The 144,179-nt window shown below is 41.2% G+C and overlaps 1 long non-coding RNA gene across 1 annotated transcript; it reads left to right on the top strand.

Moving 5' to 3' along the window:
- Window positions 1-32,946: 32,946 nt before the first annotated feature.
- Window positions 32,947-86,192, top strand: LOC309349510. Its single transcript, XR_014159988.1, has 3 exons — window positions 32,947-33,027; window positions 84,382-84,519; window positions 86,101-86,192. It is a non-coding gene; the product is annotated as an uncharacterized lncRNA (long non-coding RNA).
- The last annotated feature ends 57,987 nt before the right edge of the window (window positions 86,193-144,179 follow it).

A 144,179-nucleotide genomic window follows, 5' to 3' on the forward strand; every position in this document is an offset into this window, starting at 1 on the left:
TATAGGCATGTCCTACTAATGCTTAGTAGCAGATCACTGGGGAAGAGGTCCCCAAATATTTTAGACATAAAAAATATTTGGAGTATACATTGAGAAATATGTTAGATCTAGATCAATGCAAATTAAACATCCTGTAGCACAGAGTCCTGGGTTGCTTACTGATGTAGACAAACATGCACAGCTTATGGGTGAAAGTGTATGATTGCTTTGTTATGTACTGTGGTACCTCGGGTTAAGAACTTAATTCGTTCTGGAGGTCCGTTCTTAATCTGAAACTGTTCTTAATCTGAGGTACCACTTTAGTTAATGGGGTCTCCCGCTGCCGCCGCGCCGCACCGTCGGAGCATGATTTCTGTTCTCATCCTGAAGCAAAGTTCTTAACCTGAGGTACTATTTCTGGGTTAGCAGAGTCTGTAACCTGAAGTGTCTGTAACCTGAGGTACCAGTGTATTGTTTTACTATACATAATGTCAAGTGAGAATGTCTCCTAGAGCATTGATGCTTTGATTGCAATTCTTAGTGACTGCCCAGACACCTGTGAAATACCCTTCACTTGGAAAGCTTTTTGAGGTCATTTTTCAGAAGTACTATGAGACCTAAGTCCTCTTTTGGCATTAATCATGGGAAGGAGACAAGTGTTATGAAAGGGACTATAGATTTGCCACAAAAGTCAGACATCTCCTCCCTCTTCCACTGGTATAATTTCTGATACCAGAAGCCTGCTCTACATGAGAATATAAGAATATAAAGCAGAACTTTTCTGGATCAGGATAAGGGGCAATCTAGTTCACCACTGTGTTCTCAGAGTGGCAAGCCAGATGCCTATGGAAAGCTCATAAGCAAGACCTGAGTGCAACAGTGCTGTATCCCCATTTGTGCTCTCTGGGAAATTTAGAACTCTGGACTTGGCTGGGTAGAACCTGCACTTACATCATGTAAGTTCTGCGACTCACTTTTAAGTTATTCTTCACCTTTAACTTATTCTTTGCTCATAGGTCACACGGGAATATCTTTTGTGATGATCACAAGCCTAGGATCTTGAAAACTCTACCCTAAATTAGGGGAGGTATTGAGGGCGGGAAATGGTGAGTATAAGTTGGGTGGATCACCAGAATGTTGGGGTGCCAAAGGCACCACTGGATTTTAAATGAAAGCTGTGATCCTATCATATCATATTGCACCAGTGAGAGCCAGTGTGGTGTAGTGGTTAAGAGAGATAGACTTGCAATCTGGGGAACTGGGTTTGCGTCTCCGCTCCCCCACATGCAGCTGCTGGGTGACCTTGGGCCAGTCACGCTTCTTTGAATTCTCTCAGCCCCACTCACCTCACAGAGTGTTTGTTGTGGGGGAGGAAGGGAAAGGAGAATGTTAGCCGCTTTGAGACTCCTTCGGGTAGTGATAAAGCGGGATATCAAATCCAAACTCTTCTTCTTCTTCTTCACCATGGAATAAAAGAAGTGGACCATTTATTACTTGCACCGCCGACACCTTGTGGTACCTAAAGCATTCTTCAAAATTATCAAAGGACTAGTCCATCATCCAGTTTCCCACAGTTCAAGATACTTCAGAGAAGATGTTTCCTGTTTATCTGATGGCATTAGCTGCCCTACCCCCCGTTGCTCACTGGAAATTGGTTTTTGATCACATATTGTCTCTGAACACGGGTGTCCTATTTAGCTATAACAGCATACAGTAGGCCAACCAGCAGAGCTATGTGTGCCAGCCCTGTTCTCCATAAGGATGCTAGCCTTCTGTCCTCTGGTGTGATGACAGAAAATGTCCCCTGCCAGTGCTAAAGTATGATTCCGCTGCAAGTCTGGTCAATTTCTGTTTGTGGAATGGGAAGAATGGTGCCATCTTGTCCTTCACCACAGGAGTATTTTTTTTCGACTGGCTTTGGCTAACATCAACTGATAGACCTCTCCTCAGTGCATAGATCCACAGAGCTTAAAGGAGACTGGAGCAATCCTTTTGAATGTAACTCGGAAAATACATCTGCTTCTGGCTCAAGGTGCTCCTGACAACCTTCATATTTTGTATTCAGTGTTGAGTTCTATTGTCTGTAATTGATCTACCTGGCTCTAAATCAGCCATTATAAATTTAGAATATGAACATGTGGATGGGATTTGGGATGACTAAGCCGAAAACAGCAAGACAGTTTGTATTAGCATAGTGTTAGGAGATGGATGTTATTTTATGGCTCAGAGGGATTTTTTTTAAAACCAGTTTTTTGAATATGATTTTGATGGATGTTTTCCTGCCATCCTGGATCCCTTGGGTAGACGGTGGGTCCACAGAATGCCTAGAATGGAAGTATTTTGCAGCCCAATTCCAACATCCTGGCTCTGTTTCTGTAAAAAGTTTTAGCCTTGACTTTATTAACAATTTGATATTGGGTAATTTAAGAAAAATACAGCCTTCGGAGATACATATTCCCTGCAGAGTAACAACCAATCTGGCACCTACAGGAAGAGGTAATGAGAAGTGTAATTACCTAATATAAATGAGCTCAGTAGTGCTTGCTTTCCAGTTTGAAAGTGCCACCTGTTTTCATTAGCATATGTATACCTTGTATTTAAATTGTGTAGTACATGGAATGGAGTGCACTTTTGTGAACCTAAGTGCATACTGAAAAATCTCTTGATTTTTTTCTCCCTTCCTTTAAGGAAAAAGGTAAGTATGTCAACAAAACTTACCTGAACAAGTGGCATTGGAGTATTTTGTTTGTTGCATTGGAAACAGTGTGCGAAGTTATTTTGTGTTTAAATTATGCAAAAGGAAAGATAAAAAGTGATAATGTGTGGTCATTTGGTTAATCAGTACAACTGACAGCTTGACAAATCTCCCTTGTCAAATGAGGCTGGAACACTTATTCCTCAAACTCTTTACATTTTGCGGCGTTTTAATTTCCCTTCAGAACCTGCAGTAGCACCATGCCTTGCTTCTTGCATTGTAATAAATGCTCTGTTGACAATTCAGGTGAACACAGACTTCTCCAATGCCCAAATCAGCATCTCTCCTGAAATAACAAAAAAAGAAAGAAAAGGAAAATGCATTCTAATTTGAATCCATGTGTTGTTCTGGCAGTTGCTACACATGCTCTCCTTTGCAGAATGTTGAGAGAAAGTTTTACTGCAGAGGCGGCAGACGAATGCATAACATTTGATTTGGACTCATTCATATGAAATACACACTTGTATTGAAATATAAAACCCCAAAGTAATATCAACATGAGAGTTTGGCTTATCCCAGACAATTAAGATTCATACACATTCAGCACCTATATTTGAAATGCAGGGCATTTCTTACAACTATATTCAGGCATTAACATTCCATTAAAGTATCAGAGCACAATAGCAGAATTTCAAAACTGGGTTAGATGTGCTATGCTCCCGTTGTTGTAGCTGATGTGCTATGCTCCAGTTGTTGTTGGACTACAATTCCCACCATCCCTCACCATTGCCCATGTTATCTGCCCTTTGCTAATATGCATTTTCTGTCTATTGGCACCTCTAGCACTTGCTATGATATAAAGAAAGACTAGCTGAAAACAGCCTGTGTATCAGATATTTCAGTAAAAGGCAAACCAGGGACTCAGCTACATTAGTAAAGGAAAGGTGTCTTCTATGTGTTATAACACTGTGACACCAGATGACGCTGTGGACTCCCATCTTTTGCCAACAAGATTTCCCATAATAAAGTTTACAATGTGTTTTCCTGAAATGCTTTTTTGATGTGTCAAGATCCAGCCCAGATCTCTAAAGTCTAATTGGATGACACCAACTCGAGGTATGCCAGGTTTGAGAAACAAGTTAGGTAAATCAAATGTGCAGTTTTGGTGTGGTTAACATTTCTTGCAGTTGGGTCTCTATGGGTAATCTTTTACCTCTGAGCACAAAGCACTAATTTTCCAAAACTTACCTACCGGTAGTTCTCCTTTATAAATTCCTGTATTGGAATCATTGGTGTAATTCAGGGGTAACCAAATGTTTTGGGCCAGTGGGCACATTCGGAAAGTTGAGAAAGTGCTGTGAGCACCAGTCACAAAATGGTTATTGTGGGGTGTGTGGCGTAACAGAAAATGGCTGCCATGGGGGCATTGCATAGCACAGACACCTGCTACATCTAAAAAAGGGTAGAAAAAGAGAGAAAATAACACAAAATGGCATGGGCTTGTCTCCCCTTGGAAAGGGAAAGGCTTGTTTTTCAATGGAAAATGGTTCTTACTTCTCTGTGCTCTTTCACAGAGAGAAGCTTTTTGAACCTCTCCTCTATTCAGAGCGGAAGAGAGGGTGGGTGTCCAATCCTGGCATCCAATGAAATGTGGGCATGTAGGAGAGGCCAAGCCAGTGTGAACAAGAAGAGCAAATGGTATATTGTGCATTGTGGAATGTTGAGGGGATATTTATTGAGAACTTGTGGTGTGCCATAGGAGGTACTGATAGGTGCACTGGAACCATCTGATGTGATCCCACATTGTTGTGTGAATGACACAATCATATTAATGGGGCCATTCACACAACTCTAATTGCTACCCCATCTGCTGTTTGTGAGGGAAATGATCTCTACACAGCTGTAGAAGGCCTGTGAGGAAGGCCTTAGTATCTAACAATGGTCCCTGATTCTAATATTACTGATGCCCATTCTCCTGATACAATCCGTACTGAACACTTGGTACTGGGTTGCTAAAAGCATCATTTTTATACAAACGTGTGCTCTATTCCTGTGTGTTTCTTACTTTATGGCATATTTACTTTGTGATGTGAGGGAAAATGTGGCCATACAAATTCTGGTAAGACTATCAGCACCTATTGAGATAAATGGGATTTTGTTGAATGGTTCTTGAGTACACTGTTTTAAGTATGCCAAGTTCATTAGTCTTTTTAAAAAAAACAACAACAACACAAATCTGTAAAATCAGATTCTCTGGAGAGGTCACCAATTTGCAAACATTTTGAATTATTTTTTATGCTGCTAATTCCACTAGCATTGCTTGTTCTTTTCTAAAAAGTCTTGGTGTAATCCTAGATTATGATTCCATTTGAATAGTGATATTACCTAAGCATGACTGTTAAATTGGTATATCAAGGCCACTGACTGCTTAAGAACAGAGAACAATCAAATCTATGAAAAGTGTTTTGTAATAATGTTTGGTTTGCATCCAGAATACACAAATTGCATCTCCAACACATTGTCTCTTTCTACAGGTTTGAACCAAGACACCGGTATTGTTTGAATGGGCCTAACTCTGGCAATTGCAATCATTTATAGATGCAATGATCAAACATAGCTAGCTGAAACGTGTGCATTCCCAGTTGATTCATCTGCCCTTCAAATGGGGATATCATCATCATCATCATCATCATTTCTATACTATCCTTCATCCGAAGATCACAGAGCAGTTTCCAGTATATAAATACAGAAATGCATAACATACTAACAAACAAAAACAACACCTCCCCACCTAGTTGAAAAGGCAATAAATTGTTTAATTAGCCATAGTCCTGGGAGAAGAGGAATGTTTTTCCTGACACCTAAAGATGTGTAACAAAGGCACCAGGCAAGCCTACCTGGGGAGTGCATTCCAGAAGTGGGAAGCCAGAAAAAGCGTGATCTCGTGTTGCTGCCTCTGAACCTCTTGTGGAAGAGGCACAAGTGGACTAGATGAAGGTCAGTCAGCTGAGACTCAATCTAGAGACAAGATGGTACTGCTCCAACTAACTGGTTGGTGTCCAACTTATTTTGGAGGAAATTGCAGGCTCCCAAAGCAGTGGTGGGTAACCAATGACCCATATAAACCCATATACACATGCCCAGACCCCAAGATCTTCTTCAGAGGCCAAATGAGATGAGGCAGGTGGCCACTAGATGGCTTTATCAGTGGTGATGCCCTGTTGTAGAGATGATGTCCCCTTTGTCAGGTTTACGATGCCTCTCCCCACACACGACACAGCAAGCTGGCAGGTTTACTACTTTTAGATTTATTAAGCAATTACAAGGTCCCGGCAGTCAGGGCCTCCTTAGTTCAGCCCTCACTGCTTGAGCCTGTTGGCTCTCTTAAATGACGTGTTCTTCTCCAGCAGGATATTTTCCACTTTTTGCCCCACCTCCTGCCAGGCTTACATTGCTTCAATAACTGACACTTCCTTCTGCTCCTAGGAGATTCATGTGCAGCCAGTTCCCCCTCCTCTTCCTCTTGAGCACAGTCTGAACCCGGCAGTTCTCCTGCAGCCTGCCCTGTCGGCTCTGTGCTGCTTTAAGAATTGACAGCCACCATTCCAGAACGAGAGGGGCTTGCCTCACTCTCTATGTGGGAAGGAATCTCTACTCCCCTCAGTCTGCCCTCCCTCCTCTTTGGATTCTTCATTGTCTGGGGAGGAACGTCCCTGACACCTTTCCATTGTGGTCTTACTTTCAGTGTTATCCAGTTCTTTGCACTTTGCTGGTTTTATTCTGATGGTATTTCGACTGTTTTAAGAGTTTATGTTTTTGTCCTATCACTTTAACACTTATCTTATTAATGATCCACTCCAGAAACATTTTGTTAATGGGCAGTATAGAAATGTTATAAACAAAGAAATAAATAAAGGGTATATTTCAGGATGGAAAAATTCAGTGTGGCTTTAGAGAATTGTGGGCAGCACTTATTTTTCTAGGTGGTACCTAGGTGACCCCCATTCAACTGTACTATGAAGACCACTTGAAATTGCCTCTGTGTGGCTGCTGTTTTCTAGGTTGTAAGTGGTGGAAGGAAGAATTTTTAAAACCTGACAAAATATACCTTACAGTTTCTGTTCTTCCATCATAAAGGACTTGAATGAAATAGCTAGCACTGAATGAAATTACTACTTACACAGAGAAAATAATTTATAACAATCAGGGCCTCTGGGTACATGGAAAATGGGAGAGAAAGTGTACAGTTTGAAAAGGTAACATTAGTGTCACAGGGAGATTAGATAGGTACTAACAATTTAACAGCCAAGAGCTACCTTTATAAAGTTTGTCTTGGTTTCATTAATCTACTTTGCAACAGAGCGAGGTTCAAGCAACATGGGAGAGCTATGAAGAATATGCAGACGATATAACTGTTTCTTCTTCTGCGGCTACTGATACACTGTTGGATTATCATTCTCTGTCACTTTCATCTATTTATATACTCTGCATGCCCTATAGCAACTGCTAGACTATGTTTAATCATATTTAACAGCTTGAATGTCAAAAAGCTAAATAGTTTTTAACTGCTCATTTTACCTTCAACTATATGTAACTTTATTACCCCTATCCTGAATCGATTATTACTTCTGACAGCTCCAGACAGCCCATCTGTATCCTATGCCATGGATCTGATTGCTTCCCATGATCATGGCAACCCCTTATTATTATTATTATTAAATAGTAACTACCTGTTGAGTTTACACCATTCTGTTATTCTTCCTTTCAGATGCTAGTTTGATTTGCTATACCAGTTTTACATTATTTTTACTCACTAGTCCTAGAACTCAAGTATTTCTGGAATCTACCACAGATAAATGCAAAATAGATGAGGGAGCTGATCCTTCTCTTCTTTAATGTGCAAGGTGAAATACTGTTCCCCATCATTTTTCAGGCTATACATCCCATATATTGAATATGCCAAATATTCCATGAAGCATCATGTTGCTTCACATTTATGCAACAATGATAACTATGTATATAAAGAAAAAATGACAGTTGAATCCTACATGTCTACTGAGAAATAAGCTCCATTGAGTTCAGTGGGGCTCACTCCTAGGAAAGGGGATACAAATTTGCAACCTGAAATGTCTGCTTCTTGACTCATTGCCCTCGATTTACTAAGTGGCCTAGAGCAAATCAATGTGTTTTTGAACCAATGTTTTATTCTTGACTTCTTGTTGAAACCTTCTGATTTTAGATTCAGTATCCTAGGAAATTTTCCCTGTATTCTCTCAAAAGTATTGTTACAGTGGGAACACCAGGTAGAGTACAGGAAAGCTCAGGGTCAGTTTTCATTGAAGGGGAGATGATTGAAGATTTTGTGCAGCTGGCATTATGAGGTATCTCCAGTCAAATGGAGTATTTAAATCAGGGATCTCTTGATTGTGACTTGGTGCCCTTTGTGGAGTCAGTCAGGGGTATAGAATGGAAGAAGCAGCAGTATGGATCTCCTTTATTCTTAGCATAGCATCATCCGCAGGAAGCTTGTTGGTTCCTTTTGACATGGCTTGGCCATGAAATACTTGGTCAGGCCTGGCCAACAGTCAGTTTCTTGCCATGTTGTAGCTGCTTAGGTTTGGATCAGGTGGTAGTGCTGAACACAGTAACACTTCATGATTGGATGTTTTATTTATTCAGCATTAGTAACTTACAATGATTTTGGAAATTGGATGTTGCACTATTAAAATCTCATAGACCCAGGAATCTGACAAAGACAAATTGTAACCAGACAGACAAGCGATGGTTGTTTGATAGAACTAGTTTCTTGGTGAACTAAAAGGTCTCTGAACCCACTGTTTTCACAATACAATGCTTCTCTCTTCCTGTGTCTTGCCAAATCCCTTTGCAGAAAGCCACCATCCTAGTCCACTTGCTTGCCTTTCTTTCTCCATGCATCTTCATTCTCTTCAGATGGAGGTCTCCACTTCTGCTCCTGCCTCTGGATTGAAACTTTGTGGATATTCACAGTACACTATTCAATCCAGTTCTCAGTATTGCTGGAATCTCCTCTGTGCTCTATCCAGGGGTGCCAGCTCCTGGGGCCCCACTCTTTTGCATCCCCCAATATTCTTTTTTTGGGAGGGAGGCCCCACCATGGGGCAGAGGAGGCTGAGCATGGAGCCGAGCATGACATGGCTTCAGTGGATGGTTTCTCCTCCTCTTCCTCCTCCTGCTGCTGCTGCATAGGGGAAGGAGGGGAGAAGCAAAGGAGGGAGGAGGAGAATGCCGAGTGCCAGAGATGAGGAGCCCCCAGCTATTGAAGCTGTGCTGCCGTCATGTTCAGCTCTGCCCCTGGTCCCTCCCAGCATCCTGACATCGTGATGTGATGTCACATGTGAAACATCACAAACACGACGTTGACCCTCCCAATCTCCCTCTCAAGGTGGAGCTTCTGGATCCATCCAACGCCAATCTCAATCTTGTTCGGACTCAGGCTGCATCTCCTTCTGTGCTTTGCTGTCTATAACCCACTGTAAAAGGTGTGGGGAAACAGAAACCAACACACAGCTGTGCTAGGTCAAGAACTGTAGCAGTTCTACAACCCAAATTGCTGCTAAAATCTAAACTGTTGACATCCATCTCTCTCCTTGCACTTGAAAAAAAAAAAAGTGGCTTCAGACATCCTTTATACCCCACGCCCCACATACTTCAAGCTCTTAAACTAGCCACAGAATGATATCTGGAAGTTCTAATACAATTGTACTTACAAGAAGATTGCAGGCATTTTTTGTTGGGATAAGAAGATCAAGAAATGGACATTCATCTACTTACTGCACCTTGAATGACCTTAGCTCAGGCATGGAAAAAAGCAATGTCAAAAATAGAGGAATGGTTAATTAAAATTTGGGATATTGCCCAAACAGTTAATCTACATATATATTTAGGGTTATGGAGGGGAGGCAAAGTGACAATATTTTTATTGAAAAATGGAATGAGAGAATGCAGGATGAAGTAAACCCTTACATGATGCTAGGAGAAATATAAATTGAACAATATGTGGAAAAGCATCATCTTTGTATTTATGTTTCTCATGTTTATATGTTGTTGGCATTCATCTATCTTGAGAGACAATGGAGTACACCTCTGGGGTGAAGTCAAACAACTGCGTTCACAGCACTGAAGTGACCTCCCCGGGCACAAACCTGGGCAGTACGTATGGAGGTCCTGGGCTGCCCAGATGACAAGAATCCTCTCTCAGCCTTGCTGATGGGGTCCGAAAGAAAGCAGAGCAATATGTTCGCCACCAGCTTGGCTGCATGAGTTGCTAGAAGGAGGTGTACAAGGCACCATTCAATGCTTTTAGGGTCTCCACTCCATCTTTGTGTAGGGTTACCCCCTTAGCCTTTTCTTCTACCAAAGATATCCTGCAAGGCGGCGGAGGTTTAGGATCAGAGTTTTCCTTCTAGATAGATTGTCTTCCCAGTTTGATGACAACATCTGCCCCTCACTTCCCTCTACAGTATGAGCAGAAACTGCCTTCTTGACCATGGGACCCACTATTGGACTTGCTGCTCAATCTGCTGGAGCCTGTGTTTGCATGCAAGCAAAGTTCCTAATTCACTGAGGGTTTGAGACCCATCAGCTACCCTCATCTGGTTTAGTCAGCCAGTCGAAGCCATTTTGTGGGATGTGGCCTCTGTCACATGCTGACAGTTTCTAGAAGCCACAAGTGAGAGCAGAGTGCAGGGTAGGGACCAAAGGTGGGCAAACTACCTCAGAAATATGACATATCACCCACCAGAGGTACTAACCCTCCCCTAATGCCCCATACACCCCATTTTTAATGCTTATATCTATGGTATTCTTTTAAAATAATATTTATTGATGTAAACATTATATCTCCTTAAATTTATTATAAGAAACATGACAGCAAAAACCAGATAAAAAAAGAAAACAGGCTTTCCCTATTAAAATAAAATTCTTACATTCAGCAATCCACTGATTGAAGCATACATATGCTAAACGTGAATCTCTGATAGCTTCACAAAAGGAAAGTATATGTTGCATTCTTATCTATATTTCTGCACTAAAAGAAACCTCTGCTTGTCTAGATGCAATGATCAGAGACGAATAATACAATTGCGGTAGTATCTCATCATCGCTAAAGAAAGGGCAAGTATTCTGAGTTGCGATCAAAGGAATGGCAATGAGGAGTGGAGGAAGATCTGGAATTGGAAGGCAGGATCAAAAGTAACTTGGATGACACAGCACTAACTACAGCCTTTTTCCTATGATACATATGAAATTTCTGGCTAACCACAGCCTTTTTCATATGAGTGGGGAAGAACAGGATTGTGTATGCAATCCAGCTCCTCCTCTATGTATTCAATGACATGTATGAAAAGAGCAAATAAATGAGAAGTACCATCTGCCATTGGCAAATAGAAAGGTGTGTGTAAGAGAGAGAATTCATTTTGTTATTCAATGCATTTCCTTGAAAGTTGTTCGGGCTAACCTATTGATTCTGATAGTGCCTTTGTGAGCTTTTCTGCACCACCAGGTTTATTTTTTAAATAAACATGCATATTCTTTATAAGGAGAGCAGTTTTTGCTCAAAGTGGACCGTCAAAATCCTGCCTCCAGTGATGACTAATAATTGATTCGTGAGTTTCACATCATTCTGCAATCACAAAATCATGTACTCTGGAATAAGAGTCATTTACCAAACTGCCTTTCCTGTACTGATGCTAGTAAATGATTGCAGGGATTCTAAGAAGTATCGGAGTGTCATTTTTTTAAAAAAAGAAACAAAAACAAAAATGGGTCATGCACTTCCCATGAACATAAGCTTATCAACCAGTGAATGTCCAGACTTGGACTCCTGAATAGCAGTTTATAGGAAATCTAGGATTTCCCCACTACATTATCTTATTGTTCCTCCTGTTTTACCTACCTTGCAACTACAACTCCCAAATGCAGGTTAAATGAGAACATTTTCTAAGAATAGTTTCAATATTGAAGCAAAGACATCCTATACTTCATTTGTAGCCTGCCCAATCTGTGAGGTTTTGACCAGCTTCGGCCCATCTGAAGCTGAAGCTGATACAGGTTCGTCTTATCTGGAGCCCAAGCAGAGCGTCGTCACGCACACAGCGGAAGGATAAGCAGTATGTGCCACATTCTCAACTTTATTTACACTTCTATGCTGAGAGAATACAAACATGCATCTTGCCTCTGCGAGAGCAGAGAAGCAACTCCTCTCGGAAACAAAGAACACCGAGAGAACAGTGAAAAACAGGAAACCAGTGAACGTCACATCCAGTCTCCCATTCCCGTGGGAACCCAACAGTAACTCTAACTGTGGAATGCAAAAAAAAGCCTTGTGACTGCATTTGCTGCTCAGTGAGGGAAATAGAAACCAACATTACTGAATGTAGGACCTGACATTTCTGTACCTTCTCTTCCAGAAAGGCAACCAGCTTGTACTTGCTACCATTGTGTTTTGTTTTTGTTTTTAAATAATATTTATTACCTTTTCCAACAATTTAAACACTACAAAAAATAAAAACAATACAATACAATACAAAAAACAAAACAAAACAAAAAACACTACATTACACTAACAAAACACAAACATTAAACTAGCAAAACAAAACAAAACACAGTTTAAAACACATCAAATAATTTCAATATCTTATCTTTCATTTACTTATTTCCGCGACCTCCTCACACCTCCCTTTTTGTATTCTACTTCTATTAATTTTTCCAGCAATTCCTTTCCATCTTCCTCTATTTTTAATCCTATAATTATCTAACACATTCTAACCTTATTTTCCCTTTAATACTCTATTAATCTATTTATCCTTAATTCCTTATAACCTTTCTACTAAAGCCATATAACTTCATTCCAACATTTTTCTAACATTCATTAATTTTACAGTATTTCCGTAAATAATCTTTAAACTTTTTCCAGTCTTCTTCCACCGACTCTTCTCCCTGGTCTCGGATTCTGCCAGTCATTTCCGCCAGTTCCATATAGTCCATCAACTTCTTCTGCCATTCTTCCCGGGTGGGTAAATCTTGTGTCTTCCAATACTTCGCAATGAGTACTCTTGCTGCTGTTGTTGCATACATAAAAAATGTTCTATCCTTCTTTGGCACCAATTGGCCAACCATACCCAGGAGAAAGGCCTCTGGTTTCTTCAGGAAGGTATATTTGAATACCTTTTTCATTTCATTATAAATCATCTCCCAGAATGTCTTAATCCTTGGGCATGTCCACCAAAGGTGAAAGAATGTACCTTCAGTCTCGTTACATTTCCAACATTTATTGTCGGGCAAATAGTAAATTTTTGCAAGCTTGACTGGTGTCATGTACCACCTATAAATCATTTTCATTAAATTTTCTCTTAGGGCATTACATGCCATAAATTTCATACCTGTGGTCCATAACTGTTCCCAGTCAGCCATCATTATGTTATGTCCAACATCTTGTGCCTATTTAATCATAGCTGATTTCACCATTTCATCCTGAGTGTTCCATCTCAGCAACAAGTTATACATTCTTGACAAATGCTTAGTTTTTGGATCAAACAATTCTGTTTCCAATTTTGATTTTTCCACCTGGAAGCCAACTTTTTTGTTTGAATTATATGCCTCCATTATTTCGCAATAATGAAGCCAATCTCACACTTTATTTTTCAATTTTTCAAAGCTCTGCTATTTTATTCTGTCTCCATCTTGTTCCAAAATTTCCCAATATTTCGGCCATTTGGCCTTCATATTGAGTTTTTTCCCTGTGCCTTCGCTTCCATTGGTGACAACCATCTTGGGGTTTTCTTTTCTAACAAATCCTTATATCTTATCCAAACATTAAACAATGCTTTTCTAACAATGTGATTTTTAGCTCGGGGGTCGCATGGAAGCCTAATCAAGCTGTTTACTTAACATAAGTTGTGACATCTGAATGTCAGAGTTTGCACTCCTATCACTCTCCAGTGGATCTCTTGCCAGCTCAAGGTTCTATCTAGCCCATCAGTGCAGTGCATTGAGTTCTTCTGGCTTTATGATAATTGCAAAAATAGAAGAAAGACCATACCACTGTTGATGGATCTCAACCAAAACTCTCTGCTACCAGCTGCTTAGTCCATGTAGTCCAGGATGACGACTCAGGAACACAACTTGCTGAACAGTAACTTGATTTGTATTTGCTTTTATTATATACAGAGTATAGCACAGCTTTGTACAAGTTACTATATACACAGACTCAATTCAAACTCTACACACCAACCTCTGAACTCCAACACCAAACTACTGTGTCATGCTGCTTATAAGGGAAAGTACTGGAAGACACAAGATTTGCCCACTCTGGAAGAATGGAGGATGCAAGTGATGGACTATATGGAATTGGCAGAAATGACTGGCAGAATCCGAGACCTGGGAGAAGAGTCGGTGGAAGAGGAATGGAAGAAGTTCAAAGAATATTTACAAAAACATTGTAAAATGTTTGAATGTTAAAATGATGTTGGATATAAAGATAACATGGCATTAGTGACATGGTAAAAAGAAAAATGCAAGAATGTTTCAAAAGAAAAGGGTGTAAAGGCTGAGTAATATCATGTTGAAATTAAATAAAATGATATAAGGGATTAAGTTATAAAGAACATGCAAGAATGTATTTAAAAAGAAAGGGGAAATTAGAAGACATTATAGGTTGGAATGTACAATATTGATTAAGATTTGAAAGAGGGTAAGGAGCTGCTAAATTTGATTGTGTAAAGGGGAATGCAGGAAAGGGAGACGTGAGGAAGTCAGGAAAGAGGGTTATAAAGATAAGAATTCAAAAACTAATTTTTCTTTATTCTTTATTCCCTGTTCTTTTTTATTTTTTTTGTCATATGTTTTTATACTGTGTTTTTTATTATGTTGTTTTTTATTGTATTTCTTTGTTGTTTTGTTTGATTGCAATATCTGTTTTATTATATAAAATCAAAATAAATATCTTTTAAAAAAAATATATAAGGGAAAACTTTTAGCCAATCACCACCTGTTGCTAGACTTTCCTATCTCCACACAGACTTTTTCATGTACTCTTGCTTCACTTGGCTTCTTGCCAACTCACTAATTGTCCACTTCAAAGCTGCAGTTTCTCACAAACCTCAACAACCACAGCCACAACTCTAGTTTGTGGAGCAGCACAGTCACTAGGCTGTTCTAAATTTGTATGCCTGGCCAACTTCCCCCAACTGCTAATGTAGCCATTGAGTGTGGCTCAAATTCCTGAGAGCAGGACATTACACTTTGACTTGGGAGAGGGGAAAGATTCATGGTTTTCCTGATTATGAGGCCCTCACACAGAGTCAATGCACATCCTTAATAAATATTACATTCTTAAATTTATGGTGGTTTAAATAAACACTATTCTATTGAAAGGTAGCAAAGCATTGTGTTTGAGGTCCTGAGGGGTGATACACAAGCTCTGTTTGTGGGGTTCAATCTGCAATTGCCCATTCACACATCCAATTAATCACTTGATGAATGAGCATATATGCACTCACCCTTTGAACGTTGCTTTAAGAGTTCCCTCAGTGAGGTAGTTACATGCTTAAATTATGTCTTTCTACAAAACATCACTGTTACTTAGATTAAACTTTTTGTTTACTTGAGCTGTACTTCAGCTATAGACCTTGCACTCTAAATGAAGATTTATTACTCACTTTCTCTAAATTGTTGAACTGTAGTCATTTAAAAAAAAACAAAAAACCCAACACAGAGTGGTTCCATTTGCTATTAATTATCCTCAGCATTTTCCCAAGACAATGTAACTTCCTGGAGTTCACCCCACAATAAAATCTAATGTGACAAAGTTGTTTCCGTCGGTTCTCAGGAGATGATTAAAAGAAACAAATAATTATAGCACCAGTGACAATAGGGTAATTACTAGACATCATGGCGATGCAGGACTGGGGAATTGACATTTGTCCTCTTTGGTCTCTAGAGCAAGTGGCTGGGAGGCTTGCAGTAAACAATTACCAGTTCAGTAGATCATCACTTCAGTAGAAGTTTAAAACACATGCACATAATTTTCATCTCTTGTATTTGAGCTTTATGGACATCACAGAGTGTGGAATTGAGTGGTGCCCTGGGGCACTTTTAATTTGATAAGTAGGCATGTTCCTCGCATTTGCTGAAGCAGTTATGTTCACAGTGCATTAAATGTGTCCAATTTAGTTAAAGTTAAACTTGGTACCTTCTAAATAAAAAAATTCCTTCCAGTAGCACCTTAAAGACCAACTGAGTTAGTTCTAGGTATGAGCTTTCGTGTGCATGCACACTTCTTCAGATACACCTTCTAAGTGCCCTTTCTGGATTTCCCCAATTGTTTCTTACCACTGTGTTTACTTCCCTTGAGAAATATTACTATATAGCACACACACCAGTTGATAAAGGTTTTCTCTTGCAGAACAAAGCAGAGAGGAACACCAATTGATGACTACTTTAATTCTTTTCAGAAGTTCACATGTGTGTGAACCTCTTTGTTCCCTTTCCCCAGCATTCTCATTCTCCAGCTCCATAGGCTTCAAGACATTGTGGATTGAACTTCTGCAGCAAGGAGTCTTGTTTGCTCATGTAGGATCACCACATAATTAAGAACTCTGGAATTCCAAGTTTCTAAAGTCCATTGAGAGAGTGGCAGGCTCTCCCACTGAAGAAGTTGTTATGCCAGTGCATGGAGGTTTATGGAACTGAGTAACAAGAATATTATAGATTGGGTGAAGCCAATGGACTGATCCTTACTCTCCCCATCACAAAATCCTAACTGTGTGTATGGTGGCAGCTTTTGTTACAATGTGCAAACTTGAAGACTATACCAAAAGGAGAGGGGGCAGATTGAAGATGGGTTGGTGACAAGATCATAAGGACATAAGAAGAGCATGTTGCAACAGGCCCTTGGCCCATCAAGTCCAGCATCCTGTTCTCACAGTGGCCAAACTGATGCCTGTGGTCAGCCCACAAGCATGATTTGAGCACAGCAGCACTTGCTCCTCCATTGTTTCTAGAAACTGGTATTCAGAAACATTGCTGCCTCCAGCTGTGGAGGCAGAGCAGAGCCATCATGGCTATCAGTGCTCAGTAGCACGTTCCTCCATGAATTTGTCCCTCCCTCATACAAACAGTACAAACCTAACTATATCTACTCAGAATTGAATTCAATGGGCTTACCCCCAAATAAGTGGGGTTAGGATTTCAGCATATAGAAGCAGTAGAGAAGCCAAGGATAATTTCTGAAAATAGGGTTGTGGATGCTTCATTGTTGACTAGGCAGTCAGATAGTCACAAAGGTCCTCAGGGCAATTAGTTAGAGACAGGGTGTTATCTTGATTGCATCTGGATGTAGTGAAGACTGTCTTAGCACACCTGGGGGCACTGTTGTTCTGTGCATTCAGATGCCATGACCTGATTACCAATTGACTGAAGGTACCATTAAAGTAGAACCATGTTTTGTAGGGTATTTGTCATGATCTGCAGGGATACCCACCACTGGAAAGAAGCGATGGCCCAGGCAAGGTGAACAGAGTAAACCCTGGTTCCCCAGGCAAGATGATGAGGCAGGGCAAGGCAAGGCAAAATCAGCACCAAGTGTGGGTTCAAGGCAATGGCTAGTTCTCCTGAAGCTGAGCCCAAATGCCTGCTGCCTTAGTGAGGTTCTAGAACAACTGGCAGAGTTCTATAGCAGGTTGCAGTAGTCACTACAGACCCCATTTTCAGTGCTGGCTTTTGGCCAGTTAGTTTATGGCTACTTTCTTTTGTACCTGTTGGATTCATCCACGTAATTGTATTTCTGGCTCTGGGGATATCTTCTCAGGATTCTCCAAGAGGTTTGTGGATTAGTCATCAGAGTCTGATGTTAGAGGTATCTGTCTCCTTAGGGTTCAGGGAATGGGAAGTGGGCTTCAGTACCCAGATACGTACAGAGACAGAAACAAGAATGGCTCCATCTCCTCCTCCTCCTCAGGATTGTAGCAGCTGGAGAATTCTGACTCTGAGGAGTCCAGGCCCAGAGCCATGACTATATTATTTGTATGATGTTACAAAATGTCAGAATTTCTTCACAAAGGCGTAGACATGAGCAATCTCTGGCTCTCTGCTTCGGAAAATATTTTAGATATTATTCAATAGTTTGTAAGGCTACTTGTATATACATTCCACCTGATCTCTCCCTTTTACATCAGTTTGAGACTGAAGCTGGGAGGACCAGAAGAGACAATTCTTCCAGCTTTGACGTTTCTGTCAATGATAGACAGCTTATTCATATGATATTTCTGTTGTAATCTCGAGCCAAGTCAGAGGAATGTGCCATTCTCCAGGCACCCGGCTTGGATTACTTGTTGACCTCCCTGTCTGCAACTCCCGGCAGGAGACAGGCGGGGTCTCTATCGGCGATCCTCCTCAAACGCGAGAAGAACACACCACTCTTCCCTCCTCCCTATCTTTCCCGGGAGGGGGAAAGAGACAAACAGAAATGTATTTACATGCCTTTATTTCTGTCTATGCAGCAGTACAGAGAAACACGTCTGCACTCTCCAAACCACCAACAGCAGAGAGAGAAACTCCACCCCTGTACTTCCAGTACATGTCAGGTGACACTCTGAGCTAACATCTGGTGCTCAGTACAGTGAATAGACTGTCCCTTCGCTCCCACGGTACAGTCCCAAACATCAACATCCTGTTTGGCTTTCCAGCCAGCTGCAGCTCGCTGCATTGCTTCTTTTTCGTAACAGTTTCTATAGTTGCAGTAGTGCAAAGAGCGATTCATACCATAGATACTAAAGCAAAATTTATTAGTTTTGACTACCCTAAAAGACAAGCACAATGCTGAGCCCATGTACTCACATGGCAGCCCTCAGAATCATTTACAAGGGGGAGCAGTTCCATAGACACCAGCTATGACTCAGCTTTCTCCAGCCACAAAGCTTATCCAACGGCTTCAATGAGATCTAAAGCTCAATGCATCTCTTTCTGCAGGTCTGTTGAAATGGATAAAGAAGCCTATTTGTGCATGAGTTCTATGTGCCCACAAAATGTTTCAATAATGGCAATTTAAAAGACTTCATTGAGAAAACTCAAGGGCAAATCTTCTGTGGATAATGGCCAAGTAGTAATTTCCAAGTATTCAATGTAGAACTTGTGTTTTTATTAAAATAATTATTTCTATAGAAGCTTCATAAGCTGCTAAGTGCCTGCTACCTTCCTTCTCGACATCTAACACAAGTATAATGTGATAAATAAACATCCATGAGTAATAAACTTCCATGAGAAATAATAAACAAAAGTAACTCTACAAATCCTTCTTAAATGTGAAGAGAAAAAGCCTATTTCAAAGCTCCCACCTACTTAAACTTCATGAATTTTGAATTACAATAGAACATCTTCTGGAGTAATTATGACTACCAATTGATTTTATTATGATGAAGGCAATCAAAGTGCATGCCTAATTAATTTGTCTGACTATTTACAATAAATTGTTATCTATGTTGGCACACAGAGCAAAGGCAGGGATGCATGAGGAAAACATTTTTTAAGAGGACACCCACTGCTGGAACAAATTAATAACTATAATGGGTCTTTCTCCCTGTAACAATATGTACTGGAGGAGTGGTCTGAAAACATTATTACAGCTCTCCCTTCACAATAATCGGCTTCATTCAGCAGTCACTGTTCCACCTGAAGCACTGGGGCAGATGCTCAAATGTTGATTAATGCCTGCATCATATTGATCTTGGATAGCTGGGCATAACAGGATCACATTGTACAGTAAACTTCAAATTGATTCTTAACAGAATCATTTCCAAAGTAATTCAGTGCTGATTTATTCATGAATCCACAGGAGCCATTTCCCCCCTTCTCTACTGTAGCTCTGGAATATAAGATATAACGCATTGTGGAATTAGTGTTTAGCCAGATGTGCATCTAGGCAGAAATTTATTTTAGCCCTTCATGTTGGGAATTAAGATTGTCTCCTGAGTGATGAATATTAACTAATAATTACATTGCTTTTGGCACACTCATAAAGTGAGGGAATGTGTCAGAAAAGAGGCATGTGGAATAGATTGTTCAAGTGGAAAAGAATGTATAGAAAGCTTTAACAGGCATATTCAAGCTTAGAACCCCAAGCTTTTATATAAAAACCCCCAGACAGCAGTACATAAATTACTGAAGGAAGTGTTTGATCCTACATTACTATAGGCCCCAAACTAATTGATGATTTAACAAATATACAAATATACAGAAGTAAGACAAGGTAAGGCAGGGCAATTAAAACAGTTGTTTAAATGGGTTTCTGCAGACTGAGTGGCTGTTTTAATTGCTTCTGATCTGCTAGTCAGGGTCAGTCCACCCACGAGACAAGGTGAGGCGACTGTCTCAGTTGGCAGGATCCAGAGAGGCAACAGACCCCAATGCCAACCTTTCTTCCTCCCCTTGTTAATGATGTAGATCTTTCCTTACCCCTTCTTCCCTGGTGGGGAGGTGCGTGCCATTTTGGGGTCTGCCTAAGGTGCCAAAATGCCTTGGGCCAGCCCTGCTACCAGTCTACAAGCACAGTTGCTCAGGCAATAAGCTGGAAGATCCTCCTCTGGGAGTTAAAGGAGAGGGTGTCCCAGAAGGTTTTATGTTACTGTACTAGGCCATTATGTCATGTTGAACATTCCTTTTTGGGTCAGATGGTGCATCCTGCATGTTGTTAAGCCCACTCGGTGGAATTCAGTGCTACACTAATTTGATCATTCCATCTGCAGAAGCATTTCTGTTCTCCTCTCTCTGTATACCATTCCAGGGGTTTTCCCAACACTCCAGAGCAGATTTGGGGGAGATGCGGGCATCCTACCAACACTTAAGAATGAGCATATCAAAGTATGACCTCTTGCTCATTTAAACATGTTGCTGAAGAGAGGAAATAGAAGAGGTTTTAAAATATATTTGTTACAAAAATGACATATTAGGAAGGTAAATAATACCTTGTTTCAAATATTCCCTTTTTAGATATAAGACCATATTTGGAACACGATATTATTTATCTTCCTTTATTATAAGAGAGTTGCTCTGATGGATAAGGCTGAGTTCTTGGGGTTTTGCTGTAAAGAATACTAGTCAGCCTACATGAACAACATCCTGTAATATAGATGTATGGGTAGATATATTTCCTGAAGGGATAATTATGCTAGTTGACAGGGTTTTTTTGTAATATACTGTGTTATTAGTAATATAGCATCTTGGAAGTTTTGTAAAGGACAATATAATAACATAGCATCAGATTTATCTAGCCATTTAAAACGCGCTTTCCAACTGCTGTGTCTTTTCAATGGCCATTCTGATGTATCTTCATTTCATTAGAATTTATCACTGTGTGTTTTGAGGCCATGAAACTGGAATGGTAAGTGAGCTTTGATCAGGAGAGCAGCTGTCACCCAAAATATATGGCTGTTAAGACACAGCTGATTCTTGAGAGCGATATATTTCAGAGACTTTAAAAAGTGATGAGTTACTAGTAGGTACTTGATAATTAATGAATGACACTCCTTTACTAATAAATCAGTTGTTGTTAGCAGAACTGTTGCAACCGATTTCTGTCGGACTTACTTCTAAGTATGTCTTCTAAGTAAGTATATCAGCCAGGCTCTCGTGTATGTACAGCGCTTTGAGAACCACCATGGTGGAGTGACCTGGTTGGGGTGAAGGGTGGGCATAGATTCACAAGCAGGTCTGAATTCCTCCCAAGTTTTCTGTGTTTGTTATATATATATATATATATATATATATATATATATATATATACACACACACATACACCCCACAGAACTATACGTGCAGCAGCAGAGAATTGGTGGTGGATTTGCTTTTCCCGTACTGAGTGTTGGAGGTGACACAGAACAAAGATTTACTGTCAGTAAGAAGCAAGATTCAATAGATAGATCCTGACCAGACTTCATTCTTTTTATTATCTTTTAGCCTAGAGAGCCTGCATATCTCCTTTAAAGTTCCAAAGCAGTGAAAGAAGATGCAGTGGCTATGCCTTCACCTAATCTTTCACTGACCCCTGTAACCACTCTTCTTTCTTATGTGATTTGGGTAGAAAATGGAACTTTTGCTCTCTCTGTCAGACAGGAATAGAAGGGGGTGAGGCAACTGCATCTTTTCTTAATATTTCAAACCGGTAAAGAGACAAACAGTATCTGCAGATGGATGGCTGCTGGCAATGCTGCTAAATCTAAATTATATGTTCTCTTGGCTAATTCACACTACAGTGTTGGTAAGAGGATGCTGGATTTAGACTGAGATAGGCAAATCTGTCTAATTCTGGCTTGTGCTATTTTCACACGTTCTTATCCACAATTCCATTACCCTATTACAAAACATTCTCTGAAAATACATATTTAAATGTATGCATTTAAAATGTGTAAATTTGTTCTGAATGTGCATTTAAATATACATATATTGATGCATTTAAACTGTGGACATCTGCTTTGCAACATTTGGAGAAGAGTAAAAGCTTATGAAGAGCTAAGTTCCAATCTGCACATTATTTAAAAATCAGATCTCTCCCCCCCCCCCATGTCTTGCCTGAGGGCTTCCCATAGGCATCTTTTTGGCTTACTGATGAAAAGTCATTAAGGGATAGGACACAACACTAAGTTATTGAACAAAACCAAATACCAGAATTTGGCAACAAATGTGAAAACCCATAGCAGAAATTTACCATAAAAAGCAGTACGATGACAGGACATTTGCTCGGCTTTTCTCCCAATGTAACCTGGGAACAAATAGCAAGTCTTAAGGAATGATTCTTAACTGCACTGACACCATCCCCAGGGGGCCCTGGGTGCCTGGGCACCCACAAAATTTGGGCCAGGGCCTCCACCTCCACTGTGGGGCCTTTGTTGGGGCTTGCTGCAGTCGCGAACGTGCTTCCATGCTCTGCCGCCCCCATGGAAGCATGGAAGTGGTGCTGGAGAAAGGCAGCAGAACACACAATGTGATGTGATGTCATGATGTCATATCACATATGCGCACTGCTGAGCACCCACAGTTTGGGGCTGAAGTTGGCACTTCTGCTTAACTAGATGGATCCAATACCTTGATTATATCAATTCTGGAACATTTAAAAACAATCTCAAAAGGCATGTAAGGAAGTAACGACTGGTTTCTTCAATAAGTGACTGTGATGCAATGGAATAGAGATGGCAAACCTGTAGTCCTTTAGGTGATGTTGGACTACAACTTCCATCATCCTTGATCATTGTTCATGGTTATTGGGGCTGATAGGCATCTAATGGCATCTGTCAGTTCAGAAATCATTCATCCCTTCACCAGATGAATGTTCCCTATATTAACAATTTATTGGAACCCTTCTTATAGTTCAGTGAAGGATGTATAGTGCAAGTCTGTGTGCCACAGGACCTAATGCAAATATGTAAGTGCAAATATATAATTGTCCTTGCAACCCATCCCGTCATCTGGCATAGATATCATGATCTATTTTTACTTGCAGAGAGAAACTAGAAAAGGGAAAGATTATCCAGCAGCCAAAAGTGAAGTCATGGGCTCTGGTCATTCTTGTATTCTTTAGGCTGCCGGCCAGCAAATGAAGGGAAAAATGAGAACGGGAGTTATGCATACAAATTTCATTACTGATATTTGCTATTTATTAAGCAGTCTGTGGTCTTGCACTGCTTGCAACTCCCCTGCTTTCTAACTTCTGTTCTGAGATTTTTCAATAGCCTCCAAATAGAGGCAAAGTAGTCTATATGCTTAATTTCCAAGGTTTAATTTCCAACATTGCCAAAAAAATTTGCCAGTGAAAAGAAAAATATATATTCCAGCTCCCTCACCACAAGCCCATGCTGGATCTCAGATGTGATCTGCAAGTAATTTTTGTTTATAATATTTTGCTGAAGGCTCTTAGAGGTGCAGCTGCCATGTGGTTGGCAGTGCCACCAGGAAGGCTCAGGTTGAGTAGCAGAAGCCCTAGCAATATAAACTGTAATATAAAACTTAAGTTGTCTAGGGAATCTCCAACAGTACTACACTGTTAGATTTAAATATTTAATATAATAAAATCATGAGCCCAGGAAAATGGTTTGCGTGATTGTTACTATGGGGAAATGACTCCATGGCTTATTGTGGATGGATGCAGAAACAAGGGTACTGTAAACCTTTTCTAGAATCCTAAAGTGAAAGAAAAGGTCTAAATAAAGCTTTTGTCTTCCATTTTTATGTCAACCCAACCCCACTCCAGCATTGCTAGAAACCTCAATATAATTATTATCACTGGGCTATATTATCCCATGCATCGGATATACCACTCCATGATAGATGATCACTTGATTCAGCCAAGATCCCTGATTAGGTGTAAAGAGCCTACACACATCAGTTTGTTCTTATGTAGGGGCTATACTGACAAGGTCAATTGAACTCTATGTGGAATAACTTTTGAAAACCAACTGAAAAATTCAGTTTGCTGAAAGTGATGTGGTCAGGCTTTTGATTGGTTCTGGGTGTAAAGAGCATGTTCTATCATTGTTGAAGTAACTGCACCAGTTCCTTATTTATTTCTGGGACCAATTTAGGCATTGGTTATGACCTCTCAAGCATCATCTGGCTTGGAAGCAGAATAGCTCAAGGGCTACCTGGTCCAGTAGCAACCTGCCATATATAAAGATCCTCAGCATGATCATAACATGAATTTGTCTGTACTGGAACAAATGAGGGGGCCTTTTCTGTGCCCATACCTGTGGTTCTGGAACTCCCTACCCAGAGAAGCCTTCCTTGCCCCTTCCATTATTGCTATCCAGCATAGCATAAAGCTCGCCTTCTTCAGGAAACTTTTTGTTGTTTAGAGATTGAATTTAAATGCTTAGTTTGATTGTCTGACTCTCCAGAGTATGTTTTAGGAGGTTATATAATTTCCTTTATAGCTCTATATTTTTAAAAGAGCTGCTTGTTTTTAATGATTTCTGTCTGTTGGATTGTTATTCTGCTCCTTTTGCTTTGTTGCTTTCGGTCATTTGAATGCATATTTTCTGTAAGGTGACTTGGACTTTGTAAAGAAAAGGCAGGAGCTAAATGGCTTAAATAATAAATTAATACATCATATCGGTTCAGGCAGAGCTAGCAGGTACAATCCTGATGACCCAGCAAACTCGCCCTCCAACACTGGTGCTACATGACATGTAATCAAATAAAAGGTATAGGTTAGGAGCACAACTTTTGTAGCAAAACATAACCTTCATAATCCAGAAGCAGGTAATAGTCAGTGCATTGCTGGAATTGCAAATAATACAAAAGAACATTATCTTGCGTTGTCTGAATCTTCTTTTCCAAAGCGAGGCTATGACTTCTCTTAAGTTGAATTGGGTGAGGAAGGTTTGTTATCAGGAATTATTGGCTTTCTGTATAACGGCAAGTATGATAGGTGATTATGATACCCAACAATCAATTACACTTTGTTTCAGGACCTGTAATGGCTCTGCAAATCTGTCCTGTGATTACTTCGTAGGTGTCCATTGTCTGCATTAGCCCTAGTAGATAGCACCATTGCCACAAAATATTTTAGAGCAAGAAGGTGAGCAGGTTTCCTCACATTATCCAGCCAGACTCATGATGGTAAGCATAACAGTTAGCATCTGCCTAGTCCCAAAGCATCTGCCTACTACCAAACTACATATTTTTGCCCAAGACTGCTGCTTTCTTGTGAGTTGGGCTTTTGTCTCTGTGAGAGTTTGGTGCTTATGAATGAGCTTCCTGGGGCATTGAAGCTGATCTCCTGGTAACAGGGCATAAGTCCTGCCCCTGACTTAATTTGCTGCCAAGGCACCAAGAGAAATTTCACAGTGTTTGTGCTTTGCTCACTAAATCTTTGGGGATATTTCTGGGGGCTTTATCTATGCCTCTCCCAGTGAGAATTGTTATCATTGCAATGTCAATTCAATTTTTCTTCGGATACTTCTATCAGGGCATGCTTCAACATACTCTGTGCATGCCACAGAATAGTTCTTATCTGGAGAAGTTCTCATGCTTATTGTGTGAACTGAAGATTTATAAGTAATAATTTCCAAATAATTTTCAAAGGACAGACTATAAATACACTTATTTTATGGTATTCAGAACTCCTTAAACAACCATAATTTATTGGAACAAATAATGGCTAAAATCCATAGATTATAACTACATCCCAAGCAAGGCAGAAATTGTGTTTATATGTTGATCTTTTACCTGAGCAATTTTATTAATTCAGAAATGTAAATGTACTATAAAATATTAATGGAGCACTACATTATGCCAACAATTAAAATGTCAAATTAAATATAGCTGATGTAGTTTCCATGAGTCTATTGATGATATATGATCCTTCTGTTAGGTTAAACAATCTTGCTTGCAATCAAATTTTAACACACAGTCTTAGCTTTGAAATACCATAAGTAGTAATCTTGTTTCTGTGTTATAAGGTAGATCACTCCACTATTGCTTGTTCCCATTGCCTGCCTAAAATGTGAATAACCTTCAAATTTACCTAAAGGGGAGAAAAACAGCAACCATCATCTCCTATCTTTAACCTCAGAGGAAGCTCCTTTCTTTATGTTCTGTCAGAGGAAATGGTTTGGAAGGGTAATTAATAATAAATGAATTTAACATTCATTTGGAAGGAGGCAGGCTTTGGGTGTGTGTTGTGCATACAACTCTCTTGAGGTGAAAAGAATTATACTTGATTTGATTCATTTATGGCTTGGCCTGTACATGTAGGAGAATGAGATGTGGGAGTCCAGAGATGGGCAGAATAGATAGTGTCATTTCTGACTGTGGTTCAAAGGGAATGTTATCCATATAAAATAAAATGCTCTGAAATCAGGAAACTAGTAGAACAGAGACTGGGCTGGGCTGGAATGTTTCTTCTGATGTATCTTTTGTTACTTACAGGAAGTATGATTTATGAGCAGTTAAAAAAGAACAGTAAAAAATGGTACCTGCCTTTAGTGGTTGACTTTAGGAAGACTCTACTACCTCATTCTGCTGTCTGCATAGACCTGATCTCACATGAAGGTATAAACAGACAACAAAAAGTGGGCTAAGATTTGCAACCTGAGATACTAGCCATATACATTTTCATATTTGATGTCCCTGGAGTAAAAAATGTTCAGGCTTTAAGTTTAAATATACTTCCTGAGTTTTAGACAGCATGAGACAGAGCAACTATGTACTCACAAAGTACACACTCCAGGCAACTGGAGAGCTTCATTTAATTCTATGTGTATCTACCCATCTTTAAGTTTATCCATCCTTCAACCCTTAGAAAGCTGTGGTCACACTGGCAAGACTGATGGATGTTGGAGTCCAACAATATATGGAGGGCCACAGCTTTCCAAATGTTAAAGGATGGATAGACTTAAAGATAGGTAGATACACACAGATTTCTTCCACAGGCAAGGGAGTTTTCTGTTATTTTTTATGTGCTGTATTTCTCATTACAATTAAAGAGTATCATGCCATTACTTAGATGGAATGTGGACTGCATCTATTTTGTGAGGTTGCTGCCTACGAATATTTGCTAATAGTTGTAATTTTCAGTGGATAGTGATGAGCTGGCAATTTCTTTTTCCCATTGTCAGTGAATTCATGCTAGTGCACACTGTGCTTCAGACAAAGCTCCCCCCCCCCAAGTGTTTGGACACAGACCATCTGTCTTATACATGTTGGGTGGAGAATGAACTTCAATATTAATACTTTTGCCTGGTGTCTTTTGATATGTGAGTAATGTGCTCTTGTGCAATATGAAGGCTTAAGGCAAAATGCCTTCATTTTAAAGATTTTCTGGGTCTCCGTTGTGAGAGGTTAATTTGCAGCAGAAATTTGTGGGAAGAATGATAGAAGTGTACTAATTATTTTACTATTTTACACATTGCACTTGGGTTACAGATAAGTGCTAATTTGAATTATTACTTCAAATGAGGTGTGTGCATATTCAGTGGAAGTATTTAAATATACTAGTATATATAGGAAAGTAATATGAAAATATGTAACAGATGTTTTATCTAATCAGAATTTCCACTCTTTCACTCCTCTCAGTTCATTATAGGGCTTCCTGATTCATCTTTCAATTAATTCTTTCAAGATAATTCTCACACTCATAATCGCCATGCCTGAGTATAAACTATGTGCAGTGCTAGATGTGATGTTCACACCTGTGTCTTGCTGTGTCTGCATCTTTAAAATGAACAGATATGGTGATATGGAAAGGATCAGGTCACCACTAAGGTATATTTAAAGGGACCTCTACCCCCCCCCACGCCCCAATACATCTTTGCATCATTCACATTATATATTGTGTACATGCATTTGGTACTCATATATGTATAAAGTAAACATAAAGTACCAGACTTGCCTATGCATGGCTGGAAGGCTGGCATTTTCATTGAGTGGAGTTACCGGAAGATTGTGTTAGGAGATAGAACAGCTTCCCCCCACCCCACCCCACCTTGACCCCATTAAAACATTTGTCTAAATGTCTTGAAACTGATACCATAAATAGCACTGGAGTTTTTAAAATGCCATAGGTGGTTTTTCTTCTTGGGCATGGAATTTCAGCATCTGAAAGAATGTCAGCATCTGATTGAACCATATTGTACAATGCTAAAAAGCAACTTTAGAGCTGGAGGTTTAGCTCGGTAAATTCAGGTGGAAGTTATCTCGCTGTGTTCAGCCACACAAAGGCAGGGAGCAGCTCACAAAAGGGCTGTGTTATGCCATTTCTTTGTTAGTGCCTTCCAACGTCATCGTACGTGACATTCTGTCATTTAAGCTGAATTAAAAATAGAATGTGATAGAATGGTGCAAATAAAAAATAGCAGCCAGGAGAGCACAGAAATAAGATCATAGGCAAACAAACTAACTGGTTTGTCCCTCCTAGATACACTTTTAAAAACCTACTATTTATTTATTTGCTGTCTTAGTTCAGAAAGGACAAATATGAAAGGGAGATCATGCAAAAGAAGAAAAATTCACATGAAGCTAAGCAGAAACCTGAATTATGGATTAATTGTGTGTGCAGAATAGCGGCAAAATAATCTGAAATGTCATATTATCTGTACTTGTATCCAGAGTTAAATCTGAGTTAAACTCTCATTGGGCTGGTTTAGTCATTTTTATTTATTTTATTTAGTAAATATTATATACTGCTTGAGTGTAAAAAAAAAGAAACCCTGCTGAAAGTTTACAAAAAGGTAAAATCCAAGGACAACTTAAAACAATATGTACTTTAAAGCATACAAAACAAAAAAATAAATACTAAAACAGATTAAAAGTAACCTCAACTTTCTAAGCACCTTGATAGACTTATCTAAAAAAGAATGTTTTTAGCAGGCTCTGAAAAGAGTGCAGTGAAAGCTCCTGCTTGATATCAGTAGGCAGGGAGTTTGAAAGCATAGGTGCTGCCGTGTTAAAAGATACAAATTCATACAAATGTGGAACAGGTATGATGTGGCACCTGTAGTACTGCCAGCCTAATAAAACCATTGCCTATTAGACACAGAATGACCCTTGCATCCACACACTTCTTCAGAGGTTTGTAAACAGAGATTAAACTATAGTTCAATAGGATGAAACAGGAAACTGTTAGTTGAATCAACCCTGGAAGTACTGAATTATGGCATGCAGGAGAAAGCAGAAAAGGAAGCCCACATACACAAGGTTTGTTCTCAGTTAATAAACCATTAGACTTATATTATGACAGGACCAGTCCATTAAATCTCTCAGGAACAAAAGTTGGCTCAGTAAAATTTACTGACTTTATGTTGCTTCTGCATTACTCTCTAAAAAGCTCTGCAAAAAATGCCCTTTTAGGAAAGGACCTGTAACTGGGCTGTAAGGTAAAAAAGGATAAAGGACTCCTGGATAGCTAAGGCCAGTCAAAGGTGACTATGGGTGTGGCACTCATCTCACTTTTCTGGCTGAGGGAGCCAGCGTTTGTTCACAGACAGCTTTCTGGGTCCTGTGGCCAGCATGACTAAACCACTTCTGGCGCAACAGGACACGGTGATGAGTGCCAGAGCACACAGAAACACTGTTTACCTTCCAACCACAGCGGTACCTATTTATCTACTCATGCTTGTATGCTTTTGAACTGCTAGGTTGGCAGGAACTAGGACAGAGCAACGGGAGCTCACTCCGTCACAAGGATTTGAACCGCCAATCTTCCAGTCGGCAAACCCAAGAGTCTCAGTGGTTTAGACCACAGCGCCACCCCCATCACTACAACCTGGGCTGTACACAATCAAGGCTAGCACTCTATTCAGTACATCACAGGCAGATATTGCAAACTAGTTCCATATATTTCACTTATATGTGCACAACTCTCTTAAATAGTTGACACAGGAGTCTACTGGGTTTGGAAACTTTTGGGATAGCTTTATAAGCAGATAGATGACAGTATGTAGAGAAAATAAATACTTGTTCTTTAAAATATCTGTGGTTGCTGCCCAAACTCACATAGCTAAGATCAACAGATTCTTAAAATAAAAGCCTCTTGTTGAAGTCAGCCACTTGTTTAATTTCACTCCTTAACCTCTATCTCATCTATCTATCTATCTATCTATCTATCTATCTATCTATCTATCATCTATCTATCTATCTATCTATCTATCTATCTATCTATCCCTCTATCATATATCTATCTATGTCTGTGTTAAAATAAGCATATTATCTCCCTGTTTCTCTCCCAAATATTAGTAAAGTATTTTTACTATATCAGAAGTAAGATTCTAAGCTGGCAACCATGATCTATTACTACTAATTTTTATATGGCTATAAAGTATGATCTAGCTTATAAGTCTAGACATTTCAATGAGGATTTAAATTTCCAATAATTCTTGAATGAGCAATGATCGATCTTAATCAAAGAGATTAATAAAGTATAATTGTAATGTTCAAATTTGTAAGTGATGAAACTTTTCTTAAAGTGGATCTAGGTTATGTAGAATATTTGACTCAACTGTACATTTATCAAGTGTCATTAAATATTTTAAAATGAGAATACGCTGGAAAGAGAAAACTGAGACTGCTAATATAGACTCATGGCTTCATGGGAACAATATTTGGTTCATTTAGCACCTATTCTTAATTCTAGTAAAAAATAAATAAATGGCATTAGTCAAATATTCAAAGAACAAGCAATAGTTCAGCCAGCAAGAACATGGGTTATTTTATGATAAATACTTTGCAATTGAATAATGACTATGATTCATTTTTAGCGTGTTTGAAAATGTTTCTATATGCATTAGCATCAGGACAAAGAAAGCCGGCATTGTTTTACATCATGCCCTCTAGAAAGTCTGGATAGGAACCAATAATACACTGCAGTGCATGGCAAATGAGATTTATCACACAAGTGCATCTGTCTAGGTGTATCAATAACTTCAGACATTGTTGGGTTGTAAATTCCAACATTATGTGAGGAGAGAAAAGGTTTGTGACAATGTTAGTAACTGGGATCAATATAATCAGCTAATGCAGAATGTCCTGGAAAAGTCCTGTACAGATCTATTTCTAGCCTATTTTGTGCCCAGGCTATGAAGAAATATATTTTCTGGATATTCTTCATCTTGCTGGATTGCAAGTTGTCCTTCTTCCTATGCTTCTTCCATACCTGCTTTGACCTTTTGAGCTCCTAAGGCCTCTACTTGTACAGACTTTCTTCTACCAATCTACACACACATACACACATGTATACAGAGAGAGAGAGCTTTTAGTCCCAGTCAGCCCATAAATTATGTTTTTTGTCTAACAGGGTTAACAGGAAGAGCTTGGACCAATCATTGTTGCTTAGCCTAACCTACCTCAAAAAGTTGTTGAGAGGAAAGGAAAGCCCATGTATCCCACCTTGAGCACCTTGGAGGAAAGGTGGGATATGAACATAATAATAATGTAGGACATTTTCAAAGTTTATCACATTAGAATGCAACAACAACAAACAAGAGTTATACATATATGAATGAAAAGCATTGTGCCATTATAACCAGAGATTTTTTTGGGGGGGCGGGTTCCATCTGCGGCTGCCCTGAGCAGGGAAATGACCTTCAAGATCCCATCCAACTCATCAGCTAGCACAGATGGAGCCAGGAAAACGCATATGCTAAGAAGCAGGTTCTGATAAAATGAGAATGCAGATATTGCCTATGAAATATAATGCTTTTGCTGTGTGGATAAACTTTTTGCCTTTTCTACTTTTAAAAGAATCAAGAAATCATTTTTGGTTCAAGACCGGTGTTCGCCCTCCTCCTCCTTCTCTTTTCAAGCTGGCAATATTATTAATGTACCAAGTAAGAGAAACTGATACCAGTTTAATGAACTACATGAATACTTATGCTAGTCAGATGCTATATACTACAACAGGCAAGAAATAGTGCTACCTTAAAAGCACTGACTTGAAGATAACCCCTACGTTTAAATAGTTGGAAAGGGTTGCTGTTACTGGTATTTCTTTTTTCATTTTTGACAGATTAAGTTCCTTTTGTCAGTCTCGAAATAAATTTCCATGTTTCTATCATTCTTGTAAAAACCTATTTTTGTGAGTAATTTAGTTGAAATTATATTGCACTGCAATAGAAATTATTGACTTAATAAGAAATTAACTACAATTCTGAGATCTGGAGAGAAAGCTTAAACAACAGTGAAGGCTCTACCTATGTTTTTCTAAAACACCACAATATTCAGGCATATCAATATTACTGCTGAGCCCAAACCACATGCCTAAGAAGCTGTGACATTTTGAAATATGAATGTGCTAGTGTCCCAGACTCGTAGCTTCAAGTTTATTGTTTTATACCTCTCTTTACAAACTTCCTTAGTTGTGGGTGTAAATTGTTTGTGGTCAAGCCCATTAAATATCTTCGTGGCCCATGGCAGTAGAAATAAAAATTATGTATCTTTGCTAACCACACCAGAGATAAATGAAAAGCTAAAAAAAATGGGGTCAGTGCCACAGTTTGCTGAATATGAAATTGTGGAGGTAACGACCATTCGGAATGTTATTTTGGAATTGACTGACAGAACATGCCTGCATGAAGGGTCTCAAGAACAGTATGTGCTCTTACCCCTGTCACTTCAGGACAGCTCAAGTCAAAGTGTGAGGCCATCAGTGAGATGCATGCTGGTATGTGATTTTATTTTGGCACATAGATGTTTATGGGAAAATGGAAAAGTACATCTAGCTGTTGACTGTGAATGACACTGTCGATCAGTGAAGGAACAGCTTGGTGAGGTGGCTGTTATGAGGCCATGGGGACTAAGATGAGAAGCTATTTTTAATTATGTTGAATTAACAGGTAAGTTTCTGCTTTTTCTTTGCCCCCAAAATACATGGAGTATCTATTTTGCTAGAAGTGACTAGTGAATGGTCTTTGACCACTTAATGGTTGAGTAGTATAGAAGCAAAGGAGGCTCTACAGATCTGGTTATTGGTCTGTGTTAGCTGTTCTGCTCTTTTCTAAGAAGAAATAATGTTATGCATGTATGTAGATTTATTACAAAGATAATTATTAAAAGTAATAGATTGTTTCCAAACTTCATCCTACTCAGACTAGATTCATTGGAACTTATGGACCTCAGTTACTTATATCCATTACTTTCAATGGGTCTAGAAGTAGCTTTGGATACAACCTAATGTATAGAATTATGTAGTTACACAAATAAACAGCTTCAGTCTATTCTTTAAATGGAATTTACCAAAAGCTACAAATCCATTCTAAGGAAGTGTTAAGGATCTGTGATGGCAACATCTCCATCAACAATAAAAAAGACAAATCTCTTTCTCCTTTAGTCAATGTGAAATGTCCTAGAAGGTTGATAATGCTTTTTATCCCAAAGTGTCTTTGATGACTTACAAAATGAGTGCAAGAGTCATTGAAAAGAAAGGAAGAGGACAGATGGCTGAAAAGTGTAGTCCAAATCTAGCATTCTCCATCACTGAAAATCCACAGAACTGGTAAAACTGCTGAGTGGTTTTATAATTCATAATTCTAATAGAGGAACCCAAGCACCTTCAGACATTGGTATATTGTGCAACTTGTGTTCCTCCAAGTAAGATCTTTTTAAAGGCTTATATATATGACAGCAACAATGACAAATGAGAATACTAATGCACAAGGTCCAATTATTTCATACTGATTTCTTGATAGAAACAATCAAGAGCTTTGTGATGCCTTAAAGACCAACAGGCTGCAACCTTTCACAGGGAAAAAGTCTACTTCACCAGGTGCATTACTGAGTAAAAATGTTCAGGATAAGAATATTAACCTGTTCAAGCCTTGCCCACCCTAACTAGGATAAAGCAGGCCTTTGCCTTGAAATTTTGTAGCTTTGGTTGTGGCTAGAAAGTAAATGTGTTATTTATATATTAGCTATTATGCCTAGATATGACGAGTTCTGCAGCAGAGCTGATAACATGATGATGTGGTTTCTCTCCACTGCTGAAACACAATAACTTTTAGTGTGCAAAACAACAACAACAACAAAAAAAAACCTTTTAAAGAAAATCTAAACTGAAAAAACTAAGCATTTCAAATGGAATGTACTTGGGATAATAATATTTCATTCCTTTATTATTCGACCGATAGTCAGAAATAGGGCTAATAATATTTGGGTTGGGTTAATAATATATGGAGTATTGTTCTATCAGAATGCCTCACATACCAGCGGCGACTAGACCTTTGATACAATATGGTCTCCATTTTCCCTCTTTTATTGAAGAAGAACAGGATATTTTAATGTCATTGAAATATACTCGGAGTCGCAAAGTGATTTCATGCTCTTTATTCAGCTCATAGTGGTGAGGAGGAATGAATGAAAGTCCCCTCAAAGTATCTGCCTTATATACATTATTTACACAATGGGCTGCACATGATTGGCTAATTCCGGAATTGTACTGTAAACCAATCAGGTTGTGGATTCACTTCAATCTGGAGCATGATTGGGTGGTTCCTGCCAACCAATCATACTGCTGCATTGTTCTAGGACCAATCAGACTGCTGCATTCTGAATCCTATTGTTCTAGGACCAATCAGACTGCTGCCTTTTGGATCCTATTGTTCTAGGACCAATCAGACTGCTGCAGTTTGGATCCTATTCGACTCAGTACATAACACCCCTCCCCTCTAAGTTCCAGTCCTGCCCGGGAGGTCGCATTCATAGTCCTCAAGGTACGCTGGCGGCCTACGTGTGCGTTGCGGCCTGGGGTGTTCCCTGGTCCGGGGTTCTGGTTCTGGCTCGTGTTCCAAGGATGCTGGCTGTGATGGGGCTGTTTGGTCTGGCGCAACCGGCTCGCTCAGTCGTGGTTCTGGTTCCGGTGTCCTTTCGGCCTCCCGGGACCTCTCTGTATTTACTGGTTCTGCCTCTCCTGCTGGCCCCTGCTGCTCTATGGGCCTCACTGCCCCACTGTTCCCCTGGGACTCCTCTGACCTGTCCTCCTCCTCCTGGTTTTCTCCCGGGAATCGTCGCCGTATCTGGTCACAGTGGCGGCGCCAGCATTGCCCCCCATCCGTTAGCACCTCGTACGACACGGGGCCAGTGACCCTGGTGACTGTGGCGGGTACCCATGCAGGGCCTGCCCCAAAATTCTTTGCGTACACTGGGTCCTGGGCCTCGAAGGTCCGGGGGTTCCTGCCTTCCCCCACCCCTACCTCATCCTGAGCTCTATCGGGGTGAAGGCGGTCCAATCTGATTGCAAGGCGCCGACCCATTAGTAGTTCAGCGGGGCTCCGGCCAGTCGTTGAGCTGGGGGTGCTGTGCTGTGCTAGAAGGAATGTGGCAAGGCGGTACTCCCAATCCCCTTGCGTCATGCGGCGAAGGGTGTCCTTGGTGGTCCGCACCATGCGTTCTGCTTGGCCATTGGTGGCAGGGTGGAATGGCGCCGAACGGATGTGGCGGATGGCGTTCTGCGCTGTGAAGGTTTGGAATTCTCCTGACGTAAATGCAGTCCCGTTGTCTGGGACGAGAGTGTCAGGGAGCCCGTGCGTTGCAAACAGCCTGCGTAGTACCCGGATGGCTGCGGATGTAGAAGTGGATGGTACCAGTGCGACTTCCAGCCATTTGGTGTAGGAGTCCACCACTATGAAGAATGTTTTCCCCTGAAAGGGGCCAGCGAAGTCCACATGCAGGCGTGACCATGGTGCTCGGGCAGACTCCCAGGACTGGACTGGGGCCCTTGGGGGATCTGGGCGGGATTCTTGGCAGGCCTGGCAGTGTTTGACCCAGGCCTCTATCTCTCCGTCGATCCCCGGCCACCACACATAACTCCTGGCAAGGGCCTTCATTCTTACTACCCCTGGGTGTGTCTCGTGTAGGGCTGTGAGGACCCTTTTGCGGAGGGGCTGGGGAACAACGACCCTGCTTCCCCATAACAGGCACCCCTTGTGGGCCGACAGTTCATGTTTGCGGGTTGTGTAGCTGGCGAATTCTGGCCCGGGGCTGCTGCTGGGCCATCCCCTCCACACCCAGTCCAGGACCCGGGAGATGACCCTATCTTTCTTGGAATGGTGTGCAACTTCTTGTGCCTGAATGGGGCGGTCGGGAAGCAGCTCCAGGCTCATAACCTCTTGTGCAGGTGCCGGGTCGGGGCCTGTTTCTGGTAGTGGTAGCCTGCTGAGGGCGTCCGCATGGCCCATCGCCTTCCCAGGGCGGTGAATCAGTGCATACTGGTAGCTGGCAAGGAAAATTGACCACCTGAGGACACGAGGAGACAGCACTTGGGGGGTCTGCTTTTCGGGGGCAAACAAGCCAAGCAACGGTTTGTGGTCAGTCACCACGGTGAAGGGCCGCCCATACAAGAAATCATGGAATTTTTTTACTCCCTTCACGATTGCCAGGCCCTCCTTGTCGATTTGTGAGTAGTTCCGCTCGGTTGCGTTGAGTGTCTGGGAAAAGTATGCCACCGGTACCTCTCTTCCATCTGGGAGTTGGTGTCCCAGGACAGCGCCAATGCCATAGGGTGAGGCGTCGCATGCTAGCACCACCGGCAGCTTCTCGTCGAAGTGTGCCAAGACCGAGTTTGAGACAAGCAAGTCCTTGACTGCCTGGAATGCGGCCTCCTGGCGATGGCCCCACACCCAAGGGGCCCGCTTGTCCAGGAGTCTGTGTAGGGGCTCCGCTACCGCCGCCTTGTGGGGAAGGAAGGAATGGTAAAAGTTCAATAGTCCCAAGAAGGCCTGAAGTTCAGTCTTGTTCCTGGGCGCTGGGGCATCACAAATGGCCCGTACCTTGTCCCCAGTCGGGTGGACCCCTTCTGCATCCACCATGAATCCCAGAAAGTCCACCTGGGGCACTCCTAGTAGACATTTTTCCCGCTTTACCTTGAGACCCGCTGTCTGGAAACGGTGCAGAACGGTGCGGAGGCGGTCCTCAAACTCCTCTGGTGTGGGCCCGGCAATCAACACATCATCGAAGAAGGGGGTGACGCCAGGAATCCCTTTAAGGAGAGAGTCCATTAGATTCTGGAATATGCCTGGTGCCACGCTGACACCGAATTGCAGCCGCTTTACCCTGAATGCTCCTCTGTGCGTCACAATTGTCTGTGCCTCTGCTGTTGCCTCATCTACTGGCAGCTGTTGATATGCTTGGGCCAAGTCCAGCTTGCCAAAAATTTTCGACCCAGCCAGGGTGGCAAGGACATGGCTGACCACTGGCACTGGGTATGCATGGGCCGTGAGGGCCTTGTTTATGGTACATTTGTAGTCTGCGCAGATGCGGACTGAGCCATTAGGCTTGACAGGTGTGACGATTGGGGTTTCCCAGGGGGCATTAGGTACCGGTTCCAGCACTCCTTGCTCCACGAGCCGGTCCAATTCCTCGTCTATACGGGGTTTCAGAGCGAACGGGACCCGGCGGGCCTTGAGCCTGACTGGTCGTACTGCGGGGTCAAGCTGTAGAGCAATGGGGGGGCCCGTATACTGTCCCAATTTCCCATCGAAAACCCCCGGAAATTCCTTGCATATGGCGTCCACGTCCACTTGTAAGCTAGTGTGGTTCACCCCGGTGACAGCTAGCCCCAGTGGTCCAAACCATGCCAATCCCAGTAAGCTAATGTAGGGGCCCTTGACCACAAGCAAGTCCAGTTGCCGCGTCCGCCCTCGGTATTGCACCCTGAAGGTCCCCACCCCCATTGTGGGGACCTTACGTTTCTGGAAGTCCCGGAGGGTGAATGGGGCCGGCCTGAGTTTGGGACCCCCAGTAGGACACAGTTTCCTTAAGGTCCTTGCCGAGATTATGGATAGAGTTGAACCCGTGTCAAGCTCCATGCGGCATGGGGCCCCCTCTATCTGTACCTCTACATAAATTTTCTCTATGTTGGGGTGGGGCAACTGGTATACCTGGAAGTCCGTGAGCTCTGTCGAGTTGCCTTGGTGCGTTGGGCCCCGGGACCTGGGGTTCTTGGATTGGTCGTTTGATGCCTGGTGTCGGGTGGGCCGAGCCCGACACACCCGGGCGATGTGTCCCGATTTTCTGCACTGTCTGCACTCTGCATTGCGGAAACGGCAGGTCCTCCTCTCATGACTTTCTCCACAGCTTGCGCAGTTCCCTCCTTCTCGTCGAGGCAGCTGTGGTATGTGGGCTGCTTGAGTGCGCTGCTGTACTCGGTGCACCTCCTCCCTGTCAGATCCTGAGTCGTCGGTGAGGTCTTCATGGTGGACCCTCGGTTGGGACGGCTGGCTCGGCCGTGCCTCTTGTGTCGACCTCTCGGCAGCTTCCGTTGCCAGGGCCTCCTCCAGAGCGACCTGGAACGTTAGGTTCTTCTTAGCGTAGAGGCGTCGTTGCAGCTTCTCATCCCTCAGGCCACCGACGAGGCGGTCACGAAGCATGTTCTCCAGCTCTGAGAAGTTGCAGAACCGGGCGGCTTGGCGGAGAGAGGTCACAAACCCAGTTATGGTTTCCCCAGGGGCTTGCCGCTTTGCGTAGAAGGCATTTCGACGAGCCACCACTGAGGGCTGTGGCGAAAAGTGCCCCTTCAGCTGTTCCATTATTGTTTTGTATGGAACAGTAGCAACGTCTTCAGGCGCAAGGAGAGCCCGGGCGATTTCAAATGTCTCCTCTCCGCAGACGCTGAAGAATATTGCCCTCTTCTTGGCGTCTTCATCATCGGTGACCCCTTTGGCTTCTAGGAGGAAGGTGAAACGGGAGGCGTACGCTTCCCAGTCTCCAGATGCTGGGTTGAACGGCGAGAAGTTGCTGTCAGTTGCCATTCTGAGTTCCTTGTGTCCCGGAGCTGAAGCCTGGATACACGGTGCGAGGCAGCGGTGCGGCAGGTGGCGGTGCTGCGGTGCTGTGTGTGGCAGTCAGCTCAGCGGGATCCCACCTTCGTCGCCAGTGAAATATACTCGGAGTCGCAAAGTGATTTCATGCTCTTTATTCAACTCATAGTGGTGAGGAGGAATGAATGAAAGTCCCCTCAAAGTATCTGCCTTATATACATTATTTACACAATGGGCTGCACATGATTGGCTAATTCCGGAATTGTACTGTAAACCAATCAGGTTGTGGATTCACTTCAATCTGGAGCATGATTGGGTGGTTCCTGCCAACCAATCATACTGCTGCATTGTTCTAGGACCAATCAGACTGCTGCATTCTGAATCCTATTGTTCTAGGACCAATCAGACTGCTGCCTTTTGGATCCTATTGTTCTAGGACCAATCAGACTGCTGCAGTTTGGATCCTATTCGACTCAGTACATAACAGTCATCATCATCATCATCATCATCATCATCATCATCATCATCATCATCACAGAGGTGTCTGTGAAGGAGATATATTCATTGAAAATGTTAGCTTTTCTTCCTTTTCTTTTCAAGAAAGGAAACTACCTGTTTGTTAAGTCTGGCACTGGAGGTCCTTCTCTAAATATTCCTGCTGCTTTGTAGGCTTTCTTAATAATAATTACTATTATTTATAAGCCGCCAAGTTACTGGGTTGCCCGGAGACGCAAATTTTAGACATTTTTTTTTAAAAAAAGATTGCCCAGGATTTTAACTGCTTTTATATCAAATGCTTTTTGTATTTTTTACTGTTGATATGAGAATTGCTTTTGTTTGTGATGTTTCCGATTTGTTTTATATTTGTTTTATAGTTCTCTTTTGAGGGCTATCTTGAAAATCTAGATTAAGGGGGATTTTTTTTTTTAATGGAATGTACTCTGTGTGTGTGTTTCCTACTTCTTTTCAGGCCAGAATTTTTATCCTCGGAGTTCAGGATGGAAAAGTTTTGCTTTCCCCACAATGGCTGGAGCGTCTCATTGCCTGTCAATACACATATTTATTGTTTTGCTAAGTTAGTTCAATTTGCTCCAGGAAGCCACTTTGCTCTTTTGATTTCAGGCCACGACTTGACAGCACCCATCAAGTAACCCAGCTAATTACCAAGTTAAAGCAAAGCCAGGAAATGTACTGCTCTTAATTATTGTTAAAATCCAAATAGTCCTCATGCTCAAAAAAGGATTTGGATTCAGCAGATGCCTCTGCTAACAGAAGGGGAGGGCAGGAGATTTGGGCCAATTTGCAATTCCCCCTGCAGCCCCTTCCATTCCACCTTGTGTAGGGTGCTCCAAACTGCCTGGAGCCAGTTTTCAGGAACTCCTGGTGGTTGCAGGGAGAGTGAAATCAGCTAGAGGTGCTTCTCCTCATCTTCCATTAGCGGAGGCACCTGCTGAGTCAAAAGGGCACCAGAGGTTTCTATTCAATTTATACAAAAGACCCGGGGCAAAGTCCTTGTTTCTTGGCCTCCCATTCATACAGTCAGCTGGAGGTGGTATTGAAATCACATTGTGGAGGAACTGTGTGAGTACTTCCTCTCTACCATGGAGATAGCCCCCGTTATGATCTTTGTCATGTGCACTATTTCTTCCCCGAAGAGGAAAAAGCAGAGCAGGCTCTCGTCTACTCTTGCTCACACAGAGGTCTCTGTCCATACTGCGGGAATATCATTAAAAGATATAAAAACTGATAATTGTATGGCTGTAGTGCCAAAGGCCGTAAAGTTAAAATGGACGTATGCAGGAAATGTGACAATAGACAGTTCAGTCCGATGGAATAAACTGTAAAGTCTCCATATGTTAATATGGAGACTCTATAATATCAAAAGACCAAGGGGACCACCACCGTTCTTGGTGGATGATCCAAAACTAACAGCAGGGCTTGTGTTGATACAAGAAGCAAACGAAAAAATTATGGAGAGAACATGAAGAGGTGCATATGGAAAGATGGATGTGAGAAAATCTCAGAATTTCGTTGCTGCTATGTCAGGAATGTATTTGTGATTGGTTGAAATAATCTCTTCACATGAGTCAGGAGCTATGTTTCAAATATGTAACCAAAGTTCACATACGTTAGACGTATTTGTTTCATGTACACACTGATTTCCTCATTTTACACAGTTTACATTTCCAATTGCCAATTTTTTAATCCCTTCCATCCCTCTGCTGTTTTTTGGGTTGGACATGGGCTGAATGTAAGTGACCCTATATTTCATTTCAGTCAAGGATGTGATGATAAATAGCACACTTTGTGCTGCATAGGTGCATGTGATGAATCATAGAGATATTGCTAAAAGCCTTCAGCACTCTCCCTGGTACCTTTCTTAGCATCTGTGCAATGCCAGATATGTAGGAATGAATGGAACAACCTAATCATCCGAAATGCTTTTTGAAATGTGCTAGCAAGATGGATCTAGATGGATTTTACATCAGAGATCATATTTATCCATTCCTCTGCTACTTGGTGGTATTACCAGTGAGGTGATCTATTAATGTTACAAGGAGAAATTTTCGTGATAGGGGTCAGGTGGTTGAAAATGAATTTAGCTTATTTTTTCCCACTCCTCACTCTGTTCCAGCTAGTTGATTTTCTCGGCTCTCTGATTTCTTGCTGCACTGAGAAAAACCCTCTGAAAAGTGCAATTAAAGATTTTCTGAATCAGTGGCTGTTACTTACAAATACAAAAAATAATTTTAAAAGCCCCATACCGAAGTTTGATTTGAGATAATATTTCCCATCCCTTCTTATTTTCACAAAACTGCTTTAACCGTAGCTGTATTATAATAAGTCATCTCACTTATAGGCCAGATCATAAATTTGTTTCCAACATCTTTATGGCCTTCGAAAAAGCAGAGATGAATTGAGCACTGTGGGGCCGACTTAATTGGCTGAAACGCTTTTAAAATGTGATGTGGTGTGATTTAATCAGACTGTGGCACTAATGGAGTTAAGCACTCTGTCCACTAGGAAATGATATGATCTTTCAGAGTTCTAAGTGCCTGTTTATGGCTCTGTTGAAGGTGCTCTTTTGTAACTCCTGTATTCTAACCCATTGCCCGGGGTTAGAGGGTTTTTATTTTATTTTTAAAAAGCAGTTATGTACTACAAAATGTAGAGTGCCTAGGTCCTTATGTTGGACTTCATGAAATGTATTCTTTAAAAAAACCAATCAATTATGCAATAAATAAATAAATAAATCAGATGAACATTCTAAAACATCTGATAGCAAATGGACAAATCTCCCCTTTCCTCAACAGCAGCACATCTGCACTCATGCCCACATTTCAGAACTATCTGTAAATAATCTCATTTTCTATTAAATCAGCATTAGCTTGACCAAATTACAGTGCTTGAACAGTACTAATGGAAAGCGCTTTAGGAATTCTCTGGCCTTATTTCACATTGAGAATATGAAAAAAGAACCCTGCATTTTCCTAAAATGGAAGTCCCTGTGGGTATCCGCCAGTGATGTCATATTGCACAACAGACTTCTGCTTGCACACAGATGATTTTCCCTTCCTCTTCTCCCCCTGTAGCCCTCTCCCATGCCCCCAAATCTTCTCCAGACAGTTGAGGTACCCTCTGCAGCAAATTGAGGGGTGCAGGAGTAAAGAAAAGTAGAAGGAGAAGTTTAATCTCCACCCCAGTTGCAATAACCCTAGCCTTCAAATGCATAAAACAATGAGTTTACCTCAATGGAAAACTCAAAACAAAATGGGAAACTTGCCGCTGTATTTTACAGTTAGACTGTCCTCAGTGATTGCTTGTTGCTTCAGTAAGTCAATCTAGTTGAACCTGGATATAAAATCCCTGGTGTTGTAGTTGGTTTAAGAATCTCAGATTCCAAACCCAAGTCAATTATGTGGGGTTGTGTGTGTGTGTGTGTGTGTGTGTGTGTGTGCAAAAGAAAGAGAGGGAGAGAGAGAGAGAGAGAGAGAGAGAGAGAGAGAGAGAGAGAGACTGACTTAAGGCATTCTAGACACTGAAAAATTCTGAGGAATAAAATAAAAGGACAATGTGATAACTGAAAGATGTCTGCTTCTTTTTGGCTTCCTAGTATGGTCACCAAATTCTGTTCCATCACGGTGAGATTGATGCCTTCATGCAAGAGGAAAGCTAAGGGCCAATGGTATCAAATCAACCAGACTGCAGATTCTGCAATGTCAATGACAGTTAGAATACCACCCTATTTCTTCAGCTATATTTCCAGTCTTCTGTTTTGCCAGGTACTGTATGTGCCTCATTTCCCAGATATGCTGTAGATTATGTGGAATCAACAAATTCGTATGATTGGTTAATCTTTAAAGCCTGATGCTAACATTAGAACTACTACATACAGAATAAGACTGTAGTGTGACATATGGATATATATTAACAATAATAGGAATTCATATGATATACAAATATTGTAGTTGAGGAGCTCCTTATATGAGAAAATAGTATATACATGGCTTCATTTCATTTTCTTACTTTGACGACAAAAGCAAATTTAAGTCTTCATATATTGCAAATTGAAACGAACAGCTGCTCAGTTTCTTCATAAACTTTAATATGCTTGCTATAAAACCTAATTGTGATGTTTAATAAGTACCTTTACTGGTAAATTCTAATTAATCTGAGATAGAGGGAGGAACTAGAAGTCATTTTTTAAAAAACGGATTTCCTTTCCTATCCACTTTTAATCTGAATATAACCTAATGAGGCAAATATAGTTCGATATTTAGCCTAGCCATTCTTCTCTTGCGGCTAAAGAAACAACCGTTTTTTTGTTTTTTTTTTACAGCCATTATACATGTAGTATAGCATTGCTAAGGCTATTGATCTGGTCAATAACCATTTATTCACATCTAAACTAAGCATAATTGGATGGGCACAAGATAAACTGTAACACAGTAGTTACCTAGTTAGGCACAGGAAAATCTTAGAATGAGAACTGAAGCTGGTCCTTTCCTGGCATAAATGTATTGTATCATGTACCATGTACTTCCACTAAAGTGTTTCTGAGGATTTCAGTGAACCACGTAGTAGTAGTAGCAATAGTTTAACAAATCAAAGCTCATGTTTTAACAGTGTTTATTTTCTTCATCTCTGGCATCACCATCAAAATCAGCATTGTATTATAAAATCATAGGTCCTAAGACAGAACATAAGTACATTTTTAAGGGAAATATGACTACAGTGAACTAGCAGTTTATTATAAAATCATGGGTCCCAGCTCCAAGTCTTGTTGGCTAGTTTGATAACCCAGTTCTGGTCAAAACTGGGCCAACCACGAGAGTCAGAAAGCAAACTAATCAAATGCAGAAACAAATACAAATATTCTTGACTTTTTTTCAACCTTTCCATGGCCCACTTGAAGGGAGCTCATGAACCACAATTTGAGCATCTGGCTGAGTCCATAGAAAGAGAGAGCTAATTAGTACATCCAAGTAGATTTTTTATTATTATTCTTTTCTCAGCCAATACACACATACAGAAGATTCATTGCTGGGCCTACCATTAGGCAGTGTGAAGCAGCTACACCAGGCAGAAAATGCTAGGAGACAGGGAGCTAGCAGGGTTGGAAGTGGCTATTTTGGCACCCAGGACCAACAACATGAAATGCATCCCATAGTCAACCATGTATGTAGTGACATAAAAAATTAACAACAGTTGTAATAACATGATAAAAAACCCAAACATATTTATTTAAATTACATTACATTATTATGTGCAATAGTACGTAAAGGAGAAACATTTTAAAAATCATAATTATTCTATCAGTAATTTTACACATATTTTTTCATGCAGTCCCTTACCAATAGTGTCACCTAATACATTATTAGAATAAATACATTTTATTTTTGTAAATAATATATATATATATAGGTCTATTACAGTATGCAAACATTTAACATTAATCATGATTTGACACCCCCTTGAATCTGGTGCCCTGGGCATGGGACACCACCCTAGTTGCATCCCTTGGGAGTGGCAGGGAAGTGTTGGAGTTGTATGTTCCATGTGACCTGCCCTACACCCCACAAAGCTAGTTAGTGCCCTCAGTTACATGGGTCCTGGCTTCCATCTCAGAAGCAATGTCAGAGGCTCCTATGTGTGTGTAAAAAAGAAAGCTTTAATCAATGCTTCCAGTGATTTTGGTCAGACTAAGAGCACAGATAGCAAATGGTGCAACTAAGAGTTGAAGAATGATATCAGTGGGTCCAAGAAGAGACTAAAGTTGTGAAGTTGCCTCAGCAACTGGTCATGTCCCTCCCATCAGCTTCGGACGGAAGACGTGGTACACTCAAAAGAGCTCTCTCTTTCCCAATGAGATTGGTGTGTTTGGAGGTGTGCGCTAGCTGTCCAGTCTCCTCCAGCTGTCCAGTCTCCCCTCCTGGCTGGTCGACATCTTCCCCTGTTGCTAGGGAATCTTCTGCTCTGTGCAAGCAGCTTGATGGAGCCACTCATGCTTCCTCCCTTCCCTGGCTTCTAAATGCAACAGAGTAGGGGTAACATCCTCCCTCTCAGCCCACCCCCTGCCAGTGGAGTGCTCTGTGCCCTCCTCTGACTCATCTGACAGTAACAGTCCCTTCCAGCCCTAAACCAGTCGCAGTTGAAGGACTCACAGCACTGTCCAGTCCCCAGTGTTGAAGTAAGGTTCAATTACCAGTCTGAGCAGCTCCTGTATGTAGAACTGAGTGAGTAAAGGGAGGTTGGATGAGCACTTGTATCTGGTCCTTTGCCTCAAGCAATGAAATATATTGGGCTGACTCCAGCAGACTCCTCTATGTAAGAGGACTGGATCACATCAGTCTGCTGGCAAGGATGCATGTTGCCCTGGCTCTTTCTAGATGAAGGACTCAAATCTTGTTTTCTGCTACTAGCAAGGGTCACTGCTATAGCAGGCACATAGAATGTCTAACCAAGCTGAGATGTGGATCCAACCTGGACTCTTGTTATAAAGGAGTGGAGTGGGGATGGCTTCATTGCAGATCTTCCCACCTCTCACCTTCATCTGACCAGTCCTTCCAGGATGATTCCTCAGGACTCATGACACATGTTTCGAGTGCATCCCCAAACCCTTCCAACATACAGGGATGGATTCAATTAACTTGTCCTGCTAGCAGAAGTCAGGGCAAGGATAGTCACCTGCTCTATGGGGCTACTCCCTTCCTCCCTTCCCCCTTATCTCCTTAGTACTACATTGAATTCCACCAATAGAAAATTAGAACACCAGGGAAAATCTAGCCTAGACTGCTTCCCTGACAATGCTAGTTTTAAATGTGCAGAGACAGTGTGCATGTGCATGTGCATGCTGGGAATTCATTCAAAGAAACAGCTCCTCGTCTGCAGTTTAAATGCTGTGGTAGGAACTACACAATGAGAATCTGCTGATTGTAAATAGAATATCATGCTCTTCTAAATGGATGGCAGGTCTATGTGGATATTTAAGAGAGGCATTATTTATATCTGACCTTGCATGCTTATCAATTAATGTCTTATTGATACTACAGCCAAAATTGATCCCTGCCTCCAGTTGCGGATTCTCTTGATGAAAGGAGGAAGAAAAACAAGCAGGTTTCAGTGTGTTGCTCTGCCCTCAGGAATGGTTTTCTTGAAATATCTGGCATGAAATACATTACTCTTAAACCCAGTAAAGATTTTGCTGTGATCTTTGTGAACTCAGAAAAGACCTTTCACTCTGCAAGGGATATTGGCTTGGAATATATTGGGTATGCAGAGCACTTTGCCAAAAATAGACTTACTTGTGCATCAAATTTTTACTTCTATGAAGTTTGGTAGTGGAATCAGGCTTTCTGCTGGATGAGGCAAAGGTCTCAGTTGCACTCAGTTGGTGCAGGAGAATCAGAGTTGCTGGAGGGAAAGAGGCAGTCAGGCCTAGAGTAAGAAGGCAAATTGAGCAGCAGCAACCCTGAGTCATTACTGAGAGTTACAAGAACAGAGCTGGCCTGTTGCCCAGGCAAGAGTTAAAAGGTCACATAGAAGAATTTGCAGGTAGTTCAGAATCAGCAGTAGTCATTGAACGTATAAGGGGCTTCCCTTATACAGCAATGTTTTAGGTTTTTTTTTTAAAAAACAAAACACATAAACAAATACTTGTTTAAATGTACATAGTAATCATAGGGAAAAATTGCAACTTTTAAAGATCTGAAAAGGAACTGATTTTTAATGCTCAAAAATGGGTACACAGATTTTTGCCCTCTAGGGTCATATGTAGTGGTGGGTGTATGGTTGAAGACCCTCCAGGTGTCCCTATATTTGCCAGGGACGGTTCTGGATTTACAGAAGCCAGTTTCTGATTTGCTCCCAGAATGTTCTGCTTCTCCTTAGGATGGACCTATGGAGAAATGTTGAAGGGTATGGAGTTATGTGAGCTCTGAGTCAAGGAGATAAGTAACTATACAACCTTTAGACATCTATATAAGGAAGTTTTTAAAAAAATGTTTAATGTTTTATTATGTTTTTATATGTGTTGGAATCCACCCATAGTGGTTGGGACAACCCGGTCAGATGGGTGGGGTATTATTATCATTATTTTCATTGGAGAAATGTTGGAGGGTATGTGGTTGAGGACTACATGTCAGTGGTTGTGGTCAGTGATGGTCAAGGCCATGAACACGCACATATTCAGCAAACACACATGCATTTCACTGGGATTACTGGTCTGCACAACCTTGTAATCATGATACTTGACAAATCACTGTCTGCACGCTACTAATAGCAATCTTATCTAAAGTAGGATTGATGAGGCATAGAAGTTCTAACTTTTCCAATGGCTGTGACCCAGTAAAGAACACTGGCCCTGCTCAGTTAACAGCTGGGCAGCAGGAAAAGTAGCTCTGTGGGGCTAGATGAGCTGCACAAAGATTGGCCAAGAGAGGCTAAAATATCCCTTTGCCTAATTATTATTATTTATAAAATTTATCTACCACACCTCATCCGCGGATCACGGAGTGGTTTACAATATAAAGACACAAAAATACACAGTAACCAACAAAAACAATTATGCCCCAAAGACCACGAATGATGTTCAGATGAGTTAGTGTTCCCTGGTGCTCTTTGGCCACATGTTAAAGTCAAATAGTCATGCTGCTGACTGCAGGTATCACCTGACAGCTTGGTCTTTGTAAGCTTTTATTCAATGGCAGCTTACCTCTTTGTTTCCAAACAACAATTCTTCATTTTCTTTCCAAGGGGGAAAAACACTTGCATGAAATGTGAGATTGTCATTGTATGAGTGAGTAGTAAGACTGGCCCAATTTATCATTTTCCCCTGTACGCATTAATGTCAACTTTTCCATACCATATTTGCATGGCAAGATATGAGAATGAAAAAGAACACTGTAAGTTACCATAGCATATGAAAACATTTTAAAAAACCAAATATTCATTCTGTTATTAGTTCTGCCACCATGAGGCACGTTCACTAAAAGTACTAATTAAGGAAGCAGGGGTGATTGAAGCATGAATGCCACTGTATTCTTCTAGGTTCAATATTCAACATGGATCTTTTTCCACTGGTACAATTGCTACAAGCTTTTCACATGTCTGATTCTGTCCAGGTCACTACGCATCAGGGGGTACAAATAATCAGTACCTGTTGTACAAGTTAGGTAGAAAAATAGTAGCTTAGATGCTCATCCAAGTGTAGATTTATGCCAGGATTTCGTTCCTCTTGATGGATGCATGTTTTGATAGGCATTCTGATGTGAATTAAAACACACATTCTCTGACATAGCAAGCACAACTAGTCATGCATAACTCCATATACCTGTTGCACATGCATGGACAAAGCCTGATGGAAAGAAGCAAAACAGTTTTTTAAATTATAGCCGACATTTTCCAGAGTGTTCTATGCAATGTATTTCCCTCATCCAGTTTTCCATGTGCTCAGTTATCACGGAAAAGCAGGACATTGGATTGAAAATGTTAGATAGCAATCAGCAGTTTTACACATACATACCAAAAGTTAACCACTATAGTTCAGAACCCCTCCCTCCTGCAGCAGAAAACATTTGTTTGAGGATCTTTTTGGCTGGTGAGGTAGAGGGAAAGGATATCCAACATATCAGGTTTTCAATGAATATTTGGCATAATTATTCTGTCTGAGACTTTAGCACTGAATGAGGGAGTAGAGGTCTTGCTTTCTTTCTCATATCTTGCCTTCCAAGGTGTGATATTTATAGATACCATGCAGGTTGAACAACCTCAATGATTTTTTTGATGACACAGTCAACCTAGAACCATTTCAGTATGAGCTTTGAATGTTAGCATGGTGATGTGAATAACACAGACAGAGTCTACAGAGAAAAGAAACTGACAATGCTTTACTGAGGGAAACTGAACAAGACAGTATAAAATATTAGCAGAAATAAACAATGGGGAGTTTGTCTTTCTTATAGTACTTGTTGAAAGCATGGAGTCAACAACATAGCCCATGAGAGTTCAAGTTACCTCAGCAAGGTTCATGTCACGCTGGCTGGTTGCTAGGCAACATCTTCATCTCCCTCTTCATTAGCTGACTGTCAATAGAATTAACCCTTAGATTATTAACAGAATGATCCCTGCTTTTGCTCTTGCAACACTGACTTAGGCAGTGTTAATGGCCCAGATTATAAATGTTTCCATAGATGTGAAACATCTCTGTGTTTATTCTGTTAGGTCCTTCAGCAGCTTTTAGATATTGTCCATTCCATTCTGCTTGGCTTGTCCCAAGTGATAGTGACCCATTGATTTAAATATGGTTTTATCTGCCCATGTTCAGAATGAAGTCATTGAGTTATATGAAGTCATATTCATCAATAGCTAGGAGCAATAATTTTACTACTACAAGTTCCCTAAGAAGGTCAGATGACTAACTCTGCCCTTGTGGCATTCCAGAAAGGCTCCAAGATTTTCCTATTTTGGAGGACTTCCAGGGCTGACTTGATGTGTGTGTGTATGGGCATCTCTGAATCACTAGTTTTGCTGCTGAAAGTATTCTGGTTTTGATTGTTCATTGTCTATCTTAACTACGTTGTTTTATTGCATTTTATGTAAGTTACCTTTAATAACCAATAGTGAGCAGTTGCTGTTGTTTTTTGTGATATGTATAATGCAATAAAACATTGCAGTTTTACCACAACATTATTGTGCTTCTATGCTTCTCTTGGCAGACATGAGGTGCTCATCTAGCTTTTAACTGCTCCTGCCTTTCACAGCCTTGCCTTTCTAACTGCAGACTGAGACAATATAGTTATGGCAACGATGTGGAACTCTTGGACACATAAGAACTACCCTCATACACAAGCTTTCTGTTGCCAAGCAACTCTACACAAGCCTTGACATTTATCTCTTGTTGAACAGAGCAACTTGTTTTTTTTGCTTAAACCTCAGCTAATTGCATTATCAGAATCTGAATAAAATTTATTGAAGGAGTATTGATGAGCCTTAGATCCATGACAACACGTAGATGGTGGAAAAACCCAGCAATGTGTGCTGGCACTACATGCCAAAGAAAAGTTACTACGTTAGCCAGTTTCTTAAATACATTGGAAATACTGGTCAAAAGGTTAATTTAAATTATGCTTCTGCATAGTTCTGAACAAATCCCACCAGAAAATCCCACCTGCCTTCACCAGGTTTCTTTTACCAGGGTGGTATTGGCCAGTGATCAAGAGCTGAGCCATGAAAGTGAGAGGTGAAAATGAGTTTATTTTAATTATTTATTAAATTTTATATCCTGCCCTTCCTCCCAAAGAATTCCATCACCCCATGAGTCCCTACAGCTCTGCCCTGGTCTCCAGAGCTGTTGGAGGCTGGTTCTGGCTCATTCATTTTGCCTATTGTGCCACTAACTCTACCTCCAGAGTAACAGAAACCATGTGCAGTTCCACTTCTTCAGTTGTGAGGTTGTTACCCTGTCTGTCCCGCCCACCTCTGAGGAGGCAGCTCAAGGAGACACCAGCACATAGATGGGAATGGTGAACCCATCTGGGAGAAGTGCTAAGTTGCTTGCCCAGTATAAGAACTGGAACCACCCACTGTGATAAGTTGTGGACATCCCTTTCCCTTATAACAGGGTTGAAGGGTTTCAGTATACCTAAAGGAGCATGTCCACCCCCATCGTTCAGCCCGGCCACTGAGGGCCTGCACTGAGGGCCTTCTGGCAGTTCCCTTCCTGTGAGAAGTGAGGTTATAGGGAACCAGGCAAAGAGCCTTCTTGGTAGTGGTGTCTGCCCTGTGGAACACCCTCCCATCAGATGTCAAGGAAATAAACAACTATCTCACATTTAGAAGACATCTGAAGGCAGCCCTGTTTAGGGATGCTTTTAATGTTTGATGTTTTATTGTGTTTTTAATATTCTGTTGGAAGCTGCCCAGAGTGGCTGGGGAGGCCCGGCCTGATGGGAGGGGTATTATTATTATTATTATTATTATTATTATTATTATTATTAATAATATTATTATTGTTGTTATTGTTATTGTTATTAATTTCAACATATTTGCTTGCGTAGACATACATAGCACCTGCTGTGCCTTTGAACTATGTTTTGCCTACATATTGCTCTGATCCGAGCATTTAAAGATTTTGGCAGAAACTGCAACCTGAATTTGAGTTCTCCATTGAGTTACAGCCCAGACACACAGAACATCTCTTCACACAGTGAAATTGCAGGCTCAGGGCTGCATGGGTATAAGAAATTCAGGCTAAAATGATTTTCTGCAACAACCTCCCCCTCTCTCCCTAACTACCTTAAACTACTGTTTGTGGTACCCTGAAAAGTGGGAAATATTTTCCTTTCCTAACATTCTTCTAACTGAATAATAAATACCCAGACAATCATCTATCACTCATATTGCACCTCACTGAATCTAGAAAGAACTGTACAAAGGCAGCCTATAGTGGGTAAAATGAAAGAAAAACTGAAAACTCCACCTTTCATAATTATATTTATGTAGCACTAAGGAGCTTCCATAGTACTTCTGCACTTATAAAAATAGGACTGTGGCACTGCATACACATTGATTTTCCTCAACAGCAACAAAAAGATAAATAATGTTTTAATGTTCAACGGTAACTCAAAATGATAAGCAACTCCGTTGTCTGTGAGAGTCACAGCATAAAACATTGCATGTATTCAGTTTATAGATTCCTTGAGGAAATGGTGTCTGCAAATAGATCACAGTGAACTAGAATGGAAGGTTTTCAAATATACGCTTAAAAACACAATTTACTCCCCTGGGTGCCAAAACATAATTAACTAACAGTCCAATCCTACAGAAAGTTGACTGGAAAGGAAGGGGGGGTTCCTCCCTAACAAGTGTGGTTATGGTTGCAGCCTTCAGTGCATAAATGTCCCATTGCATCACAATCCTTGTTATAAGAGAAAACACCTCTCCTGTAAGGAGCGCCACCCTACAATTTAGACCTTCTGGGAAAACCCTGCTCAGAGTCTCCATCATACAAAACGTAAGATCTGTTTGTGATATATATGTAGGTAGGTGTTAAATAATGTGTGTATTATATAATCTTTTTGCTAGGTGACCATGGACATGGTCATATCTGAATGTAATCAGGAATTTCCTGTTGGTTTCTGGTTCTTATTAAAGATAGACAGCTAAAGTTCTTCTCTAGCTTCCTTCAGTGACAATGTGTTAGGAGAGAGGTTTTCAGCCTTTTTGAGTCTACAGCTCCCTTGACCAACTACATTATTTCTGTGTTTCTCTAGTGAGGAAACAAACTCTGAGTCTCAGGAGCTCAGTTATGTCACCCCTTGCCTGCCAAGCCATTAGTCCCTCACCCCTTTTTGGACACCCTCGCTTGTGGAGGGTTCCTTCAGCATCCTCTTCCCTCTCCTCTCCTTGGGAGTCATCACCCACTTGCTTGATTACTCCAAGGTGACCCCAGCTCCTGGCAACCAGCATTCCCTGGCTGGCCCAGAGGTACCAGTCACCTGGAGAGCTTGTAACTCGGGCCACTGCAACAAACAGCTGCAAAGCCTCTAGAGGCAGAGACACGAGAGGGAGGAAAGGATGGAGGGGTGGAGGCTGGTTTCACTTGCAACACCCCTGACCACCATTCAAGTCATCCTAGGGTGCCATGGCACACTGGTTGAAAACCACTGTGTTAGGGGATGGAGGAAGGCCTTTTTTGGTTGTAACCTCATAATTATGAGGGTCTTTGCTGAAGACTTTCCATGCAAGCCAAATATGTTAGATATTTTGTGTTTCATCTTTCTTCTTTGTTGTGAATGAGGAGACAGAACTAAAGGCTCACAACAGTTCAATAAGTATTCAGGAAAGTAATGTGTTTGTACTGAATGCAAGTGGAGCTTGTAGAAGAATCTGGGGAGAAAAATATATAGCAGAGTTTTGGCAGAGATGCTAAAGAAAATCAGTGCTAACACTATTAGCTGAAGGAGTAAATGCTGACTGCCCTGTGTTGTAAAGGTTACACTTTTGTATACTCTGGCGGTTAGGCATTGGAATATGGTTGTGTGTTGGAGGGCAGGGTGTGGCCATCACCTACCCCTCCATTTTATGGGTATTCTGGTAAAGGAACCCGGCGGTCGTGGATCCTGTCTGATGCCCTTGCTGGTGGCTAGGGCCATGGCACGACCCCCGGTGACATCAGGGGGATCTTTCAGTTGTATTTGCATCAACAGGCTCCTTCCACTGGTGGTTAACACTTGATAGACTCACCCCTCCCTGAGGGGCTGGAGTCATGCTCTGTTGTTTTATCCAATGCCTAAGCCAATACCCCTCACATGCTGTAATCAATAAAGTTGTGGGCTTTTTTAGCCCATTAACGTAATATACTGTGTCCATGTGTCTTTCTTATCCTCAAGCGGGTGGCGGGTCCTTGAATCACAAAGAAAATTAGTGCTAACACTATTTGCTGAAGGAGTAAAAGCTGATTGCCCTGTGTTGTAAAGGTTACACTTTTGTATATTCCAGGGGTGGGAGACTTGCACCCCAGTACAGACCTTGTCTTAATTTCATGAGGATGAAAAGGAGGTGAAAAATAGCTAGAGGATAGCAGAAAAACAGGGGAAAGGGTGGCACAGAGCAAAAACTAATGGGTCAGCAGGAGAGGTGGGTGGAATGGTTTCAGTCCCACTGTCAGCATGCAGTTGTTAAGAGAATAAGGGTTAATCACCCTAAGCTATATACCTGGGAGTAAGTCTCCATCAAACTCAATAGGGCTTAATTCTGAGAGTATACTGTATGTATAGGATTCCACTTTAAAATACCTATTTGTTTGACTTACTTTAAGAAAATGTATCTATAGTTTTAATCTGGTCCACATGTATGATTTGCCCATTTTAACCTACTTTTCTACATTGGGCAAAAAAAGCTATCTAAATCTCATTAATATATCAGCATATGCATTCAGTTCTAGCTGAGTAGGTTAATCTTGTAATAGATAATGCTTATACAGCAGCTGTAGTGATTGCAGAAAAGCTATAACAAATTACATTAAAGGTGTTGGAGAAATAAAGTAGGGACTTTTTATTATATGTACAAGAAGAAAGTGTCATATAATATCTCATTTTGACTAGTGGCCTGGCCTTTAGCAGAATATAAATATTATTGATATTGATGTTGCACTATGAATCACCTCTCGTTGCACTGGCTCCAGCAGTAGAACCTTTACTGTACATAGAAGGAAAAAACCCAACCATTATTTATTACTAAAAGCTAAATCTTTGATAAATTCTTAACAGGAATATGAGCTCACACTTCAGTTTCTTATCCTCTCACAAGATCATACACCTTCCCACCTTCAAGGCTAATACCATTAAAATAATAATAATCTTACTGCACCATTCAGACACCAGTTCTTGTTTTCATCTACACTCCTATCATGGTAACACCTGAAGCAGGTTGCTTCACTGTTGCATAGCAGGGACACTCCTAGTTTCATAATCACAAGCGCAATTCAGGAGAGCTGCTTCTGTCTCTTTCATTTATTGTATTTTCTTTTAAATGAGCAAAATAAGCAGCACAAGGAGCAATGCCATTCATGTAACAACTGATAGCTGAAATATCATCTGCATCACTGCAAACATGCATAGCTGGTGTGGTCATTTCATTATAAACTTTTGGTATATTATTTGAAATAGCACAAAGCGTAATGGGACAGACATTCCTTACTTACCTCATGCAGCATGCTGTTGTAATAATGCTAACTCATGCAATCCTACATCCCAGCAGCTATGCATAGCTTTAGGCTTGTGATGTCCAAATATATATCAATTTTAAAGTTTCTTTACAGTACCCCATTTGTGGAAGTTCAAGTTATTAACCTTGCCCTTCAGTATTGTTCTGCTTTGTGCATCCCTGTATACCTTGGAAATGCAGCTTTGTGCTCAATATGCATATCCAAATAGTAGCTGATTTTGCAAAGCATTTGATTATGATGCCTGCTATATAGATGATCTCTGAGCTGTGTTTTTTTCTAAGGGGTTTCTCCTTTTTTTTGTCTTGGTAAGCAAAATGATTCTGCAATGGTGAAAACAACCGAGGAGGTGTGTGTTCATGAGCTAGTGGAACATTTGGTGTGTTCCATGCAGAAGGAAAAAAGACAGCCTCAGTCTACAATCAGTAAAAAGCCACTTCTTCAGACCAGTCACTGTGACATCCCATTTAACAATATGTGACTACTCAAGAAGTATTTGAGAGCAAGCAGTTTATGGATTGCAGTCTAAGTACAATAGATACTGAGGAATAAAGAGGAGAAAGATTGTGAAAGAGAAATCAACAATTTAATGGGAGTAGGTGAAAGGGCCAAATAGTTAATAATGCTGTTGAAGGCAGTCTATTTCCTTGTGAGACAGTGCTATTGCTGGTGCTGGATGAAATCTGAGAAGACCCTTCCCATTTTCATTTGTTCCAAATGGTATAGTAGTACACCATTTCATCTTTACCACCGCCCACTGAGCTATATTTATTAAATGTCCCTAATACTGCTCACAGAATGACACCACTATATTCATACATTTATGTGATTAACATGGAAATATTTTATTATAATTATCTGAGCCACCTAAAGCCTAATGGAGCCCTCACAGTCTTAGGCAGGTTAGTGTGAAATTTAATTTGCACTAATCTGCTAGGCTGATGGGTGTATTATAAATCAATGTGCAATGAAGGAAGGTAATGCAGCTTAAACAAAAAAGGCTAGAAGTAAACAGACCTTGAATAGTATTTTCATAAAGGGATGACTAAAAGGGTGACTTCCAATTACGCATAGAGCAGTGAGTGACCTAATTTTTCCATGCATCCAGGTGAGGTGAGAAGTCTGCTACATGTTTAATATGTTTCAAAATGAGGGAAAACATTCATTGGAATAAGGAGCCAAGTGATATGCTTTCAACTTGCCAAGCACATCCTATTCAATTTAGGACAAAACACCTACCTGCATGTCTACCCAGAAGTAAGACTCACTGAATTCAATAGGACTTATTCCCAGGTAAGAGTGTAAAGGATTGTAATATTAGGCTGCCTGCAGTCACCTAGAATTAATCCTCATTAAAGTTCCAGAAGTGGGACTTACTTCTGAGTAGACATGCATAGAGCTGTGCTGTTAATCACTTAATCATTGTGGGTTTCCATTCCTCAATTGGTAGATACCTGCTTCTATGCAAATTTGGTTTTATAAATACAGAACTTTATTTTAAATATTTAGACCCATTTCCAGTGTCTAATGATAAAATAAAAACATCAGTTTAACAACAAATAATCAACAACAATAAAAAAATGAAAGCTGCAGATTAAAACTGGAACAAAAATGTGTATCACAGAAATGGTACACTTGAGAACAGAAAAATTTTGGTGCATTAGCACAGAATCGGTTGAAATCCCGAATGAATAAAATGGTTTTTGTGAGCCCAGGCTGCTGGGAAGGGGGCACAGAAAACAATACAAACAACATGACAATATATTGTGATCAAAATGACCACAACTTTATTGAATACAGATGTCAATATGTTTTGCCGTAGGCGTTGGGTATACATATTGAATCAGCTGATTGCTGACTGCTCACTTCATCAGGGTCTATCCTGGATTAAGGATCCTCATATGATGTACATCATATACAGGTAATCCGTCTGGGATGCCATTTTGGGCGTTCTATGGCCCATTGGCTCCTTTTTGGGCACACAAACAGAATGCAGTCCTCTGAATCCCTTTACATTTTCTCAGGCATTCCCCACTTCTCCTCTGACTATGAGAACACTAGAGTAGGAAATCAGATGCTGATCTCAGTTCTTAGGAAGGTTCATATGGCAGAAGGTAGTACGTCAAGAACCTCATTCCAAAGCTATCTTGGTATTTAAGGGTTAAAAGTTAAAATGATCACTTTGAGTGTGGTATCCCAGAACTCAACCTAGACAGGATGCCCAAATTGATGGTACCAGAAATGATTATATTGTCAATTGCTGAGATGTATAAAAGTATAATAGACTGTGCTCCTTGCACAGGCCATCCAGCTGGGTGACTAGGATGGTTTCGATTTCAAACGCAGGTCGGAAGTTTGATTGAAATGAATCTAGATTAGAGAAGGAAAACCTATAGCTTTCTAGATGTTGTTGGACTACAACCTGCGCCATCTCTCACCACTTGTGAATTGGAGATGATGGGAATTTAAGTCTAATAACATCCAAAGGGCCACAGGTCCCCTCCCCATGTGATCTAGATAATCCATGTCATTGAGGAGCCAGTACACATCTCAAAACCTTGCCCCCACAAGGCAGGCTTGCAGCTGGATGCACAGCTGCCTCCGTCAAGGGAGCTTCAAAAGCTCCACATAAAGAAGTCTTCGCTATCTGCTGGATCTATCTTGGCAGATAATATATGGCAAGGGAAGTTTGACTGAAGTCAATAAAGGGGTCTGGGTCTACTTTAGGCCTCAAATAAGCTCACTTGTGGTACCCAACCTACCAGGGTGGGTGGCTTTTTTGTGCACATTTATTAGGCTTCCATAAGGTACTAAGCTTCCATGATGCAGGAGCACTGGGGAGAGATTTACAGAGGGCTAGAATGAGATTTAAAGAAACCAGACATGGCCTGTAGGGCATATACTGCCTGCCTCTGCTTTAAGCATTTTATTTATACTTTCTCTCCCCACCCCATCACCTGGGGTGTGCTGTGTGTGTGCCATATTTACAATGCCTAATAAAAGGCTGCTGCAGCAGGTAGCCTGGTCTTCAAGGTGCTCCAGTGATGTTAAGACTCATGATTGAAAGGCACTTTACAAGCCACAGATGAAAGGAACAATAGAACAGCCAAGTGCACTTATTAATAATTTATTTAAAAATCATACCTTTGATGGACAAGGCATTGTATGTGGGTTGTGCACAACTGACAGTATTGACATTATTGTAATTTTCAATTGGTTTTAAAAGACCAGGGGGCGGGGTGATGGTGTGGGAAACGTAATAGTCCAAGGGAGAAAATACATTGGGATAATTGTTAATAGAACTTGATTTATAGCTGTACTTCACTGTGTAGGTTCTTAAGACTCGCTGCAACTTCCCTTTTGTTTGGACTGATGAATAATTAATACCCAAAGCTTCTTATATTTCTTTACGGCTAACCTTTTGACCAGTGTGTTAGCTAAGCATTATGTTAGATTACTGATAGAGCTTGGAGGAATAATGATAGCAATCATGATTGCAGCTATTGTTCGTATCATAGGGGTGGGTGGGTTATGAGGTTAGAAGCACTGAACTGGCTTTTTTAAAGGAATACCTTTGTAGGAAAAGAAATCAAGGTAAATGTCTTGGGGTTTTTTTTTTAAGTTGCCTAGCCTCCTTTCTTCCTTTCCAAAAAAACAGAACCGGTCATTTTTCAGGGGTGGGGTGCGGATGATTTGGAGTGGACTTTGAAGAAGACAGACACCATGACCCTAGGGTTCAGCAATAGCTAGCACACCAAGTTATAGACTGTGGTTCCTGGCTTTAAGCCTGATTCTAGTGCTCACTGAACCACATACCATAAGACCAGGCCTCATCAAACTGGATCCAGGGCTGTCACACACACCTTCCCCTAGATCCGAGGACCCCACATTATGAAAGGCAGAAAGCCATGAAACACAGAAGTGCCAGTCTCTACTTTTCCACAAGGGAGTGGAGTCTAGGAGATATGGCATTGAGGTAGATGGAGCCTGTGTACATGCCATACATTAAAAGTGAAGTGGGTTATATGATTTAAATGTATGCAGTCAAGGGCTCAAAAGGAAAAAGTTCATTTCCAGTCCTTGTCGAAAAAAGTTAGGGTACTCTCTAGGAGCTCTCTGTGGTGCTGATTAGCAACCAGTCCATCTTGCAGCAGCCTTGTCTTGTGGGCTACTCTGGGTGTGTGTATATTCCAGAACAAGAAAAATCTCATCACTACTTATCACCTGTAAGAAATGGTACCAGGATTTAGTTGCATACAGACAATGTGGAGGGGCACCTAGTAACTAGCCCCTCTACATTGTCTGAAAAGTTAATGTAGTAGGCAGTTTTGCTGGCTCATTCTGGCCCATTTTGCCGAAGCATACAGCCTTCCACTATGCCCATTCATCCAGTTTGGGGAGATGCTTTTGCAGCTGCTCATAATCCCCTTTTGTTTTTAGAACCCTGAACAATTTGATGTTCTCAGCAAACTGGCTTCACTCCTGGATAATTTACAAACAAATTAAAAAGCACCAATCCGAGCACACAGACGTGGGGTACGTCCATGTCTGCTTTCTCCCTTAGGTGTTATGGCTCACAGAATTTTGATTTATGAGCATATTATTACTACTTTGTGGGCCTTAATACAGATGTTCTCTCCCCCTGACATTTGTTCATGCACTTGGGAGTTGTTTTAAAGTGAAGGTGTCTGATCCTATTATAGTTGGTCAATCTCTCTCATAACATTTTCCTTACTGTCTGTTTATTTTTTATATTCTCATAAAGCAATGGCCCTTGTTTCCCTCAGTGGTTTCTGCTCAACTGCAGAGATATATTTAGAATTTACACTTTTCTATCATGCCAGATAAGATCAATGACCCATTACCCAGCAAAGATGAGATGAAGCAACTGGATCAAACTGAAGACTGAACTTTCCAAAAGAGACCCAATCCATCTTATTTCTGCTTTATGGATACTACTGAAAACAAAACAGTCCCATCCAGAGATGGTTGCATGCAGAAAGGTCTGGTTATGAGACAAGGCATGGGTTCTGTCTAATCAGTGCTGTGCAAATGGAGATTGTGTTGGCATTTGATTGAAACACATGTTATAAAAACAGCAGGGAATCTGCTTGTGGAAGCAGCTTCTATATGCAGATTTTCCTTGCTGGGCTGTGGCTCATCCTTTTAATCCTGCAGGCCAAAATTCTATATTCCAAGAAGCTCCCCCAAACCTCTCACCCTTGGGAGGTGAGACTTGTGTCAACTAGGGCTAGGTTCTTTTCTGTTGTGGCACCTACCCTATGGAATGCCTTGTCGAGTAAGGGCCATCAGACCTCGTCACTATGCTGCTTCAGGTACTTATTGGCAATTATTTTTTAGTTTTTTTAAAAGAGCTATGATTAATTGTACGGTGTATGGGGTGTTAGGGGAGGGACCTAGTTGGGGACATGTCATGCTCCTTCTGGGGTAGTTTGCTCACCTTTGGACCCCACCCTTCACTCAGTTCTCACCTGTGGCTCCTAGAAGCTGTCAACATGCGACAGCAGCCACACCCCAGGAATTGGCTTCAACTGGTTGGCTAAACCAGGTGAGGGTAGTGGATGGGTCTCAAACCCACGGTGAGTTAGGGACTTCCCCTGCTACAGAAGACAGGCTCTGGTGGATTGAGCAAATGAGACCAATAGTGGTCAAGAAGGTGGCTACTGTACATGCTGTAGAGGGAAGTGTGGGGCAGATGGTGCCTGGGAAGGGAGCCCATCTAGGAGAAGGAAAACTCTGATCCTAAACCTCTCCTGCCTTTCAGGATATCTCTGGGAGAAGAAAGGGCTAAGGAGTAAATCCTACACAAACCTGGAGTGGAGTCTCTAAGATGATTGGATGGCATCTTGTACACCTCTTTCCGGCAACTCCTGCAGCCAAGCTGGTGCCAAATGTATTGCTCTGCTTTCCTTTGGGGTCTTGTCAAGTGGGCAGCCCTGGACCTCCATACTACACTGGAAGTTTGAAAATTTAGTTTGAAAATTATGACAAAATATTGGAGTGGATCTGGCACCAAACTACAGTGGTGCCCCGCAAGACGAATGCCTCGCAAGACGAAAAACCCGCTAGATGAAAGGGTTTTCCGTTTTTCGAGGCGCTTCGCAAGACGAATTTCTCTATGGGCTTGCTTCGCAAGACGAAAACGTCTTGCGAGTCTTGCAATTTTTTTCGCTTCGCCACCCTTTTTCTAAGCCGCTAAGCCGCTAATAGCCGCTTAGCCACTTTGCCGCTTTGCCGCTAAGCTGCTAATAGCCGCTAAGCGGCTAATAGCGCTAATCTGCTAAGCCGCTAATAGGGTTGCTTCGCAAGACGAAAAAACCACAAGACGAAGAGACTCACGGAACGGATTCTTTTCGTCTTGCGAGGCACCACTGTAGTGCCAAATGTATTGCTTTCCTTTGGACCACATCAGTGAGGCCGAGAGGTGGCTTGCCTTGTCGTCTGGGCAGCCCAGGACCTTCATAAACACTGCCCAGATTTGCACAGAGGTTTGACTTCACCTCTGGAGGTGCACTCCATTGTCTCTCGAGACAGACAGGTGCCAACAATAATGTTAATTGCCTAATTTTGTAGGCTCAGTTCTCTTATTTGTCTGTGGCTGGAATTTATTAAACAGGTTGGGTATTGTTAATTCATTCAATTAAGTGCATACTTTCTTTTTCCAGATATCACTTGTTTTATTCTATCTTTATTATTTGTTCATTAGCCACCTTTAGTCCTTTTGAAGAAATAGGTACATCAAAACATTACAAAACATTAAAGTAAGAAATGAAATGTTACATGCCTTTTTTGGGGGGGGTAGGGGGCACCACAGCTCAATGGTAGAGCACATGCTTTGAATGCAGACTCCCTGACATCTTCAGTTAAAAGGGTCCAATAGCAGGTGATATGCTGCACTGCCTGGAGAACTGCAGTCCAGCACAGTAGACAATGCCAGTCCAGATGAACAAATGGTTTAGCATGGCATAAGTCTGTTTCCTATGTTCTTTTTCGGGGTTTTTTGTTTGCTCTGGTCAAAATGGATGTAAAGCAACCTGCACTGTTGGAATATACCCAGAAATATGGCAGGAATCCAAATCTACTCTGAATGGAAGAATTGTTGTTGTTTGAGGACACAGGGATGATTCTCTGATTCTAATTACATCTACCACTGCCCATACTCATGCTTCTTTATCTTTACTTCTTTTAAAATTGTGAATGCTGGACTTAGATGACGGCTTTCTCCATCACAAAATACAGAACTCGTTTTTTAAAGCTTAACTTTCTTGAGCGATTACACAATTTCAGTAGTTGAACCTTGAAGAAGCAAAGTGAGACTGTCAATATAATTTTTATAGTTGCAAGAGGGCACTTTTCCTGCCTCTTTGGATCTCTTGCAAGGACTTCTTCCTAGCAGGGAGCTAACTGGTTCAGTGGTAATAATGTATCTCAGAGGCTTGTATAATACTTTTCCCCATGGTGAGCTGATTGCAGAGTTCCAAGATTTCTATTTCCTCTGATATGTTTGAAAGACACTTTACATCCCATTGTTTCTTGCATGAGATAGATAAAGCGTAATGCCTTCTGCTTTCACTGAAGCTATTCAGCACTGACAACTTTGAGCTATTGTTTCTGTACTTACGCCATATAAAGCATTTGAAGCCTTCACACCAGCATTTTGTATTACTCGCAGCGATTCATTTGAAATGCAAGGTCTGTTTGTCCTTGTTGATGTGAATGGGTAATTAAAGTCAATTAAATAGAAGCCATGCAAAATAATGGGCTTGATTCCTAAATTTTGGGAAATGGATCCCTTTTTAAAATAGTCAATTGAACAACCTTACTTTAAATTCTGCAGTAATCTTTTATCTCATCATGTTTCTAAAGAGAGCAGCTTCTGTATTCTTTCTGTGCCTTCTTATATTTAGTATAAATGATGGTATAGGCAAGGAAAAAATAAGACCCTGAAATGGTTGCAAACCAAAGAGAATGTGACTAATTCTATGCATCCATCTGCCCTTTTATCTTTCTTCCCCCAGCTATACAACATTACAGTATGTTTTAAACCAATGGAGCTTCCAAAGAAATGTTGAAAGATGTGTGTAAACCCTTTGGCACACCTAAAGAACTTTCCTGGATAGCAGCCATTGCTTTAAGAACCAATATTTAAAGAGGAATTTGTGTATGTGGTTTTCATAAAAAGAAAGGATATGCCGTGATTGCATATAGGCTGAGGAAATGCCCGTGAAGTCTGGTAGGGGAAGTGGGAGAGAGAGAGAGAAAGAGAAATCATGGCTATGAATGAATGAATAAATGCCACAAGCATAGCTGGGCCTTGCTATGGTCAACTTGCCATTGCAATTCTTGGCTTTCCTGTGGGACCCCACTGTGTGTATCACCCTCTGGATGAGAGCCATGGGTTTCAGCCTTACATTTCCACTGTTTTTCTATAAACCTCATTATGTTTGTTTTTATCAAATAAAGAAATGAAAACAGATTTGAAATTATACAGCTATTTATAGAATGACACATTCTGGCTACTCTCTCTGTGTGAGAGAGGGATTGAGTGCTGAAATAAATGATCAGGAGAATCACATGTGTGGGATATGGATTAAGACATAATTGTGATAGAGGGCCTTGTGTTTATTTTCTCTTTTTTCTCTCTTCTTCTTTATTTTCTTCCTTTGCTTATTGTTGCTTCTTTCCTATTTATATTAATTAGATTGGTTTGCTTTTTATTGTATTATATGTTGAAAACTCTTAATAAAAGATGATTTTTTAAAAAGAGAATCATAGGATGAGGTTTTGCTTGGGTTCATCTTCAAATGTCAGAACTTTGAATGTTCCCATAATAAAATATCACTGTATACAGAAAACTAACAGGTTAAGTGGAAAAAGAGATGCGTCATGTGATTCTCTGGAGAATGTGTTTTATCTAACAGGTGTGCACTTGCACACACATTTGGACAATGTGCTTGGTATTAATTGGTTGCATAGTTTTTGAATTCATTGTTGGCTGGAAGTCAGTGTTGTGCTATGATGATCACTTCAGCAGCATAAGCATTTATGTTGACAGAAGGAATGATCTCCCTTCTTCCCCTGCATGCTTATCTTAACCCTCCAGAGTGGATTTGGGGGAGGTGTAAGAGAGCTCAAGGGGAGGAGAGGGAAAAGCCCTGTTGCACCAGTAGTAGTCCTCACACTGGCTTCCACAAGTGCACCAGGTTAGTTGAATCCACCCCAGAACCTCTAATAATAGTTACTTACTTTAGAAGTAGAAGGAAGACAGAACTTCTGGCATTGTTGCCTGATGAACAATCATTTTATCTCATTGTAGTCATGATCATGTATGGTCCTTTGAGAGAAATGATGGATCAGCAAGAAGTCAGGACTCATGGACTTATAACTCCCTTTTCAAAGTTCTGTTTGCCACCTCAAGGGATGCATATCCTAGTACAATTCCTTCTGCTGGAATTGCAAAGGGAAGAATGTGCATCAAGAAATGACCCTTAGATGGCAGGCTCATTGGAAGAAAAGAGGAATAGAGTCCTCTATCCTTTCCCTGCTAAGCTCTCACAGGCAGAGTCTGTCCTTTGTTATAACAGAAAAGTACAATATATCTATATATTCCTGTTGCTATTACTAGCCTCATTTACATTTATGAATTAACATTGCAAAACAATTGCATGTGAAGATTAACCTTTTTGTTTAAAATAAAACATTAGGTGCAGGGGCACCACAGATTTAAATCATGCAGGTCGGATACAGCCTGCTGGCTTCTCTTTGTTGGCCTTTCACAGCCTCACATTCCCCCTGTTCCTCAACAGTTTCTGCCAATCAGCTAAGGAGAGGGGAGGCTGAATCTGTGACATGCACTGTGGAAGGGAAGCCTACCAAGGAAGCACAGTCCTGGCAAATTTGAGGGTGGAGGATATGGATGTATTCTTGTGTCCGTGGATGGATGTGTGTGAATGGCACATGCATGTGACTTTGACCCTGCTCATAGCTGGCATGTGGTTATCCACAAGATAATGCAGGCCTCATGAAGAAAAAGATCACTGACCTCTGACTCGGGGGCGGAACAAGGTGGGGGCGGACTGCCCTGGGTTTCATCTCTGGGGGGGGGTGGACATTTGGCACACCACCTGCCCATGACTTCAGCCTACCACAATCCATCTGGGGAAGGGGTGGAGCTGTGCAGTCCAACGCTCCTGGGCTGCTGGAGGAGGCATGCAGGCTCGCACGCAGGGAGAGGACGTAAAGGAGAAAGGCAAGCAAAGAAACAGAGGGTGGAGGGACCCAAACCCTGGAATCCCAAAAGAAGCTCAACAACTCCTGGCAATGACAATGGGTAGATCATAGGCAGTCTTTTTATACTGTGAGTAGATCGCAATTTCTTGAGAGTCCAACTAGATTTCAATGTAGTGGGGGGTTGACAAGAAGTTTTCCTCACCGGGTACCACCTGACCTTGCTACGCCACTGCCCTGACTTAAATTAAAGGTGTGTGTGCTGTGAGTTTCCAGTTAGTCCTGGAAAGTTTTGATTTCCCTCCTGCCCTGATGTATACCATCCATGCCACAAGATCCTTGGATGATTATGATGATGAAGAAGAAGATTTAATAGCTTTGCTAAAAGACCAATGGAAACAGACCCTCATATATATATATGAGCCCTGGATCCATGCAGTTGTTTCCTTTAATGGATCCTTGAAAAGCAGCTAGGCAGAGGAGAGTGTTGACTTTTATCAATGGACCAAAGTGAGCTGCTTATGTGAAGGATGACCTAGAATTCATATTGACTGCTAGTGTAATATAAAACTGAGGAGTAAACCTCCTTCCAGAAAGGTTTTCTTTCCTTTTATGACTAGAGGTGTAGAAATAGTGCTATTTAAAGTGGATGAGTACGGCCATTGTCTGAAAAACATAAAATAATTTATACTTTTACAGGTAGCGGTGCAGCAAGATGAAAGGCCTCCTTTTAGATCTAATTGAACTTGAATGACTGCCAATTAAGTTAAGAGCGGCAACCACAGTGTGCTTATTGCACATTTCAGTGTCTAGTAAAAACCAACCATAGGGAAGGGTAAGAGTGTAATTCTTTGAGACAGTGACCCATGGAAAGGAAATTGCAAAGGCCACAAATTCAAATAAGCCTGCAGTTCCAATGCATTCTTCTAAATCATTTTGCAAGTTTATATGGGTGAAGTCAGGTGTGTACACAGCCAGTTGTTTGCCTTGTTTCCCTTTAGAGAATAATAGCTGTGCATCTGAGAAAGCCAGCTGGATTTTCTTTGGGATGTAAGTATCAGTATTGGTAAACAGTCTCAGCACTTTTATTTCCTGTTATTTTATACCCAATTACCAAATTTTAAAGCTACACACACTGCCTCTAAAGAGTGGAATATCAGACAGTAAGCAATACAGTGAAGGCAGGATTCAGAAGTGCAGTTGAACAAACCTCTGAAATGAGGACGTGTGTCCTAAAATTATTACAGAACATGATATGCTGGTTTGAGGTTGAATTTTATAGATGTAAGTGTCAAAACGTTCTTGTACATCAGGGTTGGTTAGCCTTTTTGATGTTCCTTAGCGTAACTTGGTCAGAAACTAGAATGGGTTTCCATCATGAAGACCTCAAATATATATCATCTTATTCACTGCTTTATGTATATTTGCAGAAATAGAGCAAAACATTACAGCTTCAGGTAAGCTACCTACTTCCAGCAGGTAGACATTATGCCCAAAGTGAATTAAACATGGAGGAAGTCGTATTTCTCAAGCTGAATTTTTGAAGTAGGTTGTTCCAGTTCGGTAGTAATTTGAGCTTAACCTGCATTTACTACAGAGTTTAAATTCATGTTTTAAATTTTTTTTTTTAATGTCGGCATCTGCAGCATTGCATATGAATAATACTGTCTCTCTGCTCAACCTGGTGGAATCAAGTGGATATTTTTCTTCTTTAAGAAAAATCAGATCATAAGAGTAGAGAATTTCAAGATTGCCTGTCTCTCACATGTAATTATCTGGAATAGAAGGAACTATACCACAATACTTTTGAAATAGTACCTCCTTGGTTAATGTCCAAATCTATTTTATTTGCTCGGGGCAATGCTTTAATAATACAAGGAGACTAGTGTAGGCTTATGCCTTATTTTCCTGTATTTCTAGCTATATATTACCACCAATTATATTTTTTGGGGTATGGACAGACCTTGGTATCTGTCTTCTTCCTCCATGTGTACATAAATCCCAAAGGTAGGCAATAGCCATCACCTTATACTGTATCTATTTTTATGTTTAAGATTAATAATAAAAAGGCTCATTGGCCTTGATACAGAGATATTCTTTGCATGCATGGGCATACCAGTAGAATTGTTTCATTTCCTAGCTGTGTCTTCTTGACAACAGTGTGTGTGTGTGTGTGTGTGTGTGTGTGTGTAGCCCCCTACTTAAGAACAACCTACATACAAGCTAAGAAAGCAATTCTTATTTTAACCTCCTTCCTTATACACCCTTGCCCTCTGAAGCTCTGGCCCTTTCCCCAGTCGCTTTAGTTTTTCTCTCTCTTGGAAAAAACTGTGGCTGAAACTCTCTGATCAGTCTTGTCAAGCCTTGTTAATGGCATGATCCAACCTGGGAGCATGAGAGACCAACCCCAATCACCTCAGTTCACCTCATTATATGCGGTACACACAAAGGCAATGCACCCCACTAGTATATAGTGAACATTGTGTATACAGTCAAACCTTGGTTGTTGAACGTAATCTGTTCTGGAGGCCTGTTTGGCTTCTGAAATGTCTGAGAACCGAGGTGCGGCTTCTGATTGGCTGCAGGAGCTTCCTGCCCTCAAGCGGAAGCCACATCGATTGTTCGGCTTCTGAAAAATGTTTGAAAACCAGAAAATTTATTTCTCGGTTTTCGGCGTTCGGGAGCCAGAAAGTTCCAAAACAGAGGTGTTCAGGAGACAAGGTGTGACTGTATGTGAATTTGTTGGAAGGGGCAGACTCCCCATAATCCTAAATTTAGTAAAGGAGTAGAATTTAGCTGATTTCTGAAGTTTAAAGGGAAGGTGCCAAGCCAATGAAAAATAGGAGCTGAACCAGTTCTCCAGTTCTATCACTCCAGTGCTATCACTGATAGCAATGCCATTAAGAACAGAAGGAGAACTAGGTACTGGGCCGTTCAGAACAATTGACCATGCAGGCACTGTGCTTGCCACAATCAGTCTGTTAGTTAGCAGAAGACAATAGAAAAGTTCAGAGGAAGAGGTAGCCCAGGTAACAAGAGAGGCATGATGTCACAGCAGGAAGAGATATCATTTTACAACAGAGGTTTGGGGAGCAGGGGATTCTGGGAAGAAGGAGCAGGAAGTGGGCAGAACTCCATGTGAGCAGCAGATATGCTAGCTGGATCAGGCCGCTACAGAGCACAGGCACCATCTATGCAGGGCTGTGGGTGCTGAGGCAACCACAACATTTTCACTGTGGTGGCCTGGTTGGCTGAGCCAACGCATCACGTGTGTGACGTCATGGTGCGTCAAGGCCCAGCAGGACTTATTGCAGTTGTGGGCAGCAGTTGTGGGAAGGCCCAACGGGCCTTTCAGAGTGCATGATGGGCCCCATCAGGCCTCATTGCGCTGTGTGACATGACCCGTGTGACGCATTGGGCCTTGTCGCAATGCACGTGACATCACATGCGCGTGACTGGCACCCCCAATGTGGGGCAGCAACTGAATGCGCCTTTTACAGTGAGACATGGGGATGGCACTTAGGATGCCTTTGAATCCATTGCTGCACTGCTGGGAAGGACAAGCCGCTCTTGGGACGTAGAGGCTGTGAACGTAGAGGCTCCATAAAACTCAGGTGTAAATATGTGTGAATAAACCATATTTCTAAGACACTGCAGACTCCGCTGTGCCTCATTCCAGACAAACCTGAATTGCCATTAGCTCTGACTGAGCAGTAAAGAGTGGGTTTTCTCAGGGGAAAGCAGTGGGACAAGAGAAAATGTTGCTACTTGACAGCTTGGGGTTTTCCATTGTCACTTAATTTAGAACACCATGTGATTCTCTAACTTGTTTTTCTACTTTGTCTGAAGCTTTGTTCAGTAGCAGCATGCCTGTTCTTTTAAAATAACAGCTACGGTGCAGTTATTTGGTGGCTGCAGGGTAGGGTGTGTGTGTGTGTGTGTGTGTGTGTGTGTGTGTGTGTGTGTGTGTGTGTGTGTGTGTGTGTGTGTGTGGAGTTTCAGAGCCCCAGTCCTGTGCCACACAGCCCAGCGCTAATGATGCCACTAAATACAGAGGATACCCTGGAGTCTTGTTTTACAATTGCTTGCCCTGATAAACATTGCACACAAGAAACAAACTTGATCTGATTGTACATACAACTGTCTAAAGATTAATTCAGTCTAGCATTTTACAATCAGACATACAGTCACATCAAGCTTGCTTTTTGTTTGTGATGTTTTATCAGTGCATACAGGTGCAGGGGCAATAAGGATGAAAGTGAATTGAAGAAACTGAAAGCTGCAGCAAGATGTAAATCTTCCAATTACAGAAATAATTTTACAATTCTTTTAATTAAATCAGAAGTCAGAAGTGGAACTCTGGGGCAGAGTGAACCAGAGGAAGTACAAAGGAATAGAATACTGTAATGGAAATCCTGTCATCCCTACATCATGTGCTGAGAAATACATTCTTAGAATGATGTTTACTTATATAATTAATGTTTGCTACAAAGGATTTTAAAAGATTTTAAGATTGGCTGTATCATACCCTATGTTTATTTATTTTTAATCACTGGGGCTATTATTCTCTCATGAATCAAGAATCCTTCTCTACTGAACATAACAAACCTAGTAACTTTATTAATTTACATATCTACTAGTTCTTTTTAAAACAGAACACTTAAAAAACCGAGGCTGCAATCCTATACACACTTACCAAAGAGTAAGTTCCACTAAAGTCTTTGAGGCTTGCTTCTGAGTAGGCACACACAGGATTCTGCTGTGAATTGTTATTTCCTTTTTTAACATGCATATGAAAATGATTTACATTATTCTTAAAAACCTCTCCATCACACCTCCTGTTCTATTGAGTAGTAAATGTCATGTTTTAGCCCAGTGAGAATTATAATTACTTCTTGAGAACTGGTGGTTTGAAATGAAAGACACAGAGAGACAGCTAACTGTTGAGTTGTCAATGTGAAAATATAATTCAATATAATAACATATCTGATTATGAACACCAGCACTACTCCCAGAGGGAAGTCTGTGTTTATATGCTCTAGTGTAATCAAGATAAAATTATTATGTGTACAAGTGACAGGTAATCCTATTTCTTTTAAAGTAATAATGCCTTGATTTTAATAACCTATTGTGTGCTTTATAACAGAGACCAAGGGTTCTTCAATAGCATTAGGCATGTGGTAGCTATAATAAGTGACTGACGTTTGTAAGCCTGTAAGGGGTGGAAGAAAGCATATCATATTTGTAAGGCATATGATCAGGATGTAGAAGCTAAATATACTTAAGTCTCTATGACTGCCTTTGAAGCAGGTGGATTTTCTAAGGCTTCAAAATTCATTATGGACTTGCCAGGCAGAAATTCAACTTAAGTCTAAAGCCTTGTTCACATAAACAACAGGTGAGGTTGTTGATAAAGTTGCTCTGATTCTACTTCAGATTGCATGTAGAATATTGAATCATTGATTGCTCATCTTTATTAAAATGAAACAGCAGCCATAAACTCACCACTCCTGAAAGCTACAGGGCAAGAAGAATTCTAGCCTTGACAATGGGCATTCTTAAGAAATGAATAATAATAATAATAATAATAATAATAATAATAATAATAATAATAATAATAATTTTTTATTTATACCCTGCCCATCTGGCTGGGTTTCCCTAGCTGCTCTGGGCGGCTTCCAACAAAAGATTAAAAATACATTAAAACATCAAACATTAAAAACTTCCCTAAACAGGGCTGCCTTCAGATGTCTTCTAAAAGTCAGATAGTTGTTTATTTCCTTGACATCTGATGGAAGGGTGTTCCACAGAGTGGGCGCCACTACCGAGAAGGCCCTCTGCCTAGTTCCCTGTAACTTCACATCGCAGGGAGGGAACTGCCAGAAGGCCCTTGGCACTGGTCCTCAGTGTCCGGGCTGAACGATGGGGGTGGAGACGCTCCTTCAGGTACAGTAGAACCTCTACTTATGACCACCTCTACTTGGGCCCAATCCAAGTCGCGACTGCAGCAAACCTGGAAGTAAATACCGGGTTTGCTGCAATTTGCGCACGTGCGGTAAAGGCTGCCGCCGTCTGCACATGCACACAACAGCGCGTCTACCAGCAAGCTGTTTTGCCTAAAGGACAGGGCGCTGAAATGGATAATGGTGGTAAGTAGAGGTTCCACTGTATACTGGGCCAAGGCTGTTTAGGGCTTTAAAGGTCAGCGCCAACACTTTGAATTGTGCTCGGAAATGTACTGGGAGCCAATGTAGGTCTTTCAGGACCAGTGTTATGTGGTCTTGGCGGCCACTCCCAGTCACCAGTCTAGCTGCTGCATTCTGGATTAGTTGTAGTTTCTGGGACACCTTCAAAAATAGCCCCAGGTAGAGCGCATTGCAGTAGTCCAAGAGGGAAATAACTAGAGCATGCACCACTCTGGCGAGACAGTCCACAGGCAGGTAGGGTCTCAGCATGCATACCAGATGCGTACTCAGATGGTAGACAGCTGATCTGGACACAGAATTGACCTGCGTCTCTCCATGGACAGCTGTGAGTCCAAAATTACTTTAGGGGCACAGCTACCCCATTCAGGACCAGGGAGTCCTCCACCCCCACCCACCCCTGTCCCCCCCAAAACAACAACTTCAACAACTTCAACAACTTCAAATTCGGTGATGACCTGTTCCTTCAGATCAGCGGCACAGCAATGGGCACCCGCATGGCCCCACAGTATGCCAACATCTTCATGGTGGATTTAGAACAACGTTTCCTAAACTCCTACCCACTCAAACCTCTCTTGTACCTGCGATACATTGATGATATTTTTATCATCTGGACACATGGTCAACAGACCCTGGACACCTTCCACCAGAAATTCAATGATTTTCACCCCACCATCAACCTAACAATGAATCAATCTATGCAAGAAATACATTTTTTGGACACTACTATAAAAATACAGGATGGGCGCATAGACACCACCTTATACCGTAAACCAACTGACCGACAAACATATCTACATGCCTCTAGCTACCATCCCAAACATACCAAACAGTCCATTGTATATAGCCAGGCACTACGTTACAGCCGCATCTGCTCCAATTCTACAGACAGAGACTCTCACCTAAGAGATCTACAGCAAACCTTTTTAGAACTAAAATACCCAGCAGATGAAGTTAGACAACAGATCAATAGAGCCAGACTGATACCCAGAGAGAACTTGCTGCAAGACAGACCCAAAAAAGAAAATAACAGAACACCGCTAGTCATCACATACAGCTCCCAAGTTAAAACAGTACAACGCATCATCAGAGATCTACAACCTCTCCTGGACAATGACAGTTCTCTTTCTCAAGCTCTGGGAGGAAGACCTTTCATTGCCTACAGACAGCCACCCAGTCTTAAACAACTCCTAACCCACAATAATACTACAACCAGACCTAACACGGACACTGGCACCAGAGCCTGCAATAAACCCAGATGCCAACTTTGCTGCCACATACACCCGGACAACACCATTACTGGCCCCAACAACATCACACATACCATCTCGGGACTATTTAATTGCTCATCGTCTAACATTGTGTATGCCATAAAATGCCAACAGTGTCCTTCAGCTCTCTATATTGGACAAACAGGCCAGACCTTACGCCAAAGAATAAACGGACATAAATCCGACATCAGGAACCACAAGACAGAAAAACCAGTAGGAGAACACTTCAATCTCCCAGGACATTCTATACAAGATCTCAAAGTAGCTGTTCTATTACAAAGGAATTTCAGAAATAGACTGGAAAGAGAAGCTGCTGAATTGCAACTTATCACCAAACTTAAAACTATGGAGAGACCTGGTTTGAACAAAGACATTGGATTCTTATCTCATTATACATGACAAAGCCATTTTTCACCTTCTCACCCCTTGCTTTTTCCTGTTAGACCTATTGCAGTCGTTAAGAGTCGTCAACAGGCTCATCGCAGCTATCTGCCAATCACCCATTCCCACCACCCTTCTGAGTAATACCCCTCCCCACCTTCTCACTATATAGAAAGGTCCGGTGACTTCTGTTTCAGTGTATCTGAAGAAGTGTGCATGCACACGAAAGCTCATACCTAGAACTAACTCAGTTGGTCTTTAAGGTGCTACTGGAAGGAATTTTTTTATTTTGTTTTGACCATGGCAGACCAACACGGCTACCTATCTGTAACCCCCCAAAACAGTATTTCTGTCTTGTCAGGATTCAACCTCAATCTGTTAGCTGCCATCCATTCTCCAACTGGCTAGAGACACTCACACAGGACCACCGCCTTCACTGGTTCTGATTTAAAAGAGAGGTAGAGCTGAGTATCATTCGCATACTGATGAACACCCAGTCCAACCCACCCCGATGATCTCTCCTAGTGGCTTCATATAGATGTTAAAAGTCCTGTTCAGGTATTTGAATGAAAAGGAGAGTGGGGGCATGCATAAAAGCTGTATCCCCAGTGTCCCTACACTGGATCTATACCAAACCTTCACATTCAGCATGACTGCTAAAGAGGACTTCTATGTGCATTCAGCTTCTAAGTGCATATTTGGGGTTGTTTGTTACAGATTACTTACAGATTAATTTGTAAAAGGGACGGAACAGATTTAAGGAAGAACACATACAAAATGTTGTAGACTGGAAATGGACAGATGTGCCCATATTTGTGGGAATGTTCTGGGGTGCAGGAGAGGATATATTGACTAATTATATCCTTATCCAACTTGTACTAACAAGTTCCCAAAATATCAGCAGAGTTTATAGACATTCCCCTTTAAGTTCGCAACGGTAACGCTTGCACAGGTTCGCTAGAACCTCTATAATAATTACTCTGGTAATTTCCCCTTTTGTTCCCTCTTAAAATACAAGACACGACACAGTCTTTATAAAAGTATAAAAGAGTTTACTCACGTTCTGTTCACAATATGATCCCAGAAGGTAGGCAGGCTTAAAAAGGTTACATGCACTTAGAATCTATCTTGTAGCAAGATAGTACTGTCCTCTCTTGGCTGGGAGCCAAGAGGGCATGTTGCTCCTTCAGAAGATGAAGATGGCAGAGAGGCAAGAGGCAAGAGGCAAGAGAGAGAGTGGCTGCCTGCCCTGTGCTTTTATCATTACCTGCACAGGTGAGGCCACACCCACCTCTGGTCACATGCGGAGGAAGTCCGTCCCCAGGAAGTTTACCTGCTTGCTGGACAGACATCCCTCCCCATGTTCTAACATGTACACTCTAGGAATGTTGTCATTGACTGCTCCTGTGTTTACATCCCACATACCCCTTCTCAGGCAATACAACATACACAAAACATAAACAACTTTATTCAACCACCCAGAGTCCCAGCTTGACACGTAGATTCTGGAAACTCTCTCTTGGTAGGGGTTTCGTCAGGATGTCAGCAGTCATCTCTTGGGTGCTGCAGTACGATAGTTCCACAAGTCCATCCTGGATCATCTGGCGTATGTAGTGGTATTTAACCCCAATGTGTTTTGTTCTGGCCAGGAACTTCTCACTCTGCGTCAGCTTCAGGCAACTTTGATTGTCCTCTAGCAAGCTGACAGGCCCTTTTCTCACCAACCCAAAGTCCTTTATGAGTTGATCAAGCCAGGCGATCTCTCTGCAGGCTTCTGTTGCTGCAACGCATTCTGATTCTGTGGAAGATAATGCTACACAGCTCTGTTTATAACTGCCCCATGAAACAGGTCCATCACCAAACATGAAAACATGACCACTTGTTGATTTATAATCAGCATTATCCCCAGCCCAATCCGCATCAGTATACCCAACCAACTTAGGGTCTCTGACGGCTGGTAACCTTAATTTACAATTCATGGTACCCTTCAAATATCGCACCACCCTCTTTACACCTGCCCAATCATGCTCAGTGGGAGAATTCACTTTTCTGCTAAGAATCCCCACAGCATTTGCTAAGTCAGGTCTACATGTGGTAACTAAATACAAAAGTTTACCAATCGCCGACCTGTAGTCATTGTTGTCTGGCAACTGCTTCGAATCCTGCTGATTCTTCAGGAAGTCAGTAGCCATCGGTGTAGCAACTGGATGTGCGTCTTGCATCTGCATGTGCTCAATCAGCTCGTGGATCTTCTGTCTTTGGCTGAGAAGAAATGAGCCGTCCTCTTCTCTTTCCACCTGGATCCCGAGGTAGTACTGGACATCTCCTAGCTCCTTGACCTCCACCTCTTTGCTAAGGTGTTTTACTATCTGTGTATAGTCTTTCTCACTTGCTGTGGCAATAATCAGGTCATCAACAAATGCTAAGATATATGAGAATTGTCCATTATTTGACTTACTGTACAAGCACTTGTCAGCGTCGCCTTGCTTGTACCCAAGTTGCGTCAGCATTTTATGCAACTTCTGGTTCCAGGCTCTAGCAGCCTGTTTAAGTCCATAAAGCCCTTTCTGCAGTTTGCACACTAAATGTGCCTCATGTGGTTTCACAAAACCTTTGGGCTGTTTCATATAGATTTCTTCAGAAATCTGCCCGTGTAGAAAAGCGGTAGCAATGTCTATGTGTTTCACTCTCATTTTCTTGGAGGCTGCAATGCTTAAAAGCATTCTTACGCTGCTGTACCTCACGGTTGGTGCAAAAACTTCATCATAGTCTTCACCAAAACGCTGTGAAAATCCCTGTGCTACAAGTCTAGCTTTGTAGCGCTGCACTTCTCCTTCTGACCCCTTCTTAACCTTGAAAACCCATTTACTGCCAATGGCCTTCTTACCGGGAGGCAGCTCAGTGAGTGTCCAGGTCTTGTTCTGATGCAGTGCATCCATCTCCTCCTGCGCGGCCTTCCTCCAGAGACTGGCTTCTGCAGCTGGCATCTCCTGTATCTCTTCCCAAGTGGAAGGTTCTTGTGGAAACGCCGACCCTGCAAAGTAGGACAACCGTAATGGTGGGACACCTTTGTTGGTTCTGGACGAGCGCCTGACCTCTGGTTCTGCGACCGCATCAGCTTCCTCATCCTCCTCCAACGCAGGCATGTCCCCATCTGAGTCCTCATCTTCGTCTCTGGTGCCGCCAGGGTTCTGGTCCTCTGCGTCTTCTGGTGCGTCGCCTGTAGGGGGCGCTGTAACACTTGAAGGCAGATTATTACTTTGTGGGGTCTCAAAAGGGAAATATACAAATTCTTGAGTCCTTTCTGACTCATCTGAAGAATCCACAACAGTGTTCTTAGTGTCTACCTTTCCATATTCATCAACATAAACCGCATGGTATGCATTTGTCTTACCAGTTTGTAAGTCCATAATTCTATATCCTTTGCCTCCAGAGGCGTATCCCACCAGGATACCTGCTTTTGCCCTGGAGTCAAGCTTGTGTCTGTGTTCCTTGGGCACGTGGAAGTAACACGGACTTCCAAACACACGTATGTGCGACAGATTGGGAGCTTTCCCATGCCAAAGTTCAAATGGTGTGCGCTCTGCACCTTTAGTTGGCAGTCTATTCTGCAAATAGACCGATGTGTACACTCCTTCGGCCCACAGCTTCTGTGGCAAACATGCATCCTTTAGCATGCACCTTGTCATGTCCATAATGGACCTAAACTTTCTCTCAGCTATGGCATTCTGCTGTGGTGTGTAAGGAATTGTGGTTACGTGTGCAATTCCTTCCTTGGCCAGGAGAGCCTGCATTTCATTTGAGCAGTACTCACCTCCATTGTCGCTCATTAGCACAGCTGGAGCTCTTTGGAATTTATTCTTGACCATGGCAATGTATTCCTGGAGCTTGTCCACTGTCTCACTCTTCTCTTTGAGGAAATACACAACACAAAATCTTGAAAAGTCATCCAGAAATATTAAAATATATCTATTCTTTCCCAGTGAGGGAACATTCATGGGTCCACATATGTCAGTGTGCACTATGTCAAGCACTTTGTTGCTTCTTTGTTCTGCACAACGTGGAAATGAAGGTTTTACAGCCTTCTCAGTAATACAGCTTATGCACTTTGCTGGAGCTTTGTTGCTCTGCTTTACCTGCAAACCTCTTACAAGATCTCTTTTCTGTAGATCCAGAATGACGTTGGTGTCTCTATGTCCAAGCCTTCTGTGCCACAGGTCCAGATCTGCTTCATCCTTCTGGCTGGAATGTGCCACTTTTGCAGACTGATTCTCTGAAAGATCAAGCTCATATACACCATTGATTAGCTCTGCTTGAGCAAACACTTTGCCATTTCTAGTCACTTTACATTCTCCATTTCCAAATGTGATCTGGAAACCTTTCTTGTCCAGTGTGGACACGCTGATTAAATTGCAGCTCAGCTCTGGTACATACAAAACTCTAGAGATTGTGTTCTCAATGCATTCATTGTTTATATTGCATTTCAGACTCATGGAACCTGCACCTTTTGCTTTAACAATGTTCCCATCTGCAATTTCAATTTCAGATCCTTCTTCATCATTTATCTCATTAAAATAGTCCTTTTTATATGAAAAATGTGAGCTGGCACCTGAATCAATTATCCATTTATTACGTCTATTTTCACGATTCTGGACAGCTAAATTCCTTTCTTGCAGTAGCCATGTGCATTCGCATTTCCCCTTCTTTTCCCCTTTTGGCTGAAAGGGGTGGGGTTTCTTGGCTTTAGGAGCCTTGCAATTCTTTGCAATGTGTCCTTCTTTGTTACAATTGAAACAAATCACTTTCTTAGGCATCTCTTTGGACTTTGTACATTGCCTAGATGCATAACTGCTGTCCTTGCTTCTAGCATTTCTCACTGGAGATTCAGCTCTATCTCTGCATTCTTCTTTTAAATAACCAATCAAGTCTTTAAAAGTCAGACCTTGTCTATGATCCATCAAACTTACAAATGCGCTAAAGCGTGGTCCAAGTGATGACAACAAAAATGCTATCTTTGTATCTTCATCAAAAGCTTTGGGAGTCAAATCAATTCTCTGAATAATCTCAGTAAACTTGTTGATGTGCTCTGTGAATTCCTCTTTTGAATTCATCCTCACTCTGGTTAATTTACACACCAAGTTTCTGAAGCAGTTTATGCTAGATTCTCCATACACGCGCTCAATATCTCTTAAGATTTGAGATGCATCATCTGTACTATTTATTAATGATAGCTGCTCATCACGAAGTCCACTCAAAATTATGTGTCTAGCTTCGCTGTTCATGCGTTTCCAAGCACTTATCTTGGCTAAAGCTTCCTCAGACGATCCCGTAGGTTGAGGGTTTAAAGCTTCCAAAATGTGCTTATAATCTAAACATGCTATCAAGCGCTGCTTCCAGTGTATGAAATTGTGTTCATTCAGCACAGGCATTCCTAGCTTTGCATCACTATCAAAAGCTGCTCTAGCCATCTTAAAATCCAAAAATTTGAAAATTCTTCAAAATTTCAAAATTTCTCAAAATTTTAAAATCAAAATCTCAAAAATCTAAAAATGCAAAACAATTCTTCACTGCCTTGGGTCACTGTGAACTCTGAGGGAAGGGGGGGTGCTTAATCCCCACTGCACAATGGAACAAAGGACCATGTGCTTACCAGGAAGTTAACTCAGAAAAATACTACTCAACTCAAAATCACAATCCAACGCAATCCTTCAAAAATACGCAGAAATATGCAATACTGGGGCCAATAACCCTTTGTGGGAATGTTCTGGGGTGCAGGAGAGGATATATTGACTAATTATATCCTTATCCAACTTGTACTAACAAGTTCCCAAAATATCAGCAGAGTTTATAGACATTCCCCTTTAAGTTCGCAACGGTAACGCTTGCACAGGTTCGCTAGAACCTCTATAATAATTACTCTGGTAATTTCCCCTTTTGTTCCCTCTTAAAATACAAGACACAACACAGTCTTTATAAAAGTATAAAAGAGTTTACTCACGTTCTGTTCACAATATGATCCCAGAAGGTAGGCAGGCTTAAAAAGGTTACATGCACTTAGAATCTATCTTGTAGCAAGATAGTACTGTCCTCTCTTGGCTGGGAGCCAAGAGGGCATGTTGCTCCTTCAGAAGATGAAGATGGCAGAGAGGCAAGAGGCAAGAGGCAAGAGAGAGAGTGGCTGCCTGCCCTGTGCTTTTATCATTACCTGCACAGGTGAGGCCACACCCACCTCTGGTCACATGCGGAGGAAGTCCGTCCCCAGGAAGTTTACCTGCTTGCTGGACAGACATCCCTCCCCATGTTCTAACATGTACACTCTAGGAATGTTGTCATTGACTGCTCCTGTGTTTACATCCCACAATATTAATAGAATTTATGCTATTATTAGTATTGTGAACCACCCTGGGATGCATTTTACAATGACAGGTGGTATGTAACTCGATACTACTTCTAGAAAGTAGCACTTGAAGACATTTGCTCCACTGATTTGTGATCCTGCTTTCCATTATGTCCTCTGTGCTTGGCACTATCTATATAGTGCCACTGGGATAGGTCACTTAGGTATCTGGAATGAGATGAGCCCCAGCTCTATCTCTCCATCCCACCTGAATCAGGTAAGGCAGCACAATAGTAGGTGCCTAGAGACAGTAACAGATTGGATGAGGACCAATAAAATGACTAGATGGAGGTTCTGTGGAGGAGTGGTTCCTGTGTTTGGGGAGTGAGGAGGTGGCCTGTTCTGGACACAATTACAATCTCTAGGAAGCAACAGGTGCACAATTTGGAGGTCCTCTTGGATACAGTTTAGGTCATTGGAGGTTCCAGTGACTGTTGGACTGCTGAAATTTCCTTCTTTGGCCGTTTTGCCAGCTATGGCCATTCTTGCTACAGTGATTATCTCTTGTCTAGATAATCTGGGTGATCTCACATCTAGGTTACTGCAAGGCTCTATATAGGGCTGCCATTGATGGTTTGCAAGTTCCAACTGGCGCAGAATGCTACTGCTCACCTACTTACACATATTTCGTGTGATCTGCACAGACTGCTTATCTGTGGAACTGCTTATCTCTGGAGGTGGGTCAGGCATCTTCAGTTTTGCAGGTTCACTGATACGTAATATGCACCACCCGGCGCTCTATGTCCTGCTGATCTTGTTTTAAGCCCCCCCCCCATCTGATATGTTGAACAGTTTACTAGTATATATTATCATGTTGGTGTTTACATCTGATGAGTTGTTTTGTGATTTTAATAACTTTGCTTTTTATTGGTTGTGACTACGCATTTTATATAATAACTTGTTAATTACTTTGTGATTTTTATGAATTGTTGTATATAAAATATAAAATAAATGAGCATGCTCTTTATCTGAAAACCTGTAACCAGTCTGAGAAGAAAGAGATACAGATAGGAAGCAGACTGTTTCTAGGCAGTATTTGCTCCCTCAGCTCTGCCTTTCTATGCTATTACTTCCTCACCAATCTGTGGTTGACCTTGTCCTTTTCTTCTCCTTCACCACAGATGTAGGCTTTCCCCTGCCTGTAATATATTTTAAAAATCATTCTTGATATCGAATGGTGTCGAATCCAGTTTGGATTAAATCAAAAGGAAAGGACAGGGAAATACCTGCCTAACTAATGTGTTTCCTTCCCAAGCCATTCTTAAATTTTGAACTTCTACCTTGGAGATAGACTGTCAGTTTTCAAAACCTCTGGATTAAACAAAAAATGCAAGTGACAGCACAAAATGGAATTCCTTATCATCAACTTTTTATTTTTGGTAATATTTTGATTTTAAAAAACAAAACCCAGAATTATTATGATTTTTCTTAACATTATCTTAAGTAGTGTCTGATCCATTTTCTGTGCTTTCAATTTTCAATTTTCAATACATTGAAATGCTGTCTTAGATGAAAAGAAAATGCAAAATTCAAAACTATATGGCACAATAACCATCCACCCCACATGTATAGTTGCAGCCCAACTAGTATTTCAGGACATGCTAAAAGTGAAAGGAAAATACTCAACAATTGGAGGGCTATGTGCAAGTCCCAAATGCACATCATACTGTGCTCATCTTCCTAAACCCATAGGGCTCAGACCTACAAGTAACTTCAGCCTAGGGAAGAACAAATCCAGAGAATGTAGCTACTTTTTATTAAGTTGTCAGTCGTTGTCTACTTACATATCTAGAGAAAGAATAATTCTAAAGCAGTCCAGTAAGCTCTTAAACTGAGATTTTTTCAAAGGGAAAATGGGATGCTTTCTAGTAATGAATCACAGTGCAGAAGAACATTTCTTTACATGGAGTTAAATATGCACTGGATGCAGATGCAAGAACTGCAACAAACATGCAAAAAGGATTGCAGCTATAACCCGACCTCCACTCTTCTACAACAGACAGAAGCAATTGTGAAATCAGTGGTTGCTCATAGACCCATAGTCTATAGAAATAACTTCATGTAGTCACCATGCAAAATTTCTGCTTTATCAAAGGAACCTTCTCACACTTCCAATTTATATCAAAGTACCTAGTGCTGCCTTAAGAACATTTGGTACCTGAAGTGGAAAATCAAAAGTAAGTACATCCATACAGGTGTGTGCACATGTACTCACGTAAAAATGACTACAACTTAATACTGGAGCTCTTTGCTGTTATATTAAGTTGGAGGAGCTTAAAAATTGAGTTCTATATCACAGAAGAAGCCTATGCATGAAGAGGCAGCTCTTTTTGACAGATGTGCCCTATCAACGCATGGATTGGTGGTTGGGGGGGGGGGCTGGTAAGACTGCAATGCAGGATTGAGATCAGCATACGCAACTTTGCTGTCACATTCAAACAATTGTTAAAATGCATGGGAATGCTTAGATAGGACTTTTGTGCATCTCACATTGCTCTGTAAATTGGCTGACCTCCCGGACACCATTTTATTTTGGGGGGTAATGGCTGTGGTATTGCTCACATAACTGAAAGCAGAGCCCTAGTTTTCTGATGAAAAGGATAGATAATGAAATATAGCATATTGTGTATAAGTGATAATGGAATAACATTAGTGGCATTTAAAGAAGCTTTGTAATAACATAAGAAATATTGTAAAAAGGGAAAATAGAAGTGGGGGTAGGCATAAAGGCAATAGCAAAATTTGGAAATGTGTAATTAAAGAAGATATAATTCAGATGATTGGCAGAGAGGCTGAAGGAAGTCAAAAATTGAAAAATTTATAGAAGTTGTAATGTGGTGTGATTTGTATTTTCTTTTGATGGAAAATTAATAAAAGATAATTATAAAAAAGATAATGAAATATAGCAAGTGTTTACAAAAGCAAATGCACATTATTCAATTAGAAGCATGCCATGAGTGCTTGTGAATCAATAATTATTTATAATTTCCTAGCAACAGCTTTGCATTTACATAGAAAAACACTGGGAGCTGCTCACTGTGTTCCTCACAGTAATTTTGTCTAAGGTGCCATTGAAATTGCCTGTTTCATAGAGTTAAATTATGCTTGCAGAGATGCAATAGCGGAGGTACGTGATCAAAAAGCCATGTGTACTGAGAATAAGCAGAGTTATTTTATTTTTTATTACACTCTCCAAAAACTGTACTACATTCACTATATTGTCCCAAAATGGAAGATTAACCAAGTTTGCCCTTCAACCTTTTGAGTGTTGGGAGTTGTGGTTCGAGGACCTGATCCCTGTGTAGTGGAATGAAAACACAAGGACACGTGATATAAGGTTAATGGGCAAGAAAAGGCCACAACTTTATTGATTGCAGCAAGTGAAAAGGTATTGGCTTAGGCATTGGATTACGTCAGCTGACTCCACCCCCTCAGAGAGGGGTGAGTCTAAAACAGGGGGGTTTATTCACCAGTAGGTGGAGCCTGTTGATGCTAATCCAACTATAAGCTCTCCCCTGATGTCACCGAGAGTCGTGCCATGGCCTCCCGCCACGCAGGCATCGGACAGAATACACGACCGCCAGATTCCTTTAACGGAATACCCAAAATTGAAGGCGCAGGCGATGGCCACACCTAGCCCTTCGACACACCACAACACATTATTCCAATGCCTAACCCAGCAATGCAGAAATATTCAGCTGTCCCATACAGGGATCGAACTTGCAACCTTGGCATTACAGCACCGTGCTCTAACCAACTGAGCTATCCAGGCTCTCAAGGACAGTGGAGGGGGGAAAACGCACAAGCACCCTGGCCAGCAAATTAAAATGTAAGGCAAACCCACTCAGTCACCCAGACCAGCCACGCAATCGGACAGGCAAGGGCAATAGAGGGGAAAACGTACAAGCACCCTGGCCAAAAATTAAAATAAAACGCACAGCCACCAAGGCAGAGGCAGGAGAAGGAAAGCGAGGAGACGAGGGAGAAAGAAAGACGGAGCCACACTCACACTCAGACCTCGCTGGGGGCACGTGCTGGGCAAGGGAACAAGCTGCAGCTTAAGAAAGGTAATTCGCACTTAGACCGCACAAACAAATCAAGCACCAGGAGTGGGGGGAAATAGAAGGTTAAATGTAGGTTTTTACACGGAAAAGAAGACACAGCAAGACAAACCTGGATGCCTGGGTTTTTAAAAGCAGTAAAGCAATGAGTGCACGCAAGCCTCCTAAAGTTAAAAGGCAAGCCAGGAACCAGGCAGCCTCCACACACAGAGACCCCCCCCCCGACTCCAAACCTCGTGGCTCTTCCCTGTGATGACTGTGATGACTCCTAGCTGATGACTCGCGACGGGACGACGAAAAGTGAGGCCGGAAGGCTGGTGCCGCAGCAATTTAGGCCGCTAAACACGCCCCCTCGCAGGCACCTGGTTGGGTGCCTGCCCGTGGGCGTGGGCGCCAGCCAGGTGAGTGGTAGGCAGGGGGCTAACGCCCCCTGCTTTAGGCGGAGTCTGGCTCCCGACCACAACCACTCCCCTCTCTTGCAGGAGGAGAGTCTTTGTAGCGACAGATATATTTCTCAGCATGTTCTCGTGGAAGCTTCAATGAAAAAGTTGTTTCCTACAATCCTCTTCTTAAAACATGCTCTGAACTTTCTATGATAAGAGTTTAACTTCACTTTGAGGGACCTGGTTTTATCATTTTTATTTATTTGAAGGAAAGATTTCTCATTGTGCTGAGATGTGTGACAATCCGCAGATCCTTCTTGCAATGAACTGAAGATATTTACCAAGTACAAAACTCTTCAGACTTGAGATGGCTGAATAAGACCAAGCTGTAGCAGTGAAAAGAACAGGTACATTCCCAGTAACTTTCCCTGGATTCAAATTTTTGGAAATTGGATTTAAGATTAAAAAATCTGGTTTGCTGAAATGTGTTTTAATATCTATGACTGTTGGCTAAAACTCTTAATTTTTAAGTTTAAATTTGAAATTTGGCACTTGGGATTACCGTATTATTCGCTCTATAGGATGCACTTTTCCCCCTCCAAAAATTAAGGGGAAATTTGTGTGCGTCCTATGGAACGAATGCAGGCTCCTTGGCTTCAGCAATAGCAACGTGAAGCCTCTGAAGCGCAGAGGGAGAGCTCCCCCCACGCTCCGGAGGCTTCGCGTTGCTTTCGCTGAAGCCGCCTGAAGCCCCCGGAGTTTCCGCTGCGCTCCCAAGGCTTGCGGATAGCCGCCTGAAGCCCGAAGCCCCCGGAGCACAGTGTGAACTCCTGCTGCACTCTGGGGGCTTCGGGCAGCTATCTGCAAGTCTTTGGAGCACAACAGGAGTTCTCGCTGTGCTCTGAAGGCTTGCGGATAGCCGCCTGAAGCCTGGAGAGTGAGAGGGGTCGGTGCACACCGATTCCTCTTGCTCTCCAGGCTTTGCTTCGCTGGAGAGGTGCTGCACAGTTTTCCCTCTCTGCGCAGCGCCCCTTCAGCGAAGTGGGAGGAGAAATGGAAGGGGCTCCGTTTCTCCTGCCGCTTTGCTGAAGGGGTGCTGAGCAGAGAGGAGGAGAATTTATTTTCCTGTTCTTACCCTCCTATGGTCCAGTGCATCCTATGGTCCAGTGCGTCCTATAGAGCGAAAAATACGGTACTTCTCTCAATCTGGCAGAATCAATTATTTATACAGATGTCAGATATAGATTGTCATCAATGAACCTTCCTATGCAAATTTTCTAGATTATGTGAAAATTATTTGGGCCACTGCCACACATTCCTTGTAGCAGATAATGTCATAATAATGGAGATTCCCTGGGAAATGCAGAATATCTAGAAAGGAAGCTGTGTTGCATATTAGGAGGAGGATGGGAATTACATGTTAGGACTGCCACATAGAGCTGTTGGCTGCCATGCTACAGCTTTTTTTGGTAGCCTCCACACAGGGGTCCACCTAATAAGAAAAGCAGCTGTAAGAATTTCCAAATTTTACTTGTGGGGGTAAAAAAAAATGTATTAAGCTATATTGCAGCAGAAAAGTCTGTAGAGGAAATGAGGTCACTGTATCCTCTTCTATCAAGTACAACCTCAAAGTGATTAAGTTAAAGCAGGTGAACAGTAGTTTGGAGTAACAGCTGATGTGTCAAGACATAAAGCAGAGACATAAATTGGTTACTGCTGCTACATGGTTCTAAGTCAAATTCATCCATTTTGTTGCAGGTCTATCTACTATTGTAGTGCCTTTGCCTGCCGTTCTCTCCTCCTTTTGCCTGAGTTCATAAAATTGGCTTGGTGTTCTGTCTCTTAATGGCCTCCTAATCCTTTGCAATAGCAACTCCATCACAACAAATGAGACAGATAAATTTCAAGTTCTTTTCTATGAACAAGTAATTACCAGTTCATTCCCTATTGAATTCCTTCTGTTCCCTTTCTGTTTTCCTTTTCTTTAGCTTTCTGTCCTTGTCCACGTAGAATACGCTGACAAAACTAAATGTAAGAGCCACATAATCACCAGATTGCAGGAGGTACGGAAAAGAATAAGAAAGAACTCACTACTAGATAATTATGCATTGACTCTCGTCTACCTTTTTTTGTAAAACTAAGAAAATATCTGGGGGGAACAGGAACAGTGTATCAGCGGAGGAAAATGTTATTTCTGCCAATGTGCTATGGGTGAGAAACATTTTTTTCTCTCTACTTAAAACAATGCACTGATATTTTGCAACTCAGAACAACTCTATTGGTTTCAGTGGCTTGACAGAGCAATAGGTGGTTGTTTCTTAAATTGAAGTTTGTACAAATGAGGATTTACATGATTCTACACAAGGAATGTAAAGTAAGTTCAGATAATTAGGAGATTTGGATAATGACAGAATGGTGATGTTCTCCTGAACCTGGCATACCACTGAACGATTTCACAGAAGCAGAATTTTTTTTAAAAAAGATCCAATTAATGTTATATTATCATTTTCCTTTCATGATATCCCCTGGGGGAAATGCCATTGCAAATTGTCTCTATTTAGCAAGTACATGGAAATGAGATCCAATCATGTTTGAAAATACACAAAGTAAATTATATTTTAAACCAACATCTAGAAGTTTTAAACCAAGGTTTGTTAGCAGAGAGTCACATGCTGTCAAGTGCCCAGTTTTTTTTAATCAAGCAGAAATAAAAGCCTCACTGGTCAATTACAAGCAATGAGTTTCCTTGTTTAAGAACAACACAGTCCTTAAGCATAAATCAATACATTACAAGTTGCAAAGGAGAAAAATCTGAAAATAAGCCCTCACATATTTGTTACATAGTAAAGGACGTCCAGGACTGAGGCAAAATAGTGGAATGGATGTGGAGGTTTTGATGAGGCAGTACCAGTGGGGTTCAGGGTTTTGTCTAATGCTAAATTTAGATAGGTGTCAAATCAACAATATAAGCTGAGCTTAAGTGATGGACCAGGCCTACCTTCTGATATCACAGTACCACTTCTGACATCGCTAAGCTAAAATTCATCTTTGCACATCAGGTGCTTTATTTATTATAAACTGCACAGTTGATTTGAATCCATGTGAAAATGTTCCAGTGATCGTGTCCTCTCTAAAAGAGGGCACGTGTTGTGGTGAGACCTGGAGACTGACCTCCTGGTTGTGGGTGGGTCTATTGGACAGCCACAACACCCAATTGGTAGGTCCCTCGTTGCTGGGTTTAATCTGGCCAATGGGGTGCAGTCTAAACAGATTGAGGGACTTATATGCACATGACCCAGAGCTTCCTCTTTCAGCTCATGCACCTGCCCACTTCTCCCTACTTTTAGGGCATTTTGCAATTGACCTTGCTATGCCATCGTGTGTCGTCTGTCGTTGGGACAGAGGCATAGCTGGAATTTTCCCCACTTGGCTGACTGCCTGTTGCCATTTGGGTTTCACCTGCTGCGTAGCAAATCATCACAACTTGTAAGGTTGCAGATAAGCACTGGTTCAGGTGATAGGGATGGGAGAATGGTCTCACCATCCCTATGTGAAGGGTATTCCATTAAAGGAATCCAGGGACTCAACTTGGTTTGGTCAACCCCCAAGAGAGGGTTCTGCCTGTGCCTGAGTCCAGGGGAGCATCTGGGTGGTGAACAGAATATGTTCCCGGGCTTTTCACCTACCTCTGGTGTTCACACTTGGCTGACCTATGCTGGAGCCCTGGGTCAGTGCTACCTGCAAGGGTGCAGGGAGCTAGTTGAACCAGAGCCTATGCAACCACTCACTTTTCTGTAATCAATAAAGTTGTGGCCTAAATTCTGCCAAAACTAAAATTTGAGTCAAATGTGTGTTTATTTAGGGGGGAAGTCTCTGGATCTAAACGCGCAAACATATGTTTTCTGCTTATTAACAGACTAAAGATATAAGCCACATTTGATCTTGAGTTTTAATCCTGGTTGTGTGAAGAAGTACATCCTCCCAGTATTCAGTGTCATCCATCTATTTAGTATGAAGTTGAAAAGTGTCCCCGGATTCACTGAAAAAAATCTGGTAACCTTACTATAAAGACTTATGTAAACAGCTCTGGACTGCAATACCTCAAGGACCTCAAGGACCACCTCTCCCTATATGAACCGATCCAGGCACTGCAATCATCATCTGAGGTCATTCTTTAGGTGCCTCCTCTGTGAGAGGTCCAGAGGATGGCCACACAAGATTGGGCCTTTTCTGTGGTGGCTCCCTGCTTGTGGAATGCTCTCCCCAGGGAGGCTTATCTGGCACCTTCATTACATATCTTTAGACTCTAGGCAAAAACATTCATTTTCACCCATGTCTTTGGCTAAGTAAACAATCTATGGCCTTTTAAACTGTGGAGGTGGGTGGGGGTTATTATTTTTGTTTGTTACCATGGTATGTATTTTTGTGTTTTTATATTGTAAACTGCCCTGTGTTCCTAGGATGAAGGGTAGTTTAGAAATTTTAAATAATAGTACGGGGGGGGGGGCAAAAATCCTAAATATGTATGTCAACAATGTGGAATCCTATCTACACTTACTTAAGAGGAAGCTCCACTGAAATCAATAGGACTTATTTGTCAGTACGCATGCATGGAATTGCGCTGTTAGGCAAACATCATGTTGAGGAGGGTTATACTGGCATACCCTCCAACATTTCTCCAATGAAAATAGGGATGTCCCATTCCATAATGATAATATTAATATTAATATTTATACCCCACACATCTTACTGTGTTGCCCCAACTACTCTGGGCAGCTTCCAACATATATAAAAACATAATAAAACATTTAACATTAAAAAACTTCCCTATAAAGGATTGCCTCCAGATGGCTCGTGGGTCGGATAACTCAGTCCACTCCAACATTTCTCCAGTGAAAATAAGGACATCCTTTGGAAAAGTGGGACATTCTGGGATCAAATCAGAAACCGGGACAGTTTCTCTAAATCAGGGACATCCCTGGAAAATAAAGACACTTGGAGGGTCTGTACTGGGCCATCCTGGCCTGCTGACTTCTTCATTCCATGGCCACAGCAACAAGTCAGTCAGCTGCTCTTTCTCAAACCTGTCTCTGGGTTAATACTATAATTCAACCTTAGGTCATCATAATCTTTACCAGGCCTGAAGACCATTAATATAAATGTCTATCTCTAGCAACTCACATTGTTATCAGTTAAATTGTTTGGCCAACACAACTAAAAATGCTTTATGACAACACTGATGGTAGCAATAGCTATTACTAGTGTTCAGGTTGTCAGTCCTGCTCACATGCAGATTGACCATGAATTGAACATTGAATCCACCTTCGTTCCTTACATTTATATAGTTTTCCTCCTTCCTGCACCATTATGCATTGCTTGTTTTTCCTGATAAAGTTGTATGTGGGGCACCAGGGTAGTTACAGATTCTGCTTTCCAGAAAAAAATAAATGAAAAGTGTAGAGAGAGCAACTTCTTATGGGTACATCATATGTCTCAGAGGATGCTGGCCTGGTAGGTATGGACCTGGGTGAAGATGGTAGGCAGATTTGTGAAGCGAAAGGCCACTCCTGTCCCACTTTGATTTGGTGAATGTTACTGATGATACATTTAGAAGCCGTAGTTCTCACAACTCTGGATACAGGCCTGATAATTGTAGTTTGGCTGCTTTGGAGACTTACAGCTGCTGTGCCACTTTGCAATGATTTAGCTAAGGTAGTAAAAGGCCTATATATAACAGCTGCAAATCAATCAGAGGCAGGGAAACTAAAAATACATCCCAGCAAGGTCTCAAAAACAGCAGACATTAATTTTATTGCACATTATTTGGTGTGTGTAAATAAAAGCTCAATGATAAGCAGTGCCATCTTTTAATTAATTTCAGGCTGACAAAATGAACTAGAAAAACAACAATTAGTATGCAAGAGTATTTAGGTATAAGGTTAACTATGGGAATGAGTTGACTTATGCGGTATTTCTAATAGAAGCTTCAGCTTGTCTAAAATTAATTGTATTAGTTCAAAATAATAATTGAAAGTGGTTCTGTTTTCTGTTTGCATGCCAGCAGATGCCAGGAGTAGAAGCCATGCAATCTATGTACCATCATGAAAAGCTGGTATTGATGCCGGATGCTTATGAAATGGCCATTTGCCATGAATGTTGAGATTCCTGTATTGGGGGGTGGGGGACGGGTTGGACTAGAAGAGCCTTGGGTCCCTTCTAACTTTACAGTTCTATGATTCTATGAAGTGGGTAGGCTGGGGCACCCCTGTGTTTGATTATGGCCAAGTGGCTGTGGGTTCATATCCCCATCCACTGGGTGACTGGTGCAGTAGCCGTCTCCCAGCCCTGCGTATCTTAACAGGGTTGTTGTGAGGCTACCATAGTGGCAAAATGGCATATACACCACCCTAAGACCTACATTGGCTCCCAGTACATTTCCAAGCACAATTCAAAGTGTTGGTGCTGACCTCTAAATTCACTCATACAAGGCAACAACTTATAGTCATCAAATTGCCTCTGTAAAACTGGGGTTCTCTCTCTCTCCACTTGTATTACTTTAGATTCAACAACGACAACTTTCTCCCTCACGTTCTCCACAGTTTGCCATATCAAAATAGATTCCCGTGTCGATTCCTGAATAGTTTCTGTATAGATATTCACTTTTTGTCCAAAATTAGTCACTTTTTGACCCAAATTATCATTTTTAATAGTCATCACGTCCATCTTCTTGTGGAGCTGTTCCAATGAATCACTTATCTTACAAAATGCAGTCACTAAGGCTTCTTCTGTCGACATTCTTAACCAATCCAAGGTCAATCCCTGGTTTTCATGATTTTTTATCTCACAGCTGGAAATCTCCCCAGCTCAACTCCTGTAACAGCTTCAAAGGCTCCCTCTAGAGGGAAACAATTTCTATTTGTATCAATCCTTTTAAGCACAGTTCAAGCAATAAAATTAGTTTCAATTTTCAGTTACTTTTACTCCTTTTTAAATGCAGAAGAAGACAATGGAAACAATGTATTTCTCTTATTTAACTAGCTGTCAACAACAATGGACTTTCCCAAAATGTCGGTCTTGCTAGCAGCCCATTTCCAGGTTCAGAGCGGTGGTAATTTAGCTTTCTTCCCTCTCTCCTGCAGGCTTACGCGATCCAAAATTTCCCCCCTCTTCTCCTGCTTCCAAGGGGGGTTTAATGATTTTAGCCGATGGAAGTTTAATCCTTTACAGAGGACTTTCCAAGACTTTAGCTTACAAGCTCTTTGCTTCAATCTATTTGCAAAAAGGGAAGGCGGACTTCCTGTTTAGAGCCTCCCCGTTTCGGTGCCAAATTAAGACGTTTAAGAATCCAATTTTCCGTTCTACTCACGGGTAGTTGTTTAGAATCAAATTGTCCACAGGAAAAAGTCAGCGCTCTCCAGCAACAGCAATGCGGCTTCACTCTGTGAAAAAAGCAATCAATTCGAAGCACTGCGCCGCTCACCCCACGTCGCTCCGGATCCCCGAAACCGGGTCTCCCTGCGAGTAGGGGAGGTGCAAAAGGTGCCAGCCGAATCCCACGTTCACAGGCTTCACCTGCCTGTGATTTTTAGTGGGTCTCCGCCTTCGCCGTGGCGGCCAGACCCAGATTTCCACGAGGCAAATTCCTCCCAATCAGAGGAGTTCAGCCATTGCCGGAGGTGCCAACCCGGAAGCACTGACCTCTAAAGCCCTAAACGGCCTCGGCCCAGTATACCTGAAGGAGTGTCTCCACCCCCATCGTTCTGCCTGGACGCTGAGATCTGGTTCCCTCACTGCGAGAAGTGAAGTTACAGGGAACCAGGCAGAGGGCCTTCTCAGTAGTGGCGTCCACCCTGTGGAACGCCCTCCCATCAGATGTCAAAGAGATAAACAACTACCTGACATTTAGAAGACATCTGAAGGCAGCCCTGTTCAGGGAAGTTTTTCATATGTGACATTTTGATGTATTTTTAATCTTTGTTGGAAGCCGCCCAGAGTGGCTGGGGAAACCTAGCCAGATGGGTGGGGTACAAATAATAAATTATATTATTATTATTATTATTATTATTATTATTATTATTATTATTATTAAGGTCCTTGGAAGAAAGGTGAGATAAACCCACAAGAGGTAAGAAGAATGAAAAGACTAGTGTATTGACTGTGGAGGTATGTGATGACAGTCCACTAATAAGCAGACAGACTGCACCAATTACATCTTGGGAGAGGAGAGTCTGCTTCTGTGACTGTGTATATCACAAAAGTATAGCAGTGCATTACAGCAGGAATGTAGATGCTCAGGTCTGGGGAAAACCAATCCATCCTTCCAGGCCTCTCTATCTGCCCCTCTGGACTCTCCCCAAGCCACACCCCCTGTCCAGCCTTACCAATCACTGGCCTTGCTTTGCATCCTTCTTCAGTGTGATCAGAATGTGTCCCTGAACTCTGATGATGCTTCTTGTGGATGATTGTGTATGTAGATAGAAGCCTACTCTACAAAGATAAAATTCACATTCGTTGCTTCATTCACCAAATGACATCTGGCCCCCCAGAAGCTAGCCCTTGGGCTGAAGAAGGTTTCTCACTCTTGCATTAAGGTGACAGGGTGCTGATTACACCCGATAAATATTTGCACACACTTCTAGGACTAGGGGATTAAGAGCACACCCTGCAGGAGTAAGTAACATGAGTACCTAGGATGGGGGGGGGTTGTTCTGTATACAGTTGCACCTCAGCTCCCGAATGCCTTGGGAATTGAACGTTTCGGCTCCTGAACGATCAAAAACTGGAAGTGAGTGTTCCACTTTTTGAACGTTCTTTTGGAAGCCGAATGTCCGATGGGGCTTCCACGGCTTCTGTTGGCTGCTGTAGACTTCCGGAATGGGTTCTGTTTGACTTCCAAGGTACGACTGTGGTTTTACTACTTCCTATAGATGCAGATGTGGGACTAAGAAGTAGTTTTCCCTGGAACAGCCTCTCTGTGAATTGCCCCAGCTATGCTTGTTTTCCTGAGAGGCGGTGGGGAGAGTATGATGGTACTAATTTCTCCTCACTTTAATTTTCTTCATAAAAATAAATAAAGATAGTGAAATTGTAATATATATCAATCTATATTGCTATTTAAAGAGATAACACCAGTCCCCACCCCAGGGAAAGAAAGTGATATGGAGCAATTCACAGATAAACTTTTCAGAGGGAAATTAGTCACTGATCCCCTGGAAGGGATCAATAGGAAACAATAAAACTGCTGGAATATGCAAGCAATAAACCTTTATTTGAAGTTGCCAGGAACATTTGCAGATGTTCCTTACCTGTGAGTAGGCAGCACTGAAGGCTTTTGGCCACGGGGAAGGACATTGGTAGCTAAACGTAGCATCATATTCAATGCATTACAGAAGCTTCATTTTTATTCCGATTCCAGTAGAAGAGCAGTGACTCCCAGAACGGATTGGATTTACTGTAGAAGCAGCTTCAAAACTGGTTACCCCAAATTCCATTCATAGCAACACTACAATTTGTGAGCTGTTTCAATACAGCACATGTCAGCAGGGATATCAAAGGTGTCCAAAAGGAAGCCTCCTTACCATATCAAATTTGCATGAATATGTAATCCATGAACAAACCAAGTGTAAAAACTTGTGGTGAAAGCAGTATGTTTTGGCAATGATTCAGAGGGTAAAGATTAAAGATCTTGTATAACGGATGTCTGAGACACTTACTTTACTGGGAAAGTAATGAATAATAGAAGGGCTGATCCATAATTCATTTGCAAATAGACTTTGTGTGCTGTTTCCTTTCACTTACCTAGTGTAAATGGGAGGCGTGTAATGGTAGGCTGGTATGAGAGCAATGTAAAAAAATAGCCCTTTTTATTGTTTTAGAAAATAAGTTCAAATATTTGTGTCACCCCCCCCCTGCCTGTTAGTTGTAATTATATCTTTTAATTCTTGGTAGTAATCACAGAATTTGCTGGTGCTGAATTTCAGTTCTCTATCTAAATTGCAGCATCTCTTGATTTTTTTTCTTTTTACCCTATAAACAAAAACACATTTAAATTGTATATATTATGAAGAGGGGAAATCAAAGGGAAGCTACAAAGCCAAATATCAAAAGCAAGTCATCATCGTTTGAAAATGAGTTGTTTCTCAATTTGAAAGACAGTTGCAGAGTGTCAGATTCTGTTAACTTATTAGCATTTCAGTGCAGAGCCTACACTTAGGAGAACAGGAAGCTCAACAGGAGGAAATGTATTTTAATGTGGTATGTTTAATTTTGTTTTAGTATGTACATCAGTATGCACTCTGCAAGCATCCCTAAACTTCAAAACAGGCAAGTTCAAATTTAATTTGCACTTGAGACAATGCGCATGAAGGATTTCAGTCAATATCATGTGCCTCATTGTATTCCTGGGCTTGGCATTTGATATTTTTTCCCTGACAATTCAGTCACATACTTTATTTGCATGAAGAGAGTTTCTTTTAAATGTCAAGACTGAGGCACCATGATAGGTGTTCACTTTGATTAACATATTGACTTTTAAACAAAGGCATGCTATTTATACTTTCGGTCCCTAAAAATTCAAAATTGTGGAACCAGGCACAGGGCACCTGGGCCACTAGGGATGGGGTGTGGGATGAAGAAATAATGGCCAGACGACAGCATGGGATCAAATGGCCAAAACTTTATTGAATACAGTTGTCAGTAGGTTTGAGCATTGGCATTGGGTGTGTATGCAGAATCACCCAACCTGTTTACATTGCGATTATTCCTTCTCGGTTGATCTTGGGTATTTGGACCACTCTATGACATGAATTAACTCCAGGTAATCCCTCCAGAATGTCTTTTGGGGGAGTTCTATGGCCTGTTAGCCCCATGTGGTCATTCAAACAGCTTCGAACCCCCTGAACCCCATTAACGAAGTCCCCTCAAATTTTGATCAATGAAATGGGTGTGTGGTTCTGACCCACCCTCTCTGCCAGACTAAGGATCCAACCCAATGTCTTTTTCGGCCAACAAATTGTGACAATTACTGTGAGGTAGGCAAAACCTCCAGACAGGCCCAATTTCTCTGCAGGAAAAATTCCTTCCTGGCTGCAAATATAGCAACCATTGCAAGGCCTTTCACATGCCCATTTCCATTCAGAAAGGGCAAAGCATTAGGGTGGGAATGTGAGGGCAGACAGTTTAAATGCAGTGAAGGCAGACCTGATTAAAGCCAGGCAAGGGAAGGCTTCATTCAGGTCCACCCTGCCTGTCCCACCCCCAAATTTGCCAGTGATTGGGCAATTGAAATCTAAATCTTGTAGGCTTTCCTCTCACCCCATGCAGGTGATGGAGGAGATTCGTCACCTGTCAGCTGCATGATAGTAAGAGGATCCCTCCGCCGACTTGTCTGAAGCTGCACCGGGCCCTAATTGCCACCCCCATCAGAATCAGTAAATTGGCTTTATGTCTTTTAAAACTGAAACATTACAAAGATGATGACTTGCTGAGATCATAACAAACACAGTAGACTTTTTCATCTCAGGCCATAGCATGGTATTTGACTAAGTTTTCCTCAGACAAGTTCCATTGAAATTAATTTAGTCATGTTCATTAATTTCAATGTGTCTACTCTAAGAACAACTTAGTGGAATGTCCCCCACATAGTCTATATAGTTAGTACTAGTACCAGTATTTGGTTGGAGTCACACGACTAATTTTATGCCTAATTTCTGACTTTATGTGCTTTTTATTCCTTGGCTGCTTCCTTCCGCAGTGTGGGACTGCTCTTATTCTCTTGCCCAGCCTTTTCTTGCTTCCTTATTGAATAAAGTCTGTCAACACTTCACCCTCAGCAGCACATTCACCAAGGCTCCATAAACGCATTGGGTTTGATCCAGACTAGGTCAGTTTGACTTTGTTCCTACTGAAGTCAATGGGGCTTAAGTTCAGTAATGGTTAACTTGTCCCATGGAGTTCAATGGTACATAAGTTCACCTAAGTTAGTCTGGATTCAAACCCTTAATTTTGAATTTCCTATAGGATTAATGGGACTTTCTTCCAAGTGTTATGATTTGGACTGGAGCATTAGATAGTAGCTGTGAAAATGTCTTTTCCATCAACAGGCTGAAGCCACAAACATTTTATGTCCTGCAAAGTATTCTTCTAGAAGCCTGCCTGGGGCCGTCTTGTGCTCAGGCAATTCCTGAACCATCCTGTTGTCAGACTCCCCTTGCAATAAACAGAAGAAGTTTGGCCAATAAATTATCCACTAAGAATAATTGGTCATGGTCAGGGCAATCAGTTTCCCTCTGACATTTAGCTCAGCACTTCAGACCATGGTAACAGAATGAAAAGTTGTCCACGGCTGATGCAAATTGTTGGAAGCTGAAACAGCTTAATTGAGAAAGAATAATACAATCTAAAGAGGTCACAGTCCTTTTGGTGAATGAAGCTTTCCCAAGCAGATTTATAGCACTGCATCAAAGCTCAGGAGGCAGCATGCTATTCTCTTCATTAATCGGAAGCATGCCTTAGCCTGCTTCCTTGTTTATTTCGGCTGTTATTAGAGCCCAGTTATTTGTTGCAGGTAAAACAAGATTTAATACGCTTGAAAACAGCAAAATTAATAATGCATATGTTTCAATCTGTTTGATGGTATGCTCCATTTCCTCGGTGCCCCAATGCACTTCCCAGGCTTGGTGCCAAGTTTTATTGGGGAAATTGGTGTTTAGCCAGTCATTATCCAGAAAAGGGCTTTAAGGGGACCAAGGAAGAAGAAACAAGAAGAAAGGCATATAGTGGTTTCTGGAGAGGCCCTCAAGAAGCTCCTATTATCCGTAATCAGAAGGATGAAAAAATTCTACCAATAATACAAGTATGCAGAATTACAATCCTTTCCATGGTACATCCCAAAGAACACATAATTTAAAAGATTTATATGAAATGTGGACAATGAAGACTCTCCTGTGAGCCTTCCTTGCCACTGTCATATTCAAATAAGACTGGGAATGGTGGGAGTGAGGAGGTACAACAAACATTAAAAGCAGCTGAGGGGGTGGAGTGGCAGTCATGATTCAATATGAGATTGGGAGTTTAAGATCCATAAAATTCAATATTCAAAGCTGCTTTTCTGAGAACCACCTTATCCCTACTAAAGAATCTGAAGGTAGTGTGTGGAACCTGGCCTCTGCAACTGATCCCCATAGAGAGCCAACGTGGTGCAGTGTTATACTAGGACCTGGGAGAGCAAGGTTTGAATCCCTGTTTGGCCATGAAGTTCACAGGGTGGCCTTGGGCCAGTCACTCACTCTCAGTCTAACCTACCTCACATGGTTTTTGTGGGGATTAAATGAGGAGGGGAAGAAACATGTAAGTCACATCGAGCTCCACAGAGAAAAATATTGGATATAAATGCAATAAATAAATAGTCCTGCCAGTGGTGCAGTATTCCTAGATGCTGCACTCTCTGAAATGTAGTTGGGGATAAATTTTCATGCAGCCATTTGAGTGAATGGGAAGAGTCTCAGATATAGCATATGCTCATGGCACCTAACCACTTTATATGCTGCTCCAAAGGTGTGCATTATGAGAACTGATATGTCATGAAAACAGAAAGGATGGCTCTGCTGGATCCCCCCCCCTTTAATGACATTGTATTATTCATTTCTGGTCAGATGATTAGGTGAAAATGAAGCCTTAAACAGAATAAAGAAAAAGCCAAAGGATAGTATTCAATAAGAATTCTGCAAATTCCAGCTTCCAAGTTTTTAGTGGTGCTTCCAAAACTTGCAGTTAGCTAGTCTGCACTGCAAATCTAACCTGACAATGAATATTGCAGCAAGATACAACTAGCCATTACTAGAAAGGCTCTTGTGCCCACATCAATGCACAGAGCACGGCGCAGAAAACTTTGCAAGTGAAACATACACCGAACCACAGACAAGAGCCTAGAGATTTAGTAGCTGTGATGCCTGATCTCTTAAGAAAACCTGGGGATAAATAACAACCAAGCCCCCATCTGATGCTCTACTATTGCTCTAGTCATTAATATCATATATTCTGTATAGACTTAGCTTCACTAACTCACACTTTCAGGCACCATGTAGCTATTCTGTTTCAACTATGGTTCATTATCATTTGTTGGTGATGTTCCAAGAAGAATTGCTGATCATTCCCATCCAATAACCCTAGGCATTTCTATTTTCTACTTACTTATGCAATTTAAACAATACAATTCTTGTGGTGTGTTTACTAGTTCTATTTTTATAATGTTGTTTTGGATTTATGAAATGCTAGCAGTTTACATTGCATATTTTTCCCCCAAATGATAACACATATTTGTATAATCTGTTTTTCTGGATATTTATGGCATTGTAATTAGTCCAGTCACCAAATTCTGTTTAACAAGCATGTTATGTGCAGAAGTGAACAGTAAAGGGCATCATATTAGCACAGTTCCTTTGGGATAGTGCTATGCAAACCCTATTAATAGTAATGAAAGTCAAACAGTTAATCCCGGGGCATTGAACTGAAAAAAACCATTCCCCAAAGTTTTTGAAGCAATGCCATTTTCATATCAAGCAGTTGTGAGTGTATTGATGTTGTTCCATAAAACTTAACATCCAAGAAATGAATTCCTAGATGTGTAGCAAAGGTGATCACAACGAATTGTTCACCAGGGAACTTCACAGTTTGCTATACATAATTTTTATTGATGAGAAAGATGTCAGGCACATAGGATTGGTACAAAGGTGACAGATCCTGGAGTTGCGTCCAATTCATTTTGAAATTATGTTTAAATTTTTAATTAGCCATTAATTTTTCAGGTAAACTTCTGTTAGGATTTTTGATCCAGAATATGTTTCCTATGCATTGTCTTTTAACTTCAGTTTCAAAGGCATGAGGTACAGATGTCTTGGTGGTTTAGCTATGACCAGCAGACTGTTGAGAAGGGGAAAAAAGGCCTTTCCCAAATTGATGTGAGGAGCATGGAAACTCTAGAGCAGCTTCCTGATTCTTCTGGACAGCTCTATACTTCACACAACAAGCACCACTGCTGTGGACATGATGGTGTTACATTGTGTGCAAAATTACCTCACTTAAGGTGTGGAGAATCAGCTTTTCTTTATTACTGCTGATTCATCAAAGTGTGTGAAGGGCTCCCTGCTTTATTTCCACTCCCACCATCGTCTTACATTTTCAGACCTTCACTAGAGGTCCAGCGGGTGGCAACACAAGAATTGGATTTTTTTTCTTTTTTCTTTTGCAGTGGCTTCCCCTTTGTGGAATTCTCTCCACAGGGAGATTCGTCTGGCACCTTCATTATACACCTTTGTTGTTGTTGTTGTTGTTGTTGTTGTTGTCGTTTAGTCGTGTCCGACTCTTCGTGACCCCATGGACGCCAGGCACTTCTGTCTTCCACTGCCTCCCGCAGTTTGATCAAACTCATGCTGGTAGCTTCGAGAACACTGTCCAGCCATCTCGTACTCTGTCGTCCCCTTCTCCTTGTGCCCTCCATCTTTCCCAACATCAGGGTCTTTTCCAGGGAGTCTTCTCTTCTCATGAGGTGGCCAAAGTATTGGAGTCTCAGCTTCAGGATCTGTCCTTTCAGTGAGCACTCAGGGCTGATTTCCTTAAGAATTGATAGGTTTGATCTTCTTGCAGTCCATGGGACTCTCAAGAGTCTCCTGCAGCACCATAATTCAAAAGCATCAATTCTTCGGCGATCAGCCTTCTTTATGGTCCAGCTCTCACTTCCATACATCACTACTGGGAAAACCATAGCTTTAACTCTACGGACCTTTGTTGGCAAGGTGATGTCTCTGCTTTTTAAGATGCTGTCTAGGTTTGTCATTGCTTATACACCTTTAGGTGCCGGATTAAAATCAAGAAGAGATTTCAAACCCCTTGTGATTTGAAATTTGAAGGTATTTGAAGGTACTCCCCCAGCTTCACTGCAGTTCAGCTTCCTTTCTGCACAAATCATCAAGCTTGTGCAAGATGCATCCAACTGCATCAATCCCCCCCCCCCCACTCAAAGCATGTTTGCACATCCAGCCAGGGCCCCCTTTTTCCTTTGAGAATTAAATTCCATATGCATGTAAGAATATTTGTTTATTTAGAATATAATTTTCTAGCCCACACATCATCATATGATTCTGGGGCAAGTTATAATATAATAAACCAATAAAAGAACACTGCAATAAAATCAATTCAGCACAATTTATGAAAACAGATTAAAAATGCAGTGAATCCTTAAACACACCCAGGGACTCACAAATTAGCAAGAATTGGACACAGTTTTCAGTCTCCAGCAGCAGAGCTACAATACTTACATCTCAGATTGAATGTTGTGGATTGTCACAGCATCCTGAGAAATTCTAATAAATAATTATATCCCAATTTAAAACTGTTGTGTAACAATGTTCAGATGTTAACTAATGATTTGTTCAGGCTATTCTTAATGCTCTGCAGCCAATGGAGCCCTTGGGCAATCTTGTTTTCTGTACTTTCATTGAAATGGATTTTAAATGAAGTTTTTGCAATGTATTTAATGTAGGGCAATGCACCAACACTTTTCTGCTTAATCAAAATTCCTATATCATATTTACTCTTAAGTAAGTCCTGTTTACCTCTGTTAATTCCTGTGCAAAGGTGCTACCTGTTTCTGAGAAATGGGCTAATGTAGAAGCAACCAGTCTCGATTATAATTTTGAGTGATTATCTAAAGAGAAAAATGTTTCTATAAGAATTTTATTCTTAAGCACTTAGCAAAGTGATGAGTTAAGTACTGGCTGTGCCTTCCTTCTGTTGAGGCAAATTATTCACTTAACAATAAATCATACTCAAATTATGTGGCAAGCAACTACTTTAGGATTTCAATGAGATCTGCTTCATTATCATAGATTGAACACCCAATTAGAACAATGCATTTCCTTTCCTTATTTGCAGAAGACAGCTGTTATGTACATGCAAGGTACACACAACTATCCATCTCTGTATGGATAGTGCTGTTTTCACATGACGTTATCCCCAATCCTGTACTGGTATTCTCGTCAAAGAACTTATAGGGGCACATAGCAGCATTAAGTCATTCTAGGAGAACAACACACAACTCAAATCCTATTATTCTTTCCTTCAATAAATCACCTCATTGGCATAGCCCATATCTAGCAAGATGCATTGAGCTTTTATAGATATTTGATTCCCAGGATCTGAAGGAAACACTACAGAAACTGACACCACAATTATTTTTTAATGCTTAACAAACATGAGGGATTATAAAAGTATATAAATAAATATCGTGACGGGAAGGCGGAAAATGAAGCAGAATGGCTGGCGCAGCAGTAAGTTAAACTGCAAACGACGCCCCACCAAGCTGCCCGATTGGGCGCTTACCTGTGGGCGTGGTGCACCAGCCAGGTGAGTGGGTGGCAGGGAGCTAATGCCCCCTGCTTGAGGCGGGGATCGGATCCCGCCCACAACTCCTCCCCTCTTGCAGGGGGTGAATGGTCTGCAGTTGGGTAGAACGCTTGTTCTTATCTCCTCTCCCCTGGCAAAGAATAATTAAAATCTTAGTTTGACTGAATCTTACACTTAGAAAAAGAATAAGAGCAAAATCAGAGACTTCTGGAGAAAAAATCAAATTAAATGTTTAAGAATGCATTTTTTTCTTATTTAATCTTTATTTTTAAATTCAAAATAACTCCATTCTATGTCATATACTATGAATATTGCATTTCAAAGTTTTAATTTATGTATTTTGGTTTATGTTTCATCTTAAGTATAGTTTTTCCATAAGCATTTATGCATGCTGTTTTGTCCTCCTGAAGTTATGCCAGTAATGAGTGAGGCAGCTTATCTGAATGGTTTGCAAATAGATCAAAAAATGAAGAAATTGTTTACCAAGGTAAATTATGATGATGTCTTCATATTCATGCTAATGTGTGACTACACTCTACCCTTTCCTTGTGTCCTCTTTTATGTGTGCGTAGTCAGAAGAGTATATATTTGATCCTTATGTGCTGTTTCAGATGTTCAGAAATTGACAAGTTAGAGAAAACTATTTTAGTTTTTAAGGCACTGCTTGAGACACGCATTAATGTTTATCATAAATGGACAGAAAGTATCACATATGCGTGTAATCCATATTTACTAAAATGAGGACATTAAAAAATATATATCTAAATTGTAGTTTAGAAATTGGCATACATGTATAAGCTGATTTAAGAGGATGTACCCAAAGGGTCTAATGGTCTGCATCACATCCAACAGACGTGGGGTATTTTTGAAATTTAAATTAGCAGAGGTAAACAGGCACAAAGATTTATTTGAATATATATCCAAGGCTGGATTTGAAATTTTAAAAACACTTTAAAAGCAGCTGTGTGTGTGTGTGTAGCGGGAAGGCTGCTGCAAATTGGCAAAGCCCAAGTGTAGGTTTCAAAAGAACTGTGTATGGATTATAATTTCTGCAAAGTAATGGGAATCACTTTCCCCTTCTGTTGTGACATGAATCCTGTTATGGGATTGGCTGCTTGGTTTTTGTAGAAACATAATGGGATGACGAAGTCTCATGGTATGGTGGTGTGTGGTGGTCGTGAGGGGGTGTCGTGAGAAGCCTCTTAATCCTATTTCGCTACCTAATTGCAACTGCATCCTCTAGTCTCAGATAAGTTAGTGGAGTGACTGAGCTGCCTAGACTGGGCGACAAAACTCTTTCTAATCAATTTCACTCACTCACTTACTCAGGAAGGAAGGAAGGAAGGAAAAGTTCCTGAATAGAGGGGCATTGTGAGAGGAAAATATTGTCATGCACTCTCTTTTTCTATCTCACTAATGGGTTACAGGTACAGGTCTGTGCACATAAACTTGAGTTTTTTTGTGTTCATTTTTAAAAAAGTCTTTAAAAGCAGTTCATAAACTACTCCAGTAGAAAAGGTGTTACTCATCAAAGGCACAACCCAATAGATACACACAATAATAATCTCCAAATTTAGGCATGTTTATTGTTGCACTACAGTCTGTGCCCAGATAATGTGTATTCTTTGAGATGTATCTATTCACAGCGTGCTGAGCCCTTTTTATCTTTGAATTTGTGTACAACACCTAATAGAATTTAAACAGTTTTCAGTTCCTTCTTCTTCTTCTTCTTTGGCAATCACTCGTAGCCAAGTAAGATTGTCTTCCATAAACACGGTTTTAACAATGAGTCCGTAAGTGACTCTGGAGGCCAGTTCTGGATCCGCACGTCCTTCCACAGTGGGGACATTGGTTCCCAGGCGGGAGTTGATCATGGTGTGGATTTGCCGAGTGTGCTGTTGCCAACTCCTTCTTTCCCAATAGCCCCAAGCCACAGATCGAAATCTTGCCCAACCTTTGCATTAAAATAACCCAGGAGTATAATTTTATCTTCCTCAGACGTCTCTGATTGGACGGTATCCAGCTAAGAGTAAATTTTTTCTTTAATGTCTCCATCGGCATCCAGTGTTGGTGCATAAGCGCTTATAATAGTAGCCTGTTGCTTTTTGGTGAGCTTTATTCGAAGGGTTGAGAGTTGCTCATTAATGCCGGTAGGGACTTCTGACAGGAGCTTCACAAGGTCATTTTTGATAGTGAAGCTTATGATTATTAACAACATCAGTTGTTTTATATCTGATGCAGGAAGGAAGTCTAATTGATTATATTTAGAACACCTCTGTAACTGAAAACATAATATGCACACAGGTATCAAGAGCAGGTACACACTAGAAGTTATCCACTTTCTCATCTCATAGTGGATATGATCTGCTTTAGGCATTTCCACAGGATAATTTCCAGCAGAAACCTGTTGCAATTTCAAAGGACTTGAAATTTGCTGTGAGTGTGTCAGTCCCATTAATACAAGGGCTGTTGAGGCCAGGTAGGAGGGCCTCTCCATGGAGGTTTTATTCCCTTGCTTCTTGCCTGGTGCTTGTAGAGTTTCTTTTGAAGTTTTGCTAGCATGCCTATGAAATGAAGCTTTGAAGTTCCAAGTTTTGAAAATAGGGACTGTTGGCTTAACCACAAATCTCTCCCAATCACTTTATTTCAAAGGCCATTTCTCCTTTCTCTCTTTGCTTTCCCCTGCATTCATTCCTTTGCAGCACAATCATTTAAATACATGCACTAAATTTCCTGGCTGTAGAAGCCAGAGGCTACAGAGGAAAACATGCTCCCAGGTCCCAGTGAGAAGACAAAGACTGAGGGTGAAAGCCATCTAGCTGACTTCTTTGGCAGCTGCTGTTGACTCTAGAGATGCTTCCAGCCCATATCCTGAAACAGACATTTGAAAAATGGGAGAAGTAAGTGTTTGAAATGCAGAGCACTTTCCTAATATTTAGCAAATTGACTAGAGGGGCAGTTAACTCTTTCCCCCCATCAGGCAGAATAGCCCCTGAGCAGCACAGGCCAGTGGTTCAGTTAGTATGAACTTCCTTAGCTCACTCATGTTACAGAGACCAACACTATTTATATGTTTGAGCCATTTAGTAGACCAAGGCTCTAATGAGCACAGAAATGTTATTTTAGTTGTGATACAAACATGAAAAGCTTTTTAAAAGCCAATACATTATTTGGTTAACATTTACAGTGCACACATTTAAATGACTAGTAATGTATACAAGTTGAAAAAAAATATGGAAAGCATGCAGGATTCCCCCCTCCCTCTTTGTGAATATATTATATTCAAAATCTGCCAAAATCAATTGTAAGGCTCTTTTAACACTGGGGGTGGTGGAATAAGTGTCTACCTTCAGTTTTCTTGTTAAGGGATGTGCTTCTTTACAAATGTTATAAAGGCATATCTTTCAAAAACCATTGGAATATCCCTTAGGGAGGATACATTTAGGCTTCAAGGAGCAGTAACTTATTCATTGCTAAGGACTGAATTGGCAATACACTGTTAGCTGGAGAGCTACATACCTAATCTGTTCTTGTCAGTCACATATGACTTGTACAATATAGGTTTGTTCACACATTTCCCAGAACACAGATAAAAGCTGTTTCTACACATGTAGAAGAGCTTATATGAGAAAATGTATACTTCTTGATAGTACAGCTTAAGTACTGTATTCACAGGAACACAGATTTTACACTCATATAAATGGGTGACTTACCCCCATGTGTTGATTTCACAGACCTACAATGATGCCAAAGAATATTTGCCCTAGGACAAAAATATACATTTCCAAGACTGTGCACTATGAGGCTTTGCACTTATTAGTTTCCGTACACCCATGTTCAGCCCAAGTCTTCAGTGCCTGCATGGGCTGGGCGACGGGAGCACCTTCATTGACCTTCTGAGCACAGTAACACAGGAACAGCAACACAGCATTCCCGAGGAATAGGTCCTGGTGCTGTGGACTCACATTTGCTCATGTGAGGTTTTGTAGTATACCTAATTTATTTCTCCTAATTAAACATATAAAAGAAAACATGTACGAGAGAAGCAGCTCTCATACAGCCACCCTGTCTCTAGACAGATAAAAGGAAAAGTCCTGAAGTACTAGAGACGGAAGTATTGAAGAGTAGCTCCCCGCCTCCTTTCTCACAGACTGAAAGTAAAACAACATGATCAAGTGATCCTTGCAATGGGAGGGATGAAAATACTGACAATTAGATCACCCCTATATGAAGTGGAAGGAGGGACAAAAGAAGACAAAATCACCTGCTTTCTGCACAGGCATGTCTGCATGCACTGATCAACTGATTACTTCTACTCCCAAAACAACAACAATAAATTCAGGCACTGTCTTCGTTTTCCACCCTAACAGGTAAACAGTGCTATCATGGCACACATCTGCTTGGTGGCAATGTAGAGTGAATTTTTTGGTGTAGGAATAGAGGTGGAACCTGTCATTCATCATTGCATGGTAACATGCACACACACACACACACACACACACACACACACAGAGGATAATATATCCCAATAAGAACAACACTACATTAAGACAGTACTCATTTTTGTTATCATTTCCCTGGGAACCTAACACATACTTATGTCTTCTCACAAGGGGAATATACAATTTACTTGGTGCAGGTCTTTGGTGAGATCAGTTATGTCAGGAGGAAATCTCAAGTGGCTGTTCATGACAATTTTCTTGAGCATCAGAATAAAAAGTGCTGGCTTCAATATACCATTTAAAAACCTAAAGCTCTGACCTGTTTAATCTCAGTTATTGATATCCACGTTCACCTACAGCTAAAACTTTTTTTTGCTGTCTGAAAAATAATAATTAAAGACTCTAAAATCACTGAAGACTATCAGTTTGTGGTAACCTTTGCCATATACTGCAACACCTGAAAAATAGTGATGGAACATTCAGAATCATGAGAGGATCTGCCTTAATTCTTAGTCTGCATTCCTCCACCACAGAGCTTCATAAGGTGTTAAGTCAGTATCTCAAGCAACAGAGAACCATATGGCAGCAATAAGATGCAGTCAGAACGATTTCTTAAGGGAAGCCTCTGCCTATTGTTTGGGTGGGCAGGTAGAAACTTTCACATGATTCACAGTTACAGACTTTAATCACGGCTCAAAGTCTAGAAAGCTGTTAATGTAATTCTTTATTTGGCTTCTGCAGGTGGATTTGGGAATTGGAGGTACGTTTGACGAGGAGCTGTAAAATAATTTAAAATAAAATAAAAAGCTCTGTACTTGTAAACCATGATCAATCCTCTCTCTCCAAGTTGTTGGAGAATTTCTACTGCCACTTGTGATTACAAGAATATCACATCTTCTAATTAGAATGGGTTCTTAAAAGTCTGTATCATTTGATTAGTATGAAGATGGATGTTAGTGCTTGCTCAGGGTATCAACACAAGCCTTGGGATTTATCTTACGTTGGATTCCGTTTGAGCTGTGAGTTATGTATACAAGTTGAGATGTGAGAACTAGATGTGCTCTTCATATGACTGTGTGAGGTAAGCAGTGGCTAGGAATGTGAGATAAACTGGAGTCAGTTCATGCTTATGGATGAAGTTACCTAATTAGAACTTTCTAAAACAATATGAGAAGCAAAACATCTCTCTCCTTCAAAATGCACACTTCTCTGAATTTTGTGATGCAGTTCTCAAGACAAGTAATGTGTACACAAATGTATATCCTATGGTAAGGTGAACATCAAAATACTTACATTTGTGGAGATACCATTAAAAATGCATTCTGTTGGAGAAATTGTGTTGCAAAAATGTATCTACGAGGAGACAGTCACACAAAACATTGATGAATTTTCATGAAGCCTTAAAAAAAAAGCACCTTCATGAACAGATGCAGAAATGTGAATAACTAAACTTTAGATTGGAAAAATGAGAAGCACAGAGAGCAAACTGGACAGATTTGCCCATCCCTAGACATGACCTGAGGCACGGGCCTCCAGCTTTCAGGTCTGGCATGATGGTGTGCACTGTTTCAAGATACCACCAGAATTTTTGTTCTGTCCCTTTGTCAAGAAATTGGAATGCTGGGTAATTCTATTTATAGCATTCTAGTAGCTAGGTGCATGTTCTGTCATTTGAAAAGCAGTTTGCATGCCAGCAGATAGCTATGCAAAAGCATTTTGCATTTTTATACAGGAGGGTATGACCTTCATAATTTACTTGGAGCTTCCATTCTCATTACCTGTGGGACACTCAATCAGAGATGAAAATAAATTATATTGTTCAGCTGCTTTTTCTCCCTGTATTCTGTTTGTAAGTGGGTATTTTTCATTGACCTGAGGTATTTGTAACGATGATGTGTTCTCCAGTTATAAATATTGATAGAGCAAAGATGAAAACATTTACACTTGGAATTTTTGATTAGTTTCTATAACACTTGTGGAATAAGCATTAGCATTCTAGGAAAAAATATTCATTTATTTCAAAAAGACAACAAATCATAGAAACAGTAAGTCATGCTTCAGGGTTGTTTTTTTAATTAAGTGCTTTGCTTCACCTATTGCTTTATTTTGATTTTGTTCTCCAAAGGCTGAACTTTATGCCCAGTATTATGGTAATGCACTGCATATGTAACAGTGTGGATTACGACTTGGAAGGAGAATTTACAAAAACCAGCCAAATGAAGCACTTATTGTACAGTAATGTCAGTTAGACTGTGTCAGTATCCACCATTAGAGTCCATAAATCTACTTAGCTTTTAAAAATATTGAAATGTGTAATATTTAAGACATCAGAGTAGCTGTCGGTCATAGTCGGTTCTAATTAGTGGAAGCCACTGTATGTGAGGTTTGACAAGACACTTGATCAGCCTTTGCCACAGTTGACCCAGTTGTGAAATTGATAAAAGATATCGCATAAAGGCAAGGTGCCCTGAAAAACAAATCAGACAGAGGAGTAACACATAAGAAGAGTGCAAGTATTATGGGGAAAATATGAGAATCTTTGGTTGGCATCTATATTTGAACATTTATCTATCTGTATGAATATCTATTTTTCCAGTCCTTTTTGGGTTGATAAATGAGGGGCTGGTACTCATATAGTGATAAAAGTGTCATGAGTGCCAACAAAAAATGACTGCCCTGTGTAGGAAAAAAAGAGGTGCTGGTACTCTGCACTGGTAAGCGCACTCTCTCTCTCTCTCTCTCTCTCTCTCTCTCTCTCTCTCTCTCTCTCTCCCCTCTCTCTCCCCCCTCTCTATCATATACACACACTATCTGTGTGTAACAGAAAAAGAGAAAGAGATATTCCATTAGCAATTTTGGACTTCTTCAGTAACCATATGAACAGCTGGACAGGTCCTGCATGATTTGAATTTAGTAAGGTCTGGCAACATCATTATGCCAACTGGGACCAATATTTCATATTTTGGCCATGGAAAGAAATATTAAGAGAGATCCAAAATTTATTTTAATAATGAGTTCTTGTGCAGCAGATTCTATGATCAAATCATATTGTTATGATTATTTTCTGTATTTTTCATAGCTTGTTTCCTAATAGCAGTAAAATGACCAATATGAATAGTTTTTAAAGCAAAAACTCCACCTATTTCCAGTACATCACTTTGGCATATTTCCCCTCTTAATTCTATTCCATTACATTTTTGCACTAATCAGTTACGCTTATTTAAATGTGTTTATATACATATTTTAATATACTTGTGAATCCATATTTCATCTCAATAGAGGCAGAATCCTCTGGAATAGCATACGTTCCTAGTTAATGCTTTTAAAAGTATGCGAAGATGTAGGCAGAAGCAATCCCTACCTAACATCAGAGAAGACCCCTCAATGTATCGTCACGAGAGGTAATTAGAGTAACCCTTGCTTTTGTATCCACTAAATGTCCACACTCATGTCTGCTGTACAGACTGTCAGAGAAGTCAGGATATCTTTACTGGAGCTGAAGTCCCTACTCCTGTGGCTGCTGTTCTTATTCCTCTGATCATATGGGAAATACATTATCTATATATATTAGATGCTGCCACAATGAGGAAAGAAGATGTAAGATTAGTATCAGAGTGACCCCCCTCCCAATATTTTGTCATCATTTTCAGACTAAATTTTCAAACTTCCTTACAAAAGAATCTATTTAAAATATTATTATTTTTTCTACTTTTCACTCCTTTGTTAGAAAATGCTTCCATTTTGACAGTATTGTAGCCAGCTCATTTAGGCACAATCCTAAGCATGTTGCCTCACAGGAAAGTTCCCCTGTCTCCAGCTGGGCTTACTCTCAAGTAAATGGGCAGGGTATTTCAGTCTAAGTAATTTTAGACTGAATTATGTTGCATTAAACAAAATCAGTTTGGAGGGTAAAACTGGGAAGCATTTAAGGAGCTCAAGTTCCAGCTTGTGCATTTGTTCACAAACTGTTCATTTAAAACATTCTTCTTGTATTATTTTGTGTGAGACATTGCCTCCCTGGATGACTGCAATGTTTAACAGAAATGAATAATAAATACTGGTATAAAACATGTCAAGTCAATCTAACATAAGTTGCTGAATAATTCTTGCCTAAAATGAAAGGATTTCCTTCTCTCTTAGGAACGAGCCTATAGTCACCTGAATAGCTTCACATGATAATTATAACAGGGAGAAAACTCTTCGCATTCTGTAGAGGTTTGGTGGACAACTAAAGATATATCCATTTGGCACAACAAGGCATTGGGTTGCACCCAACAAAGGATTAGCCATGGACTTCCGCTTGTGCAACAGAACTTCCCTCCTCTCTCTTTTCCCTGTGGACACCCCTGCAAATAATGTGTTCTGGGTTCCCCTCCCAGCAACAGGCAGGTTAAGTTCCTCTGTGCAAGCAGAAGTCCTTGTGCTAATAGGGCAACTTCTTTGGATACAACACAAGATCATCTAGGCCACTTCACTCTCCCAAAATTCAGGGCCGGCTAGCAAACGTTTCTTGTTCCCTCACAGACATTTCCAGCTAATTAATGCAATCTTCATAGTAATGAGGGTAGCTGTGCTGTAGAAGAAGCTCTTTGATAAAAAAAAAAGCCTTTTTAAATGCCAGCACAATGTGTCATGTATTTACCATTATGTGATAATGTCACCATCTCATCTTTATAACCTTTTATAAAATCACGGCTATATATAGTCAGGTGTAGCTGTTTCACTTTACACCAATTTATTAAATGCTGGGGTATCAAGTTTTTTTTTTTTTGTGCGCGAGAAAGTTCAAAATGTTGTAATGACAAGGATTCTGGCCTCTATTATCAACAGTGTGTCAAAATATGTCTTTTCCTGGGATATGTTTCCGCCAGCCAGTGTATCCCGAGGCACCACCTTGGTTAGTTCTCTGCGGCAGAGTTACTGTATTTCATATGGAAGAACAAAACAAATTCCTTCCAGTAGCACCTTAAAGACCAACTAAGCCAGTTCTTGGTATGAGCTTTCGTGTGCATGCACACGAAAGCTCATACCAAGAACTGACTTAGTTGGTCTTTAAGGTGCTACTGGAAGGAATTTGTTTTGTTTTGACTATGGCAGACCAACACGGCTACCTATCTGTAACTGGTCATATGGAAGACTGGAACTTTTAAAAGAGATGCCATCTTTTCCAGTCTGTTACTTTGACCATGGCCGTGCCATTTGGACTCGCATATTAGAAACAATGAAATAATGTATTAGAAATAAGCCCTCTCTCCTGCTTTTGAAAAGAGGATTGCCTCTTGTTTCTTACTTGGAAGCAGTGCTTGCCTGTCCAACTGGTTATATGGTACACTAACCAGAAGGTGTCACAATCACTGGAGGTCAAGGAAAGTAGAATTGTGTCCTACGAAGATTGGTGGTTCGAATCCCTGCGACAGGGTGAGCTCCCGTTGCTCGGTCCCTGCTCCTGCCAACCTAGCAGTTTGAAAGCATGTCAAAGTGCAAGTAGATAAATAGGTACCACTCCGACAGGAAGGTAAATGGCGTTTCCGTGCACTGCTCTGGTTTGCCAGAAGCAGTTTAGTCATGCTGGCCACATGACCTGGAAGCTGTCTGTGGACAAACGCCCGCTCCCTTGGCCAATAAAGCGAGATGAGTGCCGCAACCCCAGAGTCGGCCACGACTGGACCTAATGGTCAGGGTCCCTGTACCTTCACCTTACTCCCCAAAGTATGGAATATTCACAGGGTCCTGGGTATATGGTGAATGCACCTTGCCTTGCAGTCCTTTTTCCAGCTGTCCTAGAGGGTAGGGCCCTGACTGACTCCAGCTACAAAAGCTGAGGCTGCTGAGAAGTCAGAGACCATCTTGGCTATCTCTTAGTGCAGACCTATGTTGTCGAGCCTGAGCTTCCACAGCTGCTGCTCGCCATGAACCACCATTGGCAAGATGGGCAGCAACAGCAGCAGATATGGTCTGTGGTGATGATAATATTTTATTCTATTGTTAATTATGTTGTAATTATGTTAATTATATTTTATATTTTACTTCCTTTAGTAATGGTTTTGGGGTGTGGGTGGTGCTGTAGTCTAAACCACTGAGTCTCTTGGGCTTGACGATCAAAAGATCGGCGGTTCGAATCCCAGCAATGGGGCGAACTCCTGTTGCTCAGTCCCAGCTCTTGCCCACATAGCAGTTTGAAAGCACACCAAAAAGCGCAAGTAGATGAATAGGTACCGCTCCGGTGGGAAGGTAAATGGCATTTCTGTGCACTGCTCTGGTTTGCCAGAAGCGGCTCAGTCATGTTGGCCACATGACCCAAAAAAACTGTCTGCAGACAAACGCTGGCTCCCTTGGCCTGTAAAGCAAGCTGAGCGCCGCAACCCCAGAGTCGTCTGCAACTGGACTTAACTGTCAGGGGTCCTTTACCTTTACCTTTTTAGTAACGGCTTATGTCAAAATCTTTTAGAGAGTATTTTAGTTTCCTATTATAATCCTTCCATTGATGCCGAGCTGGACAAGCATATTGTCAAGGCAGCTACAGCAGTCACTTGCCTCTCCAAAAGGGTATGGGAGAATGTGAAGGTCTATGAGGCTTGTGTGTTGAGCATGCTGCTTTATGGAAATGAGTCATGGGCAACTTATGCCTGCCAGGAGTGATTCCTCAATACCTTCTATATGTGCTGCATCAGGAAGTGTCACATGGCAAAGATGTGGTCTCCCAAGCCTCAGACACCAGGCCCGTTAGCAGACCAACTCTGCATTATGAAGATGTCTTCAAACGTGAAGCCTGGCAGCATTCACTCTGCTGTATGGGAATGCCTTGAGGATGAGCTTAGAGACAGATAGTCAGGTCGTATATACCCACAGCAGTGACCAGAGGAAGAATGACAGCTGGGAGAAGCACAGAGAGAAGAAACCTGGTTTTGGTGCTGCAGAACAGGGCGTCTTCATCTGCTCTACCTGCAACAAAACATATCTCTCCCATATTGGTCTCTACGGCCACTGCAGGTACTGTAACTCTTCAGCAGTTTGACATTACCCCCAAAGGCACATTCTTCCACAGTCTCCTAAGTCACATGGATGCAATGTTGCTTTGAATGTATACTTTCTATCTGACTTTCTTTAGTCATGCTTTATTCTGCATTGTTTTATTTGACGTTTTAATGTGTTGTGAACCACTTTGAGATTTTTTCCCTTATAAATATAAAGTGGTATAGAAATGAAATGAATAATAGTAACAACAACAACATCTGAAAGTAAATAAATTCCATATTGAAGCCCAGTTTGTGTGTACATTTAAGCTGGAACACAGTTGTTGCTTAAAACATAACCACAAAATCAGGTTGCTCAGAATGTTTCTGTTTGAGGGGATGATCTGGTCAATATGAATGGGAAAGCTCTGCTATCCATCACCCCAACTAAAATCCTGTACAGGTCTAACTCGTTTGGCTTCTTTGGGTGTGGAGTATGGAGGTTTTTTAGGCAGAGGTTGGACGGCCATCTGTCATGGTTGCTTTAGCTGAGATTCCTGCATTGCAGGGGGTTAGACTAGATGACCCTTGGGATCCCTTCCAGCTCTACAATTCTATGATCCTATGGGCACAGTGTCTCTCCCATTTTTCTTCACACATAATACTATTTCCCATGCCTGGGAAATAAAATCTGCAAGCTCAGGAGGTTGTTTTTTCTCCTGTTCAATTTATAATTTAAAATAAGTCAGTGACATGACACTAATTCAAATTGTGTCAGCTTGAAATTAAATGTGGTCCTTAGATCTGGAACTTTGTTCTTTCATCGTATTTGAAAAGCAAAGAACTTTGCTTGTGCTATGTGTCTAGACACAAACACATAAGAAGATTTCATTGGGAAGTTTTGCCACAGATTTATATTGTGATTAAAACGGAAAGAAAAACAGTCTTAACCAATGCTGCTCTGGTGACATATTCAAAACTCAATGTGTATAGTGCTTAGTAATATTCAGAATTAGCACCATGTGTTCTGAGATTCTGGATCAGGCAGTTGTAACAGATCAATTTTCCAGGTTTGTTTCAAATGTGTGGGGTTTGATATTTTAGAATATGTTATTCTGACATTTTGCATGTAAACAATTGCGATCCATCCTTTGGGTAACAGAGCAATAATTTATCATAGCATTTTGGGGGACTTTGAGCTGGATCTGAATCAACATTATGTTATTGGAGTCCATTGTTTATTCCCTTTAAGAATGAGTCAACGCAATAATAACGGTGATGTGATAACAGCTTTTGCCCTGTCCTAAACCAGCACAACATCAAAACAACTCTGATGTATCATTTATGGATATTGCTTGTAGTCCAGTTGTTCTCAACATTTCAGGCTTCAGGGAAAGGAAAACTGGACGGAGGTTCTTCATGGCTTATTAAGCGGAAAGAAAAGACATCCTAATTTCAAAAGCAGAGAAAATGTTTACATCAAATGTAGCACTCCAGTGGGAGAGGAAACAGCTCTGTAGCAGAGAGTACATCCTTTGCATGCAGAAGGTCCCAGGTTCAGTACCCAATATCTCCAGTTGAAAGGAGCAAGTAGAAAGTGATGTGAAAGACCCTGCTCTGTTTGAGACCTTGGAGAGGAGAAATCAGATGTAGCAGTGGATGCAACTGAGCTAGGTGGATAAATAGTTTGATTGAGTATAATACAACTTCTTCACTTCTTCTTTTTGGTCCCTAGTTCATTTGTCTTTTTGTATTCATATGGGTTGCTTGCAGGACAAAAAAAAAAAAAAAAAAAAAGCCCTTCTATTTTGAAGTAAACAACCTGATCTTGCTATGTAATTTTCATCAGAAACCAGTCCTACTTAAACCAGTAGGATTTACTTTCCAGTAAGCATGCAAAAGATTGCAGGGGTGTACTGAGATTCTGTTTGCTGAGAGTTTAGTCTCCCTGCAGGATTGTCTTTTAGGTCAAATAGATAAGGGGGAAGCGTGGGGCTAAACATGCCAGCTCCAGCTCCACTTCTGCACCTGCCATCCTCCTTGAGTTGGAGGAGTACAGGGAGTTTCCCACTACAGAGGGTCACCCAACTTTTCAAGGGCAATGGGGATGGTGAATTCATATTGGCGATACAAGAGCAATGGCTGGCAATGGTTTGGGTTCAGTGGGGCTTACACTTAAATAAATGTGAACATGATTTCAACCTAACCATACAGTCCCATACATGCCCAGGCCAAAAAAAGTCCCACTGAGTTCAGCAGGGCTCACTCCAACTTTCTCTAACAGGAATTGGATTTCAGCCAGAGTTGTTTAGCAACTCAGGTACAGAATACAGTACATTTGAAATATGGCATATCAGTGCTAAAGGCTAAGAATCAAGATGCCAATAAAGAAACACTTGAGCTCAATAGAGAGACACTTCAGCTCAGTATTTCTTTGTGAAATAGAGAGGAATAGCAAGGAAAGTTCATAATATGTTCACATTTTATGCAACACACCTGGGTTACAAAATGCAATATTTGACAGATGAAAACAAATATTTTGTCAGGACCGGGGATTTCTATGTCTCCTTCAGGACAACAAGAAGCAGGAAAAAACAAAGAGTCCTTAGTAATGTATTTATTCAGTCATCACGGTGAGAAACAAAGAAATCCAGTCAGCCTCTCATAATGGTGTTGCACCAACTGAGCTCCTCCCCCTTCTCTTCCTAGCAACAACACTTCCCCTTATGGTGTCCATTCATGGCCAACTGCCTCTGAGTCCTTTGCTCTTGCACTCTTAATGAAAATTGAGTTCTAGGAGAAGGGGGATCAGCTATACTCTCCAGTGACAATGTGTCAGCTGGCTGCTCTGACTCTTCCTCCCCCTTCTCCCAACACCCCCCAACTCTTCTGCTCTCCTGTCTCTGAGCTGTGATCTTCCTCAAACCCCTGCTGTAAGTCAATACTGCGTTCCTCTTCTCTAGAAGCTTCAGAAGGGTGTGTGTGAGATATCCACAATTCCTCCTCTTCCCCTTTGATCCAGTTCCTGACATGTTTGCTACATCACTTTTTATTAAGAAAGATGGACACTTTGCTTCTTAATGTGTTTACATGAAGCAACTTCGTGCCTCCAGCTTCAAATTAGGTTCTGTGCCCTCTGTACACATTAGTCACATGTTGGGTATTGCTCTGCTGAATCTAGATCATTGGACAATAATCCCCATCATGCCTGACCATTGGCTAAATTGGGTGGGGATGATGGGGATTGTAGTCCAACACCATTTATGGACTCAAAGTTGACCCAAGTTTGAACACTGATTTAGAATATAGTAAAGAGGTAATTGTTCTCACATTTCTTCTTCTTCTTTTTTAAATATCAAGGCCAGCTGCATATGGCAGGGAACCATTTTCATATACTAAAGCCACTGCACGATAATGCTGCTACCAGCACTTTCCAATTGCTCTTGCCATACCACTGCCATTTCGTAGCTTACACTGCACCAGTACCAAAGAAGGAAATATGGCAGCACACTATGGTCCTGCCAGGTTCTGTATGCACATTTGCAGGCTAACACTCAGAAGCTGAAATAGCCCACTTCATTCTGCTTTGGGCTGTGTCAGGGAACTGCCATCGGAGCTCAGGGTGCTGGAGAGGCTCTCGGATGCTGGGACACCCTCGGATGCTGAGGAGGGAACCAGTAGGGGAAGAGGGAGGGCTTCCGCTGAAGAAGGAGGAGAGGAGGAGACAGCGTCAGAGGTAAGGCTCAGAGACGCTTCCAGCGAGACCAGCAGTGAGAGCTCAGGACCTCCCCTTGGAACGCCCACTCTGCGCAGAAAGCTGTCGCGCAGGGAATCAAGGAGGAGACTTTCTGTCAAGGAACTTTTATGTTGGAAGAAGTTCAGGAAACGCCCACTGACGGATTCTGCCAGTGATTAAGGCAGCCACGAACTCATGGCTGTCCGGTTAGGGAGAGTTTGAAACCAACTACGCAACTGAGAGCGTTTTGGCGCTTACGCACAAGCAACCCCTTATCCCATTACAGGCTGCATCAGAAATTAGGTGCCCATGTTTCAAAAATACATGTTATTCTGACATTTAAAAGATTGTTGTGATGGCTGAATGTCAAGGGGGGAAACCTGACTGGATTTTTAGGCATTAGTTACAAAACTTCCCCCTAAAGATCCAATATTGACAAATTATTAAAAGAAGATTTATGAAGCTGTCATACTAGTTTCTGCCAAATAATGAGGAATCCAAGTAATGTGTGACTGAATTAAAATATCTACACCTTGGCCAGTGGGGTGGAATACTTTGTTGTAAAAGAACATCCCAGACTGACAGACTAAATTCTTGATTTGGTTACTTCCACCAGTTCCTTTTACATTATTTAGTGCAAGGCGCTTCCACTAAGAATATAATGGAAGTTATAAATGAGCAGTAATGGGAAAACATGTTTTTCTTGTTTGCTTAATGTTAATAGATTAACGATTGTTTTTTGTTTCTTTTTTAAAAACAGCTTTGGAATTAAATTCCACTACCACAGATTTCTGTACAGAGATTGATCAAGAGATTTATTTATTTATTGCTTTCTTTTTAAGTTGAAAAAGGCCCAAAGAGATTTTACAAAGATGGAGCATTAAAGACAAAGGGAATAAATCAATATGTAGGCTGGCTGGAAGTGGTCTGTGGCTGTAAGCCATATTTGTGAGCATTGTTGAAACTGCCATATATGTGAATCTAAGCACGTGCAAGCAGTTTCAGGATCACAAGAGTCCAAGCTGTGAAGATGTTCTATGTTGCAATAAGAAAACATTCTAGAAACATTGCTACTATGTGAGGAGATGAACACTGTGGGAGGAGAAGTAAAGTACAGAAAGCTGGATTTATGCAGCATTAGAGTTGCCTAAATGTGCTTCATTAATCAAACCACAGTTCTATGCAAAGCTGTACAGCTTCTGCACAATACAATGTTGTCTAGTTACTGTAGTGATGACACCTGAGCTAATCCAAAAACCAAGCTGTGTGACAGCACCAACTTGGTCTCACTTGTAGAAACAACAAATTGAGAAGAAAAGGTAGGTATAATCACCATGAACCTGAGCCTATTACATAACTGCTACATAGAAGTATGGTAAAGTATGGGGTGTGGGTGGCACTGTGGTCTAAACCACTGAGCCTCTTTGGCTTGTGGATCAGAAGGTCGAATCCCCACGACAGAGTGAGCTGCCATTGCTCTGTCCCAGCTCCTGCCAACCTAGCAGTTCGAAAGCACTCCAGTGCAAGTAGATAAATAGGTACCACTATGGCGGGAAGGTAAACGGTGTTTCCATGTGCTCTGGCTTCCATCATGGTGTTCCATTGCGCCAGAAGCAGTTTAGTCATGCTGGCCACATGACCCAGAAAACTGTCTGTGGACAAATTCCTGCTCCCTCGGCCTGAAAGCGAGATGAGCGCCACAACCCCATAATCACCTTTGACTGGACAACCGTCCAGGGATCCTTTACCTTTTTTACCTTTACATAGAATTATGTTAGTCTAATAAAGGTATCACTAATGTAATGTTTTCCAGATGTTGCAAACTACAACAATGAGTTCCTGGATGCTCTGTCTGATTTTATGACTGACATGGTTGGTGTTCCTGTTGCTCTCGTCTTACCATGGAGCAGGTAATGGAAAGGAGTCTAAAAAAGGATCGCTCCTGAGTGCCCTCTCTTATGTTGCAGGGCCCATAAGGCGCCATGGTATTTGGGGAGCTGAAGATGATGAAGAAAGCAGGATGAGCACAGGTGATATGAATCTTAGGATGAAGTCAACAAATACAAGTACAAACACATCTTTGTGTTTACCATGTGGTGGTGGCATTTCTCTCCATTTCTCTTCTTTACAAAGGTACCGTATATTGCCCATTGTCCCAGCACAGTATCAAATAAGATATTTCCAATGTTTTGAATGACAAAATACCCCTTTTCTTGTGACCATTGCTGACCTCTTGACTTCATTGCAGGAATGACTTTATTCAGCTCAATAGAAGAGGATTCGTACAAAAGAACACGATGAGAAATGGAACAAAATACTATGCCGATTCTATCAGGGATTGTGGTGCCTTCTCCTTTACCCACTTGAAGAAGAACTGTCAGCAGGGAAATGATATAGTATGTAACTCTGTGAAACTACCAGGGGATTTTATATTATATTATTTGACACATAAGACAAAAAGTTTGCCCCTGTGTGCCTTAGATAGGGTTTTGTCCTTGAATCTTAACTACTTGACATGATGCTATAAGGGAACAGTTCATGAGATACAGAGGATGTCAAAGGCACTTGGGTCATACCCATGTCATTGCTTTGCTTGCATATTTGTAAAATAAATCAAAATTACAGACCCCTGTACAGCTCTAGTGATCTCTCCTCTCAAAGGAGGCTGAACATAGGTAGTGCTGGCCCCTGGAACTTCTCCTTGCTGCAGGAAGTGTGGAGTGCATACCAATGTGTCAATGGGAAGGGACAATACAGGTAGTACATCTATTTATGCAGTTTTTTGCTGTTGCATCATATTTGTGGTTGTGTTAATATAATGCAGGCATGCTTGATTATTTTGTTCGGGTCATGTGGACCAAAGTCTCTGTCTCTGTCTCTCTCCCTCTCTTTGTCTCTCTCACACACCATGCAAAACACAATCATCAGCCAGAGATCTCTTTCCTGAATTTTGTGATGCTGTTATCAGCTCAAAAACATAGGAAAAAAGTGCAACAATATGTATAACAATTCACAATATACTACTGAAATATGTAAACTATGGCCAAACATCTGCACAATGCAATATAATATATTAGTCATATTTCAGTGCAAATTTCTCATTTGTGTGTGTGTGTGTGTGTGTGTGTGTGTGTGTGTGTGCCCTTTAACTGTTTGATACAGTAATCAGATGCATGTATCTAGTTACAGGTAGGTAGCTGTGTTGGTCTGCCATGGTTAACAAAATTTGTTGGTTAAACAAAATTTAAAAATCCTTCCAGTAGCACCTTGGAGACCAACTAAGTTTGTTATTGCTATGAGCTTTCATGTGCATGCACACTTCTTCAGATGCATGTAGTGGATCAATGACAGAATATGTAAAAAATAGAATGGCACAGAAACTGACTGACCTTTCCATCCACAGTATACTATACATTTATTGAGGGGTTGAAGGCATCTAGGATCACTTTATGTCCATGACCATATTATTTGAGACATACCACCTTCACCATCTTGCTACAATGCCCAGACAGAGGAGTATCCAAATAGTTAAAAATGTTGCCAATATAAGTCAGGCAATTCATTTACCAAGAACCAACACCTTGTGATTTCAAGCATTCACTTTATTTCCAATGTATTTATTGTTCTTTATAGCCTATGTGACTTTTCTTTGTTGTGCTGAAGTATACTGTGTGGCTATTTACTTTTCTTTAAAAGCAAGCCTAATTGCTCTCTCCAGGCCCCCTTCCCTGCAAAAAGGCAAACCTGCCCCTTCATTACATTAAGGGTGTGCTTTGACCAGTCACCTGGATATGTCCCTTGGTGCTCTGTTGTGTTTCCAACAATAATAAAGTTTTCATGTGTGCAGTTCCCATACTATTGAACTACGGCAGCGTTTCTATTCTGCAAAATAGTTTGGGATTTTTGAATGTCACGTTTTTAAAAGATTTGGAATGCCAAATTAATATACTTCATTCTCCTTCTTTCTTTTCTTGACCTGCTGATGAAGAGAGACAGATAATTCATTACTTAATATACTACTTGATCCCCAGCTGGCTTTTAAGCAGTTTACAAAAACAGAAAAACCAACTGCACCACAAAATTGTTTAATAAAACTATTTTATTAAAACAAATGGCCATGGTTAAAATTTGCAATAAGACAATTCCATCAAAGGAGCACATGAGTTAAAACTTGGGTTAAGAGATCAAGTGCATATTCAAAAGCCAGCAGAATGCTTCTCATACTTCAACTGGGAGTTCATTCCACAATATTGGTGTCACCGGTGAAAAAGACTATCTCCATATCACCAATAATCTTTAGGCCATGGAAAGAATACCTGGGAATGGCAATTGGTTACCCATTATTAATCAGTGCTGATTCTTTCTTGAACAAAAGAGAGGTGGAGTTCATAATGCCTCTTATATTTAACACTTTTATAAATAAACAATTGATATTTCAACCAAATGTAATGGAACTATCTATAGACAGAATAAATGTATGCTTTTTAAATATATTATTATCCCAAGCCACCTTTAAAGCCGACTAGGATGAAGGAATGGAGGGGATGTTCATAAAATTTGTAGATGGCACCACCCTGGAAGGGGTAGCTAATGTTGCAAAGGATAGAATCAGAGTTCAAGAATGACTTCACAGATTGGAGAACTGGAACCCAACTAACAGAATGAAATGTCATGTTCTGTGTTAAGGCAGGAAGAACCAGCTACACCAATATAAGATGGGGGACATCTGGCTTACCAGTAGTATATGTGAAAAGGATCTAGGGCAGGCTTCTTCAACCTCGGCCCTCCAGATGTTTTTGGCCTACAACTCCCATGATCCCTAGCTAGCAGGACCAGTGGTCAGGGATGATAGGAACTGTAGTCTCAAAACATCTGGAGGGCCAAGGTTGAGGAAGCCTGATCTTGGGGTATTAGTAGACTACAAACGTAACATGAGTCAATAGTGTGATACAGGAACAAAAAAAAAAGACAAACACAAGATGCTAACACTATTCTAGACTGCATCAACAGAAGTATAGTGTCCAGGTCAAGGCATCTATGCCCCTCTATTTTGCTTTGGTCAGACCACACCTGGAATACTGTGTTCAATTCTGGGCACCAAAATTTAAGAAGGATATTGAGAAGCCAGAACATGTGTAGAGGAGGGGAAAGATGATCAACCATGCATTGTGAGGAACGGTTGATGGAGCTGGGTATGTTTAGCCTGGAAAAGAGGAGAATGAGAGGAGGTATGAGAGCCACCTTCAAATATCTCAAGGACTGTCACTGGAGCAAGCTTCTTTTCTTCTGCTCTGGAGGGTAGAATCTGAGCCAATGGATTCATGTTACAAGAAAGGAGATTCCAACTAAACACCAGGAAGATCTTTCTCACAGTAAGAGCTGTTCAACAATGTAACAGACTCCCTTGGGAGGTTGGGAGCTCTTCCTCATTGGAAGTTTTCAAGCAGAGGTTGGATGGCCATCTGTCATGGATGCTTTAGTTGACTTTTCTGCATTGTAGGAGGAAGGGACCTTGGGGTCCCTTCCAACTCTACAATCCTATGATTGATTCTGTTTGAGGGGTAAAAGATTCACATTAATAAAAGAAAGCAATTGAGAAGGCTATTAGCAGGCCCTTCTATCAGTACATTTCATGATCATCATAACACTACTTCCCAAATATATGTGGACAAATCTTGCATTGTGTTTCTATGGAGCCTTGGCAGGAAAAGTCCCAGTTGCTCAAATGCACGACTCTAGCTATAGTGTTATTTTGAAAAACACAGACATTTTGACAGATCATGCACATAGATCTGCCTTGGGAGGAGTTTATTATGTACCTAAAAGTGTCATAATCCCTAGTTTTATGCCTCTGGAGAAACATAAGCTGGTCTTTTCTAAATGTTTATTTCTGTTTCATGCAATTATCACTTCTAGCTTTTAGACATTGCTGGATATTCCCACTTGATTACACTTAGCCCTTAATTTCTTTACGTCTCACTCTCTTGCCTCACCTTCTCTTTTTATCCAGCCTGTCTGTTTTGTTCATTCCCCACAGTCTTTTGTTATCCACTGTAGTTACTCCTTATTTTTTATGAATCCTGCAGCCAACCCCCAGGCATAAACATCCAGCTTTACTTATTTTTATGCATAATTTGTACTCTACAAATAGTCAGCTTCTCATGTTCTCCCACATGAATAAAAGTCTAACAGTTTTGATAAATACAAAGTGTATCTCTTTGTTTGTCAAGTGCCTTGAAAACAATAACTACCACCCACTAGAACTCTTATCAATGTCAGTGAGAGTTACGTGAGTGCTGCAGATGAAGAATATATCCCCCTACTGCTATTCCTATTTAAATGTTTCATGCGCTGTACTAAATTCTGCTTGGCTAGCTGAAGATATATTAAAAGCATTACCTCAACATTCCATCCAAACCAAAATGGTACATGATGGCTGCGTTGTCTATAATAGATGCTGCCGTAATGTGGACTGGAATATTATTTTGTTGACCTAAGTACAATTACTAATATTTATAACAATGAAGGCAAGCATTAGGTTTTTATTACGAAGATGTACGTTTGCAAATATTGTCAGGCGAGATAGCAAAATAGACTCTTATAGCTTTTAAGCCAATTTGTATTATTGCCAAATCCTCCCCTCCATGTTTGAAGATTGAAAGCTTCTTGGACTACTGCCTAGTTTAAAAGAAAATCTTCATGTATATAACTGATTCCCAAGGGGATAAATGCACAGAAAAAGCCCAGCATCAGAGGTGTGGTATTTCAGAGGAGAAAATATAACTCAAGGGAATAAAAGCAGTGCACACAGCCTCTTACCAGCCAACACTATTACGGACTCAAAGGAAACTAAGTCTTCTGTACAGATGCTTGATAACCTTGCCAAGAAGCCATATGTTACTGCTAGAAGAATATTTACACAGCTTGGCATCTGGATCCTAATGTTGTCGTACATCCGAGAATGAGAGAGATGAATAAATCACTGGAATAAAATGGTTTCTGCATAACCGAAGGCCACATTAGCAAGGGCAGCTTTTAAAGAGGCAGCTAACTGAAGTTCGTGCATATTTATATAGCATCAATTTATTTATTTTTCAAAAAGTATGAACAACTTACCAGAATAACACGAGCTGGCACAACGTACTTGGATTCATCTAAACCTCGTCCAGTTTGTGGGTTCAGATAGTTTTGAAAAAAGTGAATAGCAAAGGGGTCTGCTTTCTACCTTGCTTGCAGTTTCTGCTATGCATGGGAGTCCAACAGTACAGTGTACCTTTGTTTACTGTTGCAGCAGCAGTGTGCAACTCAGGCTCAGGGGCTAAATCGGGCCTCCTATGCATCTTTGTCAGGACTTCAGGACTCTGCCCAGACCACACCCTGTGCTGGATGTGCTTCACATCTGTGCTAAGTGGTTTTTCCATAGCTGCAATACGTCACTGAACTCTGATAATAGAGGGCTCTTGAGTGTGTGTAGGAACTAGCCTCCTATACAAAAAGATTTACATTCTTTGCTGTGTCCATTTTTGCCTCTAGCTCAATTCACCACTAGCGTGTAGTCGCAGAAAGTTGCCCAGAAAGGACTGTGGCCCTCAGGATGAAAAAATGGTAACTCTGTTATCACTGACTTACAGAGTGAAGCAGAAACCTGAGGAACTTAGTTTAGAAAATTAGTGGGCCAGATGTCTGGCCCAAAATATGAGGTGGGGGGGGGGGAGAGAAAGAATTACACCCATGACCTGTTTATTGGGCACTCATCATTATTTGCTTGCAGAAACCATGGTGGTGAGATTATATCCTGTCTTTATTAAGCATTTCTTTTATGACAAAGCGTGTTCTCAATAACAGAGAGCACATGTTGCGGTGGGGTCTAGCAGGCCACCTCACTGTTGTTGGGCAGATCTGTTTGAATGGCCACAGGCAGTCATTGGATGATTGAGTTGTTGGGGAGATTTCAATGTTGCCAATTTGGGGGTTGGGCCAAAGGTTTTAAATACAGGACTCACAGCTTTGGGCGCCCCTTTTGCTGTGTGCAATGGATCACCCGCCCACCCTCCCTGAGCTGGGGGTCTTATCTCTTTGACCTTGCTATGCCTATCATGGGGTCACCTGCTTTGGGGGCAGGGGCCTGGTAGGAATTTTGTCCATTTGGCTGATTGGCTGGTGGCATTTGGTTTTTGCCTACTGCGTAGCAAATCGTCACAACTTGTAAGGTTGTGGTTAGGCACTGGTTAAAAAAATGGTTGGGGGAGGGGTAAGTGCCTGCCCCTCCAATGCTGGTGATGCAAGGGAATTCTGTTAAAGGAATCTGGGGGCTTGCCATCCTTTCGTCCAAATCCCTGGCATCGGGTTTGGGCTGTGCAAGCCCCTGGGAGCATGTGGGGAGAGGTGAGGGTCTGTTGCCCAGCTTCATTTATCCCCAATATTGTTTTCCCTGACTGGCTTCCCCTGGAATCCAGAAGTCAGTTCTGTCCCTGGGGCAAGGACAGACAGCTGTAACCAATGCCTAAGCAACCACACACATGTGTGTATTTAAATAAAGTTGTGGCCAAAATTATGCTTAAACAAAAATTTCCATGTGAAGTGTGAGTTATTGGGGTGGCTTGGGGACCTTGACACGCAATGAACATTCATCTTGATTTGCTTGCAAGGAGTTCATATGTCTTCCCATTAGCCATTTGTTCACCCCACACTTTTTCAGTGCAGTTCCCTGCACCTTTTCAAAGCATAAAAAGTGGGTTATGTGAGAAAGTGACAGAGCTTCATTCACTTTAACTGTGGAAACCTGAAGTTTCAGGGTGCACTTAAATGTGTCCTGCAAAATGGTGACAATCTGGAGGCATCCCTTGTTTTGGCACCCTGAAAAAGCAACACAGCAAAAACAACAGCAATAAAGGCCAGCAGAAAACCAGTTTAAAATGTCTGGGCACATAGTACACATAGCTCTCCCACAGCATCTGGTCCCTGCCTCATTCTTCTTGTATCTCATTCTTCTTGTATCTTGTATCTCATTCTTGTATCTCATGATTGAGGGGAGCATATTGTCACTCTGCATCTGCACCTCTCTAGATTTTAAGCAGGGTTATTCCAAATAACATTACATCTAGACATTTAGCTGTATCAGATCCTGGATTCCCAGTTGGCTTTGATAGGATTGCAGCCTCAGGGAAAGAAAAGTGCTAGGTCAAAAGACACATTTGAAAAGCAGTTTGATCACAGCCATTGCTATGGATTTTGCTTTGACGCAACATCAAGCCTGGGTGTGATTTGCAGGTAGAACTGAAGCCATGCTAGGAAGAAAAGAAAGTGCACTTGTTGCCCAGACATTTGGACATGCTCCCCTTCCGATCATCATAATGTCCCATAAAAGGTCAGATATATGACTGTGACTTGGAATGAAACAGACAAAGTGAGGTTAAGGGCTGATATAAAGAATCAAATGGGGGAGAGATAGAGGAAGAAGAGAAGGGAGGAGAACCCCTCCACATCATTTATGGGCTGGGGGAGAGACAGTGTAAATTGTGGAGCCAGAAAGTCTCACCTCTGACCCTGAGTTCCTTCCAAAAGACAAAGACATTTTCCAATTATAAAGTTAGAAGTTAGTGCACAGTTAGATATTCAGGCTCTTAACTAAAAGGCTTGTGCAGATATATCTGTCTGAGCAGAGTGAAGGCTTCTAGATCACATCTACTGGACCAGCCCTCACTGCACATGACTTCCAGCAGCACATTCACACATGCACCAAAAGGTGGCAGCTGGTTCCCTCTCCTCCGCCAAACACACACACAAGTAGCTACCATCTGAGGTGGCCACATCACTCTGCTGGTAGGACTAGGTCATTTCTTTCCTACTTTATGGACTTTTAAAAGAAAAATCTCTTTCTTCAGAAAAGTATAATCCCCTTTAACTGCTTTTCTGCTATTCTTGACTCCCTCTTAACCGAACTGGAGTTTCTCTCTCGGGGACATTAGGGTGGGGTGGGGACAAGGCAAATGGTTAACGTCTCTTGAGCCGATGTCCCAATATTGATCGTCTCTCCCTGCTCTACCTAGCTGTTAAGTTAAATTTTTTTAAAAATGAAGGGCTGTACTCTTTAATTTCATTTTTGCTGATGGGGGCTTTCCCCCCAAACTTAGGGGTTTTTTTGGGGGGGGGGCAGTATTTTTTTGCTGTGACTACAGCCTTCTGTCCCAGCCTGCTTGAGTTCTGATTATTGTATCTCTAAATAAATAAATAAATAAAAATGGCTAATATGACTGCAAGTGAGGCAACTAGCATCATATATAGTTAAGCAATGCATTTTCTTTAGTGTGTAGTTAAGCAATGCACATTTTATGGATGGAAGCATTCAAGCAAAGTGAGAATGTGCAGTTTCAATGAAAACCATGCAGTTTACAAAATAATATAAAATAAAATGCTGCCTTGGTGCAATCTTTCTGTTTTTATAATTCAGTCTTGTTTAAGAAACTGAAATATACAAAGGTGACAATAGGTTATGCTGAAGAACCATTTCATGCCTGGTTAAAATAAACATGGATGTAATATCACGAAGCTAAATAATAATAATAATAATAATAATAATAATAATAATAATAATAATAATTTTTATTTATACCCCGCCCTCCCCAGCCAAGGCCGGGCTCAGAGTGGCTATTTGTAGAATATTTCTATTTGTAGAAGCCCTAACTAGTCTCTGAGGTGGGCTCAGTGTGGCAGCATATTCTTGCTGGGCAAAACACAACAATGCTGCTAAGAGATCTCCATTTCAGAGGCTTAAGAACTATCCATGTTGCAACTGCTTACAAATCAACCTATTAAATATTATAAGCATTAACCTTGTTCTGATCTTGGATACGTAGCTGTAAAAGTATACTTAGGCAGTAGTAATTGGAAAATGTGAATTTTTAGATACATGGGACCGTTAAAAGTATTTTTCCTGAGGCACAGCCAAGGGCTAGATTATGCCATATAGTTAGCAGCTAGGATGGTAGGCTCTGCCTGTCATTGCTGTTCAACTGTCCAAAAGAGAAGAAAGAAATTATGACTTAGTGTTTTCTATAATTTATAGGAAGTTTTGTCTTTTAGCTTTACTCGCTGTGTAGATGAAACAGATTTGGAAAGTTTCATCGTTAGCAATTTAAATAACAAAGCTCAGTTAAATATGAGGGTTTTTTTTTTTTTTTAAAAAAAAGCCTAATAATATCTCCCCCAACTCGACATATTTATAATCCAGCTTCATTAGCTGTACAGCTGCTTGCAGGGAATTTTTTGCAAAATATTAAGAGCACCAGAAGAGGCTTGAAGGACCAAAGATCTCCCTTGTGCAGCATCCCACTTCCCACGGTGGCTAGCCAGTTGCCTCCGGGAAGCTTACAAGCAGAATTCTTCCTTGGCAACTGCCCTCTTTGGTACCTTCTTTCCGAAACCAAAAAGTTCCAAATGCTGCCTTTCTTTGTAGGATGGTCTCCTAAGTCCTTGGTCATTTTGGTTCTGTTTCTGTGCAGCTTTTCCAGCTCTATAGTATATTTTTTCAAGGTGAGCAGTGTTATATGAAGAATCAGTGCCATTCTTGCTCTCAAAGAGAGAGCCAATGTGGTGTAGTGGTTAAGAGCAGTAGACTCGTAATTTGTTGAACTAGGTTCGCGTCTCCGCTCCTCCACATGCAGCTGCTGGGTGACCTTGGGCTAGTCACACTTCTTTGAAGTCTCTCAGCCCCACTCACCTCACAGAGTGTTTGTTGTGGGGGAGGAAGGGAAAGGAGAAAGTTAGTCGCTTTGAGACTCCTTCAGGTAGTGATAAATCGGGATATCAAATCCAAACTCTTCTTCTTCTCTTCTTCTATTCTAATGATACACCCTACCCTTCTCTCTCTCTCATATACCCTCTTTCCAGATATAGATATATGCTTGCCTGTTAGCACTAAGCACTGAAGTCTTCCTAGCATGCCATTCAGTCTTCCAGTAATAGCATATAAAGACCTATTAGATTGCACCTCTCTCCAAATGTCCTTCTCATGAGCAACTTCTTCCACCAGTGTTGGATCTCTTCAATCAGGTGTCATTTCTTTCCAGTGATTGTTTTCTTCTTCTAAAAACATGTTTAGGAGTACTCTCATTTTGACTCAATAAAATCACCATTTTATAGTTCAAATCGGGGGAAATAAATACAGTAAATGGACAAAAGTACAAAGATTCACAAAATGTTTAGGGGTGTGTGTGTCCCTGCACTCCCCTCAGAAAAAGCACTGTTTCTTTCTATAAGCATGCTGTGTAAATTATCCCCTCAGTCCACTCCCTTTTAGCTGATCTGAAACATTAGCACCATCAACTGTCAGGCATGAACCAGGTGCTCCCTCAGTTCCATTCAGTTCTGCCTTTCTCTCCAGAAGTTCACTTCAAAGTTACTCTGCAACCTGTCTGACATCCACCACCAGCTGTTCAGTTCCACTGCAGTTCAAGTGTAGCCCTGACTTCAGCTACAAAAGCTGAGGCTGCTGAAGAGTCTAGAGACCTTCTTGGCTGTCTTAGTGCAGACCCAGGTCATCCAGACTGAGCTTCCACAGCCACCACCCGCCATGAACCACCACTGGCGACAACAGCAACAGATATGTTCTATGCTTAAGATAGCATTTCCTTGCTAATTATGATATTTTTAAATATGGCTTCCTTTATCAATGTTTTCTTTTGAAATGTTAAGATTATTATTTTTGTTAACTCTGCTGTGTTAAATGTGCATACTATCCTTGACTTCCTTTGTAATGTTTTATTTTGAAATCTTTGAGATAATATTTTAGTTTCCTGTTAATTATGTTGCTTTGAATGTATACTTTATATTTGACTTTCTTCTGGGTTGTTTTATTTGATGTTGGAAACTGCATTGAGTTTGCTTCAATATAAATATAAGTGGTATAGAAATGAAATGAATAATAATTAATAATAATAATAATAATAATAATAATAATAATAAATTTTATTTATACCCCACCCTCCCCGGCCAGAGCCGGGCTCAGGGCGGCTAACACCAGTAAAATTACAGTAAAAACAAAATAGGAAAAAAAAACCAATTTAAAATACAGGTTAAAATGAAATTTTAAATGCAGCCTGATTTTAAAAAGTAGCCCATAGATCAAAACCACATGGGGAGGGAAGCATAAGGGTCAGACTGAGTCTAAACCAAAGGCCAGGTGGAACAGCTCTGTCTTGCAGGCCCTGCAGAAAGATGTCAAGTCCTGCAGGGCCCTAGTCTCTTGTGATAGAGCGTTCTACCAAGTCAGGGCCAGTACTGAAAAGGCCCTGGCCCTAGTTGAGACCAATCTAACCACCTTGCGACCCGGACCTTCAAAATGTTGTCATTTGTGGACCTTAAGGTCCTCCGTGGGGCATACCAGGAGAGGCGGTTCCATAGGTACGTGGGTCCTAGGCTGCATAGGGCTTTAAATAATTAACAATAATAATAGCCTGCCACTTTTGTATGGTATGTTCCAAAATGCTTTCTATTGCCTAACAAATCTGAACCCTTCTTTCCGAGCACAGTTTCATTCTCTGATAGAGACAGATTGCTGTTAACTTTTCTCTCTCTCCCTCATTCCATATCATCAAGCTGTACATTCACTTCCACCCGAAAATAATATTAGGGCTTACCTGCCAGCTATACCTATTCTGTCTTTCACTGGGCAATTAGCTTTCTTATTCAATTTTACTCAATTCTGAAATGCGGAGAGTTTGAGTATTTTGGAAGTGACAGTGAATGACAGTGGGTGAGTAGGTGGGTAGGGGACAGATTTATGCAATGAGCTGCATAGTGCAGAAATATATACCCCGAAGGGAATGATAAAGGTATGTCACCAGACCTGACTGCAACAGGAGCCAACTCAAGTCCACCTAGCCATAAAATTTAGGCACATATTTTCCTTTGTCAAATACTAGAAGGTGAGAAACTTACACCAAGTCAGATCACTGGTCCATCTGTTTTAATATTGTTTACACTGGCTAGCACCAGTTCTCCAAAGTGTACAGCACTACCTGGAGATTTCAGGAACTGAACCTGGGATCTTCTGTATTCAAGAAGTTCTGCCCACTGAGCTAGTTCTACAATTGTTAACAGGTGCCTCCTTTTACGTTTTTAAAGATTTTATTTATTTGCTAATTTAACCGGTAATAGACTGCAGGTAAAAACTGAGCTCATATCTTATAAACCTGTGGCCATTAGCAGGAGCACCATTAAGATAGCAAAATAGCCTGTGGATCAATTTCTGGCCTGTTAACATATTACAATCAAACTTTCTGCCTCAGAAGATGAAAACATCTCTACAGCAGGAGGCTTGCAAATATTCCAGGCTAATTTGTTAGGAGCTTGATTTACTGAAATGCCAGTGGACTTTACCTAACAAGACTGTTATAGCAAACAACTCTTGTGTTTCATTCAGTGGGCCTGCAGAAAAGGGAGGGAAAGCTGTGAGGGCTGCCTTTGGCATGATGAAACTGCCACTGACTCATAACTCTCCAAAGGGTAATGATATCAACACAATCCACAGGAGGATTCTTGTCTGTAATAAAGCCCTGATTCAGAAACCATTAATAACTTTTTATTGATCATAAGAAAATCCTCATCTGAATTCTGCCTCTGTGAAATCCCAATAACATGGCACAGTCACATTTTCTGATGGAGACAGAGTGAGCGGGTTACTCTATGCTTCCCCCACCCTCTCCTCCCTTGCCTATTGAGATGTGCAGTCACTGCCAGTAGAAAATGAAGTTGGCCGCTGTGAGCATTAACCCTGGCTTCTTCAAACGGCCTCATATCCCCTAGAGGTGTGTTACACTTTCAGGATTTAATAGTCACTTAATAAAGTTAGCCTGGGAAGGGGAATAGAAGACTTTTGTTAGAGAGGAGAACTGGAAAAGTTTAAGGATCTCCAGAATGTTAATGGTGCTGTTTCCCTCTGGCAACAATATTACTAATATCTGATTTATTCCCCAAATGACACTGGAGCCAGTATCAACCTTAGAGTAGCTGAACAGGATCTTAATGGTCCACCAAAGTCAGGGGTAGCCAGATTGGTGTCTTCTAGATGTTATGCATCATTCCTGACAATTGGGCACGCTGGCTGGTACAGAGGGAAGTTGCAGTTTGCATCAGCTGGAGGGTACCATATTGTCTACCCCTGACCTAACTTAATGCATACTAGTGTGCATACTAGCAGTTAACCTCTGTCAGTTCTATCATTGGATTTGCCTTCTCCTGCTCTTGAGTTTACACTTGACCGGAAACTGTAAGATACTGTACTACACCGGTCAAAAACTGAATCATTATTTCTGTCTGCTTGGGCAGAAAAAGCTGGCAGTATCTCCACTTCAAATGCAGCAACTTTCGAGCTCCCCTTAAAACAAGAATCAATGAGTTCAGTAGTTGAATATATCTTTTCTAGATGCACTTGCCCTGTTTCAGCCTCCAGAATACTGGAGGGACCAGAGTTGTCCATGCTATGGTCACCTCAAGGTTGGATTAAAGCAGTGTGTTCTATGTGGGGTTACCCTTGATATTAGTCTAAAGGTTGAAGCTAATGCAGAACATTGTGACTAGATTGCTTGTGGGGGCAAACTACCACCAGCGTAGAACACCTTGTGCACAGGCTTTGCACTGGCTGGCAATTTGTTGCAGGGCTGGAATACTTAAGCACTGTAGTTTGCGATTCTGACTTTCCTTATTCAATAAGCTGGGTGACATTGGAAAGGTGATCACAAGTTTGATAGGAAAAGTGAGGGGAAAGAGTCCTTGTGAACCCCATCTCTGAGCTCCCTTTCACTGAGAAAACCAGGACAGAGCCTCCATTTTTTATGTACCGTATTTTGCGCTCTATAAGATGCACCAGACCACAAGACGCACCTAGTTTTTGGAGGAGGAAAACAAGAAAAAAAATATTCTGAATCTCAGAAGCCAGAACAGCAAGAGGGATCGCTGCGCAGTGAAAGCAGCGATCCCTCTTGTTGTTCTGGCTTCTGGGATAGCTGCGCAGCCTGCATTCACTTCATAAGACGCACACACATTTCCCCTTACTTTTTAGGAGGGAAAAAGTGAGTTTTATAGAGCAAAAAATACGGTAAGTTCTTTGAGAAAGCTTATCTCTGTTTGTTAGAGCATGGTGCTGATGATGCCAAGGTTGTGGATCCGATCCCCATATTCCTGCATTGCAGTGGGTTGGACTAGATGACCCTTGGAGTCCTTCCCAACCTGTGCTTGAGATATGAAAGCTAGGAGCTAAATGGCACCTTAAACATAGGTTAAAGCAGTTGAACCTGTCGTGAGCCCAGTCAGCTTTGAGAATCTAAACCATGGTTATGAATGCACAGAACAGAAGATTTATGACATTTAAGTTTTGGCAAAAATGTAAACAATCACTCCTGTTGTTCAGATAGTTCTCATGCTAAAACTGTGCAGCAATATGCAGGCCAGGATCCAATAATATGGCAATCAGTTCCACATCCCTAAGGGTTTCTTTGGCCTTGGAGCAGTAATCCTGCCATTCCACATGGCAGACTACTTTGGAAACAGAGGGTGGTTTCAATAGCAGATTGTGCATAGTATGAAGGCTAGCTCTATGTGAAAAGAAAAGGGGAAAGGGAAAAAATAATATCTATTAAGTGTATATAAACCCTTGGGTTTATCTAAAATAGATCCTGGCAGTGGTATATTTATTGATGTGACAGAACCAATTCTGAAAATAATATTTACTCTTTGTTTGGCTACATATATGGGAGCATACCAACAATCACTTTGCATATTTTGGACAGCATAGCCAATGATCCTTTACTCTGTCAAGTTGTTTTTGCTGCATAAATCAGTCAATGTGAGATCATTTCTCTACCAAGCAAATCAAGAAGCTAGTAGTTTGTTCAAAAGCAAAAAATCAATGGGAGGAAATGCAAATACAATGTTGCTTGCGAATGTGAATTCATTCTACTTTTGTCACACTAGCTTGTTTGTGAAAGGGTATCAAAACCAGAAGGAAAACAGGCCTCTTTCCTCTGCTGCTAATGACGTTAACACTGTGTGAAATGTGCCGTATGGGTGAGTTGTGTTCTTCGCTTTTATTGAGACTCAGTTGCAAAATATGCTGGATTTCTGCCACAAGAAAGAAGGGGGAAGAAAGCAATTTCACTTAAGCCTATAAACCCATTTTGAGTGAATTACCCAGTGTTTAAATTGTAAAATCAGAATCGGGGAACTATCAATCAGTGTACTTTTTTGCAACTCTAACAGTACCAAATTTGGCTAATGCTATAACATTAAATAAATAAAAATAAAAGAAGCTGCCCCTGACCAGAATTTCAAAAACATGAATCTATTAATGATTTTGTCTTCTTCCCCCCAAAGCCTGTAGTTTACAAAAAGTGCAAGGAAGTCCAATGAGTGTATACACGCTTCTGACTCCCTGTAATTTTCTTTCACAATAAGGCTATAATCCCAATTCTATTCAACAGATTTAATGGGACTCAATGGGAATTATGCACATATAGTTATCACAGGATTTTATTTATATATGTAACATTTTTGTATACCTTTTCCATCACAAGGGACCTCAAAGGAGTTGGCACAAGTCAATCAAAGCAATATAAATACAAATCCTAAAATGCAATGTTAAACCATAATAAAGCAGTGGTAAACAACATAGCAATACCAAATAGAATTAAAGGCTGAAGTCTCCTACATATGGCTTCCAAAAGCTTGGGAAAACAACAGCATCTTCACCAAGCAGCAAAACCTGAACAGTGATGGATAGCCCCATGGTTTGATCCTGCGGAATCCTTTTTATGGCCCTATGGACTCAGCCTATCCGTTCCAGGAAATCAGCCCTGAGTGCTCACTGGAAGGACAGATCCTAAAGCTGAGGCTCCAATACTTCGGCCACATCACGAGCAGAGAAGACTCCCTGGAAAAGACCCTGATGTTGGGAAAGATGGAGGGCACAAGGAGAAGGAGACAACAGAGGACAAGGTGGTTGGACAGTATTCTCAAAGCTACCAACATGAGTTTGAACAAACTGTGGGAGGCAGTGGAAGACAGGAGTGCCTCGCGTGCTCTGGTCCATGGGGTCATGAAGAGTCGGACACGACTAAACGACTAAACAACAACAATGGACTCAGCCTAGAAACTCTAACCAGTCTGTTTTGTTGGGTCTCAGCTTAATTACTGAGATAATCCTCAAAGGCTTTGTTCCCCCTCCATCTTAAGCACAGTAGGTGAGCCACAGGATGTGGGCTTTCTGATGTTGATGACAAGAAAGGAAGTTCAGCCTCACCACAACACTCCTTTTGATGAACAGGTTCCCCCTCCAGCGTATTGACTTTGAGTTTATTGTTGTTTTAGCCTAATTGCATGCATTTTGTTGTTTGATATTGTTTTAATTTCCTGTCACGTTGTTTGCTGCCTTGATTTGTTTTTCTTTTATGGGAAAGAAGGGGGCAGATGTTGAAAATAAGTAAAGGAATAACCAAACACACATGTCTGAATTAGCTCTTGTCCAATTTTAACACTCCTGGAACAGCAGTTCCCAAGTGTGTGTGTGCTCCCTTGGTACCAAAGAAAAAAATGAGGACATTTTGGCAAATTCATAAAATCCACCAGGACAGAAATTTTACCCCTGAAAAAGAGGACATGTCCTGGAAAAAGAGGATGTATGGCAACCCAAAAAGAAATAACATGTTGTCCTTAACCCATCTCATCTCTTAGAAATGCAGTTATAAATTATTCTTATTTGTCTTTCTAGATGCTCCATACTGCTGCTTTCAGAGGTCTCTAGTGTCCTTTCAGTGAAGCCAGCGGGTTATTTTCCTGCAAATATATTCACTTTATGGAAAACAAGCAAACAAACATAGATTCAAGAATCAAATGAGCTTGTTAAAGAGCACTTCAGAACACTCAAGCTGTTCTACACGATGCCCTCCTCTTTATCATGGCCATACAATTAAATTCTTGCTATCCATTGAACACAGTATGAATATTTCTTGCACATCAGCACAAAGTTATCCAGCACAGGTGTTTCTATAATTATGATATATGGTGAAAATTCACGGTGTTCAATGGCCCTCACAATCAGACTTCCACCTCATCAGTCACATGTCAGTTTAACCCCACCCTATGTCCTAAATCTTCATTCCACTGAGGAAATGCCGACTGGGAGAGAGCAGTTTGCAGCTGTGGTTTATCATGCAGAATGTTTGTTGCAAAATACATGGATTATTTTTTAAAGTGGTTTGTTTAATGTTTATTTTATTTACAGCAAATTACATTTTATTTAACCACGATCATTATGCGAAAAGTATGAAAGCACAGCTTTGTTTCTTGGGAAAAAAAAAAAAATGTACCCTTCAGTGAAGATTGTATTGCATTTCTTGCATAAGGAATGTTAACCTTGAAGGTAAAAACAATTCCCTTCTTGCCTTTTTGGTCCCATAGAAGCCCACCTACTGTAATTCTCTGACTATGTGTACTCAGACAGCAATGGCAGCTGGATCAGCCCTAGCTATTCACAAGATAAATCACTTCCTATGTTATATAGAATGATTAAAGGACAAGTCACCAGGCTGAGCTTGGGGGGGGGGGGGACTCATTTACTGGCAGCAAAGGAGACAACCAGCATTTTATGACTAAATCTCTAAACTGTCTTCATGGACCAACACAGAGCCAGTTAACTATAATTATGTTGACTTTCTTGAATATTGTAACAGTTCTGTCTTTCAGTCTTTTATTGTATAAATATATGTTACTGCTGTGATTGTCTCTTTTTTAAGTTGTTCAGAACCTAGAAAGTCATAATTGACTCAAAATTATTTAGAACCAACTCCTCCTTCTCCTTACCTTTATATGCTCCCATCCTACCTGCCCTGTCTTTGATCTGTCTGTTCCATAGAGGACTTGGGGACATGCAGCAGGGTAGGAAGGCAGTGAAAGATGGAGTCTTTGCAGGCACAGGGTGAAGCTCTCTTTATGTTCTTATCTTGTCCAGCATAGGTCCTATTGGAGCTTCTCCTAGCCTCTAGAGGCTGTCATCTGCAGCTGGGGATCATGCAGGCTTTGAAGATCTTGTGGTGCATACCTGCATTGCTTTCCAAGGACAAAAGAGCTCCAATGAACCATCTCCTTGCTGGGATAAGCTGTTATTATGAGGCTTTGGAAACTGGCTAGGTAGGAGGGGATTATGCACTTTTCTTTTTTGAGGCAAACATGATCAGGTCCTGAAGCTCAGATTCAGGCCCAGCAAACTTCACTGTAATCTTAAATTGAAACACCTATAGATTTTGGATGGAATTGAAGAATATTAATGAACTTACAGGCTTGGAGCCTTTAGTGGTTTCAAATGTCAGATGTATTTCAAAACTTTATGCTTTTGTTTTGTTTTTTAAAAAGGTAGAGGGCTTCTTTCATTTCTTATTGTTTTGCTCATCCCACTTCTACAAAACGAGAACTCAAAGATGTCTCCTAAGTCCATTCTTAGCTTTCTGAATTGCTGCTTTTCTCAGTCTCACTCATACTTCAGTCTCCTTTGTTTTCTCTCATGCACAGACCTCACTTCTTCCCTCCCACTTCCTAGACAGGCAAATGAGAATGAGTCATCTTTTCCAGCCATTACCTTGGGCTATCTTAACTTAGATAAAGAGACCCATCACCAAAACATAAAGGCTATCAGCATTCTGGCCAAGTCTACTCACAAAAATCTGACAGGAAACCCATAATATGTGCAATGTAGAGGGGTTTTTTTAAAAAAAAATTAACCCCCCCAGTCCCAATGACTGCTGAGACCTGCTTAGGTTTATACAAAGAGCAGATTTCTTTAAAACAACAACACCCATCTTTAATCCTTTGAACAACTGACCCTTAAATCACATCACAAACTCATAGTTTTCAAGAAATCTTGCCATGTGGGCATCTGAGGACAATGCATATAGTGAGTAAAAGAAATGAGAAAATGAAGAAATGGGGAGAAGAGAAATTGACCAAGGTGTAAGGGAGAAAAATAAAACAATTTTCAATTGTCCATGTGAGCAACAGAGAGTAAAGAAATGTAGCTTACTGAGTACACAACAAATGAAAGCTTGCACTTATTTGTTAATTCATTAGGTTGTTTTTTTTAAAAAATAAAACACCCTAAACTATGACTGTGCATATCCAAAAACCGAATGAACCCTTATTGAGATAAAGCATAGTCTTCATTTCTTGTGGATGGGCGTCCTAGTTGTGTCCTGCAAGCAAGTCTGCTGTACAAAAGATAAGCATGTTCCATGTGCTGCTTTTTCTTTGGCTGTTCCTCCCACCTGTGCTATTTTGTGAAGAAATAAATCCCAACACTTTCACAAAAAAGCAGGCTTGTTTTACTGGCAGACTTTCAGCTTCTTGCTTCCCAGAAGTAACTAGCGTTTGTGGCAGTCTTCTTTGATTCTAGCAGAAATCCCAACAGAAAAGAGTTACTGTTGGATATGTAACAATACAGAGTCCTAGTCTGGGGTTTTAGGAACATTCCCTCTTTACTTGTATGTCCTTTCATTGCCACTGAAAACCGAATGGCCAGCTTCTCTGAGTAATCCCCAAGTAAGACACAGAATAAACCCAGTCGCTCTACTCTGACCATTGACTTAACTGGACATAACCTTGCTTTTTTGGGAGCCACTTCCCCCATTGTGAAGCACTTTTCTAGGGCCCAAAATGATGTGACCTCACACATGGACAGTACCTTAGCCCTGTGCCCCAGTTTTTTCAGAGGAGAGCCCTTTGTAGGACAGTCCTCTATTTTAACATATTTTCCATTTCAAGGATAGGGAACCTGTGGCTCTCCAGGTGTTTGTGTACATCTCCCATATTCCCAATATTTAAAAATGTGCATTAATGCATATAAATTATAACAAGCAAACTTTACGCAAATCTTTGTTCTCTTTTGTCCTATTTTTCTCGGTAATACATTTCCTTTGGAGGGGTGATGCATAATTGGCAACTGTAATGGGTAGTCAGGTTCTAAAAGAAAATTGGCATCAACCAGCAGAAAAATCATCAAGCTATAGACCATATGTGCTTAGATGGCATGAAGTCATTGACAGTGGGGAAGGGGACAAGAGTCTTTCCTGAATGCTCCCTTTAAGAGACTGATTGGCAGTAGTCCTTTGCCTTCCCAGAAAGCACATGAAATTTCTCCAGATGCTATAAAATATTTCCAAATGAGACTTACTGCTTCTTTTCCTAACAAGTGCAACTACGTCTGCATACATGCCAGACCTTTAAAGCACATTCAGTGCACATTCTACCCCCACAGAGCTACAAATCCCAGCAACAAACTGCAGTGCCTAGAATACTTTGAAGGGAGATATGGGCTTCAGATATGCTTTAAAGGCATAGTGCCTATGCAAAAAAATAAAATAAAAATAAATGGCACTGAATGGCCATGATAAAAGATTTTACACAATGTTTCTCAAATTATAGTCTATACAACAGAAGAAAGTTCTGAAAGCTTTTTCTGAGCCAATGAAATGTGGAAACAGTAATGCAAACCTGCTACCTAGCAACGCTTCCCTTTACTCTTATACACTTGTACTCAGACTTTGCAAGCTACATTGAGCTGATCTGCATGTCATACTTAGCCAAACCCCTCCCAGAGAGCAGATCACAACCATTTCCTTCTTGCCCGGAGCATGAATGCTCATACATTTGCACCAAGCTTGGTTTAGTGTGATATCCAAACCAGACTGCTGTCTCCCAAAGCAGTTGGTGTTCATTTCCTTGAAAAAGGGTCTCCTGAAATGATACTTACAACAAGCAGTTATGTGTAAGAGAACTGGAACCTGCAACAAAACATTGCAATCTGTATAGGCTGGTTGGGTGGGACTTCCTGACTTCCTGTCACTGGTGCTGCTTACTGAGAGGGGAGGGGTGATGTTGGCGCAGTGCAAACACACTTATGGGCATGCCTGGTTGGCTCTACCAGTGTGTTTGTACCATGCTGGCATTGCCACTGCTTCCCCCTTTTCCTCTCAGTAAGTCACAGTAACACTGGAGGTCAAGTAAGCACCTGACCACACCAACTGCTACTGATTGCAATATATCATCGTCCCATAGAGTTACTTATTAGGGTTCCAGCTAGCAGGGTGAGTGGGTTGTTCTTTTTTGTATGTGTTTCTGAAAACTTCAGAGTTACTCCTAGCACGCTGATACCCCCTTCCTCCTCAGCTGCCATGATTTGGCTACAGTCTTGCAGGCACTAGCCAACTGAGCTAACTATTGAAGGAGTGGGGAATAACAAGCTTGGGTTCATTTCACCAAGTTGAATCCAAAGGTCACCTTCCTGTGACAGTAGGTGCTGTTGCCTTAGTGAACTTTTTGACTTTTCTATAAAGAAATAAATACAAAAAATGTGTGATGTGGAAAATCTTGTTTGGAACGCATGGGAGTTTCAAAAACAGTTTGTGGTGCATCATGGGAAGATGTTGTTCAAAGGGGAAAAAAGGTCCTGCTGAGTGCATAGAAGCCCTTGGGTATGCCTGGATTAGTTTGCTCTGGATTGCAATCAATATGGTTAGGTTTAATCATGTATTCCCATTCCACTAAAATGTAAGGCATCCCACTGGTGGCAAAAAATTGGACACATGGTAAAGTGGTTTGCAAGACAGTAGTGATTTGTTGAATCCCAATCATATATAGATATATAAACATTTAATCTCTTTAAATATAACCTAATTAATTTTCTGCTCTGGCACTTCATGTGTTGTTTCAAAATTATAAGATGATATTTTACCACACTACCTCTTTTAAGATTAAAAGATGGTATAGCCTTAGAAATCAATATTGCTTTGGGGAGGTTAGACATGCTTTCATAATATCTCACTGCACAGAATATATGAGGATGGCCACAGAAGAACTCTCTTTAATCTTCACACTAGGTTATGTCTTTGATCATCTATTAACTGAGACTATAGTATATTAACTTTCAGCTGAGTCAAGATAAAAGGTTTATGTGAGAGAAAAGTTTTCTTCTTTGCTATTCAGCACTCTTGGATATTAATAACAAGCAATATATGAACTGTCTCTAGATATAAACAATGAAGGCTACAGAGAACAAACTTTCAAATACGTTTTTCTGCATAGGTTTATCATGTCTAATATATTAACAGAACTGCATCTCAAGTGTTGAGTAACAAAAGAATACTAAAGAGGAAAAGAAGGAGCTGTGAGACTTTTTTAAAAATAAATATATGGGAGCAGGTACAATTACATATTTTTATTCTCCCCCCCCCAAAAAAAAATTCCAAAAATAATTCAGCACTGGAGATACGCAAAATAATAATAATAATAATAATAATAATAATAATAATAATAATTCTATACCTCCCTTCATCCGATAAAATTAGGCTATTCCTGCCCAGATAGGGATGCATCTGGGCTACCAGCCAAAGCGGATGGAAGGCACTCCATGCCATCAAGGCCACCTGAGCCTCACGTGACAGCAATGGGTCCAGAAGTACCCCCAAGATGCATACCTGCTCCTTCAGAGGGAGTGTAACACCATCAAGAGCAAGCCACCTCCCAGTATAGGGAACCACTATCTAAAAGTGCCTCAGTCTTATCTGGATTGAGAACCGTCCAATCCATTACTAGGGCAAGACAATAGTTCAACACATCCATATCTGCAGATATAAAGGAGAAGAAGAGCTGTCTGGCATCAGCCTATCCCTGACAACATACTCCATCCATCAACCTCTGAAGGTGGACCATCCCAATAGGTACCCTAACTCTGCAGAAGAGAAAAGTTGCTTAAAGCCCAAATTTCAGCAGGAAGGGATCTGACCATTACAACGGACTGATGTCAATATCCTCTACTTTCAGGTCACCCTCTTTCTGCCCAGTTGAGAAAGCAAGGTCCAAAGTGTGGTGTTGGGCCGGTGACATGTTGGGACAGCCCCATGGTCACCATGGCTGCCATGAAGTCCTGAGCCACACCAGAGCCATCCTCATGGATGCTGAAGTTCCCCAAAACCAGGTGTCTGGGAGTCCAACACTGCCTCAAGACCAGCTCTGTTAGCTCAGGCAGGGAGACTGCTGGTGCAGTGAGGTGGGCTGCAAAGGACCAGAATCCCCAATCTGTGCTGATTGTTCAATGCCAGGAACACACATTCTAGATCCCAACACAACTGAACAGAGAGCCTGAAAGAAGGGAGAGTATTTCTATAGACCAAAACAACTCCCTCTCCCCAAGGTTAGCTCCATGATTTTAAGATAAAAGTCAGGAAGACAGATGATGATGATTACAATTTGTGTACTGTCCTCCACAAATTTTCACAGCAAACAAACAAAAACAAAAAACAGAATAAAATCACAAAGTACATAATAAATACAAGAACAGAACAGAACAGAAGTGCCTGCCCTCCCATTTCCTCCTATTTTGAGGCAAACAAGACAACCCAATTAAAACTGACTCATGGTTGGGGATTGGTTAACACATGACCTGCCCAGATTTCGCATCTCAGCACTTGATACTTTGAAGCTGAGATCCATTTAAAAAAGCATTGTGTTGGAGGTAATGTGAGATAATACTAAAGTTCTATGGAATGTGTTAGATGAGAGCTCATATGTGTCAGTAGAACACCCACTAGGTGAAAACCTTTAATACGCTGAGCTCTTCTCTGTATTTTATTCCTGAAACAATATTTTTTAAAAAAATGCCTTCAGATGAAAACATATTTGGAGTCACATCAGCTGTGCACTTACCACAACTCTAAGCATTGTTTTTTCTATATGTGTAAGGTAGACTTCTGCCTCAGCTACACATAGTGCACAAAGATTGTACAAGACATCTCAGTACTTAGCTACAAAAACTTAAGTTTTAGTAGTTTCATGTGACATTATGTTTTAGAATAAAATGGGCACATGGACATTTGGTGAAAGTTACTAGCTTCTCACACACCCTAAGAAAATAATGTCTAGAGTGATGTACACAAGAGTGAAATAGTGCCTATTCAACATGTAAGCAACTCTCCTTGGCAAAGGAGGGAGAGGAGCACATACTTAGTTTTTATGTTATAGTTCCACCTGCCCCTGGAAAAAAAAAAAATAGCCCACATTACAGAAAGGCCAAACCACATTCTCATCTCATTTGGAGTGTTTTGTGAGTGTTTGCTGCAGTGATTTACTGTGAACAAAACTAAGAAGAAATAGCTGAGTGCATGCACCCATCTCTTGAGCATTCTTCATTAGCTCTTTTGGATCATGGCCAAATGTATTTTGGGCTGGTGCACCAGGCAGCAATGTTAAGCGCAAGCTTGCACTTGGAATTATGTTCTGTTGAAACCAATGTGACTTAAGTGGTTTCTTCCAGCTGTTACTAAGAGCCTTAAACCCACAAAGGCTCAGGGCCACCAGTTATAAACCATCACACTAGGAACAAGGACAGAAGGTGCTTTCAGACAGGAGCTTAGTTTACAAATGAGTCATTGGCATTTTTAAAAACATATTGCATTCTGTTTGGGTAAATCTGCATTAAATGGGAGGGACGGATGGATGGATGGACTAGCCTTTTGATGTCAGCATTGCCATCTAGATGCCTAAAAAAGAACTCGCATGCATGAGAAACCCTGATCCTACAGTAAATACGCATCTGAAAATACCCTAACACTCAGGTACCTTTATTCCATTCACAGTGTCAAAGGGTCTTAGTATAGTTAAATCTGCCTCTTTATCAGTCAGGAGGCTGTCAGCTCTGACAGTTCCCTGAAAAAATAATTAAAAACCATGGCACAGAACAATGATTAGAAATATGCCACTGGGGTACATATTGTCTAGATTGCTGGACTTCCGGAAGCGGCGCGAAGGGTAATGGCTGCCCTTTCCTAACCGGGAAGGGAGCTCCGCTCGAGAAAGGGTCGTCCGCTACGGCGAAGCGGAGACCCACAACGGAAAACCGCAGGCGGCAGAAGCCTGCGGTCCTGGGACCCGGCGGGCGCCAGTAGCAGCCCCCAAAACGTTGAAGGAACCCCGTAAGGGGCTCCGGATCGTGGAGGAGGCTGCGGCGCTGAGGGTCGTTCCGCAATCGGCGGAGTGAAGCCGCGTAGCTGTTGCCAGTGAGCGCTGACCTTTCTTCCTGAAATTTTTGCTTTGAAAACAACAACCCGTGAGTAAATAATTGACTTTATGCAATTTGGAACTTTAAAGCATTAAATTTGGCTGAAAGCGGAGTGACGAAAAACAGGAAGTCCGTCTTCCGCTCTCATTGAACTTGAACGCAAAGAGCTGGAGGAGTGAAGGCAAAGAGAGACCTTTTAAACTATTTGATCTGAGCACCCATTGAACTTTATCTTAAGTGGAATAACAATTTCATGTACTGGACTTTATGAATTTTAGCTGCATGGGGATACCTTTCTTCTCTTGGAGCTACATTTTAACTAAAAACCCCAGGTGCTGGAGCTGCCTGAGAAATTGAGCTGTCAGTTTGCAGTTTGCAGTTTGGATACTTTGAATCTGAACTTTGAAACAATCTGAGAGAGTCTGAACTTGTTACTCTGAGG

This window comes from Podarcis erhardii, assembly GCF_964252035.2.
Source record: "Podarcis erhardii genome assembly, chromosome: 9".
NCBI classification, from domain to species: Eukaryota; Metazoa; Chordata; class Lepidosauria; order Squamata; family Lacertidae; genus Podarcis; species Podarcis erhardii.